Source organism: Nipponia nippon, unplaced genomic scaffold, assembly GCF_047370975.1.
Source record: "Nipponia nippon isolate SJK-2023a ecotype South Korea unplaced genomic scaffold, ASM4737097v1 scaffold_11, whole genome shotgun sequence".
Taxonomy (NCBI): domain Eukaryota; kingdom Metazoa; phylum Chordata; class Aves; order Pelecaniformes; family Threskiornithidae; genus Nipponia; species Nipponia nippon.
The window spans coordinates 28,336,320-28,454,389 of NW_028262302.1; the positions used below are offsets into that span (position 1 = coordinate 28,336,320).

General features: G+C 45.9%; 1 protein-coding gene across 3 annotated transcripts; it reads left to right on the forward strand.

Annotated features, from left to right (window-relative positions):
- Positions 1 to 27,428: 27,428 nt before the first annotated feature.
- DDHD1 (DDHD domain containing 1) lies at positions 27,429 to 96,535 on the forward strand. 3 transcript variants are annotated; one of them, XM_087746847.1, is made up of 13 exons: positions 27,429 to 28,256; positions 43,107 to 43,280; positions 51,220 to 51,321; positions 57,949 to 58,077; positions 59,894 to 60,041; positions 70,963 to 71,069; positions 71,214 to 71,320; positions 82,057 to 82,319; positions 85,092 to 85,167; positions 90,218 to 90,367; positions 91,665 to 91,917; positions 93,208 to 93,390; positions 95,488 to 96,535. In XM_087746847.1, the coding sequence occupies exons 1-13, from the start codon at positions 27,527 to 27,529 to the stop codon at positions 95,667 to 95,669; spliced, it is 2,604 nt and encodes an 867-aa protein (XP_087602973.1). In that variant the 5' UTR covers positions 27,429 to 27,526; the 3' UTR covers positions 95,670 to 96,535. The 3 variants fall into 3 exon arrangements, with proteins under 3 accessions (XP_087602973.1, XP_087602975.1, XP_087602974.1); XM_087746849.1 differs by lacking the exon at positions 90,218 to 90,367; XM_087746848.1 differs by lacking the exon at positions 51,220 to 51,321.
- The last annotated feature ends 21,535 nt before the right edge of the window (positions 96,536 to 118,070 follow it).

Consider the following 118,070-nt stretch of genomic DNA (forward strand, 5'->3'; position numbering starts at 1 on the left):
TCCAGGTGCTCAGGGAACAGAGATACTCCTCACCACCTGCGGATCATCTTACCCACCCACCAAAAACCAGAGTCAGCTGGGTGCCCCTGCCCATCGGTACATGCCAAGGCTTTTGCCAGCCAAGGTTTGAGCTGGGGTGTGAGATGCCTCCCTGAACCATGCTGATCTACCCCCAAACAGGCCTTCCCTCTGTCCACCCTCCCAGTGCAGGGAACATGTTGCATCACCTTCCCTCTGCTTGTTTCTGATGGATCATGGTGACCTTCTCAACATATTTCCTGGAGTATTAAAAGGTATTATCTGAATGGGCCTCTTGCAAAAAAAACAGCATAAACCAAAGCAATTTGGGTAAGGATGGCCTTTTGGTTTGGTTTATCCTGCACCAAACTCCATAGATGGCAACTCTGAAAGTTTCCCAGACCTTGGAACTGTCTCTCTGATTTATCGGTTGTTTCACGACACATGCATTTCTCCTATATAATCCTAGTGTTTTGCTTATAAGCCGTATTATAACTGGGAATCAATCTTCTTTATTTGAATGTTTAGGACAGGTTCACGCATCATTTTACCATTAATTAGAATAGCCTTGCAGATCTTTCAGGTTTCAAGCCTGGCTTTGGTGGTTTGGTTCTTTGCTGCTGCTAGTGTCACGTGAAAAAAATCACAGACTTCAGGTCTTTCTGTTGCGGCTTGAGGAAGAACACAGGTTGTTTCATCACGGGTTGTGAGACATGTGTTAGCCGGCTCATTAATTCACAACAGTTCTTGTTTTCTCTGCCTTTTTCATGCTGATCTGATACATTTGTGAAGTCCGGGGTTGTACTGCAAGTGATTAATGCTGCAGTAAAGTCTAATAAACTGAGATTCCAACAAAAAGTGTGAAAAATGTAATCTCTAATGTTCTGAAAGCTCACACATGACAAAACCCATAAATCACCCCAGAAGTAGTCATTATGGTGAGTTACTAACTAGATTATACAGCTGCATTTGTCATAATTTCCCATTACGTAGAGAATAAACCTATCAGCCTGATTTATGGCAGAGGGCTTCACAATATGGGAACCGGGACCTGTGCTGTTCCATGGCAAACGAAGAGAAATGTTGTGTCTGCTCAAGTGCAGGATGGAAAAGGCGGGAGGGGAGATCTTCCCTTTTGCTCACCGGCATTTGAAGGCACTGATTCAGGGACAGTGAGTGTAGAGAGAGGAGTCAGGCTTATGCCCATGGAATGGCAAGGGAGAGTTTCCACCAACCTGTCCCAACACCAGCAGCAGCAGCAGAACATGGTCTCCACAAGTAGAGAGAAGGGAGAAGCTGGGAGGTCTTTTGGGGGGACCAAAGTTGGTCATGGGGAAAGCGGGTGCTTTAGTTATGTCTGGGCACACGTTATCTCCAGACACCAAACATCCGTTCTTTGAGCGTAGACCTAGGCAGAACCTTTCCACTTTTATGGAGGAGAGAACAAGAAGGACTGGCTTGGGGCAAAACCAGTCAGGTTCAGCCTGTAGAAGAGAATTTGGCCAACTCAAAGAAATGGCCTCATGAACAAGGGTAGGCTTTGCATTTCTCCGGAGGATTTTTTTCAGACCACTGCATCCATCCTCCTACAGCGACCTCCATATCACCACAACATGCTGGATTGTATGAGAACGTCTGCAGCAATTCGAGATAATTCCCAGCCCCTCAGAGGCAAACAGTGAGCTGAAGTGGCTGATTTACTAGCAAGCACAGCTGATGAAGGCGACATCAATGAGGACACTTGGCAAGCCTGGCTCCATGCAACCAGAGCCTGCCTGTCTGTGGTGGTACAGCCTGTAATTAGCTAACACTCATCTGCTATATGCAGAAAGGATAAATATTGACAAACTTTGCAAGGGTATCCATTTATTCGGCAGCTGCTGAAAGCACCAGGTGGTTTGGTAGCCTGGTGCATCTGTCTGTCACCGCAAGATGCCACCCACCCCTACGACAGCTCACAGCCAAGAGCAAGGAAGAGGTTGCCCATGTCCTCTTCTTCTAATTAAATATCACAGGGGCCGGTAACACAGACACAAGGCTCAGAGCAGCAGCGTGAACTCCTTCTTGCCTCAGTTTGCTGCTAGAGATCAGACACTGGAAGCTGCTAACACTTACACAGAAGGGACTGGAGCACCGAATTTTGCTGCCGGGTTCTTGCAGGACTTTGGGCAGGTTTCCTTGGCCTTCTGTGTCGCAGCTCCTCACCTGTAAAATGAGTGGAGGAAAGACTGCTATTTCTGACTGATCCAAATGAACCCACAGTCACCACGTTTAGCTGCTGAGATCCTCTCTCTGGAGCACCTCAGAGCAATGGGGAACCTTTTTTTTTTTCCAGACGGAGCAGCTAGAGGCATTGAATCCAAAAGCTCCCCACAATCCTTCTCCCAAAGGCCAGGGAGCCAGAGAGGGGAAGAAACCTGAACAAGCACTTTTGCCTTTCTAGTTGTGGAGAATCAAAAGCAGCTTGTGGGTTGTGGGAGGAAGGAGCTGACAGGCCAGAGTAAGCCAGGAGCTCAGCGGCCATGGGCCAGATGCCCAGAGCTCCTACACTCCCCTGAGAGTCTCCCACCATGGTCTTGACTGTTTAAACACCCCAGAAAGGGCCCAAACATGCAAGAAAAGCGGCTGTGTTTGTCCCCCAGGGGGGTTCTGCTTGTTGCCATTGTGCAACAGGCAAATGCAATGAAAAACAAAGGTGATGGGGATCCCTAGGAGCTGTAACTCAATAGACTCCACAGTCCCAACTCTCTCATAGGCCAGGTTGCCAGATATCAGGAGAAGCAAAACAACATGGCTTTTTGGTTATTTATGGAGAACTCTTGCCTCTATGTTACCTTCTGAGGGCAGAAGGAGCACGAAAGGGCTCGAAAAACAATTAGAGAAAGGGAGATGGAGGTGAGACCATGCTGCCACCCCTCTGAAAACTAGGAAAAGGTCTTTCAGGAATGATCCCCAAAGCAAATACACATTGTTTGTGCTTGCTGTAGTGACAGCAAGCGCTAGCAACAGGTAAGTGTAACCTGAGCAAAGAGCCTTATCTCTGTGACACCTGGAAGGCGACTCGCTCGACGCTATCGCTGAGCAATACTTTGATCTACCAGGTGGGAGCAAAATGAAGGGATCCCACATGTTTCTCAGGAGACTTCTCCAAGCTCCAAGCTCTCCTGGCCTGCCTGAGCCCACCTGCGACATCCAACTTTGTCTCAGATTCCCACCCCAGCAAAGCACCTGCGGAGCTGAAATCTACCTTGAAAAACAACAGAAAAAAATCAAACAGGAGAAGAAATTTTCTTTTGTGGCAGCCAGCAGAGCTTGTTTTGGCCAGACAGCAGAGCCCTCTTCAGTCCAGCGGCGGGTAGTGAAGAAATGGTTGAACCAATGTGACCTTGCAGGCACTGGCAATCTCCCATTTGGGCCAAGCTGGGGTTTATCTGGTGCTTGGGTATAGCGGGCAGCAGTGCCTTCAGGACACAACCAAATGCACCCAGTCATCAAAGCTCTCACCATAGACAGAAGACAAGGATCTGTCAAAATCAGAAGGTGGGAAACACATCATATAATTACAGATTACAATTCTAGGAGGAAGCATTATTTCATGGAGAAATCTTGGGGTGGAGGAGGAAAAAAAAGGGGAGAAAGGGAAGAAACCCACATTCTGAAGCTAATAAATAAAAAAAAGTGATTTAACAAAACATGTCATCATGTGACAAGGTAGTTTTTCTTGCAAGCAGGTGCACCACGGTTTTAGAAATATTAAATCTTAAGAGGTTTGCATTGCACAATAGATGGCAGCCAGAAAGCATGTTGATGTTTTTTGGCAGTGTTTCAGATGTCATGGTATTTTTTTTTCTTTAAAGCTTCCATCAGCAGGAGGGAAAGCCGTGCCAAGGAAAAGGAATCAAATCTGGATGCAGCAAGACTCGCATTCAGACGGAGGCTCCCTGCCAGATGCTACAGGGCCAAATCGGAAACAACCACATTGAGTTCATTACGACAACTGCATAATCAAAAGCCTGCATAAAGGCAAAAAAAAAAAATTAATCTATTTAATACTTAGCTAAATTCTCAACTGTTGAAATAGATTTGAAGAAAAATTCATCATAATCCCCTCTTCCTGTTGAGAAATTCCTCCTTGTTCTCCGAGATGTCCATGAGGTGGCAGGAGTGCACTCTCCTCCGATGGCCGAAGGGACCACGACACCGGTGCCATTTCTGCACCGGCAACTTCGCTCCAGCTATGGGTACTGCTGAGAAAACACTGATTTATCTTTCTATCTATTGCTGCTGGAAAGGGCACATCTTCAGAGAAGAAATCGACTGATACCAGTTTACCAGAGAGGCTGGGAATGGCTCTGTTTGCTCCTCTCGCTTTCAGCCCCTCTAAACTGCTTTGGGTGACACAACCCCACTTACTGCAGACCCTGGGTCTACACGCTTATCCCGTGCTGTGCACAGGAATTTGTGAATGGGCACTGGGAAACTGAAAGAGTGCAATGAGAAAAGGACCCGAATATCCGCCAGAAAGAAATCTGGAGGCTGTGATTTAGAAACATAGCCCTGGCATTTATGGCTAGGGATGACTGTAGAAACAAACCCTCGGGGATGTCCCAGTTTTCAGCTCTGGTTATGGTCCTGAGGCCTCTACACAACTGGGGCATAGCTGCAGGCCCACCTCTGGTTAGGCAGGACGCATAGGAACCCAGCTTCTGCACACCAGGCCAAAGGATGGGCTGGCAGCTCTGCAAGCGCTTCCCTTAGCCGGTCTGCAGAAGGGACATCCCAACAAAAGACTGCTGATAGTGGCTGAAAAGCACCACGCTGCTCCAACAGCTTCGACAGAGCACATTGCATGAAGGAGTTGCTCTTTGCATGCTCAAGGGTCTTAAAACCAGGAGGTCCTCCAGTCTTTCACCCATTGGTTTGCCAAATCCATGCTCAATGCATAAAGTCACATACAGTTCTTGCAGTTTTGCATGGGGGGAAAGGGCTCATGTGCATGCACTGTTTCTGTGAAGGAGACAACCGCTTCTGCACCAGGTTCATGCTTGCTCAGGGACCCTCAGCTCAGGTCCTATCAGGATGTGAAGGCAAAAAGAACTCCATCAGCCTCATGCTGGGTCCTCTCCAGCATCAGGTGTAATCGGGACATTACAGCCAACGGCTCTTCCCACTGTCCTGCTCACTGCATCTGCACTGTGGGAGCAGAGCTGGGCCAGTTTTGCTGCGCTCAGAGCTCCCTCTGCATCTGTGAGTTCACACCTATGTGCGCTGCTGCGATCGAACACGTGCATGAGTCACCATGTGTCTGCCTTGTACTGAGCAGCAGGACATGGGGGCTTAGGGGACATTGTGGGGGACCCAAAAGCCTCAGAAGATCTGTATGTTTTAGCGGAGCAAAACTCCTTCGCCAGCGTCCCATCTCACAGCAAGCAGTAGAGCTGCGCTCCCAGGGACATCACTGCGGCCTGCAAACAGCTGTGCTGCGGGGAGATACTGCCCTCTACAATGGCCAAGAGATGATGGTGGTCAACTTTTCTCAATGTCTCCATTAATCTTCACATAACCCAAACCTCCATTATCTCCTGTCCATTGAATCCGTTGCTTCTGTATCTTCCTTAAGCACCTCCTGGCTTTCAAGCTTTGCGGTTCACCATCCCTAATGCGATCTACAAGATGGCTTTCCTCTTCTCTTAATCCCCTCTTCTGCATGGTACATCATTGGTATTTTAGCTCCTGGTTGCAGAACCAGTTTCATATCGACACGTACAGACCCAATGCATCAGATGGCACAGGTGAATCGTCTCGAGAAGCTGATGTTTGCCTGCGTCCACGGACAGCTTGCTGGTGATAGATAATGCTCAGAAAGCAAGTGGACAGGAGCAGTGTGAATCCATCAGCACATGAGCTCTACTACCTGGCTCCTGAGAGAACGCAGAGCCCCAGGGACAGCAAGGGGACGTCATCAGGATACAACAGCTTTGAAGGTGAGGGAAGAGTGGGGCAGGAATTTTCCCTTTCTCATGAGGACCATATCATTCACAAGGTTAGCGCCCCATTTGCAAACAACGTGCAAACCCACAAGACTTGGCCCTCAAGAGAGCTCTAATCATGAACTCTCAACCTGACTTGAATCACTGCTGCTCTCTTCAGTGTTTAAATAAATTATTAGAAAACCGCTGCCAAATGTATAAATCCCATCCTAATGCCCCCCAGTGTCAGAAGGAAGGTGCTTGGTAACGTTACTGGTCTTTGGATCAGGCCTCAGAAGAGCAGCTGCAAGATATTAACCAGCAGGCTCAGAAATTCATCTTTGCTTTAACTCGGTCTAAACCTTTGTAAATAACTCATGATAGGTCAGGGAAAAAAGAAGCTAACAGCTCATATCTGGCTGTGTTCCCCTGTCCTATAAAATAAGCTTACGCTCTCAAGAAAGAGGAAAGCTCACTAAACAAATTCACCCAGAGCGGTGGTAGTTTCCATTCCACAAACCAAACCATTCAAGAAGCACAGAAATCCCTGTGACGATTCTTCACCTTTTTCTGCGGCCGATAACAATTTCCTCCTTGTTCTGTTCAGCGTTCCCACTGCGACTGTTTCCTACCGTCTCCCGATTGCCAAGAAATCCCTCCCACTCCTGCAAGAAGCATGACAGCTCCTAGGAACTATCTGCTCATGGCATGTCAACGCAAGACGGTACGGGGAGGAGGAACAGGTACGTTTTCTTCTGGCAGGAGATATGGGCAACGTGGCCGTCTTGGGGGGGTACCAGGCTTTAGGGGGTCAGATCTGTACTAGCTTGAGGTGTGGGTGAATCATTCCACCTTCCTCTAGCTCCAGTTGTGTCAACCAGCACCTCAGAGTGCCACAATAATACAAATCATAAACTGAATACCTTTTTATTTTGCTTTTTTAAGGTGGTTCTGAAGCGGCAGGTGCCGTTACCTGGCTCAGCTGAGAAATTGTTCGGTGCTGCAGCAGTCTGCGTCATGGTTATCACCATCCCAACTGGGAAAACAACGGCTCGACGGGGAAATACAGAGCTGCAATGGAGTGAAGATAGCTGCACATCATGTGGAGATCTTCCACAGGCAGAAATATGGAAATATTAGCATATTTTCCATTATGCAAAGGACAGGATTCCCGTGCGGCATTGGCATATGCTGAGCAGCTGCGAAAGGCGGGGATTGAGCGTACCATGCTGTCACTGCTGGGGAAAGCAGCCAAATGCATTGACACTTTTCACGTGTGCTGGCTCCAGACCAAGTGGCTTTACAGCAGGACTTCCAAATTACTACCTTGACCACTGCACGTGCTTCTTCTATGGCCTTAAAATCCATCTATGTAAATGCTCATTCCTTTGTTCTACCAGGGCAATTAATTTTTGCCCTAAAACTCTGCTTTTCAGTTCTCTGGCCTCCCTGAGGATCTTAACAAGGCTGAGAAATCTCAGGCCTCACACAGCCTGCGTCGAGAGGTGTTTAACTCTGCGTGTGAATCATCCCCCCACCCTCGGCGAGGGCGCACTCATGAGAGCAGCTCCGCACGACGGACCTTTGCAGAGCCAGAGCCCAACAGAATCGTATTGCAGAGACGGAGGGCATCCGAGGGCTTGCTTACACTGCTGCTGAAACGTGGTCTCTTCTGGAATGAAACACAATCACCGATTAACAACACACACAATCGGCCATTTCAAGCGGTGAGTGAAAGAGTACAACTCCAGGAGAAATTGCAGACAGAAGTGGTTGTGGCACAAGGCAGGCAGAGCATCTGGCTGCAGATCTCTGTTGAATTAGGTGTTGGAGCAGACTAGATCATAACAGCAGTGTTAAACCAGATGCACCGCTGTTTTCCTATCAACAGGGATTACATTGGCTAAACCATTTATTTGATACTGACTAATCGAGGAAGGCTCAGAGGAGCTGGGAAATGGAAGGGGTAATCAGATATTCCGGAGCTCGCCCGCTCTGAGCGCACATGCAAAATGTTCAAAGCCAAAGCGGCGCAGGTGCATATTCCCAAATGCAGGCTCTTGTCTTGTGCGATTTAAAACTGGGGTGGAAAATGACTCAGTTTTCCATGGGAGCTACTGTGTCTGCAAAACACTTCCCAGACTCCAGCTGCCATCTCGTGGTCAAATGAGACATCCTCCTATTTCTTTTTTCCTTCTGATCTACCACCACTCATGGCTCCAGCAATACTTTTCCAGGATTGGCAATGTCAAAAATTTCTGGGAAATGTTTTCCCAGGAAAGCCCTGGTTAGAAGCATCATATTCCCAAATTACAGTGCGTTTGACCTTTTCACCACGCATTAGAGAGGATACTTTATTTTCCACCAAGTCACATTTGAAAAAGGTAGACACTAAGGGTGTTTAATATTGCTTGTCATCCTTGAAAGCTCCAGGGAATTTCAAGCAGTGGTCAGCAATACACTCAGGTTTGAACTTTGCTGCTGTCTTCCCCTGACTCCTGGTTAATACCCTCTGGCCCAGCCACCCCAAGCAGGGCGGCTTCAGAAGGCTGCAGGGTCTGCAAAGCCAGCGGGCCAAGCTACAGCACGCTGCAGCCCCTCCAAGCTGGAGACACTGCTTGTTGGCTCCTTCCTCTGAGCATTTGCTTCAGCCCTGCTCCATGCAGCAGAGCTCAGAGCCATCTGCAGCCCCAGGAAAACCAGCGAAGCTTTGAACAAAATCAGCGGTCCATCTGCACAGAGCAGCTTGCAGTACAGAGAGTCCCAGGGTAACGTCCTGGCTCCGGCGAAGCTGATAGGAGTTTGGCTGTTTTTTTTCAGCAGGACCAAGCTTTTGTCCCTGTTCTCTTTTCCAGCATCTTTCAATGTGATTCAGAGTGTCAGTGGGACTTACAGATGCTCATGGGGTTACTCTGTGCATAAAGATACATTCCCAAAGCTGCTCTGGTCTAGCTACTAGCTGATGTGTATAACCACCACGTCGTACCCTGCTCCCTTGCCCTGCTGCATGTCATCGTGGCCAGCAACCACCTGACCAAAATCTCCTCGTGCTTAATGACGTCTGTACTGTCACCATTGTAAAGCCCTGGGTTCCTCAGACACTGTGTACATCAAATAAGTCCATGATACCTGTGCATTGACATGGGATGTGTTTGGTACAATCTAAAAAATAGCTGATGGCCCACCAAGACACTTCCTTCAGCTGGTACTTTCTGGAGGCAACTGCAAAGGGAACACAAGTCCTATGCATGGTCCATCACTCCTACAAAAGTTCATGTACCCTGCTTCCCACCATCATCTCTTGGCTCTCTCTGGTCTGTCAGCTGTAGATCTGTACCAGTCCAGTGGCAAAGCTGGTGTCTGATGCCAGGTACCTGAGTAGTCCTACAGGTAGCAGGTTGCTCTAAATCATGTCGTCTCTGGGGCAGCAGTGAGAATAGAGCATGCCAAGTTGATCCAGAGTTACCAGACATGCTGGGTTTTCTACAGAGAAATTAAACTTGAGCAGTAGATCCTACCCCAGCACTGACAAAACCTGAAGTCTGGCAAGAAGCTTGGGTACTACCAGATTAAACTGTCAAAATATTTATTTTTGAACTTAAATTCTACACATTAGCTCTATTAACCTTCTTCAGTGCAGAGCAAAGGAAGCCTGCTTGCAATACTACTTTATGGATGTCTAAAGAAGGGCTTGCCTTAGCTGACTACACTGATATAGGTGCGGCATGCTAGTAACTCAACAAACAATCCAAGATGGGGTCTTTGTGTCTCGTCTTAGAGAGGTAAGGCCAATGAGGAAGAGCTTGTCCACGGGTACACTCTGTATTGACGTGGCTCACCGCATCTCTAGCTGTCAGGTAATGTCCAGCAAGCATTTGCCATTTTCAACCATTGCTTCGTTACGTACAACTAAATGGTGGTGCATGGCCAGTCATGTAACACTTGCCCAAGTGCCACTTAATTCCTGGGACAAGACTCATCTCTGATGCCAAGGGCTAAGGGCTGGCATCAAATTTAAGTTCTAGACCTGCATCGCCTGGCAGTCAATCCAGGCCTACAAAAAATCCGCAAAAGAGCACTTTTATTTTGAGTGTCTCAAAAGCAAAGCAAGGATCATGTCCCAGTAGGACCCTTGGACCAGCCATTACTACAAAATGTTCATGGCTGTGTTGTGTAAGGTCCTTATATATCAGAAGAGGCCATTTTCCTTTTATACACTTTTCTCATTTGGAGTAGATTTTGGATCAAACCTTCGCATCATGTGATAACAACAAAATCCAAAAGTTTTCCCCTGAAATACTGGTATCTGCAAACAGCACTGTTAATAGGACCTACAGGCTGGAATAGGGCAGTAAATGTGTATGGAGAGAAGAGGCCACTTGAACTGACTTCTCATGCCCCAGAGATTTAGACTCTGTTACTTGTCTTCAGTATTAGGTCAAATTTGACTGTCCAGCTCATGGGGGCTGGAGTAGGTGAGATAAGGGAAAAATTCAAGTAACGCAGGGCCCGCTGTGTGCATCCACGCTGATTCCATGAGGAACCACCCAAAAATATCTGCTTTCTGCTGCAGGAGCAGGGTCCCCCCAACGGAGCACCCGGAGCGGACAATCCTGGGCTGAGCGCTATGCGAGCACGGCTGCCCACGCCAGGACCCGGGTGGGCGCTGGAGGAAGAATAGCCAGGGATCTGTGCCAAAGCTCATAAACACCTCTGTGCCAGAGGTTTAGTCACATCCCCAGCAAACCAGGTGCAGCAAACATTTTGGGGTGAGCCCTGGTTATTGCTTCTCACAGGCTCAATCAGCCAGCTTGCTGTTTGTGGAGGGCTGATGCAAGGTTCCTGTAAATCTCCTTTGCATCTCACACTGGCCAACCAGTTCTTTCTTAGTTCAGCCTGCTTCCAGATCAGATGAAAGCATATTTCACGTACTTTGCTCAACTCGGAGATAAGAATCACCAGTAAGAAAGGATGCCAGCTGCCAGGTAAGCTAGGTTTGCAGGGATCATGAAAAGAACCCTCATGACAACACCAGTGAACTTAGCTTCAGGACAACACCTAAAGCTTCAAAACACAAAACGTCAGCAGAAAGGTTTGGCAGGGCAATTCTGCCCTTTGGTTCTTTTGTTCTGCTGTTGGTCTTGGCCATGAGATCTCATCCTCACCTGATGATTCCTAGCCATTGCCACAACTCCAGCAATATCGGAGCTACCCTTCTGCAGAGCTGAGGTGCTGTGAAGACCTTCTCTTAAGACGCGGGTGCACATCTCATCAGCACATGTTTGGCTTTGTGCATCTGGGCTGTGGAGCTTAAGAAGTTGGCACTCACAGGTGGAAGAGGGAAACTCTGCCTTTTTTCCGTGCTCTGTCTGGATTTGGTGTGAAGGTTTAATCAAGTTCAGGCCTCTTGTGGTGCTTACAAAACCAATGCCAAGTCTAGGCACAGGCTGGCTAAGTAGATGCTGAGCGCCTCTGCAAGTTTCCCAGCAGAGTTGTGCAATGGATCTGATGTTTTTCAGCAACAATGGTGGGGAACCTCTTCCTTTCTCAGGGCAAAATAGGCTTTACTAACACATTAGCCAAGATTTTATTGTAAAACGGTGGAAGAATGAGCCATGTGATCGGGGCTGTATGAATGAAATTCCAGCCTGTAAATGCTCGGGCTGCAGACTCCCCACCCTGCTTTACAAGCTTTCCTACACCACGATCCTGCTCTCGGCTCGTGCTGGCAAACAGCAAAACTGGGGCCACAGTCAGTTTACTAAACTAGGCTCCGGTATGCAAACCCTGTCCTTTCCAAAGGGTTTTTGTAGCAGGCTTGGTCTTGCCAGGTGCCACACACTCCCGGTTCCCACGGATTTCAGAGGAAGCACTTGGCAGTTTGCAGGACTTGGCTCATACCCTATGAAGGAATGTCTCAGCATCTGTGGCACTTGGATTAGCAGGCTTCGTGCTGCCAAGCAGAGCCGAAGCGGCTCCTCACATCTTTGATTAGATCAGCCTCAATCTGATTAACATTACCTAATAAGAAAATTTCAATCTACGGTCCTTCAAGAAATTCCATATAATACAATTTTTGCACTGAAAGTAAGCTATATGCTGTGTGCAGAGCAAGGACTCGGGTGCGGTTCCAATTCCTCAGGACTACTATGTATTTCTCATTATTATACGCTGCAGAGGATGTCTTTAGGACATTAATTATCTTAGGAAGAAAACACCTCACAAGAAGAATGGTTCTAATTGTTTATATATTTCTTTTCTTTCATTTAAACAGTCAGATTCCTACAGAGACAAAACGTACATCTGAAAAGCACAGATTTCATGTGTGCGGCTCAGATAAATACCGCTTTTTTGTAATTGCACCTATTACTAAAATTTCTACATGGATTTCTAAAGGCACTCACTGTATTATTTCCTGGTGGTGTTTCACAGAAGCTACATGACATGAAAAAATCAACATTTTACCAACAGTGATGAAGGGCTGTGTTTCCACGAGCAGTTCTCTCCACCGGTGGGCAAATCTGGAAATGAAAATGTGGAGACGGGATGGGAAAAAAGCAGTGTCCCATCATCACAGCGTAAGTTTGAAAAGACTGGTTTTAATGATGCTTGTAAGGAGCCACAGGGGACGGGAAGTTTAAATCTCTGATCCCTCCATCGTGTCCTTTTGGACAACGTTGGATGCACGGTCGCTGCAGATGGGTTCCAAATGCTTGGGATGGTCTCACTGCAGAAAAACTAGCAAACTCCAGGAGAAAAAAAAGACTCCTAAGCCAGTTATTTAAACACTTGGCAGCTTTTTATCGATCAGTATATACCTAACACAGAAATGCAGCCAGCTTAGCTGTACTTACACATGTCTGAATTTGTCTTTTGCAGAGCACGGCCACAGTTGTGCCTTCCCTGAGCTGGTTGCAAGGTCTGCGCATTCATCTACTCTCTCCCCAGCATTAATGTTCTCCTCCTGCCAAAAGGGGAGAAGGATGGGCCAGAAGTGGGGCTGCAGGAGACAGAAGCCCTTTCCCTCAGCCCTTTCTTGCAGTGCTGTTTCCATCATGGACATTTTCCCCCACTCCTTCTTTAAGAGGAGCCCTAAAGACAGATGCGAGAGAGGGAACAGCTGTTATTTGTGCAAAGTTCGCGCTGCCAGCAGGCTTGGAGAGCAGCTAGATACCTTCTGATCTGGATTCACATCCAGACTCCGCAAAAGCCCCATGTGCCCTCCCACAAACCATTCAATCATGCAAAGCCTCACTTTACTCTCCGCCAACACCATGTTAAAATACTTCCTTTTTCTTGATTTTTTCAGTTTCTCCTTAAAGCTTGCGTGTTTGGGGGCACAAACATGGTTGCACCTCTCTCTTTGGCACCACACCCAGCACAATGGTGCTCTGTTTTGGTTAAGGCCTTTAAATCATTCATAACCATATTTATTAAGAGCTATTAAAGCCCCCTGGACAAGCTGGATATGTTCCAACTTGACCAGGCATTTCTGGATGTCATTTCTAGCTATGCCAGGCATTTCTAGCTGTGTCATTAAAAGGGGGGAAAGCATGATCCAAAATAAATGAGCATGATCATATGCAAATCAAATTGTGATACAAAAGCCATTTCAGATCCTAAAGAACAATTAACCAAGCAGTGCTTCACCTGCCTGGCTGAAATCAACCCAGAAGGAAGCTTGAATTCCCAAAATTTGCTGCCTAGAGTCATCTTCCTACATACATTGAGGTGGTCTCTGATGGGTTGCTGTGGGGTTAAGGAAGGAATAGTCTGTACGGAGGTACTTTTCATGATCTATGCTGATCCATGGAATAACGAGGTTTGTTTTCATGGTGGGTGTATTTATCATAGAATCACAGAATCGTTAAGGTTGGAAAAGACCCTTAAGATCATCAAGTCCAACTCTTAACCCAGCACTGCCAAGCCCACCACTAAACCATGGCCCTAAGCACCACATCTCCCCGGCTTTTAAATACCTCCAGGGATGGTGCCTCAATCCCTGCCCTGGGCAGCCTGGGCCAGGGCCTGACAGCCCTTTCGGTGAAGAAATTTTTCCTAATATCCAACCTAAACCTGCCCTGGTGCAGCTTGAGGCCGTTCCCTCTCATCCTATCGCTTGTTACCGGGGAGAAGAGACCGACCCCCCCAGCTCCAGCCTCCTGTCAGGCAGTTGCAGAGAGCGATGAGGGCTCCCCTCAGCCTCCTCTTCTCCAGGCTGAGCCCCCCCAGCTCCCCCAGCCGCTCCTCCCCAGCCTTGGGCTCCAGCCCCTGCCCCAGCCTCGCTGCCCTGCTCTGGCCACGCTCCAGCCCCTCCATGGCCGCCTTGGGCTGAGGGGCCCAGCGCTGAGCACAGCATTCGAGGGGCGGCCTCCCCAGTGCCCAGCACAGGGGCACCATCACCTCCCTGCTCCTGCTGGCCACACTATTCCTGATACAAGCCAGGATGCCATTGGCCCTCTTGGCCACCTGAGCACACTGCTGGCTCATGTTCAGCCGGCTGTTGACCAACACCCCCAGGGCCTTTTCCGCTGGGCAGCTCCCAGACACTCCTCCCCGAGGCTGTAGCATTCCATGGGGTTGTTGTGACCCAAGTGCAGGACCTGGCAAATTTGCTCTTTGCATTGCCCCATCCCGCCGTCCCCTGGCACTGAGGACCACCTTGGTGCCTGCCAGCTCCCAGGGGAGCCCTCTCTCCTCCTGGGCTCCCTTGTCTCATCTCACAGGAGCGGAGGTGGTGAGAGGGCTGGGTGCTTAGTGTGGGGCAACCCTTACTCCACCAGTTTCATGCCTCCAGGGTGCTGGATGGGGGATGGCTGCAAAGGGCCCACTCTGACTTTTGCAGCATGACTGGAGGAAAACCCACAGCAAGGTAGGGTGAAGGAGGGAGGAAAGACCCCATGTCATCTTCAGGGTGGAGAGAGCAGCTGCCAGAGGTGCCTCAGGTGCCAACAGTTGAGTAAAATAAATAAACCAAGAGGGGCTGGTCCTGAAGCACATAGAAGCTCCTGGAAAGGCTCCTGCTGCCTTGACTGAATCAAACCCTTAGAGAAGCTCACTAATGAATTCACATCAAGTCAAAGAATCCTTCCCCTTGAGCACTATCGACTGATTTGTAACAGGGACCAGCATCCGGAGGTGAAAAAAAGGAGCTTCTCCTGGCTGCTCTGAGCAAAGCGATTTCAAGCTGAGCTGATGGAGTGAACCCACGAAGGGGGCAAGCTTCTTGTCAGAGGAGGAAGGCACCACCAAAAACACAAGCAGCAACCTACACCAGCAGGAGCTGAGCTGTATGGGGAGAGTGTTTTGTTCATGCTGAGCACAGACACAGAGCGGGTTATTGTTCACCGGCACGTCCATGAGCCGAAGCATCCACAAGCCACATAAAGAGAAAAAGCTGGATGGAAGAGAAAGGGAGATAAGAGAAAGTCACAAGGCAGAGGGTTGTTTTGTCTAAGCATAACATTGCTGTTAATTTAGATGGAATAAATGAGCTTGAGCAGACCACAAAAATAAAGAAAAACTACTTGGCAAAGGCTTTGTGCACCAGTGATTGCCATGAAGTGACTGATAAAGGAGGAGGGATAGCATGTTTGCAGTACCTGGTTTTGCTTGTGTAGCTGTACCCAAAACTGTGGCCATGAGCCCACTGCTCAGAGGTGTTTGCAATCCTTGGCCTAAAAGCACATGGTGAGGTGCTCAGACTCCTGTCAAAGCATGGATGTTTAATGATCAGAGCCACAAGGGAAAAAAAGATCTAATATTTTGATCCAGGTGAAGTGATCATGTGAGACTTAACCAAATCCTACCAAAATCAGATTGTCAGAGTTAGCCTGTGTTGTAGGCATTGAGTCTGCCATGTAATCCCTAGGGGAGGCTATGTCCTTGCTTCTGCTCTTGGTCCCACAAAGGGACAGAGGCTCCGCAAAAAAAAAGCCCTGATCCCTGGCTTTCCCCAGGCAGTACAAGCAATAGGCTCTTGCTTTCTTTTTACAAAAAGATATGACGAATGCAAGGTAAAGTAGAGAGAAAAGATGAATAAAAATAGAAATCACTGCTTGATTTCAACTGCCATTTGTGATTTGGCTGCTGGGGAAACAGACACTTCCCCATCTTAGCAGCAGCCCTGAAACCTGACACATTTTTGCTGGCTTTGGCCTCTTTCCTTGGATATTGCTTTTCCAACATCAGAAACAGTTACAACAGTTACAACAGTTGCAAAATGTGGATTCTTGGCTGGCTCTGCTAGGCCTTCGGAAAGGAAAGAAGGAAAGCATATGCAATTGATGGAGAATTAAAAAAAACCTCACAAGAATAGTAGCAAGAGGGGAGGCTGTGTCTCGTTTTGAGCAATGTTCAGGGCACAGTAAAAGGCAGTGGAGAGAACAGACACTCTTCTGGGCTGCTCTTACTGGGATCTGTTTCAGATACGAGGCAATGAAAGGTCCCATACGAGCATTTTGATACTTGCTAAGGGCCCAGAACTTCATGGAGATGGAAGCCACAATGATAAAGCCTGCTCATTGCCACCCAAATACCTCCCCCCAGAAAAGTTCTTCTCTCCATTTCCTTAAGGACCTGAACAGAAAATGATGGACAAATAGACCACCTGCCCGGAGAGGTATAATTGCAGCCAATCCACTTTGGCTGATCGTGCTTTACCTTCCCAAGTCATGATCTGCAATGCTGGCCACCCGCTCAGGCCAGGAGGGGTGAGAATGCAGAACGTGGTTCTGATTTTACTCCCCTCCCATCAGGAACTGCTGACTTAAAATCACCGTAAAAAGAGAACGAGGCATGGGACATTACTGTCTGAATACGGATGTTCACATCATTAAACCTGCCATTACTCGTGCTGCTCAGCAAGCCAACTGCAGTGCTGACGCCAGCTTTGGATATGTGACTCTATTACCAGAATCTCCCTTATGAAGTACAAATCCCATGTCATATCCAAGTGATAAAGTCCCATAGGGAAAACAAACCCTCAGATAAGGGCATGAAATCAGATGCAGTGAGAGTGACACAAAACATTTGCTCATCCCTCACCCACCTAAAATGCCGTACCTGTGCTGAGCCAATTCGAGAGGGCAGGCACTTGTTTCCCAGTGCAAGTACCTGTTAGGGGAACAGGATCATTAAAGACACTGCTGTTCTGCAGATCCACCCATTACAGCTTGCTTTACAAACACGGTGTGCATGACGGTAAGCTTCTAACTCACATAGTTCACCTGGGGTGAGAGGACTACAGTGACCCAGGACTTAAACAGCCATTGAGCCTTTTCCTAGGAAGGCTTTAGAAAGCAAGAACACTCTGGAAAGGGCTATGATTCAACCTGCTGAAGAAGGGAAAATATTCTGAAAGGTTTCAATTACTGCATTTATGCCAGCCCAGGGACAGATCCACAGGTCAGAAGCAGGAGGAATCCAGTCCCCCATGCAGCCACACAGTGTCCCCATCCATGCTGCCCGGGCAGGAGGTGCTGGAAATGCTCTTATATGTCATTATCCATTATATAAATGGGAAATTTTGGGATGGTAGGTTGACGTAAAAGAATGCAAATTGTTGGGAAGCAAAAGGTATATTTCACAGTCAGATGGTTGTCTACCTCTGCAAAGAAATGGGGAAGAAATTTCTTCATGTGGCCTTTTAAATAATCCGAGTCCTTGGAAGATTGCCACCACAGTCAGATTTTCTACCACAGTCACATTTTCTACCACAGGAAGATTTTCCACATCAGATGCTTGTTCTTTCTTTTTTTTTTTTGATCCCCATGTGCCATAAAAGTACAGACTGTCTCATTTCAGCCCATAAGACAGCAGCAATCTTGGATAACGTGAAGGCTAAATAAGTTTTAACTGGAAAGATCGCACTCTCTGAGGCCTCTCTCCTGACTTTCCTTTCCAGGCCCTTTACTACTTGCTATAACAGTACTTCCACCATAAATAGAAAGGAGATCTCCTGCCTGCACCACTGGCTGTAGGAACAGTTGGCCTTCAGTCCCTCTCAGGCTTGCAAAACTACAGTTCAATCCATCTGCCAGACGTGACATAAAAGAGGAGACCTTTTAACAGTACATTAGAGGAGAAGTGAATAAATCTGGCAATGGAGGCAGAACAAAGCAGCTGGAATATTCAGCAAAGAGCAAAACCGGAGTGTCCTGAGGCCCATAGGAATTGGAGGCTTTTGATGAAAGCGCTCCCACATAATGAATAAAATCTGATATATTTATAGCTGGAATCTGGTCCTAGCTGTCGCCTGACGGACAGACAGCTTCAGCCAGATGACAGCACAGTGTCCTTGACTGCACGCTACCATAGCAGCTTTCCACAGCCCTCCTGCACATTTTCACACATGCTACAGCCACAGGCAGCAAAGATCCCATTCTGCCTCCTAACACACAAGTCATAAGGACATTCCCTCAGGGCAATATGACGGCGTTAGATGGTCCAAGGTCACTCACCTACTATCAGATGTCATCTTACCAAGAGGTAACATTTGCATCTCTGCAGATATGCGCAGACTTAAAGGTCTTCTCAATCAGACCCTATTTCAGTAAGATATTTAAGACAGTACCTGACTTTGCATGAGTGTTTCCATTACTGCTCTCATGCTTGAAGTTCAGTATGTCCCTTAGTACTTCCATCAAGGATGCAATGACGAGCACTGCTACGCTGCTTTCCCAGAACAGCATGTACTGCGAGGACTAGGTAATATATTTTGTCTCTCTTGTGATTCATCATGAGTAACAGTTATCTCAAGTTTGAGCCAGAAATACATCCAGTGGATTGTGATCAATTGACAACAACAAACGCTTGGGAGGGGAAAGGATGAACCACAGAGAGGGGGTGAATGTCTAAGCCTGCTGAAATCAATGGCAATACTCACATCGGTCTCAGTAAAGCCAGGATTTCACACACGATCACACTGACAGTGACCTCAAAGTCACTTTTAGTGCCAAGTGGTGCCAAGGCCCTGCAACTCCAGCAATGCTTTCGGGTGCTATGAGACGAAACATTTGTGCATAACCCTCCAGACCTTGTGACTCTGGCACAGAGGGCTTTAAAATGTCTTCTTTCCCCATCTGACCCCACTCCTAAGATCCTTAGCTGTGAACTCTAGCACAGCCCCATGCCGCTACAAAACCCTGCTTACCCTGGCCCTGTGTACACCACCCCTCTCCCCAGTGAATGAGGGAATATTTTTGGTTTGTTCCTTTATAATCCCTATGTGCAGGAGTTTTTGACAACTTGTAACCACCTCTTGTTCTTGGCTTTTCAGCCGCTCGCCAGGCAGGGAGTTTTTGTGCAGGATAAAGGGTTTTTTTCTTTTTCTTTTGGCACTTCCAGCTCGTGCTGTGTATCGTGTCCTTTCAGACAGCCAACCGCAAGGTGTGGGGGAGAGACAGTGGCCTCCTACTCTTTACTTCAGTGTCTACAGAAAGGAACAAGATTTCCATTTTCCCAAAGGTCCCTGGTGGTTTCCTCTTCGAAGGTCTTTGTGCTTCATCTCTTGGCTTAGGGGTTGGCACAGTATGAATACAGAGCCCTTGTTTTCAACCTTGATCTGGGCAAGTCCACAATCAACACTTACCAGAACGTTGTAGGATCTACAAAACTTGTTTGCCTCCCATGTGCCCACACTCGTAGTATCTCATCAGGAAGAAAAAAAAAACACAAAACAACCATGGGAAGAAATATGTTTACTCTCAGATTATATTTTAATGGCTTTGGCTAAATGAAAGACCTGGAGAAAGTGGAACTTCAGGCACCTTCTGAATCCTGTTACAACTTGGGGGAAAAAAACACCACAAGAATTACCTTTCCTACATTATTTTCATCCATGTGCTCACCAGCTCTAGCAAGGAAAAAAAGAAATCAATGATAGCAACCCCTCTAATACTGGGAACTGCCCCTATCCCAGAGCCAAGGGACATGTGACAAAACTCTCTTGGAAGAGTATTCTGGAAGGAAGGGAAAGATCCTAGAAATGAGATGGCATCATTTACGGGACAGCGTGTACACAGAGCGGCTGTTGGCATCCTTGGAGGTGGGCTACATCAATGCCCTGTGAGGAGAAGTGCCTTTACATCTTTCACATCTTCACCCCCTTCTTTACCAGGGGGACAAGTGCAGGGCCAGGATTTTTTTTAGAGAAAGAGCAAGCAATAATTCATGTCCAACATCTCTATGACAATATTAGTTTGCATAGACTCGCCATCAGAAACTCTTCCCTTAGTCCTATCAATCCCACTTTGCCGTGTTGAACCACTTACCCCGTTCTCATTCACTCTTGCAAGAAGTGCAAAATCTGTACCCCTGGAGATACAGAAAGAGATAAGGAGGGGCCAGGAGGAGATGTGGTGGCTGAGCCCACACCAGCAGCACCGCTCCAGTTCAGCCTTTTCTTTGCAAGCGCTGCCAGCAATCTGCCTGTGCATGTCTGTCTGTGAGTCTCACCGACACATAGGTGAACACGAGGACTTCACCAGATCAAAGTCTGAAAGGGCAAATATTTCTGCCGGGGATCATTTCTTTGCTTTCTTCTTTTGTTTGCCCTGGAAGAATGGGAAAAGAAAAGAAAAAGGGGAGGGAGGGGGGGGAAGCCTGTACAATTTAACAATGCTGCATTGAGAGAGACAGTATCTGATATTACAGAAGTGACCCTCTCCTTGCCCCCTAATCCTTGTCTTTTAGAGCAAGGGGCATATTCTGCTGCTGCTTGCAGCAGGGGTAAAGAAACGTGGAGCTTTGGCTTTGGAAGAACATTTCAGATCTAATGAAAGGCACTTTTGACCTTGGCATAGAAACTGTACTAATATTGCTGGTGTTCAAGGAAAAGAAAAACATAACCAAACAGATGAGCCTCCCCTGTCTGACAGCAGGGTAAAACACTTGCAAGGGGGATTTTTAACCCAGTTGACCAACGTTCCTTCTGAAAGAGCCAGAGAGTTAATGTTCCCTGTGCAGAAAATATCATGTTGTAAGCAAAGATTTTTTGGAACCCTGCTTAATTTGATGAACAATATTTTAGTGTGGAGTCCAATTACTAATACTCTCAGTGTATCCAAATATATTTGGATAGCTGTGAAACTGAAAAAGCAGAAGTGTTTGATAAATATTTTCTGCCTGCATTTGGGACAAAGTTGAATGCCATTTCCACATTATATAATGATGATGAAAGGCTTCCTATCCAAGCAACTTAAAAAAGAACATCAAACAGCACAACTAACATTTTAAAAGCGGCGGGTCTAGAGAACGTGCGTGTCGGCATTTTAAGAGCTGGTTCTTCAGACAACTGTTCTCACATAAGGTGGGAATGTGAGAGTTTAGAAATGGTCCAGGAGACCATTTCTAAGAAGAAAAACGGTGTTGTGTCAATATTTGAGAAGTGTGACTGAGGTAAGCCCACGTAATTTCAGGCTGGCTGGTCCAACATTGCTCCTGACCTAGGTATAATGAGGTGGTTTGTACCAATTAATAAGGAGGTGGAGAACGGGGATGTAATGAAAGAGCAATCAGCAGTTTTCGTGGGAAATGGTCCCTGTCAAAGAACAAACTTCATCTCATTCTTTAATAAAATCACGGGTACGGTTGATAGCAGTAACTGTGTTGACTCAGTGTTGCACAGCATCCAGATCTGAGGAAAAAAAAAAATATACAAAATCAATATGAGTGCATAATAAATGGTTTAAAAATAGCTAATGGAAAGATTTTAAAATGGCTTTGTTATAAAGGATTCATCAATGAATAAAGACTGTTTCTAATGGACTCTTGCAAGCACTTGCACTTGCACTATTCATTGTATTTTGTTTAGTATCTGCAAGAAAATACAAGATGATTGCATCATTTGTGAACTGTGAGAGTTTCAAAACTGACTACGCTATTGAAAATTGCACTAATGGGAGTAGCTTCTCTTGCAGACAAAGACTGCTGGGGTGAGGATAATGAGGAGAACGTGGTAAAATGAGCTTAGTTAAAGGAAGTCTTAGGACAGGCAAGTGCAAATCCTACACTTAGGAACAAATATCCAGCATGGTGCAGGGTCATATGGACACAATCTCTAAATGCAGAAGTGCCTTTTAGTTATATTATGATCTTGCCATACCCTGGAAAGCAGCGGAGCGCACTGTGGCAACCTGTGCTTCAGGGACAGTTGTAGCGAGCTAACTCCAGGGCAATGCCGCGGCCACTGGAGCTAACAGCAACCTTGGGCAACTGAAGAGGATAAATAGGAGGCAGGGCTGGGTTTCGTTTTTGGTGAAGTTGCTGCAGAAATTCAGAGTCCGTTTCTTGTGCGCACATTTTTGTTTTAAGTAATGTTCACAACTGGAGGATATTCAGAGATGATTTGCAGTGCATTATACGTTCAGTTACACACATACTCCCTACCTTCATGGTACCTCTTTTTCTCTTGGACAAAGGGAGGTCCTTGGGAGCTCCTCCTGGTACCTCCTTACCTCTTTTCCAGGAAATTCCCAACTGTATTAACTCTGCAGAAAGGAAACATGTATACCTATATGGCTGTGGAAGTCTTCTGTGAAGGTCTCGTGATAGAAGGATCACAGCATCCACTGCTCTTAGTCTGCAGGAAAATTTGCGGTGCTATATAAATGACATCTCAAAATAAAGGTAGCTTTGCTTTAGAACTTCCATATAGACATTTGTATTCTTCCACATTTATTACACTGTAACGAAACTTTCCTTCTCTGATGGGAAACGAAGTTTATGCATTTGGTCTTATGTTTCATTTCATGTAACTCCACGGTGATGGAACTTGAGTCCTGTGTCATGCCAGAAACTTTCAAGCTACTCCACACCTGTGAGCTCAGAGCTGCTAACAGTAGAAAGGGGAAAATACTCCTTTTTTGAGCTCAAATGAGAGAGGTCTGGGCTCTCAACTTCATTCATAGCAGTCCACCTCAGCAAAGACCTTCCTCACAAAATCAGTGTGAAAGCCACTGGAGAAGAGGAGGCTGAGGGGAGCCCTCATCGCTCTCTGCAGCTGCCTGAAAGGAGGCTGGAGCAAGGTGGGGGTCGGTCTCTTCTCCCCAGTAACAAACGATGGGACGAGAGGGAACGGCCTCAAGCTGCGCCAGGGCAGGTTTAGGTTGGGTATTAGGAAAAATTTCTTCACGGAAAGGGCTGTCAGGCCCTGGCCCAGGCTGCCCAGGGCAGGGGCTGAGTCTCCATCCCTGGAGGTATTTAAAAGCTGGGGAGATGTGGTGCTTAGGGCCATGGTTTAGTGGTGGGCTGGGCAGTGCTGGGTTAACGGTTGGACTCGATGATCTTAAGGGTCTTTTCCAACCTTAACGATTCCATGACTCTATGACTCTTTTGGGAGGGGCTCCAGGGTCTGGAGTTCCTTTCTCTTTGCCTTTAATAAACCAATTTTCAGGCCATGTGTCTCCGTAGGTCTCCAAGATGGCTGTAATGAAGAACAGTCACATTGTAACTCTCCGTGATGTGGTCCAGCTTGATGATGATTAACCACTAGTGCTCAGTCTTTCTGCCTATTGTCTACAGAGAGGCTGTGCACAAGAATGTAGCGTCCGCATATGGAGAGCAGACATATACTCCCAGAAACGCACATCAAGAAATAAATCAAATCATCTGAAAGAATATATAAAAAAGGTAAAGAACATTTAATGTGCCCCTTGTTCATTTGGACAATCTTTCCTTGATCTCAGACAAGGAGCAAAAGGAGGGAGAATTTGAGTAGGGTGATGTGAAGAAGGGTGAAACACTTGTTGAATGAGAAAAGATGGTGAAATCCCCCTGGCGTTGATGGAAATGAGGATAAAAAGCGAGAATAATACAATCTATGTCTTCAAAACAATCTACAAGGTAAGTAACATTCCCTTTTTCTTCCCCACTGTGGAGAAGAATCTGGGACAGGCTTCACGGAGTGCTTACCTTGTGGACTTCATTCGAAATGCAAAGGGCAAGTTAAACAAAGAGATCCCGTCCGTGTTGCTAGAGCACCGTGGTCAAACGCCCTCGCGCAGCCTCCTCCCCTGGCTTCTTGCTTGTGCCTTGTTTCTCTCCTCTCTTTTTCCTCTCTTTCTCCACTTGAAAAGGTAAAACGAGCATGCACAAAGCTCCTGTGGTGGGGGCTCCTGAACGCTAACAAAGTTCTTGGAGCTTTTACGATTGAAAAATGTTGCCGATGCATTGGAGGACCGGTGTGCAGTCTTTCGGCATGATTTTAATGACTCAGGGAAACAACACACCAGCAGTGAACATTTTTAAAAGCTTCACCTATCCTTCCAGCCTGAACTTAATCTGGCCTCTCTCTGTGTTTTAACACACTCCATTAGCAGGATTCCCCGGCTGAAAGCGGATGTAGGAGGTAGGGCACAAACCTATTTTTGGACATACAACGTCATGCAATACATAGAAGTCCCCTTGTTGCAGGAGACTGTAGGATGGAGACAAGCAGAATGTGTAGGAGATGGGGGAAACAGGGAACACATGCATCATACCCTGTTTTTTTTTTTCCCCCAACTGATGTACAGGGCTGTGAGAGGGGTTGTACTGTAAATCAAGGAGAATGACACACAGACATTTAGGAGTGGGTGCACACAAATGTATATGATGCTCAACCAACTACTTTCCTTCCTGCATTCTGACTGTACACACACACACACGCACACTAGCTGCCCCTTTTAGGTGGGGTAAAACCCAGCCATCCACCACAGGCAGTTGGGTGTTTTGGGTACTTCACATCCAGAGGTGACATCCAGTCGTCCCCCCTTCCCCTGTTCTTACCTTAGGAAAAAGTGTGCGAGTGTGCGTGCATGTGTATGAAGGTTGGGTTGGGGGTACAACCCGCGCACAGCCACATCCCCCAGTCAGGCTGCAGGGTGTATGTGGCTAGAAGCTGCAGACCAGCACCCTGACCCACCGGCTGTGATGTGTGTGTAAGGCAGCAGGGACGTTGTATGCACAGAGGTGACAACGGCGCAGGTATCAGCTCCCTCGCCCTTCGAGGTGTAAGTGAGATAGGAGTATCACTCACATACCCTCTCACCATCTCCTTCCTCCTGGGCATGTTGCGAAAAGTGAGGGTGTCTCATAAACAGGTGACCCCACCCCAGCAAGCCGGGGTGTGTTTCTGGGAGTCTCTCACTTTCCCACACACACAATAACCCTCAACCCACGAGAAAGGACTGCAGGGGGGGACTGGCAACACAGAGGTGATCCATCACTGCTCCTTACTTGGCGGTAGGGTGTGTGTTGGACGGGGAGTTGTCTCGCACAGGTGTAAAACCGAGGCACCCTCCCTCATCCTTCTTCCTGCTACAGGCTGCCAGGTGTTTTATCACATAGATACGCATCTCAACACCCCCTCCTGTTGATTACGAGGTGTGTGTTGGGGATGGAGGCGGGTGTTTCTCACTCACAAACAAGCACAGGTAAACCCCAGCTCCTCCAGTTTTGGGGGGCATAGCTAATGTTTGGAGGAGTGGGGTCTCCCTCGCACAAGGCTGACCTCAGGTTTCTGACCCCCCGTTAGTTGTCAGAGTGTGTGTTTGGGGTATGCCTGTCTCACACACCGCCCTACACAACCGAGAAATGCCTGGCTGAAGGGAAAAGGGGTGTCACACCAACGAGCAGAGGTCAAACCTGACCACCCCTCCCTGCCAGGCTGTCAGGGTGTTTAGCTGGGGGAGAACATCTCACACACAGTGTCACCCTGTGCACGATTGTCAACCTTTAGCTTGTAGGGCTTCCTTGGTGTAGGGGGTAGGGTGTCACGCATACAGGAGGGGTCCCTGTTGTACTCTTGTAGTTGCAGGGTGTGACATCCCCAGTGCACATGGAGATGAACAGGTTAACCCCCATTGGGTGTTGGGGATGTGATGAAGGGTCCACTTTCCCCCCACATGAACCCCAGTACTTCCTGGCATGCTGCAGGGTGTTGGCTGGCGTTGTCTCTCTTGCATACGTGTGTACCCCCCTTGCCCTGTTGTCAGGTGTGCGTTGGGCCTGACACCCACACCCACAGGCCAAACCTCAGTGACCCCCGACAGACTGCAGGGAGCAACACACATGCACACACAGACCAACACCAAGACTCCCATCAGGCAGGAGGATGGGTGCCGTGGGTGCCAAGTACCCCCCACAAGGCAGCAGGATGAGTGCTGGGGGTGTCTCATGCACAGACACCATTCCCCTGCGGGGCGGCAGGACGTGTGTTGTCTCACACACACGCATAGACGAGAGTGCAAGATGCGCTTTAAGAGCGTCTGTCACCCACATGGGGCCGTAGTTTGTGTCTTGGGGATGCTGGCCATGCTCACAGAGGGTTGTTTTAGGAGTGCTTGCCATAAGCACACCAAGCTGTGGTTGTGTGGGCCCCAGGATGTGTGTCAGGGTGTCTCACCCACCTGTGAGGCTGCAGGTTGTACTTTAGGGTGCCTGTCTGCGTGTCAGGGTGCTTCACCCACACGGAGGGCTGCAGGCTGTGTTGGCGGGTGTCACTCATGGCCACGGGGAAGCAGGCTGGGTTCGAGGGGTCTCACATACACAGCTTGTAGTTCAAGGTGCCTGTCACACACAGAGCCAGGGCTGTGTTTGGGGGTGCCTCACATGGAGACACGGAGCCGGGGTCGTGCTTGAGAGCATCTCACACACGCAGACGGGGCTGTTGGCTGTGTTTGAGGGTGTCTCACATGCAGAGCTGGGGCTGCAGGCTGTGTCTGAGGGTGCCTCACACACGCAGTTGGGGCTGCAGGCGGTGTCTGAGGGTGCCACACACAGAGAGCTGGGGCTGTAGGCTGCATTTGAGGGTGTCTCACACAAGACAGGGCTGTAGGCTGTGTCTGAGGGGATCTCACGCACACAGAGCTGGGGCTGCCAGCTGTGTTTGAGGGTGTCTCACACGCAGGTGGGGCTGCAGGCTGTGTTTCACGGTGTCTCACACACAGAGCTGGGTCTCTCACATGTATGGAGCTGGGGCTGCAGGCTGTGTCTGAGGGTGCCTCACACATGGACAGGGCTGCAGGCTGTGCCTGAGGGTGCCTCACACACACCAACGGTGCTGCAGGCCGTGTCTGAGGGCACCTCACACACAGAGCTGGGGCTACAGGCTGTGCTTGAGGGTGTCACACACGGACAGGGCTGCAGGCCGTGTCTGAGGGTGCCTCACAGACACGGACAGGGCTGCAGGCCGTGTCTGAGGGTGCCTCACACACACGGACAGGGCTGCAGGCCGTGTCTGAGGGTGCCTCACACACACGGACAGGGCTGCAGGCGCTGTCTGAGGGGTCTCTCACACGCACACCGCCGCCCGGTCCCCCCGCCGTGCCCGGACGCCCCTCACGTCCGCCCCCCTGCCGCGTGCCACCGCCCCGCCCCGCCCCGCCCCCGGCCGCGGCGCGGCGCGGCGCACGTGACGATGCGGCACCGCCCCCGCCCGGACGGAGCCGGCGGCGGCTGCGGCAGCCGCGGGCCGGGCGGGAGCGGGGCGGCGCGGGGGCGGGCGAGGTGAGGTGAGGCGGCTCCGCCGGGCTGGGCCGGGCCGGGCGCGCTGCGGCATGGATTACCCCGAGCCCGCCTCGCCGCAGGGCGCCTGGGACCTGGCGGGGGAAGCCAGCGGCTACGGGGGCGGCTGCTACGAGGGGCCGGCCCGCGGCGAGGAGGAGGAAGAAGCGGCGGCAGAGCAGGCGGCGGCGAGCCGCGGCGTGCAGCGTCCCCTCGCCCGCCCGCCCCGCCGCCCCCAGCAGCGCTCCGCGCCGCTGCTCCGCGCCGCGCTCTCCACCTCCTCCTCCGAGGGGGAAGCGGAGGCGGCGGCAGCCGCTCCGCCGCGGGAGCCCAGCCTGAGCGACGAGGCCGGCGGCGGCGGCGATTTCGACTCGGCCGAGTCCGGCGCCTCGCTGCGCTACTCCACGGGGACGGGCGGCGAGGGCAGCGAGGGCGAGGGAGCGGGGCTGGCGAGCAGCGAGAGCGGCGGCAGCGGCTTCTCCCTGGCGGCGACCGCGCTGCCGGAGAGGAGGCGGCCGGGCGGCGGCCGGCCCCGCTATGAGGTGGTGCGGGAGCTGGGCGCCGAGGAGGTGCGCTGGTTCTACCGGGAGGACCGGAAGACCTGGAAACCCTTCATCGGTTACGACTCGCTACGGATCGAGTTGGCCTACCGCGCCCTCGGACCCGGCGGCCCGACCGAGCCCCGGGAGGGCGAGGCGGCGGCGGTGGAGCCGGTGTGCGTGCGGAGCGGGCTCTACGAGGTGGACGTGGCCAGCGCGGAGAGCTACCCCGTCTACTGGAACCGTGAGTGCCGCCCTCCCTCCCCCGGGGACCTCCCCTTCCCCTCCCCCGGGGACCGGGGCATCCCGGGATCCCGGCACCGAGCCCCTGCGGGTGGCCGGGCTGCCCCCGCCTCCCGCTCTCCCCAGGGAGGGAGGCCGGGCATCCCCTGTGTGCACAGAGACCCTGCACCGGGTTCCCGCCCCCGTGGGCCCTTCGTGCCCCTCCAGCGCACCCCCGTAGCTAAATGGGGGTCTGAGCGCTCCGCATGGCACCAGCCCGGCCAAGGGGACTGGGCCCCGCTTGCTGCCCCTCGCGCTTGGGGATAAGGGATACAGGACACAATGCTCTGCAGGGAGGGGGGACCCTGGGTGCCCATCTCTAACACACACCTGAGCGAGGAGGGACTGGCAATTCCCCTTCCGAATCTCGGATGCGGGGTGGGGAACGCGGCACTGGGCATCCCACCCTCCCAGGCATCTGTGCACTTGAGAGAGGGGACACTGGACCCCCCCGGAGGATGAGGGGCTCTGGGTAACCCTCGCCCACCATACAGGGTCATGGTCAAGGGTGTACTGGGCACCTCTTCACCCACTTCCAGTTGCACAGGGAACTGGGCGTCTTTCCCTCTCGCCCCCCTGTGCACCTGCACCTGGAGGAAAGGGGGATCTGGGCATTCACACTCTGGCGTACGGAGACACGGGAAAGGGAGGTCTGGGCATCTTCTCATTTCTCAGTACATGCAGAAGAAAGTGGGAGGGAAGGTGTCTGAGAGCCTTCTTGCTTATGCTTCCCATTTCCTAGACAAAGGGTGAGGGAGGGTGGAGGTTTGCCTTCAGCTCTCCCCCCTTCCCTCAATATGCACACCCTTCCTTCGGAAAGAGCAGGGTAGAGACAGCAATTGCTTGTCCACTGCCTCCCTGCCACACGCACGCTTCTGATCCCTCTTCTTCAGTGAGGAATCATGGAAGAGAGGGCTGATAGCTGGCTTCCCCTCTGCTACCCTTGTCCTCTCCGCTAGGAAAATGATGATATTGTGCTTCATCTTCCCTTCCTCATCGCCTGTCCACTGGGAGGGGGCATGAAATGGGACTTCTCCTTTCTATTGAAGGGGCTGCAACAGGCACCTCAGATACGCACACAGTCCTTACTTTTTACCCTTCCAATAGAGGGGAGTTTGCTTCACTCCCTCAACTTCAAAATGAGGTGGTGACGCACTCCGTCTCCCACCCTTCCCTTTGCATTCGTTTGTGCTTTGCTGGAGGAGAGGGGACCTTGGGGAACAGAGATGAAAGAAGAGCAGGCACCTCAGCTCTTCTGCCTCTTCCTTTGGAGGGAATGTCTCCCAGCGTCTCGCTGGACAAGTGGGTGTCTGCTCTCCTGGAGCAGACAAGCCGCGCCACTGCTCACCCTCTGTCCCTGAGGACTTGCTTTCCAATTGCATTCCTTCAAGGACAAGGGAAATGTTACGGAGTAGAGTGAGAGATGCAGAGCAGCCAAGCGATAGGCACTGTCCTGGCATGGACCTGGGAGAGGGGCAGAGCTTGTCTCCTCTGCATATTTTTGAGACTCTGGTGGGGATCACAGAGGAACAGCAGAACTGTTTCAGATATGAAAACCAGGGCTTTTGGTCGTTTCCCCTCTTCTTTATCAGCATCTTTATGGGAAGGAGATCCATAAATGACAATACCAAGTGGTACAATTCACTTGTGGTGTGACAATTTGTCTTTCAAATCATTGCCCCAGCAGGCAGACACTGAGCTCGAGGAGCGAGCCGAGGTCTCGGTCCACATGTGTTTGGAGTTAGAGGAGCCTGGGCCCAGCTCCTTGAGCAGAAAGTGGAGGTGGTTCTCCCTGTCACCACCCTGACACCGCTGCTGTTGGTACTTGATGCATCTGCCACGTGGTTACTGGAAAGAGATGAGGTGGGTCACCCAAGGGGTGAGGAAACTGCTGCCACCCCTCTTGTAACTATGCCGTAGGGAGAGAGGGGAACGAGTGAGCAGAGCTGTCAGGTGAGGCAGGATTGCTCCCGGTAATGGGAGCACGAGGCTGTGCTCATCAGCAGCTTAAAGGTTTAATTTCTTGACTCTGTGCCTTGTCCATTTTGGAAGCTGATTCAGTCTCATTAAGCCTGAGGAACAGATGTTTCAAAGGACAACATACGCTGTGCAGAGGCGATTTCTGATGCTTGGAAGGAGAGATTCGCAGAGGTTAGCACCAGAAGCGGTGCTAGGCAGGGGAGAAATAAACTCGTGGTCCTGAGAAGACTAACGACGGGCATGTTTTTTAGTCCTCAGAAAGCTGATTAAGGAGAGTGCTCAAGTCTTTTTCTTATTAGCAAGTCCACTCCTTCACAAGACTAAGATAAACTTTTGCCGTTTCAAGGGTCTGTCAGTGTCTTCTGGTCTAACTTCTCCTTCCTTGCATGGTTCCTTGCCTCTGTTCCCAGTGTACATGAGCGCTCTTGCCTTTCTCCCATTCTTTCCTCCCAACTGCTGCATCCAGACCTAAGAAAACAGCAAGGCCAGACCCTAAGGACTCAGTCTCATCTGTGCTTTTGAAGGCCTCGGTGTAGCTGTTATTCCCAGGTTATTCCCATTTGGTAGTGTGCGTGGAATTTTGGATCCAAAGAGTAGCTACTGCGTTGGTTCACCGTAGTGTGGGAGGGAGCCGGTGGTGGCAAACCAGATCTCACACTGGTGAAGCCCATGAGTAAGGGAGGAGAATCTCGCTCTCTAATCCCACGAGCATGAAGTATAATGAGTACAACTGACTTAAAAGATGCTGAGATGCACGTTAAAGAGTACAGAAACTGCTGTCTGGTTTTGCTGATTCACGTTTTCAGTTCAGAGCAAAGGTCAAAAGCTTTTATCTTTGTTCTTGCCCGTTTTGTTGTTCTGTTTCACGGATGTGCCGTACTTCAGGGAAGGCTGCTATCTCACAGCTACAATGCTGAACGTGCCGACAGTTCTTCAGCTATTGTGCCATCTTAATGACAGGGAAATGTTGATTATAGCTTGGCATGTGCTGAAATATTTTTTTCCCCTCCACGTCTTCAGAAATTTTAAGCTCATCATGGGATTCGTTTGTAGCATCAGGAATATCGGACTGAGTTACAATTTGAGCAGATTAATTACTGAGAATTTTATCCTTACCTTGTGACCTCTGGGATTTATTTAATTAGTATTGTAGAACTAGCAAAGACAGCGCAAGAGGACTAAAATTATTAGAATAGGCTTCCAGATAAGTGAATAACTTGGAGCTAGGCTGCTTCTTGTCTTCCGCGGACATAACAACGAGTGATATTTTGTACAAGGGTCTTCTGTTTGAATCTTCTTAAATTATCCAGCCCTTTTCTGCTCTCCCTGTTGAAGAGGGCTGCTTTACACCCATTTTTCCTACAGAGTTACTCAGTCTAGTTTTCTAGTCCTGGGCGAGTCTGTTAAATCTGCAGCCTGTGGACTTCTGGGTGTCTCTCTCCTGTTCCTTGGCTTGTGAGTTTGCCCCATGCAACTGTTGCCCTGTCTGGTATTTGCTTTTCCCTTGCTTTTTGATGGTTACGTTGTCAAGTTGCCTGTATTTAGTTCTTGCAGTGTTTTCTTATAAATCAGTCCACTTTCACTCTCCAGGTAGTCGTCTTCATCCCAGCATGTTCTTCAGTTTGAATTCTGACTGTGTGTTGGGGACACTCGTCACCTCGGCTGACATCTGTCTGGCAACGCTAGTTTTTAAAATTGGAGTAGGACTTCTGTAAAATCTGGTGGTATGTGGAGAGAAGCAACAACAAAAATATGTATTTCTACAGCCATTTGGGGAGTCTGTGGAGCATTGTCTTTTAGGGAAGGATAAAATACTCCACTCCCACACACAGGTTTGGTAAGGGTTTGGTTTTTTTAACATGTATGTTTTTGTACCTAATAGTTGCATAAGTCTATTAAGTAAAATGCCTCTTGTATTTACAAAAAAAAATTGTTCGCTAGGACCATCTCTGAGTGAAGATGTAAGAGTAACTTTTGCTGTACTGATACGTTACTGACCTTAGCCTGGAAATACCTGTGAATACAGAGTGGACCACTGGGTCTTAATTTTAAAATTTGTATGCTCAGGCTGGAATTGGGCAGTTTTTAAAAACTTTGAGTTGCCTTTAACCTTGGACTGAAAGAAATATCCAAGAGCCTATATTTTCTTTTGTAAGCTCTCTATGAGCTGCTTTGTAAACTGGAAGAAGAGGCAGCAATTAGCACCTTGTGAAAAGCCTCTGCAGGTTGAGCTTTTGCAAAATGAGACGTGAATGCCAGGGCAGTCTTATCTGCGCTCTGAACCTACAGTCAGTCAAGATTACTGAGAACTCTTGGAGTACGGTAGTTGGCGCTTGGCACCAGATGATTACAAAAGGCTATTTTCTTGGTGGATTTTTTTTTTATCATGTGCTTGTTTTGATGTAGGAGGTAGATGTTAGCAGTAAGACACGAAGCCTTTTGACTTCAACCACTGGTGGTTCTTTGGGCTGCATGTCAAGACTAAAAATCAACATTTCAGAGCTGTAAGGTGCTTCTCTGCTATCTGCTTTGTGCAGGAGTGCTGGGGGCTTGTGCCTTCCCTAGACCTGGCAGCATAAATTTCCATGTTGACTCTTTACAGACTGGCAACCCTAAACCCATCTTGAGGCCCCGCTAGACCTCTTGCCTGGCTGCTTTAATCAATGTCTGGTATTTCTTCTGAGGCTGCGTGTTTAGTTTATGGGTTTTGTTTTGTGTTCTGAAACAGAAATAGTATTAAAACAGATTCATGAGGCAAGATGAAAATTAAGGGTTTGGAATCAAGAGTTTATCAGTATGTTTGTGGCTTGCATTTGTTTCAGTCTGTTCTTAGCAGCAGAACACATTTTTAGTTGCTTTACAGCATGCTTAGAACATTGCTTTTGGTGTGTTGGACAGTCTTTGAACTTGGCTGATAAATTTTCCTTTAGGTAAAGGACCTTTTGATCGAAGGCTGAATTCCTGAATGCTATTTTCTTGCTTTTCTCTCCAGGTATGTTATTCTTTTGCAAATAAAATACTGATAGCTTACATGGCAAGGTAAAGCGTTATTTTTGCTACTCAAAGTCTTTCCTGGGTTTTACTTTTTTGCTTCTGTTCTTACCATACCCTCCTTCCAAAAGTATCTTGTAGCTTAGTTGTGGCCAGCTTCTTGCTGACCAGAAGGCCTAACACACACAGATGAAACAATTTTTAGATTTGCAGCGCTCTGTGTATTAAATCACAAATTACTCTTGTTTGTATGTATGTTCTGTTCATGTTTATGGTCTCTGGTACCTTTCCTTCTTTCCGTAGAGAGAATTTGTAGATGCTTTTACTAGAACATGTGGGAGATGCCTGCACTTTGCTTGGATGTGTCTTTGAGGGCAAGTTTCTTCCATGCCCTCAGCTTTTACGTTTGGGATGTACAAGCATTATTTAAGTAAAGTGAATCTGTATCTCACTCCTGTAAATGATACCAGAATCACAGAATCGCTCTCCGGCGGATGGTGTCAGCTACAGCAGGGTAGCTAAGGATGGGCTCAGCTTAGACAGCGAGTCCTCCGATGTAGTCCGGCACTTTTCCTGCTGGATGTGGTCACCAAGGAAGAAGGCAGAGGTGCAGGGAGTACTTGGGATACAAGTTGTGGGTGACAGGCAGAAGGGTGTGTTCTGTTGTAGAAAATGTTTGTGGGATGAGAAGAATCAGGAGTTCTGTTCTGACTTAATTCAGGCTTGAATACTGATTCGACTGTGGTGATATCAAAGAAATAGGATGGGATTTAATGTGGAATGACAGGGCTGGATTAAAGATAGATGACAGGTGAATTTCTGCATGTATGTGTGTGAGAGGGAGATGCTGTCTAGGGAAAAACCGATACTGAAGGCAAAGAGAGACCTTGGGCAGAGCTCCTTTTTGCCCTGAGAGGGGCACGAGAAGAATCTGGAAGAGCTGACACTGTGTAAGTTGTAAGCAGAAGGACTAGATGGGGAAAAAATTTGCAAAAGAGCGAGAAATTACAATAAGAGGCACGAGCGGTTCTGTCAGTGTTATCTGTAAGGTTGAAAAACGTGAGGCTGAAGATGTGGTTTCGAGTGCTGGCCAAAGGAGAGGTCACTAGTGTGGTATGATCTGTTTGAATGGGTTGCAAGTAGCTGAAGCTACACTGGGGTACGGAACTGGAGAGGAGAAGCTCCAGAGATTGTAAGTGTTGTAAATAGAGTGGTTAGTGAGCGCTGGGATGAAGGGAGTACGAGGTGCAAGTGGGGTCCTGGGCAGTGATATTTAAGATGAAAGAAACTAAAATCATGCTGGTTTTCAAGGCAGGGGGAAACTATAGGGTAAAAAAAATTGAAGGAAAAAGTGAAATCTGGGGATGAAATTGTAGGGAAATCTGGAGTTGGGGTGGAGTAGACAGAAAACGTAAATGAAGTTAGGAGGAGAGTGCAGAAAAAAAAAATCCCTGCAGAGGAGAAGAGAGGAGTGAGAGCAATGGTTAATGTGCCCTTGAATATCTTCATCTTGTTCATTAGTGGTAGGTCAGAGGTATGCACAGGAAAAATCTTATTCTTTTTTTTTTTTTTTTTTTTTAAAAAAGATATTCCTTTGTAGGAACCTACTTGTTCAAACTATGTACATGATCAGTGCTGCTCGGTGCTGGTGAGAGCTCGCTAACAAAGACGGATGGAGGAGCGCCTGCCGGGAGAGCACACGCACTTAGAGCTGAGGGTGCGATTGTGCAAAAGTCCCGTGGCTTCCAGTGGGACCCGAGCACATGCTTACATTTTAGGAGGTACTCGCGTGTTTGGCATGTGGCACAGTCATTCTTTTGTGGGCTGATTTAGCTTTCAACTAACGCTATTTCAAAAAAGGCAAGCTTCTCTGGGTGAGAAAAGAGCTGATAAGGGGCTAGCTCCTACAGCTTACCTGCTCCAGCAGCAAATGCTGGTGGTGGAAGTGCTTCACTTCAGAGTACTGGTATTGAAATTTGGTAAACTAATTGATAAGGATTCAATAAAAATAAAGCTGTAAACTTAAAACTGCGGCCCTGTTTCATGTTTCAACAGTCCAAGTTTTTTTGATGAGTGTTTCCTGCTCATCCTTGACATGGCTAGTAGGGTGGGCTTTAGGATTTTGATTTGGACTATAGGGGTCAGGTCTGTGTAAAGAGTAATTGTAGAGATGTTAATTAAACTACTACCTTAAACCAGAAAAATCCTTCTTGAAATACATGATACACACTATATTTTGGGGCGATACACAGCAACTGAGATGAGACATGACTTTGAGGGCATTCATCTCTTTTTGAGGGGTTCCTTCTGTGTTTGACGTTTGCACCAGCCCCAAAGATTAGCCTTTCGTTATTGTTTTGGATTGCTCAGTTCATAGTGTAAACTGATTAAAAATGGTTCAGGGAAAAAGTTACAAGCTGTTGCTTGAATACTTCAGGCGGTCTTGGTACAACAGAGGCAGTTTCACATCTGCAGTCGAGCAAACAGCGTGTTCCACTCTTGCTGCATCTAGCATTGAAGCAGACGCGGAGGCTCGCACGTGTAGCTGCTCTGTCGATCAGAGTCTGGGAAGAAAATCCCGTCTATGCCAATCAGATGGCTCTTAATGTGCTTAGTCTCTGTGAAACTCAAAAGTAACCTCCACCTGTAGTTTTGAAATTGCTTCAGTAAAGCAATTTAGAATTACTTGATGGACCGGCAAAATAATATCCTTTACTGTGTGGTGAATTAAATCCCTTTTAATCTCAGACACCGAATAAAAAATAAAAGTCTGGCTCTGTAAATTCATGTAGCTCTGTGAAGTTTTCTGAGGCCAGGATTTCACCCTTGAACTCCTCTTCAGGTTACCTTGTTACTTTTGAGAGAGCAGACCAGATTGCCTGTGTTTGGGGTTGAACAAAGGAAAGTCACCCGGGCTGTGATTAAACGAGTGGATCCATTTATTCGAATGTCAGTGACCTGCTCTATTCTGAAGTAATATGTTGGGGAATAGCTAGAAAGCAGTAGAACACTAAGCTATTAAAAAAAAAAGTCTGTTATGTTTCCTAGCAAACATGAAATAATGAAATTTTATTATTTATTATAGCATCTGTTTGTTCACCCGGCATGCACGATCATGTCACTGACAGCAAATGTCAGAGTCTTCAATCTCACGATTGGTCTCTATAACCATCTATTCTCATCATAAAGCTTCCTGAGCTTTTCTTTTTTTTCCTTCCACGAGACTCTACAAACCCAGCGGTGTGGGAACTAAATAAGAGGAACAGATCTTGTCCCACAAACTGTGCTCTGTGCGTTTGCATTGGCAAAAATAGAACCTGCGAATCGTTCTTGCTGTAGAGGCAGCAGTGGCCGTGGCTGCCGGCTGGGTAGGATGCACGCTGATGCAGAGGTCGAGCAATACCTGTCCTTACGCTTAACTGTTTGCGCTAGCAAAAAGTCTTACGGGCTGTGCAGTAGTTAATATACCCAAAATATAATTTTAGGTATACAGATAGGATGCAAGAGGAATGGATAGAAATTTTAAGAAGTCTCTGACAGAATCCTTGGTGTTATTCTGGAATACATTTATTTCAGTGGCTCATGTCAACATTCAGGTTCTTGTGTGTATTACAATTGCTAGGAGTGCTGTGCTCCAAGGTATATGACCTGCAGCGCTTCTAGCAGGCCTTTGTGGAGAAAGAAAAAAAGAAAAAAAGAAAAAGAAAGGGGGGGGGGGGGGAAAAGACTGTTCTGCCCAGGTTTCTTTTTTCCCTTGGTAAATGTGTGGGCACTTCTCTTTGTTATTTAAATACCTTTCAGCTTGAGATGTCACATATGGTAGCCTCACAGTTACCTTCAGCTTGTGCAGATGTTACCCTCATGCACTGCAAATTGTTTGCAACTGTAGTAATAAGGAAGTAAAACTTAAGGAACAGAAGTTACTACACTGAAAAACAGGAATCTGGAATTACTACACTGAAAAGCATCTTGAGCTGACTGCTCTTAATGAGCTTGTTTCTTGTCCAGTCCCTTGGCTTTGGGCTTGGAGAGCTGGGAAATTGGGATTGCCAATTCAGCAAAACGCAGGCTTTAATTTAAACTTCTGAGCCTTTGAATATTATATTAACCTTTTAGATCTCATTTGTGGGTAAATTGTTACGGCTGTCTTGAGACTGATGAGTGACTAGTGCCCGAAGTGCCTTCGCTTTGTCATCAAGCCATCTGAGCAGGACCTCAGCTTTGAAGCAATAAAAGAGAAGCTTACCCAGTCTTGCTCTCTTATAATTTTATTCTGTCTATCTTTCAGGTTGCATGCTAGCTTGTGCTGGTATTTCTGAAACGGACCTCCTTTTGGCTTCTTGTTTAAGCTCTGTTTATTAACTTCTAGTTATTATCTCTGTAGCATCTTCGCAACAGTTTCCTGGTTCTGAATCAAGTAAGGTGAGAGGCTTACGTGAGCCATGGTTTGAGCTATACAATATTTAAATTTAGGTACACACCGTTTCAAACAAGGTGGTGGCAGGAAACAAATTATAGTGTTCATGTCGTAGTACAAAAAGAAAAATGGAGGCAAATTCTGCTGCGTTATTACTTTTCATACCGTATTCTGACAGATTATGTAGCTTTTTCAGGCAATTTATGTTCACTGAGGTTTCTTGAGACCTCAATGGATGTGACCACATGGTTTAAAGATCTCCACAAAAAAAGCAGTAGCTGGGGTATGCATATATAAATTACTGCATATGTGTACTACATGTTGCATAAGATTTTTTTTAACATAATTTTTGTTCTTCAGAGGATTTAGGTGATTATCATAATGCAAATCTCTCATGTTCTTGTTCCTTCACATCAGCACTTGTATTCTTTTATTCTCTGAATTTTCAGGAAGAGAAGACCTTTTTATGTAAAAATAAATAAATCCTTTGTTGCAGTCTAGATCTCTTAAACTATTTTCCTCTAAAAGTGGTAAAATATGTATGACTAATTAAAATAAAGTGCCTTTCATCAGCTCGTAATTTCTGCCATTCACTTATTTAGAAATACTTGTATAAATAAGCCATGCAAGTGTATAACCGGCCAAATATATTGGTGTCTTTCAGTTTGAAGCACTGCCAACTGCAGATTATGTGGCGTAAGACTTAAGGCAGTGAAGAAATCAAGGCAAATCCTTTCCTAGGGATCAAGATTGTCAGGACAAAGATAAATAACACTTCATATTATAGATTTGGAATTCTGTATTGGCAAAAAAAAAAGTTAAGTTACAACATGAGGTAAATATCCTTGTATTTAATTTTCCCATAAAACAAAAATAACTGGAAGAATGAATACCCAAGACATGAATGAGTTTATTGAAGGTGGATAGGAGTGAGTGAAATTGGGTGCTAAAAGGGCAATTTTGGTTCATCGCTTTTTAATGGTGATTACTGTAATAGCTTGCATCAAGTTCTCTGGATGAATCGCAGAGAAATCTTTAAATAACTGCACCTGCCCAAGATTAAACAGAGGAATTATGTTTGTCAAGGCACGTCTTTACTCTTTCCCACAGGTTAGACTGAAAAATCTCCTCTTGTGTTGCAGTTGCCTTGTTTCCCCCCCCAATCCAGAGTATTCGGGGTAATTACCGTTAATATACCTCTCTGTCTTCATAACTGAAATGCCATTAGCTGTTGGAATTGGTGACTTTTAGCATCAATAGGTTGTCATCATCGTCGTGACTGGAGTTACACTTTGACCCGGACTGAAATCCAGCATTGCACACTTAAAATATGATGCCATCGTTGTTCAGTTTTGAAAACACAGATGTTAACGGGCAGTTGTTCTTTCCCACTTTACCAAGCCTCCTCTCTAATGAGAAGTAAGATGAAATGGTTTTATTGTCGGCTGTGATCACAAATTTCGTTGGTTTGGTTCTTGGAAGACTGTGTTCAGTTTTCTCAAAACCAAACTGTGCCTCTGATGGAAGGAAAATGTCGTTTACTCGCTTCTTCTCCCAGGCAATTTGCTCTTGAGGTGTCCCAGTAGCGCAGTGATCAAACCTGCCATCCAGCTGGAGATGTTGGACTCTTGCACCGTTTATTTATACAACGGTTGGACTTGATGATCTTAAAGATCTTTTCTAACTGAATGATTCTATGATGTGAAATAAGGGAAGCTTGTAGTTTAGGGTGCTGTGGGTGCATGCATAGTGTGCAATGGTTTAAAGGAGGGGAGGGGGGGAAAAAAAAAAGGCAACTCCTGGGTCCCTCTAAAATCCCACTGAACTTTGGAAAACAGAATTGCCTCACTCAGGTTTTAAAGCCCTGGTCTGAAAACAAAGCTCCGTAATAATCTGTCTTTGGATCTGAGTGTGATTTATATTTCCATATAAATACCCTCTCCAGACCCAGATATATTAGTTTATTCCCAAACTAAACTATCCTGTAAAGATTTTATAATAAAATTTTTCTTATTTCAAACATGCCAATTATTCCTGGCAGAGCCTTTCTGGAAAAGGTACTGCCCATCTTACGTTTGAGAGCCGCCGTTGAGTGCTGCAGCCTACTCTTGTTAAGAACCACTATGGGAAAGTTTCTCTCGGGGAAAAAGAGCCTGAAAATGTTTATTTTAATGCTTTATGTTTAGAATTTTAGAAATCTGTAGGTGGAAATTCCCATGTGAAAAACTCAAAGCCCTTCAGAACTGAAGAAGAGGTGTCTTGTATTGATTTGGTTTGGAGTACAGAATAGTATTCATATGATTATTATTTAAAAAAAAATATCTTTTTATGGATTCAATGAATGGAGCCTCATCAGAATGCTTAGTCAAGAATTAAGGAATTGCTTACAGATTTTCCCAGTAAGGATTAACATCTGACGTAGTGGTGTCATTGCTGCAGCAACAATGGGATCCTTTATCTACGCTCACATATTATGTGCATTTCTTTTTTTTTTTTTTTCCGTACAGAGAGTGCTTTGTTTGTAAGGGCAGCCTAACTGGATCTGTGTGTATTAGCTCTACGGAAAAATGCGGATATCTGACAGGTGTAAAATGTAGGGGAATACAGCAAAGGTGAAGCCAAGTGCGTGACGAGAAGCTGCTGTTTATGGTGACAACTGACATTGCTGTGGTCAACTTTCATTTCATGAAAACTAAATACTCGTGTTTCACACTTCATTGATGGGATGTAGGCTCCAAAATTAGTTTAAATTTTCATAGACAATTGAATTTTCTATGTCATTCGTAGTGACTATTAACTTCGGCAGTTTAAAGCCACTCAGACCTCTTGTTCTTCTGATATGTTGGGATTTTCATTAAATAACCATGCCCTTCAAACACCCCAATCTCTTTAGTCATCTGATGGATCATCAGCATCCAAAATGTTAGAAATTCAGCGCGTGACAATTGGCTCCTCTCTGGAATAGCTATTTCAGCTGTGCAAACAGAAGTTGAATGGCAGAACCGGGTCCTGTGCTATTTCTGTCTGCCTCTTGGTCAGGCCAGCGAGCCCAGAGTCACCTCTGTTCGATATAGGCAGAGCTGAGGGTGCAGGGGAATCGGAGAGTTTGAATGAGGCTTTGGGACTTGGGAAGGATCAACCAACACGCTCGATGCCTGCCAAAGAAAACCGGGATCTGTGGGAAGCTGGGATGGGAGAGGCTGGCGGCGCTCGGAGCCATTGGTTTGGGAAATTCACTTTCCGCGTTGTGCCGCGTGTGCGCAGAGGGTCTGTTTCCTGGGGTTGCCTGCAGGTTTCCCAGTCACTGGAACGCTTGGGTAACTGGGAGAGCACGTGTGCTGGCGCCAAGTGAGGGAAGTTCAGTGGTAATCTGGGCTCCTTGCTCCACGTCTTCTGCCTCCAGCGTCCGCTTCCCTCCCTGCCTTGAGCTTTCCTGCTGCTTACTTTTCCTTGCTGAGCGCTGCCGGACCAACTTAAGGATGCCATCGCCCGCACGTGTGGTGTGATGTGATGTGATGTGCCCTCCTTCTGTTACCAAGGTGGGGTGTTAAGAGATTATCGTCATTTCTAGTACTGTAGAAACAGTGCTTTCCTCTAAATCTCTTGTGGGAAAGGTTTCAAAACTGGCTTTGGCAACAGTTTGAGTGTTACTTGCCCTGTGGGGAGATTATTTTAAGGAGATTTTCCTTCTACTTGCACAGCTTGTAGGTGCAGTGGTCTGAGGGATGAAGAATTTGGAGTAGTTTAGAGGTTCTAAGTAAATTATGGAGGTGCTTGCAATTCTCTGTTACGTTCTCATCTGCAAGCAGTTAGTATGAAAAATACTTCTGGTGTACGCTAGTGTCCATGGGCACAACAAGCGCTAGCGGCGTGTCTGGAACGGGGGGCAGTGCAGAGACTTCGGAGCTGCCCTCGAGCTCAGGGGGACATGCCCGGCCCCGGTGCGGCGCTCTGCGCCGCCGATGCTTGCGTGGCCTGAGCCAACGGCCATGCTAACGCAGCGGCGCGACCGGGCTAAAAACCGCTGCCCTTGGCTGGGTCGCCTCGCCCAGCTGCGTTTGTGTTGGGCTGGTGATACATCAGATAGATCCCTTCCTTTGGTCTGAAATCTCCATGCTCTCTATTGCTTCTTGTTTGTTTTTTTACCTAATTTTCCTTTTCTGTTTCTTTGCATCTGTTGTTTCTTTTCCAAGCTGTCCTTACCAGCTTTGTTTCCCACCTTCCAGGTAGGAAAAGATCTTTGCGTAGTAAAGCCTATTTTTTCCCCCATCTCCTTTTTCTGACTGTCTCCTTTTGTGCTTGAGTTCTGAGCTGCTAAACTTGTGCATTAATGTGCACGCACACAAGATGTTTGCATTTGGCCGAGTCTCTCCATGCCTAAGCAGTATGGAGCAGCGCGCATTAGCGTGCGCTGGAGGTCAGTGGTCTGATTGCTCTGGGGTCTCAGCAGGGCTGTATCTGTGCTGGTCCCATGGGGCTGCAGGGTCTTACAGGCTTGCGGAGCCCAGGCCCACCCCGTATTTCTCCTTCTTGATTTTTCCAGATACAGGAGGAGAAATTCTGAGCTCAGCTGCAATGGGTATTATTGTCTCAGCTGGCTTGCAGAGATGGGTATAAGAGGAGAATTCTTGCTCCTTACAGCCCCAGTAGTTAGTTTGGGCATCATGCACAGTTTGGTGAATAATAAGCACCAGGATATATTTTTCATAGAGATTTCTTTTTTGTCATGTGGACAGCAATTGCTGGGCACCCAGCTTCCTCATTTGGACTACTGAAACTAGAATGACAGCAACCGAAAACAGCCCGCAGTGAAAGACCGATTTTAATTAAAAAAAACCCCTTTCCTCTTTAAAAAAATCACCCTTTATGCTAATTGATGTGTAATTTGGGTTATTGTAAGTGCAGTTCCCAAAGGAAACAAGGCTCTGTGCAGTCAGGGTAAGCATGAGAGGTTTTGTCTCTCCTCCTCATTCTGCAGCCTCTTAACAGCTTTGAAACCACTGGTTGTTATCATTTACAGAGGAGCAGGAGTCTCACAAAGTTCCTAATTTTTGGAAAATTCAGGGCAACTGGGTAGAGAGGAGTATATCCCATTAAGGTTGGCCTGTTTGAACTTAACCCTTAATAAATCTTGCAGAATCTGCATCTTTCTGCCCATCTCTCTCGCATCCTCACACACGCTCTGAAAACTTGGCTTCGTTCACTCAGCTGTTTGCAGGTTAACACTGCTTTCACCACTCCTTTCAGCCCCATGGGAAAAGGTGGTGGTGCTTCTCGAGGCATTTGTGGTTACCTTGCTAGGGGTCCCAGCAGCGGGAGTGTAACTTTTTCATCAAAACATCAAAGAGAATTCCCTTTCCCTCTTATCTGCTGTCAGTTTGTGATTTGTTGCATAAGAAATAAAAAAAATCGTTTGATTTTCAGAAACAGAGAAGATCCCTGTGATGCGTGGACAGTGGTTCATTGATGGTACGTGGCAACCTCTGGAAGAGGAGGAAAGTAACCTGATAGAACAGGAGCATCTCAACCGCTTCAAAGGCCAGCAGCTGCAAGAGAGCTTTGATATGGAAGTATCAAAACCTGTTGACGGGAAGGAGGGTAAGATTGTTTAGATCACTGTTTTTGTAGTATGTTCTCTGGACAGTTGGGATCTGGTTTTTCTTAAGTTTAAGAACGTGATCTGTGATGGTTTTCCATCTTACGTAGTGGGGAACATTACTATAGGCATCAGTTTGCTCTCCCATTTTTCAGTGCATCTCGATGTTGTAGGATTTCCTGCTGCATCACATTTGATGAACGCTGTACAAATTATATTCATGGATAAACTTCTTGTTCCCGTTTTGCTTCGTGTTTCGTATGTTTTAAGTGTGTTTGAAATCTCACTTCAAACCGAAATCTCTTAATGGGACAAGAAGAGTCAGTGTCTGAATGCAGACTGGTTATTAGTTCTCTGGCCAGCATTCCTAATGCCACCTAAAGAGAGTATCAGTTTTACAGGTCACGTTTCATTTTCCATTCTAGTTCAGTCTGTGACTTTATTGGAGTAGTTTTTATCTATAGTAAATCTTGGGCATTCATTCTGTTACGGAAGTCCGTATATTTTAATGACCAGGCTGAGGACATTGAGTTAGTGTTCCTGGGGATCTCAGTCGAATGCAGGTAACGTTTTTAAGAATAACCTTCTGAAATTAGTGATCCATTATTTAATGTACACAGTTGAATTGTTTGCTCAGGCTAAGTATAGCACAGCGAAAGTTCAGTCGTTTTGGCTTTCACACTTCACTTTTTGTTGGTTGTCACTTGATGAACAATCTACAAACCAAGAGCTGCAAGTACAGAGGCCTCACAATATATTCTAGGAGGGTCTTGGTTGTGGTATTCTTTATAATGCAACTTTATTTTTAAACTGTTTAAGCTACAACTTTGCACAAAACAGCTACAGAATGTAGGAGTGGCTGTGTTATGGCCATGAGCGTGGAGGAGTTCTTATGTGTGAACTACACGACCACACAAGTAAAAGCTTGTTAATAAACTGGAAGCAAGGCAGTATTCAGGGTACTTCTGTAATTACTATAAGGAAAACCAGAATATCGTTTGTTGACTTAGGGAGATTTTTCAGCAGTACAGAGAGCAGTTAAATTTGTAACTCCCCTCAAGGCTAGCAAGGACTTTGTGAATATATATTTTTTTTCTATTTATACCACTTTAAAAGATCTTTTCCTCTGGCCCAGCCTGCAGTACAGTCTTCTGCTTTAACAGCTCTGTCAGGCAGGCGCATAAAATGGTGTGAGCCCCGAGCCGCAGCACTGTACCAGTACAGCCACCCCTTTGAAAGGCACTTTCACCTGTATTTCTGTGTGCTTGTACGGATTTATTGTTCCCGTGTACTGGTACAAAGCTCAGCTTTGTTAGTACAGCTGCACCCCCCCCCCCCATGAGTGCAATGCTGTTTGTGGTAGGGTAGAATCATAGAATCGTTTAGGTTGGAAAAGACCTTTAAGATCATCGAGTCCAACTGTTAAACAAGTAGGATGCTTTTACTTGGAGAGCACGTCTTTGGTAGCTTAACTGTTGATGGAAGGAAGGAAGGATGGCTTCAGTTGTACTTGGATTCTCCTTATCGAGTAAGGAAGGGAGTTCAGGTTTTTTTCAGAAAAAGTCTGGTCTGTGGAGCAGAAATTTTCAGATTTAAGGTAGGAGAGATTGGGGAGAGTGGTGAGAAAGATACAATGCCTGATATTTACAAAAACGTAAAAGATCAGAAAAAAGAAAATCGAAATGCAGCTACCAGTGCCTTTTACAAAACTAAAGTTAAAAAAAAATAGCTGTGTATGCAGTCACTTCAAAATGGAATACATGTAAATTCACCAATAACTTTCAATGGATTTTTTTTTTTTTAGTAATAGGAGAGTTGCAGGAAAACTATAGCTAACAGTAAGTGTGACAAGTGGTTCATTATAATATGCCTCTCAATACATCTCTGATCAGCTGGCATCCATGATTGCCATCTGCACGTGGCACTGGGAGAAGCTTTACAACTTGGATTATCGCTGATGAAGTAATCGTAATTAGTTGGAGAAGTGCTGAATTCGGTTTATAAATTTCTTAAATGCTACAATTTGTTGCTACAATCTGTTGTAATTGCATCCTGTATGAAACATATTTTGGTCCCCTTGAGGTTTACAGGTAGCTGTTACTTAAGACGTGAAAGTTAGAATGGATCTGGAAACATCATTGAGAGGCGAAGTAACTATTCGCAATGCTATGGTAAAGCATTGTAAATGATGAAAAACCAGCAATCCCATCTAATTCCTCAGCAGAATTCAGACAATCTGCTGTAACAGTCTCTTAGTACTTAGACGTAATTACTTTTTTTATATGAACGTGCCAGTTTGCATCATAAATAGCTTGTCAACAAGCATCTTATTGAGATGCAGTAGACAAACCTGTTGGCTCTTGATTTGACCCCAGCCATGCTCTCAGCGGTGGCAGTAGGCTGGAAAGTTATAAGCAGGTTCCACTTTGCTGCTCCTCTTTTGGATAATTTTCTCCTATTCAGCCTGCTAACTTGGGGCAACGTATGATATCAATATCCTGGGACTTAGTATCCAAGGCTCAGCTGACAATTTATTTGCAGTTTAATCATCTTTATTTTATTGTCCTCTGAAACCTTTTCGTGAAGAAAACAGAATTGCAAGCACGTTTACTAGGTGTTTCGCACCCTCAGCTTTTGAGCAGCCTGCCCAGTGCGTTGCTGGCAATGGAATCGCCCTCTTTAAGCGCAGGGCAAGCGGTGCTGCTGCCCGTCCGCGCGTGCGGTCACCCTGACGGATGGGTTCGTCTTCGCAAAAACTGACAGCGAGCACCGCGTACGTTACCTGTGAAGGGTAGCTGCTCCACATGCAGTGCCCCTCTTTAGTTTTGGGATACACGTTAGGAGAGTACACTTACATCTAGAAAAACCATTTCCCACTCCAGTGATTTGATTTATTAATTCTGCTCCTGGACTGTCGCATGTTAACAAGGAAATAACTAAGGTTTATCCAAGGCTTTTGGTGATGGTAGGCAGGTGATGAATACACGCCCCTTTATTAAAATGTTAATCCAAGCAAACCTTCCTCCAAAAGTGCAAAATGTTTCAGAATAGGGATCTCCAGCCTGTGGCCTATAAGTAACGTAACACCCATGTTACCTTCCAGTGTTGTCTGGGACCGCAGCAAGCTGTAAATGCTGAAGGTAACACAACAGCATGTGATGGCGTTTAGGTAAACGATTTCTCAAGTTCTCTTTTCCATGGGGCAGCCTGGAGACCACTGCTTCGGCAGGAGATCCCTCTGCTGAGCAAACTGGGGTGGTATTTTGATTTTCATCCTCACAATGTATTTCATTTCATGCCTTGCAAAATGAACTGCGTTTATAGTGCCTGATGTGGCTGACTCCTCTTGGTGTCTGATCCTCTTCAGTGGTCTGCTGGCCTGCTGGTCTCAGCAGTGGCATGACTTTCTCAGGTAAATTATTTGTTATGGCAGAACACAGACATGGGGCACTTTTTTTCTTAGGACTGTCCACGCAGGTTAATGTGACCTTTAGATTTGCCATATCCAGTTGACCTGGATTTGTCTCTGAGAGGAGACTGTAGGAGTTCACAGATATGATTCCCAGACCTCTCCCGCTTGTAGGAGCGAGACAAATTTCTGAGATTTCTGGAGCGATACTTGGTTCTGGGTGTCTTGGCATCTGTAACACTTGTAAAAGGCCAGCTGCCCTGGCTGGTGATCTCTGAAGTGCAGCATCCATAGGAGGTGTTGGCACGTGCCAGCCGGCTCTCCCAGGCTACCACAGACGAGGCAGAAGGTATGCATGCCAGGGAGGGATGCTGAGGGCGTGAGCCTCTCTCTTCATCGGCTCCGCCGGGAGCTCTGCCTCCTGATGTGCCTAAAACCAGGCCAGACAAATGCTGCTGGAGTCCTGGTGCATGCAAATCCTGCAAGGGCATCGCCTGTCTCCTCCGTAGCATGACCGCACTCTGTTTCACATCTCATCACCTCAGAGTCTGCTTTGATCCTGGCCAAATTCCACACACATTTTTCAGTTTAAATAGTTCACTTTATTGTTGATAGATACAGAAAAGGACATTGCTATTCTGTCTTTTAAGACAGAGTAACCGATATGGCTACAGGAGGAAACCACACTTTGGCTGCATTTCAATTGCTTTGTTGTAAAACTGAATGTCTGCGGCCTGGATTTCAGTTAATGCAAATCACAAATTTACTCAAATGCAAGTCTGCATATCGGCAGGTTCAGAAAGGCATCTTCTGGCTTGTCATTACGAAATTTGACATAATTTTGTTGGAGCAAAATGAGAGTCATCACATTGTCATTTTGTAGTTGTATTGAGGAGTAGAGCTTGACGTTTGCCACTCAAGTCTTTGCTAAAAACGATCGAGTCTGACACCTGAAACCCCTAAATGAGATGCTGCACTGCTGTAACAGTATACGTGGGCTTCCAGGACTGATTTGTTGTTCTGCCACTCTGTTGATAGGTAGACAGTGTTGGGGTTTTTGGGGGCCCTCAAATTCATTTGTTCATACTTGGCTTTTTTCATCCAGGTAAATTAGGCTTTTTTGTATATTGGCTTTGCTTGTCCTTCTTATGGAAGATTCATTCTTCAAACTTAACATATGTAAATTAATATCAACACAAGATGTAAGGTGGCGTTTTGATCTAAATTCTTAGGTTCAAAATTTTAAATGATACAAACCTCAGCCCTTAAAATGTGGAAACATCTGGGTTGTTTATTGGATCACACTGAGAATGCTTTATAACTCTGCCTTTGTGCAGAAATCCTGACCTTCCTTGTACTGCATATACCCAGTGGTTACACCTAAATACATTACTACTGTAAAATAATCCTATAAGTATTTCTGAGAAAGACCTAGGCTGTAACACTTGTTCTTTGAAGCAATATTGCAGCTGAAACCATTTCGAAAGGAATACAAAAAGGGTATCATAATATCTTTTTAGCAGTCAATAAGCTTAAAACGTACAGAATAACATAAGATTTAGAAACTGCTTTTTGTGCATACTTAGGCAGACTGAGTTCAGGACCTATCTAAAGTAGTCCATCAAAGGAGCAATGTTCTCAAGTGATTTCAGTAATATGAAGGCCATTGTAAGATAAAACAAGACCATGAACTCCGATCATAGCAGGTTCTTAAGGGTTCTCAGACTAGATATTTTGCTAACAGTATTTAACCATAATAAAGGCAGTGATGTTCAGACCAAGAACTTCTTGATGGAGGGTCAATGTCGCTACTTCAGTGTTGATTTTTCTCTCTTGCTCTGGGGCCGAAGCCCAGGTATCCCTTGCTGCGAGTTCCTCGAGCCCAGAGGAGCTGTTGGCGGGCAGGTGCCCACCGCCTCAGGTACAGGGAGGCGGACAAGGATGGACGAGCATCTTCTGTCATGCAGTCCAACTTTCAGCTGGAGGTTCAATCTGTGGTCAGATTGAAATCCTGGACCAGCCTATTCAATCTGTTCAATCACAGCTGCCTGGCACGTGGTAAAACTGCCGTATCTTGCCTTCTCTATGGCGGTGAGGGTGCCAAACAGCAGAGCAGGAGCGGCAAGTGCTCAGCGTGCTCCTGGGGAGGAGGCGGCGGGTGATACTTCACCGCTCTAGGCAAGCACGAGGGCTAATTCTGATTCTTCTATCTGAGACCACTGAGCAGTGGTTCAAAGGGTACATCATAAACTGGTCCCTGGTATAAGTAATATCCTCTAGCAGCTTTAAGGTTTGCTCTCTCTGCTTTAGGAACACTTGGTTAGCCGTTACTATCATAAATGCAGTTGAGTACCTATCATCTGTTGCTCCATCATCTTTTTTTAGGTACATTCATATAATTAGGAGGAAGTGAAGCTGAAAACTTAATATATTGTGATAGTAAGATAGGAATAGACATAGTTCATTGTATTTACAGAGAGATGCTCAAAATTCAGCTGGAAATCACCTGAGCAACCTGATCCAAATTTGAAATTGGATCCAACTTAAAAGTTGATCCTGCTCTGTGTGAGGGATTGGAGCAGGCGACCCCCAGCAGTCCCTTCAACAGAAATTATTCTGTGGTCAAGTCTATGGTTCTATGATAGATGATGAAAAAAGGTAGAAAAAATCCGGTGAGTCAGAATCAGAAGGAATTTTTGAAATGCATTGACTGTGAAACTGCATAAGTTTATTGGGTTTTCTTACGGATTTTCAGCGTGTGGTTAGATGCCACAAACACGTTAAAAGTTGCGTTTCAAATAGTTGATTTGTTTTGCCTTAGATTTCAAATAAAATTTCCTCTGTTCATAACAAATTTATATTAACAATGATTTTTTTTGTTGCAGCTGGCTAAATTAACCTTTAGGTGGGAAAGTCATATTCATAGAGAGTCGTGCAGACCAGAAGGGATCTCTGGAGATGATCTAGTCCAACCTCCCTGCTAAAAGCTGCCCAGTCAACGAGAGCAGCTTGCTCAGGATATTTCCAGTGGGGTTTTGAATATCTCCAACAACGGACACTTCACAACCTCTCTGGGCAATCCATACCAGTGTTTTATCACCCTCACCATAAAAAAGATATTTTTTTCTTATACTTTCCTTGAATTTCCTGTGTATATTCTTCTTGAGTTGCCACAGCCAGTAAACTATTCTGTAGACTAAATTAGTCCATCAAGTTCCAAGTGCAATAGCTATGAGCCTATTTTTCCTCTCCTCTAGAATACTGACGTGCAACAGTGATATACTTCACTTGCATCTGTATTAAGGCATCTGCTGAGAGAGCTGTTAGCTGGGGGTGCGAAGAGGTGTGATCCTGGACCAGCCCAACTGTGGCAGTCGAAGCCCTTGGCTCAGGCGTGGAATATCGCTCCCTTGTACTGGCATAAGTTACTGGATCGCAGAGTATGAACTATTCCTGGTGGTCATAAGGGAAGATGGCATTCAGTTGCATTTCTCCCCGCTCTCCAGCAGGCTAACTGATTTCGAGTAATAGCAGCTTAATGACTTTGTGGATTCAGAAGCCAGGCTGGAGCCTCTTGATTTCTCACTGGATTTAAACACACTCTCTTGACTATATGTCAGGTTTTTGAGGCTAAAACATTTTGAAATTAAGACTATTTGCATGAGTGAGGGCCCACAGAGCAGTAACACAGAAGACGTAGATTTGTAGGACTTCACTTTCAGCCTTGCTCAGGAACCCCCGAAGGGTAAAAGGTATCCGTGATAACCAAGTTAACGGCGAAGACAAGTCTCCGGTTGTGTAAGTGCCAAGAGCAGCTTCTTCCTGCTCACGTAACTTTACCTGCTCCTTAGCAGGTAAGCTTTCACTTACCTTAAAGTATTTCTTCCATAATCACACAGCACCAGTCTCAAAGTCCCTGAAAAAGAATCTTTTGGACTGCTGTGCAGTATTTCGGTATTCTCACGAGGAGTGAAATAACACAGTTGAAAGTCTCATAGAGGCAAAGCGTGCACGCTGTTGCATTTCACCATGGAAAGCAGCTTCTTGAGGACTTACAGAACAGGGTAACAGTAGGATATTTTGTCTAATCTAACTTTTAATGATCCTCTTACACTCTTTGGGGAAAACAATAGAGCTGTGCTTAAAATGGAGTTGGTTTTGGTTTTTTTTTTCCAAATGTTTAGTGTATACTTACGAAGGGTTACTGTGTTCTGCCCTATACAAATAGAGCATTTATGCTTTTGTACGTGTAAATGCAAAAGCACTCGCTTAGTCTGATTACACTCTGTTCCAGCTGTCTGTTACTAATGCCTTTAGCTTTGTCGTGATGTCGGAACTGTTTATGAAGAGCAAAGAAATTGAATTTGGCTAATGTGACCTGACACTTTTGCTACAAAACCAGTTTTTTAAGTGTATATGCTTTTTCAAAAAATGTGCCAACTTTTTTTTTTTTCTAAAAATGGTAATACTAATGAAAAACATGACACCCCTTTTAAAAATTTTACTTTGAAGCTCAGTGTTTTTACTTTTAGTTCTCTACTACCTCCCTCCCTTCTCCCTCCCTTCTTTGTTCAAATGGAGAGGAAATAAGGAGAATTCAGATGCCGCATGTCTTAAGCGAAAGCGTTCCCAAGGTACAGTAATTGTAGATTTCTTTTTTTGTAGTACTCCTGGCTTAGGAAGCTTTAAATTCTAGTTTGCTTATATCAGTTAAATGTGTTAGAGTTACATGCTTCAATTTCTTGAGCTGTATTCATGCCATTTCCTTCAAAAGGGAAGGAAAAAGCATCATAGATCTTAGAAGAAAAGTAGAAGTGTTGTGAATCTTAGAGAAAAGTAGATGCTAAGAGTATCATGCAGTAATCCTTATTATAATTATTTGTGACTGTGATTAAAAACTGTAAACATTTGTTTCTTACACTCTTTATATGTGGTTTGGCTTTTTCAATAAAGTAAAAGCAAATTTTTTAGAATCACAGCAGGCCTGGTATAAGATAAATTATGTCAAAGAAGGAATTTTTTTTCTGCCACTTTTTTTTTTGATAATGCATACATCTTTAACATTATTTTCACTGCAGCTTTTGTATGAGTACTGGAATGAAATGAGACTTTTGACATACAATATAAAAAGGGGAAGCTGTATAGAACACGTGATAAAGGCTGCTGTGTTGCAGAAAACAACTTTGAACTTTGCAGCAGCTGATATTGTGCAAATTTGTTTCAGAAAGTGGGAGTAGATCTTGCAGGAGCCATTAATGATTGCAGAAGGCTCAAAAGTACTTGTCACTGGTCTTTCTCTGCCAGCGTGAAAGTCAGTAGTGATTAAACTTTTACTGACTTCAGTGACTGTGGAACTAGACTTCTGAAAACTGCACCCTCGATTTAAAATGTAAATGCACATGGTAGGTTTAGGGTGATTCTTGTCATTCCATATATTCTTTTAGCTCCTGGGGATATTGTAAAGTATGAGAATTTATTTTGACGTGCATAAATGTTTGCCTTTTGACTTCCTTTAATTGTATTTTTCTCTAATTGGGTCCAAATGAAAATGCCTGAAATCAAAACGTTTAATAGTAAACTTTTTCCTGCCTCTTCTCCCACATGGAACTCAAGTCTGGTAAAGTTCAATAAGTGTAGCTACTGTCTGGAGCAGTAAGAAAGGACTTCTGCCTTTTATTTTGTGATTGTAATTTCGAAATTATTTTGTATATTTTTTTTTTCTGCAAATCATGTTCAGTTGTGGTAACGAATGTGCTTGAATTGAAAAATTGAAAGTAGGTGCTTATATAACAAATGGTGACGTTGATGAATTGAGAGGGGGTAAAGTGCAATACAAAAATGACAGCAATGTGAAACAGCCCAATTTAATTAAGAGCAATAGCCTTTTTAATGGCTTTGCATTTGTTTTTTAAACAAATAAAGGTTTTAAAATCTGCAGCTGTACCTCAGGTTTACATACCAGAACTTCAGAGTTGTTTAAGAAAGAACGATAGCAGCCAAATTATGCTCTCAGCTGTGTGTATGATGTGGCAGGGGTTTGTGCAGAAACGGCTGCTTGCTGATTTATTTTGAAATCCCTGAAAAAAAGAAGGCAGAAAAGGTTTTCAGACAGGATGTATCCCTGCTCTGGTCTTTAGCCCTTTTCCCATGAGGGGACTGACAGTGCCTTTGTGGAGGAGATGAGATAATATCAGCTCTTAGCACTTCAGAGATGCTTTCCTCTAGATTGATTTTTGACTTGAGCATAGTCAAACTCTGGGAGAGCAGAATCACCCCATGCTTTGGTCTTGGCAGGTGGATGAAAGGATCAAGTAAAAAACAGGTGCTTATCTTAAAAGGTATTTAATTTGAAAGTGTTGGCCGGGTGAAATGCCATGTTCAAGTGCCTGTGTGTTTGCACTTAGGCCTGGAGGTGTTTCAGCTCCTCAAGCACTTGAGCTGGGAGGGTGTTTGCACTAGCAGTGCACGTGCAGTGTGCACGTCCCCAGCTTCTCCGTAGGTTTTGTGCTATGAGCATAAAAAATAGTGCAGGCTTTCCGCTCCTCAGTTATTCTCCAGTTATTTTGACTCAAGATGAGTTTCTGCAGTCTAGTTGAGATGAGGTTCTTCAAGGCTTTAGGAATATGTATTCTGTATTTTATATTTACCTTTTCATTTTTCATATTTAAACTTTTTGGAGGGATTTTCCCCTCTGTGTTCATCTATCTTGGTGAAACGGGAGGTTTGTGTGATAGTAACCATTGATTTCTTCAGGTGAAAGAAGTCCTTGATCCCTCCCGCTTCCCCTGTGCTTCTCTCCTTGTTTTTGCATGGCTTGCTTGCTGCTGTCTAGCGTCAGGCTGTCTTCCATCTGCAGTGGGGTTGTGCCTTCCGCGTACTCGTACTCTAGGTGTCTGTTGTCATTGCTATTCCTGAAACTTGTTTCATTTCTAGTTTCTGGCTACAAAGGAAACCAGAACTTGGTCTCATTTCTATGGGCTGGGCCGTTAATCCCAAACTAGAAAACTAAGCAATGTGCAGAATACCTAGGGTTTTCTGCAAGTGGGGAAGATGCACCTACGGAGACGCCTACTAAGCAAGCTGTGCATGTGGTCAGTGTCAGAGAAGTAGTTCATGTGGAAACAAAGCTGCAAGAAGTCTGATCCACAGGGAGATTCCTGTCCCGTGGTTTTACGGGAGACCCTTCATCTTCTGTGCCTGCCGTTCAGAGGTGCCATAGCCGCAGTCAGATCTCAGTGAAGCTCAGCAATGTCCTAGTCTGGTGCCCTGGAGAGAATCTGCAAACGTAGAAAGCGTGCTCCTGAAGGACCCAGAAGGCAGAGGAATGAACGCAAAGAGCATTCCCCTATGCTGTACCCACTGCCTAATCTGAATTCTGCAACTTTGCTCCCTCAGCCACGCTATGTCATGCCTTGGTGCCTTCCTGACACCCTGTGACATCTCGGTATGAACAGCTCCTGAGCTGTCAATTTGACCACCTCTGCAGCATGCAAGAGGTTTATAGGACAGTCACCGTTTGTTCTGAAAAGAGAATGTAAATCGTGTTATCTCATCACCTTCAGGAAAACATAACTTTCTCTTCCTTGTGTTCAGTTTCAAACCAGCGATGGCAGCCCTTGTTATCCCATACCTGGACAGCACGGTTTGCATTTTTTTATTTTTTTTTTTTTTAGGATGCTTATTTTCAGACTGCTATCACATCCTCTCCAAAGACACTTTTTTTTTGTTCCCTGCCTCACTATTAACATGCCCTGGGACTGTCAGCAGCAGAAGCTCCTTTTGGTTGGGCTCTTGAGAGTCTTGAGAATCTCTTCACAGTCCTCAGTGCAGTGTTGGCCCTCATGAAGAGGTACCTTACTGCAGGTATTTTTATTTTTTTTTACCTAAAGAGTATCTCCTGTGCGTAATGACAGAGGGAACGACTGTCTGTGCCTAGGTGTGCATGCCCACATGGCTTGTGGATCATTTATCCCTGTGACTGATCTCTGCTAGGCAGCTCTTCTCTCAGTTGGGTTTCTGCCGTGCAAATCTGCAAGGGTGTACAGTTTTTCTCTCCCCAGATATTGTCATCGCTGGGGCAGATGCTTAGATAGACAGCGCACAACCATAGTCATCCGTTGGGGTGTCACTCCTAGTCTGAAGGGGTATTCTTGCACACCAAGAGGGCCTGGGGCTCAGGGTGATAGATTATCCCTTTTTAGGGGATTTTTGTTCCACTGGTGGATGTCACATTCAGGGTCTGAGGATGAACAGACATCCCAATGTTTATATAAATTAAAAAAGGGGAGACAAAATCTCCCCCCACCTCAGTAAGAGGATGGGTTGGTTTGTGGAACGGGTGCATTGATCCTCAGACAGACTTTTTAAACAGTGCATCCCATGGGATTCCAAAACAGAGTGCCAAGGTGGAGCACCCAGCTTAGTTTGTTTTGACCCAGGTGACTCTTGTTAACTTCTAAAGGAATGTGTCTGCTCCTGGTTGGTAAGATAGACACCCTGGGAGTGTTATCCAGACTTCTGCAAGATACCGCACTGGAGTGCAGGCTGCCTTTGAAATGTCCTGCAGCCACTGGTTTTCAGTGATTGGTCTCTCTGCTGCTGGTTTGGACTTTGCTCTGGAGTGTGTGCATGGACAGGCACTCAAAAGCAAAGCAGTGAATGAGTTGGTAAAGAAAATTTACTAGAAGACTCAAAATAAAATGTAAATATATCAATTAAAATTGCAAAATTCATCATCTTACTGGCAAATTGGTAGATTCTCTGAAAAGCATTGTCCACATGCATGTTCTGGATCCTGCCACTTCCCTAAAAACTGCTGATATTTTGTGGTTGAAGGAAAACTAAGAAGCAAGAACAAACACACACTTTTTGTTGTTTGGTTTTGTTTTTTTTTTTAATTTTTATTCTGGGTGCTGGGTAGAAAGGAAGGGTGTATAGTCCAAGTGCTGTAAAAAATATATCTGAGCTTGAATGCAATGTGTATGTTAACAACACATCTCAGAGAGGTAAGTTACGCTGTTGCCGAGAGACAAGGAAGTACGGTCCTAGTGAAGGTTACCGGTGGTTTCACGTGGTGCTTATGTTAACAGTAGACCAAATTTTTCAAATTCCCTTTTGAAGGCCTTACTAAATATGTAGAGAAATAGTGCTGGGTATTTCATTTGCAGTTCCTCTTGTAGTTTTTTTTTGGTGTGTCCTTCAACATACCTGTTTTTGAAGAACACCATAAGAGTTAGGAATTTGTTCTTCCCAAGTGAGAATAATTCATGCAGCATGGGGAAAACCTACTTCTTTCTGTATATTTTTTTCCAATGGAGAGGCTGGACTTGATTCCAGAAAGAGTTTGAGGATCTTTCCTCCCCAAACTCTGTTCTTCCAGTGGTAATAAGTGACTCAGCCATGGACCTCTCTGTCTCTTCCTCTGTATGCTTTGGACCTTGAGCACGACGCTCTCCAAAAAGAGATCTTCCAGCCCTCCTCTGTCAGCTTTCCCAGGAACACAATCTGAGAGAGATTTTACAGAATGCAGGTGGAGCAGCTCTTAAAGACCTGCTAGACAATGCATAAAAAGTCTGCATTGGTCTTGGATTTGAGGATGGGGGAGATTGCAGAGACATCTGCAAGGAGGTCCCTTGCCTTTGCCACTAGAGTATGTGCCTGTCTCGGGACATCACAGTCTGCGTTGCATTGTCTCCAAGTCTGAAAGAAGAAGTTTTGCTGGGAATTTCCTCTCCTTCACCAGTTCTAAGTTGAGATTTCTGGACATCTGCGTCTGCAGGGATGTTTATGAAAGATCAGTTTGCATGTTCATCGAGTTCTCACTAGATTGCTTCTTGCTCTGGCCAGTCGTTAGCCTAAGCTGACCTGTCTGCTCTTCAAAGCCAGGCTTAATTCCTTTCCTGTTCTTGCTCTGTCAGTGTAAAACAGCGATATAGTTCTAGTTATTTTTTGTGAATCAGTTGTTTACTATAACAGAAAGGGTAATCCTTTTCTAATCCCCTTCTTTCTTCCAGACTTCATTTAGTTTTTCATCAGACCATGTTAGGTCTATCTGCCTTGGCAAAGAAACAAAAAATACTATAGGAGAAAGGTCAGGACATCTTGCTTAATGTGACTGGTTTGTGCTGTAGCAGAGTTAAAATATGACATCGTGATGGCTCAGGCTTTCTCAGAATGTTTTTTTAGAAGAGTATAAAAAATTCATTTGAGTGGCTTCAAGTAGGGGACAGGTTAGAGCTCCACTTGTTATGGAAAAAAAAAACAAACCCAAAACAATCCCTCTGGGCGTTTTCCATGACTTTGGACTTTTTAGCAAGGCCAATGACAGTTAAATAACACTTCTTTTTGTCACAGGGTTATTGCTGTTGTCAGCTCTCCAAATGTTGTATATCCCACATTAGGTTGGACCTAAGCAGCAGATTTCCAAACTTAGGTGAAATCTGAATTACCAGTAACACAGCTGTGGTACCGCTTCGCTCGAGCAAGCTCTAAGCCTTAGATGAGAGGTTCTGACTTGCATTACAACATGCCTGCTGCGCTCAGTCCCGACAGTCAGGCAGTGTGTCATGAGGTTGGTCCCAGAGCTCAATCGGTTCCAAATCTGGAGAACACAATAACTGCACAAAAAAAAAAAAAAAAAAAAAAAAAAAAAAAAAAAACACTAGAGCTCTTAGTGGCTTTTGAAAGAGCTAGATTCTGTTCTGTGCCAGAAATTACTCATTCAGAGGCTTTCTCATTCAACTGCATTTCCAGCTCTTAGATATTTCTGAAAGGATAAAATGCGATGGAGCCTTGAGAGCCTCTGTGTTACTGCAGTGTGCAGTCAAAACCAAGGATCTGACTGCACTGACGCAGGAGAGAGAAGACAGGAGTGAAATTGCTCTTTTTCTAGTGATGAGAGTGCATGGGGCAGCCACCTGGTCATCACACCACCCGGCAGTATTTCAGGATGCATTGCCCTGCCCACCCTGTTTTTTGGTTTCAGCTAAGGGAATATTTTGGAAACCTACCATCCCAAAATGAGGGTGGGAGGAGAATAACGTGAAATGTCCTCAGAGGTGGTCTCCAAACTGCTGCTTGTCCTGGTCAGATTAATCCTAAATGTAAAAAAAACTTTTCTTCAAGGTAAGAAGTACGGATTTAGGTATAATGGAGCTCTAGTTTTTAACCTATGTGTAAATTACTCTTCTCTCTTTGTGTTTGAAGAGGCTTTTTTTTTCCTCTTACCCATCTAAATTAAATGTTGTTCCTTTTTGCTGCAGCTATTCATAGTCTAAAGTTGAGTCGCAACCATGTGGACTGGCACAGTGTGGATGAAGTGTATCTTTACAGTGATGCAACAACATCTAAAATTGCAAGAACTGTTACACAAAAGTTGGGGTTTTCCAAAGGTAATATTTCTCAGAGTTTGTAAAGAATATTGTAAATACCAGTATTTTAAGTTTGTTACTTTTAACGCTAGAAGGAGATTTCAAGTTTGAAGTTTTAATGTGTGACTAGCCCACTTTGGCCATTGCAGTTTTTACAGAAGAGTGTATCAGGGTCCTTAGGTTGTTGTACGTAATTGTAACTAGATGTGAATAGGCTATGACTTATTTTTGTTACATATTTTATTACTATTTTGGATGCAGCAATTAGCATTACATAATAAGTATATGGAAATATTACAGTGGCAGAGTCTAGCAGCTACGATGTAAGAATTACAGTTCCCTTTGCAACCTTAACTTCACCGCTGTGTACTTGCATACTGTGATGGATTCCGTACATACACGACCGTACCTTCTCCTCTTGCCAGCTCTTGCTTTTTTTCAGTTCATTAAACAGATATATGAACTGAGAGGAGGGGTGAAGCACTTAGGCAGAAATTGTTTCCAGTAGGAATCCAGGCTCATTTAAACTCAAAACTACCACTTATAAAGCCAGCAAGGCTGAGATGGTTGGAAGAGAGGATGGTCTCTCTCAAGCAAAAGGCAGATTTCTGCCAACCTAGAAAATTGGAACTTGTCCTCTCTGTGGTGGTGCTCCTATGCACTGCCGGACAACTACAAGAACAAGATCATACACACCTGTTTTGTTCCTTGGTTTCTGAAGAGGCAAAATCAGGTAACAGGTTTGGCTTTAATCTCCATGTTCTATAATTAATGCCCTCTTACCCGACAGGGCTGTTGGGTGGGTACTTAATTAACATTTGCCAAGAATTAATATAATTCAATGCTTCAGTTCCAGAAGAAATGAAGTATTCTGTATCCAGAACATTATTTGGATAGTGTGTAATAAATAATAAGTAAGATCTGTCCTAAACAATTTGGGGGGAGAAATATCAAATAGAAGCCTGCTTAGTAAACAAAACCTGTCCTGTGTAAAAACTTCCCTTAGCATTTTTGTAGTGTTTTCCTCCTCCTTAAAAACAAAACCAAATTGTTTGTTTCAATTTTTGTGGTGGGGAATGATGCTGCCTTCCTCTGCCTGGCCATCCGCAGGGGTTGCTGGGTTCGTGGGCAGCCAGCGCCGGTGCAGGGCTGTGGTCCTCACTGTGGGTCTGTCAGTAGAGGGGGAACGGAGACACGCTGTGCCGGTGGGCTTCTCACGCCATCAGCAGGGAACTGAGACAACACCCGGGTTTGCCCTGGGTAATTGGTTTTTGGTTTGGCCACTGAGCTGGAGAATGAGTGGGGAAATTTGAGGTTGGATCAGCTTGAAATAAAACATAAGTTTTCCCCGTCAAAATGAAAATTGTAAAGCTTTTCAACCAGCTCTCTTAACTGGGTCAGAGAAAGAATGACAGCGCTTCTCAGTTTTGCGGCCAGATCGCTTCCATGATCCTTCCATGCTGTGGAAGGAAGGTGGAGATGTAAGGAAGTTGAATGATTGAGACGCACAGAAGAAGGGTATTGTGTTGTAAAAGTGGATGGACAGTTATACAACTGTTTTTTAAAAAGGTGTTTTTCAAAACATCTCTGAAATAAGTTGTCTTTACAGTGGAAATGGCCTAGTAATACACTGATGCAATTAATATCACCTAGTTGCTCAAATCTCTCAGGAGTTTAAAATTGCAGATATTTAAAAATACATGCTATTCCTTTATGTGTAATCTTATTTTCAAAATACTTTAATGTATTGGTCTGAGACAAGTCAAGCTTCTGTCAACATATAAGACCGTTGCACTTCGTAGAATGTAACTGATCTAGGATAATGTTTTTTCTACAGCTTCAAGTAGTGGGACAAGGCTACATAGAGGCTATGTAGAAGAAGCTACGTTAGAAGACAAGCCACCACAAACTAGTCACATTGTGTTTGTTGTGCATGGTATTGGGCAGAAAATGGACCAAGGAAGGATCATCAAAAATACAGCTATGTGAGTGCTTCGTAATATTTGCAGTACCAACTCTAGCCTGAATATAAGGCTGACGTTATAAATGACGGCAGACCCTTTGGTTTAAGCTGTATCTTTTCCCGTTTCCTTCTCCTCCTCTTCCTCTCAGTCATTAGTCTTTATATCGCAGGTACACTACTTTATATGTTAATTCAGATGTATGGACTCAGTGAGAGCAGCTGCAAGCCAGAAGAGCAAGAAAAGCAAAGATATATTCTGTTTTCATGACCAACACTTGCGACTTTTAGGGGACTGGCCTGTGAGTTTCTGGCAGCTGTGGTCAGTGACTTTGCTGAGCGGGGAGAGGTTTTGCTTTGGTCGAAATCAAGGGGAATCTCTGTTGTTCCTGCTGGTTGCCAGAATAGTGGAAGAGTGAAGCACCTCGAGTACTGTGTTCAGTTTTGGGCCCCTCACTACAAGAAGGACATGGAGGTGCTGGAGCGTGGCCAGAGCAGGGCAACGAAGTTGGTGAAGGGTCTAGAGCACAAGTCTTATGAGGAGCAGCTGAGGGAACTGGGGTTGTTTAGTCTGGAGAAGAGGAGGCTGAGGGGAGACATTATTGCTCTCTACAACTACCTGACAGGAGGCTGGAGCTGGGGGGGGGTCGGTCTCTTCTCCCCAGTAACAAGCGATGGGACGAGAGGGAACGGCCTCAAGCTGTGCCAGGGGAGGTTTAGGTTGGGTATTAGGAAAAACTTCTTCACCCAAAGGGCTGTCAGGCCCTGGCACAGGCTGCCCTGGGAAGTGGTTGAGTCTCCATCCCTGGAGGTATTTAAAAGCCGGGGAGATGTGGTGCTTAGGGCCATGGTTTAGTGGTGGGCTGGGCAGTGATAGGTTGACGGTTGGACTCGATGATCTTAAGGGTCTTTTCCAACCCTAACAATTCTATGATTCTAAGTGCATACTGGTAAGAGAAGGGAAATGGGGAGTTAGCAGGAATGTTGGCATTCCTAACAGGACAGAGTTCTTTCATACAGTTGGAGGCTATTGCTGTGAGTCTGCTCATCGAGCTCTGTGCATAGGTGCCTGCTAAAAAGTAAAACATGATTGAAAGCTTGCTGGATCTTTTCATTGCATGTCTTTTGTGAAGACTGGTTTGCAAACGGCTTTTGGTTTGACACCTGAGCTAACTCAGAAGGCCAGTTAGGGTGCTGGTGAATGGGAAGAGAAACTCCTGAGCTGTTGAGAATGCTGTACCTGAAAAGATTTTTTGAATATTAAAAGAAATTGTGAAGTTGTGATGACAGCTTTGCAGGGGACAAGGTGGTGTTACGGAGTGCTTAATTAGCTGAAAGAAGAGGCTAAAAAAGCGTTAATTGCAGATCTGTATTGCGCAGATGGTTTAGTATGCGCGTCCCAAATCGTTCCATGTTCCATCAGAGTTGATAGAAATAGCGACATACCCAGTGACTCCAGTGAAAGTGTGCGTAGAGCTGGGATTGCTGGTTTCGTGGTAAGAGCTTTGCGAACCTCCCTTTAAATCCAGAATGGCACTGTAGGTCGGTGCTTATGTGCCATCACCGTGGTGTGTACCATCGTGTCAGCAGGCTCTTGCGTTCGTTCAGCTGCTTGTTCCACTCCAGTGTCCTCTGGTGTGGTAGAGTAGACCTCTTGATTGCACTGCTGTGTCATTTGCCATCTCAAAGCAACAACTTGCTACTCCCTGCTCCCCTTGTTCTGGCACTTCACTGCTCTGCTATTCGTGTTGTTTAAGAGCAAGCAATCAAAACCAAAGAGAAAAGGATCCACAGCCATTGATAAAAAGCTGAAATTCGTCACCAAAATAAGTGTAAAAACTTAAATTTTTGTAGGAGGCAATTACACTGGAAATGCAAATACCCTAAATATAAGTTGCTGGTTTAACAGCAACGAGAAATAAAGCTTCCACCTTGGAATCATTGAGGTTTTCTGCTTTTTCTTTCTCCCTACCCCATATCGCATTGAATATACATACAGAGGTTGTATGGGTGGATTCACTTCAGCTCAGGACACAGTGCATAGGTGTTCATTCCATAAGAAGTCCTGCTTTAATTGACAGCCCATTATGTGAAATCTTTTCTCTAAAAGAGAAACAAGACTTTTTGTGCTGCAGTAAATCTCACTCATATCCTCAAGAAATATCAGGCAGTATTGCATAGCCTTTTAAAATGCTAATTAGTGGCATAAATTGTGTGTTCTGTACAAAATCTACAAATGAAAGCATCATTTTAGATTGAAGTCTCTTTTTTTCTTTTTTTTTAATAGCTTAAAACTTACCAGTGAGGAAGATCCCATATGTTCGAGGAAGAGATTTTAGAAGAAATGTCTGCCAGGCCAGCACAATGGCAGCTCTCACAAGCCGTACTAGCACTTTCTGTTAGCGCTTTCATCCATGATGTGTGTGTGTATTTTTAATTTTTTTTTTTATGTTCTTTTATTAGGGACACAGGAAGTCAAATGTTGCCTTTTGAAAAAGGAGAAAGCAGATAAGGAGAAATACTTTTTGACCCTTAGCACTTTAAAGTAGAAGCTAAGGAGAAAAGACCTCAGTGGTTTGGTTTTTTTTCCCTTTTAAATGCATGTTCTTCAGTAGGAAACCTGTAGTTGCAGCCATCTGTAACTTAAGGCATAGGTCTGCCCATCAGTGCCACCACTCCTTTCTTCCCTCATCAATAGCTGGGTACCACCAGCAGATGTAGAAGGCACTGTCAGTCCTCAGAGCTCACCATGTCGTGGGCTGCATGCAGCTTTGAGGGACTTGGATGTCACCTGTGGTATACCGTGCTGGTGTGGGAACCCTGGGGTAGGTGGTGTGTGCGTCCCTTAGAAAGGGAAAGTTGCTTTTGGTTTAGGTCCCAGGACATCTGGCAGGACACGTTTCTCTGCAGAGAGCCACCAGCCCTCTCCGTGGACTCTGGGGAGAGAACAGAGACGAGGCAGGTTGGACAAGGCAATCTCCATGACACTTTCCATTTTTGTGGTACGGTGCTTGGAGGGACTCTGGGATCTCCAAAAGGGAATACTTGTTCAGGTGCCTTCCCTTTCTACCATCCACAAAAAAACTGCTTTGTGCATTTTCTCTTTGCCACGTACAGTTACTGTTGCTTCTTTGGGGGTTCAATCTACCCTGGGATAAAATTTTTGTATTTATTTCAACCTGTGTGAGAGCAACACTTCAGTTCATAGTACAAAACCAGAGCCTCACTTGAACGAGTGGTCCTAGAAGAAAGAAAAACAAAGAAAAGTGCAAAAATACAGCTTATAACACAGACATGGAATACTTTGTCTGTAACCCAGGCTGGTGAGACCCTACCAGAGCTCATTCGATAGGCTCAGTCCTCAGGTTACCACCTCGAGAAGAAATTGGTGCAGCTCACATGATGCATCTGCATCGTTAGGCAGATCCTGTTGGTTACAGAGGTGAAAACAGAGCTCTGCTTCCAGGGTAATTTAAAATTATATGCACTAATTTCATTAAGGAATGGAGTTCAATCTAATCATTAGCTTGGTTAGATGCTATCGTCGCAGGGTGTCCTGCAAGTAGGTAAATGGAAAAGGTGCATTTTATTGATGCTCGAATGAACAGGTCTTGAGTAGATGTGACACGATTTTCTTTCTTCACAGTGTAGTTAAACACGTTTATTAGCTAAATGGAGCACGGCAGCTGGTACAACAAGCTGCTCCTGTCAGTGCTGATATTAACTGCAGAAGTCGTCTGGGAAGAGACAGTACCTCCTCCAGGCTGGAACAGTGATTCAGCTGGCCTGACGTGAACAGAATGATGTGCTGTGAGCTGCTTCGGTAGCATAGGGATGATTGCTGAAGGAAGAAGATATTATATTCTGTACTCCTGTGAAATATAAATTAAGACATTATGGCATAATTGGAGGGGGTTTTATTTGCCATCAGATGCAGTATTCTGTCATTACTAGGTTTCTGATAAGGTACAACGTTAACTTTTAAAAAAATCATTTTGGGATAGCCTCTTAATTGTACTGTATACACTTTCATACTGTTAATTGGAATATTTTTTTTCACTGAACCCTAGTCTCTGATTTTGCTGAACTTGTGCTTCTAGATTATGGCAGGGGGTGGGATGGCGTTTCTTACATGTGTTAGAGTTTAGGAACGTTACTATCCATGTCTCCAACCTCATTTAAAAAAAATCCTGTTGTTTTACCTAACTTAGGTAAAGGTCAGACCTTTAGGCTGGCGCTCTAAATTTCCTCAGCTCCTGTGCGTGAAAATTGAATGAAGCAAATGTTTTGTGTATTTCCATAATAGCTGTAATGTTGTGACGCTTCTTGGCTGCTTTTACCCTAAAGCTGGTGTCTGGCTGCCTCTGCCTGAATCTCCTGTTTTGGTTTGAAAATTACATTTGCCTGTGCTGCTGCTCATAGCACAAAAATTGCTGTCTGCACAAGCAACGTCATCTTGGCGTTCCATAATCACCAATTACATTTTTATTGCAAGTCCCATTAGAAAGCATTTTAATTGTGGATTATCATTATAATAATTACTTCAGAATAGCTATTTTGGTAAATTTCCAGTGGTATGCAAGCCCTTACAGAGTGCAGAGCCCTTACAGAGCCTCTCCGGGGCCTTTCAGTGCATCAAATGTGCGCTGCTGGAATCTTAAATCAAGATTTCCTGTAAAATTTTTCCTATAATTTTTAGCTTTTCAGATATTTGGTAGTTTTGCTTATTTTCCATTTAAATGCTTGTATTGCATTAAATACATATCACATGCTTGTTTTCCAGTCTTTGGTGCTGGTAATAATTCTGAAATTAAGTATTGTAAGTAAATTGTCTTACAGGTTTCAACTTGAGCTTGTCTTGCAAGCTAAATGAGAAGTTCAGCCCAAGAGGTAAAAGGTGATAGTTAGGGCATTAAATACTTTCATAAGAGCTTGTTTTGTGTACATCTATTAATTATCTAACAGATGACTGCATATTGGACAGAAGCTGTAACAGCCTGTGTAAGACTTGGATGTATCTCTAGATCTGTTCTCGTTCCTGTCCTCCCTCCAGCCCTCATTTCTGCCTGGTGCTGCCCTTTCCCTGCCCACATGAGCACGACTGTCTGTACGGTCCCATTGTAAACTGGATCACTGCAGTTGGTCCAAAAAACTGGAACCCCATCTGGAAGATCGGAGTGTCATGGAATCATAGAATATCAGGTTGGAAGGAACCTCAAGGATCATCTGGTCCAACCTTTCTAGGCAAGAGCACAGTCTAGACGAGATGGCCGAGCACCATGTCCAGCTGAGTGTTAAAAGTGTTCAGTGTAGTGGAGTGAACCACTTCCCTGGGGAGATTATTCCAATGGTTGACTGTTCTCATTCTGAAAAATTTACCTCTCATGTCCCATCGGAATCTCCCTGGGAGTAACTTGTACCCATTACCCCTTGTCCTCACCATGGGACTCCTTGTAAAAAGGGAGTCTCCATCTGCTTTGTAACTACCCTTTAAGTACTGGTACATGGGGACGAGATCACCTCTAAGCCTCCTTTTCTCAAGGAAAAGTGAGGAGTGAGAGGTGAGGAGGCAGTGGATGACAATGGGGACAGAAAATGCCTCATCTGCTTTATGCCAAAGCCAGCATCTCGCTAAGGGGCAACCTTGCCACCGTTTGGAAGGCAGTGCTGGGGAGGGAGGCACTCACACTTGAAGCCCCCGGCTCGCCATAGGCTTGTCTGGGCGATCCCATAATCAAATAACCAAGCATCTTGAGTTCCTTTGATCCTGCAGAGTCCCATTCTTCTTGACAAGGGTGAAGTGTGAGTCACGATCGTGCTTACTTTGGTTGCATCCTAGAATTTCCACCTTTCTCTGGAAGTAAAATGAGTCTGCAGATGGCCTAGAGCAGCGGTCTTAATGTGCTCTGGTCTGAGAGCAGATGAATCCCTGCAGAACAGTGGCAGAAGAGGACTTGTGTCTTGCAGTTGCTCTTTGAAAGCGGCCTAGAGTAAGACTTGAGTTTGCATTTCTGCGGTGCAGCTAAGCTTTTGAAAACAGCCTCCCTTTCATTTCCCCTGGCTTGAGCAGATCTCAATTTTTATTACTCATGCCTGCTACTCTCACTTCGACTTACCAAATTTAGCTTACGCCAGCCCTGAGTTTCCTCAATAACTCGTGGTATTATTTCCTCAAGGAGGCTGCCCTCCATTTGGGGGAACTGCAGAGTGGTGAAAGCAGTTGGGGAATGCTTCAGAGCATAATTGACCAGTTGTGTGACCAAAAACCAGGAGTAGATCCACACGGTTTTGCAGGCAGTAGCGAGAGTTTAGGTTTTTTTGTGGGGACATCTCATTGCCCTATCTCTTAAATCAAGAGTTCAGAGTAAGAAGTTGGCTGGTGTAATGCTTTTTAAATTAAAAGACCATTCCCTTTTTCTTGGCTGTGGATCATCTGACTGAAGAGAGTCGGCAAAGATGACTTGGGAATAAAATGAGTAACATCTTTAAGCCTTCAGGCATTTTGCTCTGTTACCAGCTATCAAGGTCATTTTATAAAATTTGTGAACTAGCTGAAGCTAACTTGTTTGTAGCTCTCCAGTTTTTAGTGTAGTATTTGTGAATGCTCCACAAGAGTCAAATTAGTAGCATAACACAACAATAATCGTAGTTATGTTAATATATCCCTGGAATAAAGTTGCTTAAGCAAGGATGTATATCTGTGAAAATATGGTTTTATTATTTATTATTTCAATCGGAGAAAGGCAGCAAAGCACGTTTTATTTATGGTGAGTCTGAAAGTATTTTCAGGCCGTTACTTCATGCATGAAAATAACTATGTCAAAATGCTTTCTAAGGTATGCGTTGCATCTGCACCTGAGTGATTTTTTTGCTTAGAAAAATAATAAATTTTAGTTGTTACCATGTGTTTTGATGTATAGATTTAAGTAGTTGTTGCTCTGGGGTCAATATTTCAACATCCATTTGTATTGGAAAGGAGAAGAATTCTCTGCCTGTTTAAATGAGGATTTATTACTTCAGTTGGTGTTAATTTAGCAAGTGAGTAGAGGGACTTGCCATCTAATAAAATAGCTCAAAATATTTATTTTTAAAAAGCCAGAAGAAGGGAAATAAAGACTTTATAGCAGAACAGATAAGCACGTGTAGAGCAGGTATATATTCTGGGGTTTTGCATGTGAGCGTGGCCACGTTGCTTGGCAATTACACTGCAATTTTTATTAGAATTTATAATATAAAATCGTTGATCAGGATCGGTGGGAGATGTTGTATAGTTGCCATTTACTGTAAATGAGATGTGTTGCGCTGGGAATTGTTCTGCTGGTGTGTTTTAATGCCTCCATGAGTCTTGTGATCAGCAGATTGGTGTGACATTGCTGCTGTAAAATAAGGAGAGGGAGAGACTAATTGCACCTCTGACAGTATTTGGCTAGTAACGCCGAATTGGATTGCCTCAAGAAAGTTTAGTGGAAGGCAAAAAAAATTAAATGTTTTCCTAATTACATAGTTTGTAATCTGCAAAACTCCGGTCAGTAGTTTGTAATGTTAATCAGCTTCATAAGGTTAGCGTGCAACGCAGTGCATCGTAGCGGAGGAGCACCCTTGAAACGCTGAGAAATGCAGTTGCTGCTTACTTGATTTGACAGCGGTGAGGTGGCAGTGAACAAAAATTTGTTGAAACAGACCTTTTGTGCCCTTCTATCAGAACGTATTTTGCCAGGCCTAAGGGAGATGCACGCAGAGTTGGGTTTTGGTTTTCTAATGGACCCGAGTGCTTTTTTTTGTCCATAATCCGTTCTAGCAGAAGTTTGGGATTATTCTGCCAGAGGCTGGACCGTATCTAGACAACCTCAGCTGACGTGGGGGGGAACCCTCCAGATCCGAATAAAATTAGGTTTTGCATTTCACAAAATCTTGGATGAGGACACAAAAGCTGTGCCAGCTTTAGGAAGGGAGACTTGAAGCTTTTCCCAAAAGCTTTGGCAGAATTACTAGGCTGCACTGGTTTTTTTCCCAACTCATATATCTAGTTTTAGAAAGGAGACTTTTAGTTAAAAAAAAAAAAAATCCTCTGTGTTAGTTGGCCTGAATAGCTTTAGTAAGACCTGGACCTTTTTCAACAGGAGGAAACCCAGTAGCTGCCATTTGAAGATGGGGACGTCAATAGCTCTAATAGCTATTTCTTCATAATGTTTGCAGCTGCTACTGATGTGTAAATATTTTGGATGTTTTTTCCTGCATTATCAGCACCAGGCTATTTACCGGTTCCTTCACTTTAAGTAATTGCTGCTGTGTAGAATTCTGTGCTTCATTCATACAACGTTTCTATGCTTTTACTGCTTTTAATTTAGATTTAGCTGCTTAGCAGCTTTAGACTGCTGCTTGGCAGGTTTCCTGCTAAACTTACTGTTTCTGAATTCATCTTAGCTGGGCACCATCCTCCTTCACGCAGAGCAAGTTAAGCTGATTTGGCAATACCACAGAATTAGTAGCATTTCCAAAGAATATTCATTTAGATTTTAGGTTTCTACAGTTCCTTGTGCCAGCAATCATCTGATTTTTGCTCAGACAGATGTGTTTCTCTTTTGTTCTGGTTGCTCAGGGACTCCAGGAATGTTAATGTATTTACTGAATTTTTATCTCCTTGATAATCTAGAAATTGCGTGCGGCTGAAGTTGGGCTCTCAAACAAGTGTCCGTAGAGGTGGGTGGGGTGGGGTGGCGGTGGGGAGGGTTGTTTTGTGCTTTGCAAGGCTAGGTCAGTTCAGGCCTTAAATCGACCCCGATTTAAGCAGATCCTCTTGCTGATTTTTTTTTTTTTTCCCCTCATCATGGGAAGGACATTCTGCTTTACTTAAACCTTTGCCATCTCGTTGGACTAGAGACTAGGAGATTAGGAGTGCAATCAAACCAGGCTTTAAAAATAGAGATGCTGATTACTTGCATTTCTTGGCTGTTTGGTCAGGCCATCGGTGACTGCTTTGGAAGAAAGCGTGTAAAGGATGCTCCCCTTTCGTCCTTTCCTTTCCTTCCTCAGAAAGTAGGTGTCATTTATGGAAAAGTGTTTTGACTGCCTGCTTCAAAAATTTGGTACGTCATTGATCTGCTTTTTTTAGTAGCATAATGTGCTTTTCCTTTTCCTGAGGAAGACATGCTAAAGAAGAATTAATTATCTTTGTGGAAAGTATTTTTGCAAGGCATTGGCTTTCATACCCCTTCCTCAGTGAAGTGTGTTTCTCTCTTGCTGTGCAGCTGATCAGGCTGAAGTAAAAATGTAGAAGGTCTTTTGCCCAAAGCCACCGTGACATCCCTCTGCAGCCCTCAGGAGCTGAAGGTGATGGCTGCAATCCATCTCTGTCTTCCACCGGGCACGTCTACCTTCAGCCGAAATCCCGCTAGCGAGCTGCGGCCTAATGATGCGACAACTACACTGGGAGATTAAGAACAAGTTCTGCAAATACTTTTTCCTTTTTATCTGTATTGTCACCTCTGGTGGCAACCTCGTGGAGGAGGTTTGGGCAGCTCCTGACTTCGTCTTGCAGCTACCTGCTGTGTGCGGCTGCCTTGGTTTTAAAAGGGGGCTGAAACTCAAGACAGGAGTTTGGCAGAGCTGTCCATAAGGGATCGCCATGTCGGTGCAGACAGTGTTTTGCTCATCAAATGGAGCAGCTTAAGCGATTACTGTCTCAGGTGTTGGTGATTTAAGCTAAATTGTCTCATTTCTATTGAATGAGAGATGAGGAACATTAATATAGTCAAGGAAAGTGTCTCAGCTAGGGGGTTAAACTTACTAAACCACGTTTGGACTGGTAGAAGTACAGATGGGAGATTAATGTCATCACACCTGTGGTTGTAGCACTCATCAAAAGGGGTTTGCTCTGAAAATAGGAAAAAAAAAAATGTTGAAACTCTGGGCTTTGCCTCAGAAATAAAAAACCATCTGATGCTTGGAACTGGGAACCAGCTGCTGGAAACCCAGCACTGCTGCCCCTTGGTCGGATTTAGTTTGTCGTGCTCATCTTCAAAAACACTAATGCCATTGGGAGCCAAGACTCATGTAAAGGAAAGAAAGGAAAACAGACTGTTTTCTCAGTTTGGTTGCTGAATGTTTTTGATAGAATGCATGGATATTTTACTATCTTGTATAATTTCATGCTGGTTTTCATTTTTTACTGTTGGGTCTTTCACACGACACAAGTAAAGTAAAATTTTTAAAAGAATATAACATACCGTTATTCCCCTTTACCCCTAAACAACAGAGAGGGTCAGATATACTTTGAGGTTTAGGTGTTTTAAGTTTCTCGCATCCGTTGGGAGAGATGCATCAATGTTCATGTTCAGATACGCTTTGAAAATGAAAAGTCTTTTAAAAGGGCAGTTAGCCTGTCCATCTGCTACTCCAAGTTGAAATGCTAATAAATGGTCCTGTTTCTCCCTCTGAGAGCTCTCAAGGCTTCCAATTTGAGATGCGAAATTAAAATAAAATTCTGACTTTTCAAGCAATATTTTTAATAGCTTTCTTTGTGTTTAAAAGCACTGAATTGTCTTCCTTACATACTGGTCTAAATGATTGATTTCAGTGGATTCAGGATTTCAAGGCAGTGGTAAAATTCTTAATTTTCAGATCGCATTCTACCCCAAGCCCACCAGAGGTATTGATATCTTTCAATTCAATTTAGGTGGTTTATGTTAAGGCCATAGTATAATACACTTAGTTTTTTAAACTTTTTTTTGAGCATGTAATGCGCAGAATTTTTCATTGTATGAGAATTTAAGTACTTTATAACAAAAGCATGAGGTGCAGTAATTACCTGTGTTCGTTAGCATGCGTTGCATACTCGAAAAGTAGTAATGCAAGAAATGTGTTGTTGCTGGATGCATTGGCTTTATTTGATAAGAGCACCACTAGTAGTCTTTACTGGAACATCTTCTTTTTTTTCTTTTTTATAGGATGCGAGATACTGCAAGAAAAATAGAAGAAAAGTATTTTTCCAATCTTGCAACGCACGTTGAATTTCTTCCAGTTGAATGGAGATCAAAACTTACCCTCGATGGAGGTAGATTACTTGGTTCTTTTGCTGTTCCAGTAGCTGCAGTCTGCAAAATTGTCCCCATAAGCTTCATGCCGTGTTCTCTGCACGTGCCTGGTTTGGATTTTATCATTCTCCTGCATGTAACTGAAGTCTTTTTGGTTTTTTCAGACACTGTGGACTCCATTACTCCAGATAAAGTACGAGGTTTAAGGGACATGCTGAACAGCAGCGCGATGGATATCATGTATTATACAAGTCCTCTTTACAGAGATGAAGTAAGTGTGTGTTTATGTTAGTTTTACTAGAGCAGGGTGTAGAGGCTGAAACAAACTGGCCTTAGGAATGTAAGCAACGTCTCCTTCTGAGAGGCCCTGCATAAAGAATACTAACACCTTGCAGGTATGTAATGGTCATCCATTAGTAACAGTAATCAAAACACAGTTTTAAGAGTGAGAGTAGAGAAACAGCAAAAAGTACAATCAGTGTTGTTTGTTTAGAGCAGAAATGGCAGTCTAAAATGGGTCTGTATCAGCAGCTTAGAAATGGGTAGGGTTTTTACAGTGTTTTCATGCATCTGCATATTCAGAGCAATGGGAGTCCGTAGAGCCGAGATTCTTCTTACCTCTTGCAAAAGCTGTGGACATTTGCGTTTCGTTTGTGTCAGATGGGATGGCAGCATGTGTATGCACGCCCAGGCCAGTTTTTATGCGTTTGTATACGCTTTCCTTGCAGCAAAAGCAAGACAGCCCTCAGTTACCTGTTTGTTAGGGGACTGTTCATATAGTGGAAGCTCCCATCTTTCCTTGCCATATCTGTGTAGGCACATGTGTGCTTTAGTCCGTGTAGCTGTAGAGTGACCCCGTTAATCAGAGGGGAAAAGCCTTGGGTAAGTGATAGTCTGTAAAATACATACAGCACATCACCCCGGTAGCATTGTTCCTGTGGCACACTTGCTGGAAGACCCTGGGGATCAGTTTTAGGATCAGTTTCTGTAGGAATTCTAGGGTTTTTTTCTGTATTTACTACGTTATGGATGGAGCAATGGGAATTTTTTTGCAGCCTTGGTGCTCTGTGCATGGTTAGGCTGGGGCAGGGGAGAGCGACTTTCAAAGTTTACCGGTGGATTTGATGCTACCTTTCATCAAAATTAGATATGTATAAGTCCTTTAGACTGGCAATATAATTTTAAACCCTGAACTACCTAATAATACTTCTTTTCCTGATGGCAGCAACAATGGTGAGATCACTATGAGCTTTTTAAGCTTCCAGCACTAGCAATTGGTGTACCCAAAGCTGCACCTCTTATTGCTCAGTGATCCAAAGTTCATTTTTCAGGACTCCGGGGTTCTCCACTGTGTATCACGTTTCTCTGTCTGTTGTGCAACAGAGGCCAGCATGAACTTTTGTGGCAAGCGATGAAAACTTCTCTGGCAGCTCTAAAATAGATTTTTAAACTGCATTAGAGGCTTGGCATCCGTGGGCATCTTATGGGAAATGGATTAGCGAGTAAAGTTCAGGTATGCTGGCCAGCAATGCATGAAAAATTCAATTCATTGCTCAGTAGAACTGAAGTTTTGCAGGGTATATCACCATCCCTCAAGTACAAGAATTGACAAATAAAATGTGTGCTGTGGCTGTGCTTAGATCTGATTACAAAAGACTAAGTTGTTTTCATCACTGAAGCAAGTGAATTTTCTTGAAATGTTTGCAACAAGTTGATCATCACCTTACCATGTTCAGACTGCATGGATAAATCTTACTGTTTTCTCAAAGTTGTACAATTGGAATTGCACATATTTGTCCAAAAAAGAAAGTGCTATTACAAATGAAATGTTAAAGCCTTGAAGAACAGGTTTCTGAAATGCGTCTTTGGTGTTGCAGCCAAAACGTTTGGGATGCAGGTTTTCTGGGTGTTCATGCAGCTCCAGAGTTGGTGTTCTGCCAGGGGGTTGTCAGGGACGTGACTTCTTGTTTGATTCTGCCCATATGGTTAGGAGTTGTGTAAAGCTCGCAGTCGTTAGTTTTTGCATATTTTTTCACCTTTTATTTTGCCTTTACCTAACAGAAAGGAGACTTGGTTTGGTTTGGGGTTGGGTTGGTTTTTTTTTGTTACTCTGCCTTATGCCATTTTATTTTCTGTGACCTAACTTTGCAGAGTATAAGCACAGTAGTATCAAGTTGAGCATTCTTCTGGAAAAACAGTTGGGTTTTTTCCCCATCTTCAGCGTGGAGCCGTTTTGTGGCGCTTTGCTCCGAGTGCTCGTTCCAGCTCAGAAATGAGCCTTGTCTTCAAGTATTCACGCAGTCACACGTTGCTCAGAATCAGTAATTCTGCTCGCCACTTCATAACGCTGACCCGGTTCTTTGCATACTGTGGGCACTCCTAACACTTTCCATCCAGAAATCCTCAAGGTATCTCAAAAGGAGCTAATTAAACTTTGTTGTGCCCCTGTGAAATAAATTGAGCAGTGAAGTGAGTTGAGCCTAGACAAGAGTAAAGCAAACCTTTCTTGCCTAGAAAGGTTGGACCAGATGGTCCTTGAGGTCCCTTCCAACCTGGTATTCTATGATTCTACGATTAAAGCTGCTATTCGCCTGACAACACTCAACAATACTTTCATATGAATTTTCTTTCTACTTCCAAGGATTTTCCCCACATCTAGAAGTAACGCAACTGCTTCTTTAAAGGTTTTGACCTCTCTTTAAACAAGTCATTAAGGGATTTGCAAGAGGGTAGCTGCTATCTTCTTTCAGGGAGAAGCAGCCTTGTCATATCAGCTTTCTCAGGAGACAGTAGAGAGCTGTCGCAGATGCAGCTGGATTGCTCTGCGAAGCGTTACGGCAGCGTGGTGGATAACCCCCTCTCTGATTTCAAGTATTGTTTCTTCTGCAGCGTGGTAGGAGGATATCCCAAAGGTGCCTCTGACTTCTCACATGTAACGTGGTACCAGGCAGGTATTAATAATTCAGTACAGCCCTAGGAACATCTCAGACAGTCTGGGCTCGGAGTTCAGCCTGGAGGGTGTCTGCAGCCACCGGGTTCAGCTGTGGTGGGTGTGTATGGCTGCAAACAAGTTGTGCTGTGCAGGTCCTCATCTCTACAGTGGTCCATGATGAGTAAAACAGAATCCCTCTTTAAACATTACACAGATAATAAAGAAAAGCACTAAACTGATATTTTGATGCACACCTGCCTATTTCTAAATAAACAATCATTTCACAATTAATTCTGACTTTGCTAGTGCCATCTACGGTAACATAACCTTGGGTTTTAGTGTCTTCAGTGGGTGACTTCATTTCACATCCGTGTCACTGTAGCTTCATATTTCTTTAATAATAAATGGCCGCAACAGATTAAAAAGACTAATTGATGCATAGTAAATTTAGTGTTGTCACCTTCATTAGATTGTTAAGCGCTTATTTTACTGATCTTCACTGTACTTACTTGCAGGCTAATTGTAATTCTGTAAATTATTGATATATGTCTTGGCAGAAAATGCCTTTAGTACAGGATAAATATTATTTACATCTGTCACCCCAAGATCTCTAAAGATTTAGTGCAATAGCCTCAGAAGATTAGGAGGAGATATTTATGGATTGCTTCCTCCGCAGCTGAAGAGCAGGGAAACACGGTGGGTATCGAGCATTTCTCACCCACTGAGGTCAGGAAACGAAGAAGCCAGGGTCTGGGACGTGATGGCTTGAAACGGCTTGATGGTTTGCTATTATACACATATTAAAAAGGGGAATTAATGACTATGCTCTTGAAATCTGGGACAAGTATTAACTTTCGCTAGAGCTTTCATCCCTCTTTGATATGAGGTTTTGCAATGGCAATGTCCTTCTCTTATGCGCTTCTTTCAGCAATAAAAGGCAACCGGTTTATGTGTGTTTGAAAACGAGTGTGATGTGAAGCAGGAAATATTTAACTGAGGCTATTTCAACACTGGTTTTGCTTATTCTGTTGAACCTAAGAGTAAAGGAGCTGCCTGGCAGCACTTTCATGGCTTGCTTAATTCATTTGATTGTTCTTGAACGTATTCTCAACTTTATAAAGTGATATGTTACTGGATCTGCCTGAACCTAAACTTAGTCTTGAACACAGTGACTTGCTTAGAAGTGGGTTAGACTCAGCTTTTCAACAGAAAGAGGGGTACTGAGAGAGAGACTCGGGTCTGGGCAGTCCCGCAGATCCTTTTTCTGTAACATCACTAAGACACGCAGCTATTCCTGTCTGTTCCCACAGCTAAGGCTCGTTCTGGCCTCTCATCTGTTGTTGTGACAATCTTCTGGCCTCCATCAGTGATGCCGTCAGGGAGCACGACAGCTGTTGTATTCTGGAGGGTCAGCAGTCTCCCCATCTCTGCGCTGTGTGCTGGCACGTTCTCCTGGTTCACGTGAAGCAAACACTCCTTGTCTTTGCTTTCGTGGCCCTTTACAATCCATCCTTGAGCTGCAGATCTTCCGTTGGCCTTTAAGGACCTTCTTCTACCTCCAGTTGGCTCGCACACCTTCTTATTGCCTCCTTGCTGAATTTCAAACAAGTTTGCACTTTCTCCTGAAGTTCTCTTGAGCTGCTTGCAAAACTCACTGTTCCTCAGATCTCCTTAAAATTCCTTTCCCACGAAGCCTGCTAAAACAGTCAGGCTATTCAAGCTGGAGGGGGTGCAGAGGTCAGGTTTCCTGCACTCCCTTTTCATATGTAGCTGTCTGTTGTTTTTTTTTTTTTTCTCTTGGGCTTCAAGCTGTTCATGTGAGAAGACTGTCCAGTGGGTGAGGGTCCTGTGGAGACGACAGAGAGAAAAGACCTCAGAAAGCTACAGCAAGAGGGTGGTCAGAGCTGAGAGCAGTCTCGGAAGAGGACAGTCACCAGAGCCCAAGAGGAGAGCAAGTATTTTTGTTGGCTTTGACAGAGCAAAGAGGTTGGGACTGGGGTGCTATAGCCAAGTTTTGGCAGCAAGCAGGTCATTGAGGATTTGAGCAAGAGCAGCGCGAGCTCTGCGTTATTTCTGTGCTCAGGGTGCCAGGAGGGTTGTGTGCTCCTTGTTTTCTTGAAAAAACTCATTTCCCGGAGGCAAAAATGTCATTTTCTACCCTGGTACTTTTGGCGTGCACTGAAAAGTCCCTTTGACCCCACCGATCTGCCCGCTAGAACGGGCAGGGGGTGAAGTTCTTCCTTCTGCCCAGGTCTCCTTGGTGTAGGTCCAGGAGGTGTTTGTCCACCACCCACACAGCCGACTGCCTTCTGCTTTGCAAGAAACAGCCATGCTTATTTACACTGGTGCCTTGCAAGGCTGCTTTTGCATCCGAGGTGGAATGAACAGCTGTTTTGGATGCTGGTGCCAGGGATTTCGAGGTTTGGTTTTTTCCAGCTCAGCGGAGGATGCTGTTAATGTTCTGCGCAAAAGGGCTTCAGCTGAGACAGCCAGCAGCTCTGGATGTTTCACTGCTTACACAGTTACTTGCTCCCCATCGTGATCCAGCAGTTCAGGCTTACCCAGTGCCCAGGAGGTGATTAGAGACACGATCCTTCTGCCCTTATTATCAGCCTTGCCACAGCTCCTTCTGCCTGAGATGACAGTGGTGTCTCTCATCTGACTCAGACTCCCATCTTGTCTCTATAAAACACATGCCCTTGCCACCAGAGTTTCTGAATGGGTGGAATGGGCTGTTATTTTTTGACTTCTTGGAAGCCATATGCCAAGCAGGCATGTAACTGGAAAGCAGAGGGGATTTCTGGCCTGATCAGGTCCGGCAACCCGTTCCTGGGTCGACGGTCTGGTTTTTGGCTTCCCCTCCAATTGCCCGGCTGTCACGCTGGCTCTCCATGAATGTGCAGAAAGAGCATTCCTTACTCTGCCTTAATTTGGTTTGTGAAGGGCATGGAGCATTTAACCTCAGTTTGTCAGAATATAAGCTGATGACTTCTGAGCAACTTAATCCTACGGGCTTGAGTTTCCTTGCAAGGAAGATTTATTGGCAAAACTTCAGCTGATAAAGGGAGCTTCAGGCAACTAGTAATCAATCTCCTTTTCATGAAGCAAAAATGAAACATGTTCCCAGAAGAGCTTCACAGGGGAACAGCACCGTACCACATCTGCTGAGTTGCCCGGTGGTGTTTTTTGTCCGTTCACCCTTTTTTGCTGAGATCTTTGACTGCTGGAAATCAAGTCTCCCCCTCGCCCTTTGGGACCAGACTAGAACACGTAGGAAAGGCATCCATTTCTTGGATGCTGCTCTGTCAAACTGTATCAAAGGCTGTCTTGAGCGTCTGTGCTTCTGCTGGCATGGAGCAGGTCTGAAAATTTAATAGTACATCAGGGCTCTCTCCCCAGCCTGAGAATTGTGGGGTGCTTCATGTGCCTGATTATGACTTGCCATAAAATCAGGCTCGGAAATTTGATTGCATTAAAGGCTTCAGGCACTGCGAAGTCCTGCTTTATTTGTGTTTCATTTTCTGTGGGTATCTGTGACTATTTGCAGTGGTACATCTACAAGGCTTGCAGCATTTTAATCCTGCACTAAACTTTTGCACTGAACCAACTGGTCTGCAAAAGGTGCTTAGGAAATTTTTCCCTAAAAATCAGAACAGGGAGGAAGGACTTTTCTGGGGAGGAAAATAGGAATACTGGAAAACTTTCTGTACCTTTCTTTGAAATATTGCAATGTCCTCAGGCTGATGCTAAAGTAATGCTGTGGTAGAAAGGTCAGCTGGGAGGAAGGGATTTGATATGGCTATTTTTTGAAGAAGTAGGAAATGTTCCCTTTGTTATGGTGGTTTGATCTGTTCGGTAACAGACACAGAAGCGTGCCGCATTTCACTGGTCCTGGAAGAGCCGCGGGTAACGGAGCGGAGCAGAGCAGCCAGCAGATTAGCAGTCACAGCAGCAAGCAGCGTTTGCGGGAGCAGCTGCACAGGAAAAAAAAAATCAACTCAATCGACTGCTGCCACATCTATTCTTTTGTGAGATATTTGAGCTTGTTTAGTCTGTGGGAGAAGCCTTAGGAGATGGTAATATGGGTTGGGCAGAAACTCAAGGAAGCTCTAGCCTTTTTGTGGGGAAAGCCCTAGTGAAAGCCCTTCTGGGGGGGCTGCCAAAGAACAGCGCTGCTGTGGGGGTGGAGAAACAGCTCGTTGTGAATGTTCAGTCCCACTGGTCCCCAAAATGAGGTGGGAACTGGGAGGGAGGAGGCAAAGAGGGGAGGTGGAAAGAGAGAGAGGGGTCTGGTCATGTTGCATTCCGCTATTAAACTTTTTTTTTTCCTGGATGATTCCCGCTTTCCTGTTTTCAGGCAGAAACAGCAGGTGCTTCCTAAGCACATAATAGATCCCATGGACCGGCAGGCGGTGAGGCTTGGGGTTGGCAGAAGCATGAGGGAAACCCGTGGGGAAAGGGCTCCCTTAATCCGGAATTCATGGGTTGTAGGTGCAGCGAGAGCGAGAGACTGCCAGCGAGCTCTGGGTGAGGCACCCTGTGCTTACCACCCAACGGGGAGGTATAGCCATGGAGCAGCCACTCGGGTGTTGCGGTTTTGGGAGGCTGAGGGCGAGTTCTTATTTTGTTGTTTTTTTTTTTTCTTTTTTTTAATTAAACAGACTCCCATAGACCCTTTAGAGAGAGCAGAAAGACAAGCTGTGGATTAAAAAAAAAAAAAAAAAAAAACCAGTTCTTAAAAAGTTGGTTTTAATTACAGTGATGCTGTTTAGGAGAGAAAATTTGATAGGTAGTTATATTTTTCATGTTTCATTTTAATGAAAAAAGTCACCAATTTTAACAAATATAAGCCAATTGGTGTTTCTAGGAGGTATTTTTATATGGAGTGTTAGGTTATATATCAAGCTGTGACTACAAAAGAGGTTCGAAAGCACTTCATGTTACACTTGCTGGGCTAAAGCCCTTTTCAAACCAAGGTTTTCTTTTATGAATTAGAATATTGTATGCTTTTTAAGACTAAGAAAGTAAATCAGGACTGAATATTATCTTAACTTCATATACTGCTTAACCAAATAATTTTTTAGCTGGGGCTTAAAATGAATATGCTGTTTCTTTTCCTTTCTTTTTTTTTTTCTTACTATAGGCCAAAAGATTCCATTTCTAAGCTTAGTACCGATGCAGAACTGTGGGCAAGATGCAAACATCCCTAAGCGCTCACTGCAGGTGGAGGGCTTCTGTTTTTGTCGTAGCAGCAAACCAGACCATTCGTAGTGCCTGAAAATCTGGAGGCTTTACTACAGCAGATCTTCTACTCTACAACTAAGTTAGGGAACCAGTGATTTGGAGTTCAGAAACAATCTCGCTCAGATGATTTAGTTGAATTAAATGCTTGGACTCTGGTCTGCAGAATTCCAACTATGCAGCTATTTGGAAATCGATGCACAGTTTCTTAGTTGCTGTCCATGTTTTTTCCTAACTTCTCAGTAACAGCAGGTTTTTAAGGAGCAGGCCAGTTAAAAACAGGGTTGGACTCAGTGTCCGACCAGGACTTTCCAAGAATATTCTGGTTTATGCCCTCAGATTGCAAGAGAACGAGACCTTTGTAATGAAATGCCATGATGCCAGAAGATTACTTACTCGCTCTGGGCCTATGGGCTTTGGGGAAGGCTGCCTTAATGTCATTCTTCCTGGAGGATATCTGCTTTTCCAGGGAAATAGGCTGTACAGGAGAGGAGGGTACTGGGCACTGGCCTGTTGAGCAAATTGGGCAGGACATTGGGAGCAATAACTTTTATGCGACAAGAAACCAAGGGAAGCAGTTGAGTTGTTGTGTGCCTTACTTCTCCCATCAGAGAAAAAATTTGAGGACACTGAGATATATTAATACAGCTTATTTGGGATTTTTTAAAACAAGATGGCATTACTCATCTCCCTGCTGTACTGGCAGGGCTGCTGGAAGCTGTGGTGAGGCCAGCACTAGTTTGCTCGGCATTTTTTACACTGCCAGCTCTGAAACCTGAAGCCAGCGCTCCATCCAGAGTGTCTGCTGTACGGCTGGGGGTGCCAGGCTCCCTGCTGAGGTCCCCGATGGCAGGATGATGTGGTTTGGCTCCCTTGGAGGGTGCCACGGCAGCCAGCCACGCGAACCGCTGGATATCAGCGTTCCCTCATTTCACCGAGCTCCTGGCAGGAATCCCAAAACACTTTGATTTCAGCAGATCTCTGCTATTTTGTGCTGGGTTTTAATCAAAACCATTTTAAACGGAGAAAATGCCAGCCAGCCAAAGCTAGTCCTGATTTCTGTTTTCAGCTCCAACTCTTGCTAAAACCTCTGCCTGTTTGTTCATGTGTGAAAATAGTGCCCAAAGTCTGGATAGAGCCAAACACAAGAATAGGCAGCGTCACACTCAAAAAGACTTGAAAATGGGAATGATGATACTTATTTCTGCAAGCTGTTGCAAGGCTTTGTTAATCATTTCACAGTGCTTTAGGCATAGGGTTTGACGTGTGGATTCTCGCTCAGTAAAATGTGTATCAAACACTGACAGTCCTGGTGCCATTCATATTTATATTCAGTAATGATTCAGGCTCTTGAAAAATCATGTTCAAATTACATGTTCTATAGCTTTAATTTCCTGTTGCTAACAAGGGAATGATTTGCAATTTCTTGTTTGTCCTCCTCTACGCCGCAGCCTGGAAGCATCGCTCCATTACCCTGCTGAGTTTCACAAGCAAAGCTGCCTTTTTTTGTATCGTCTGGTTCCTAGATCTCATGGCTTTCAACGTTTCTCTCTAAAAAATACTTTCTGTGAATCTGAACATTTTTGTGCATGTGTACCCTAGTGTAGGATTTGAAGCAGATAAGCCTCTCAGAGACTCAATTAGCATAGGACCAATATATATTTACCGCAGTAGTACTATAGGATTAGCCTATGATGTTTGAGAACCAGCTTGCATTCCTGGTTTTGCCCCCAAAACCCTCCTAGAAACCTGTAACCAGAAAACTGTTTTTTGTAGCATTGTTTATATCAAATGTTCAAGTTCTGGCTCTGCCTGTCTCATTTTCTTGCCTAGAAAGGTTGGACCAGGTGATCCTTGAGGTCCCTTCCAACCTGGTATTCTCTGACTTGTGCTTTTTCTCCTCCCATATCTTCCTTTTGCCTGAGATGAGGCTTTTTATTCTGTAGCAGCATCATTTCGTTCTGATTCCTTTGGAAGAAGTTACAATAGGCGCAGTATGGTAGGAAGGGAGGTAGGACAGAAAGCTGCATCTCCTTATAGCCAAGCAGCGGGCAGAATAACGAAAGACTTGATGAGTTCAAGTATGCTTTATGAAGATCCAAAAGCAATTTGAGGATGTTTTCCCAGAACCCATTTAAGCTGTCACTGTAATATCTGAGCGTATCCATTTTAGTGGATTTATCTCCCCAGTCCCCTGCAATGAGGTAGGAATGCTGTTGCTCACTTTGAGAAATGGAGAAGAGAGAGTATGACTTGTCTAGGGTTATGCGCCAAGCTTGTGGCAGAGATGTGAGTTGATTCCAGATTGTGTGTCGCTCGGGCTCCTGCCAGCTTCCTTAGGTTAAAAAATGAGCTGAATCTCGGACAGAGACAAACATTCAGAGCTGTGAAAAGGTAGAGAAACAAGCAATAAGGGAGATACAGCTGTGTTAATAGTCGCTGTTGTGCTGATGGACCGCTAGTGAAAACCAAGTACCTTGCTATTGCTCACCTCAGAGGATGCTGTTAAGTACTTTAAGCATACCTGTCATTTGTGTTAAGGGTTTATTTCAATTTAATGCCCTGGGCTGTGGAGTGTAGCAGTTCTAGGGCGTCCGGTGTGGTGGTTGCTGCTGGGTCTGGAGGGGAGAGATGAACCACTGGAGTCAGCGACCGTCAACCAAGCTGTTGCTGCTGACCATAAGATTTTGCTCATCTTCCCAGCCGAAGCGAACAGATTATCGTGCTCATCCTAGATGCATGCTCGAGAAGCTGGTCAGTGTAGTACATGAACATGCATGAACATGAACAGGAGTGATAAGATGTTGATATTAAACTTTCTTTCCTTGAAACAGCTGGTGAAAGGGCTGCAGCAGGAGCTGAACCGGCTATACACACTCTTCTGTTCCCGGAATCCAGAGTTTGAGGAGAAAGGAGGGAAAGTCTCGATTGTGTCCCACTCGCTGGGCTGCGTCATCACCTACGACATCATGACTGGCTGGAACCCGGTTAGGCTTTATGAACAATTGCTGCAGAATGAGGAGGAGGAGCTTGAAGACCGTTGGATGAGCTATGAGGAGCAACGGTTACTTGAAGAACTTTACATAACAAAACAACGGTAATGCATCCGCTTCTCATTATTAAAGGAGAAAACCACATCCCTAGATGACACCCTGTGAGTGTTTCCAGAACCCACCATGGCTGTTACCTTTCGTGGCTGATGTTCTTCTGCTGGTGCTGAATGGCAGTGGTAAATGCTAAACGCAGGACTGAGCAGGCACAGGGAGCTGGCACTGCTAACAGGAGCTCTGAATCCACCTCCTACGGGCTGTACCAGAACCAAGCAACCAGCTACTGCTCCCTGATCACTGGGAGTAGATCATAGCCAGCAGGAAGGGAGAAGGTCAGGCCATTAGCTCTCCAGGTATTTGAGGAGAAACACAACAAAGTAGCTTGCAGGTGGGCAGTGAGCTGTAATACTGAGCAGAACCTGAGCAGTGAAATTCCTATGTTTCTAGAGGTAAATGAGAAGTTTTCTCCTAGGCTTAGCTTGGAAATTGAGCTCCACCAGCTGGATACAGATGTTGTAATTGCTGTGATTGGGTCTATGGGGTTACTACCCTGCCGCGGATCATTTACCAGCTTCTTCCTGCTGCCATCTAGAAATGTTCATGCCGTTGGGACTGCGAAGCAGCACTGCCCACTGTGACAAACAGGGTCTCGGTTTCAGCACCTTGCAAGCATTGGTAGGGATTCCCAGTGTTAGGGGATGTCGCAGATCATCGTGATGTCTCCACAGTGTTCAGGTGACTTCCCTGTTCTAACCTGGATATTGAGGTGCTATGAGACACCTGTAGATAGAGAACCTAATAATAGTAGCTTAAGATTCAATCATTCCAGTGGGAGGTGAGGATAAATCATGATCACAGTTCTTTTGGGCCCCTTCTTGAAACCTATCTTAGTATTGGCGGTACTTTGGAAGCGTTAATATAGCATCAGATCTCCTGCAGTGCTTGAAATCAGTATGTGTGTGTCGTGGTTTAATCCCAGTTGGCAACCAAGCCCCACCCAGCTGCTCACTCACCCTTGCTGCCCCGGTGGGATGGGGGAGAGAATCTGAAGAGCAAAAGTAAGAAAATTCATGGGTTGAGATAAGACCAGTTTAATAATTGAAATCAAATAAAATAATAATAATAATAATTTTTAAAAATTGTAATGAAAAGGAAAACAGGGAGAGAGAGGGGAACAAAACCCAGGAAAAACAAGTGATGCAACTGCTCACCACCTGCCGACCAATGCCCAGCCCGTCCCCGAGCAGCGATCGCTGCCCTCCAGCCAGCTCCTCCCAGTTTATATAGTGGGCATGACATCATGCGGTATGGAATAGCCCTTTGGCCAGTTTGGGTCAGCTCTCCTGGTCATTCTCCCTCACAGCTTCTTGTGCACCTCCTCGCTGGCAGAATATGCGAAGCTGAAAAGTCCTTGACTTAGTATAAACGCTGCTTAGCAAAACTAAAAACTAAAGCTAAAACATCAGCGTGTTATCAACATTATTCTCATGCTAAATCCAAACCACAGCACTATAGCAGCTACTAGGAAGAAAATTAACTCTATCCCAGCCGAAACCAGGACAGTGTGTAATCAGGAATTGGTACAGGACATCTCTATCAGCTGCAAAACTGGATAAAGTGTGGCCTTCCTGAGAGAAGGGACGTAAGAAACCTTATGAAGTTGTCCAGCGGTAGGATGACCCTTCAGGCATATCACTAGCATATGATCAGGGAAAAATTACCATTTTCACACTCATGCTCCAGCTCCTTAGGCATCCTCTGAAGTGCTTCAGGTTACAAACACAGTAATCCGAGTATCATTTGACACTGGCACTTCTGTATAGCTGGAGTGGCTCTCCAGTTCGTGAGCCATCTTAGTGCAATTCAGTCAATTTTCAATAGAAAATATACTACTGACATCCTATAACTTCTGGATTTCTGGTGTTTTGAGGATGGCAAACACACAGTGGATTTCTGGAAATGCTTATGCCTGAGTAGGCTGTGTCATAGCACGTATAAATATTCTACATTGTAGAATAACATACATACAGTATGTGAGGTGGTATATTGGAACCCTTCGACCACAGTTCACAAGATTCAAGACTTCTGCATGCCTTCTTTTTTAAGACTGAATCATGCTTATTAAATCATGCAAACTTTTTTGAAAGTGCTGCTCTTTGGGAAGTTTCAGCTCCAGGCTTGCTTCTTTTTAACCAGGATGGCAGAGGTTAAGCTTAACGTATTTGTTTCCGTAATGCTTTTGTGGAACTTGAGGAGATGGTGTTTTCCTGCTCTGAAGAGGGCATAGTGCTGGGGCTGGACAGTCTTACCAGTCCATGTGAGGTACTTCCTATTGTAGCTGCTTTTTAAATTCAAGCTAACTAGAAGAACAGGTGAACAACTTTTTTTAATGATAGTTGAAAGGGTGGGACGCTCTCCTCTAGATATTCCACCACAATACAGAGCTCCATAATGCATGGGCCATGGAGTTTCCCATGGCTTTGTTTTTAAACAAAAAACAACAAAACAGGTGACTTAGTTGCTAAAACACCAAGGAAACCAGAGGTGAGTCACCTACTCCTGAGGAAGGAGGGCGGGCAGATGCTTGGGGCGGTGAACAAGGAAACTGTCATGTCTTGATTGATTCCTTCTGTGGTCAGAGAAGCAGGATTTTGCAAACGTTGATTCTTAATCACTTGGACTGCCTCCAAGAACTACTGACGCCATCACTCTCTCTTCCCAGCAGACAAAACTGTTGGACCCCACAGGAATGCCTGTTTGGATCAGAGAGGTTAAGGCTACATTTTTTATTGGATCTCAGAAAGATCTCTATTTTCTAGGTTGAGAGAGATAGAAGAGAGGTTACATGGGTTAAAGGCATCCACCATATCAAAACCACCTGTCTTAAAATTTAAGGTATGTATGTTCCAGAGGTTTTTCCTGAATGTTCTACTTGCTGTAAAAATACATCTGCAATATGAGTTACTCTACTCACTTTTTTTTTCCCATGTCCCTAGAAATGATGTTGGTAGAATGATTTTAATGTATTGGTTGAAGTGTCTGTACGTGTGTGGAAACATGTTACTATTTATTACAAATATATATGTTTATCTGTAAATACGTAAGCCTGTATATAGATTGTTAATATATTACACACACACGTGCAACTACGTGGGAAGGTAAAAGCCGTGTGGCAAATTGCATTAATCACATTTCTTGCACAATTTCACTTCTGCTTTGTTGACTAATCCATTTTCCTTGCGGACTACTTCTAACATGTCACATCTCTGGGCAAATCTGATTGAATTTCCTCCAGCGGTGGATTTTCCTTCCAAATTACACTGGTTTGACAGTTAGCACAGGTTACTTTTAGTCTCATGAAATAGATTGCTTGCTAATCAGCTGTATAAATTGCTACAATTTCATATCATTGGGAAAAGGCATTTTCTAGCGTCTTGGTGGGATGTGCAGCACTTTCTAGTTGCTTGACCATATCCTGAAATATTAAACCATAAACATGTGACATGATAGATGAGAAGAAAATAGATTATTGTTTCTTAACTTGCCATTTTTCTTTCCTTCTGAATTCAGAAGGACTCCTAGAAGCCAAGATCAATCTTGAGCCATAAAAAAGAGGAAACTAACCATAATTCAATTTGTCATAGCCGCCTTCTTTTCATCACCGCTTAAAAGCGTGTATCGTGCTATTATCTCTACCATCAAGGAAGATGGAGTCAGGCTGATACTCCTCCAGCTCTGTGAAAGATTATTCTTCACTCAGTTGTGTTTAAAGTGAAGATTTTTTGAACAGATGCTTTTTAGAGGGAGCAGGAAAGGAGGGGAAAAGAAAGGGGGAAGAAAAGAGGACTGTATCGATCCAAATTACTGCTAGGTGATTTTCCATTGCAGTACATCCTTTTTCTTACTCTTACTGAAAGGAAGATGTTTGTTTCTGTGAAGCTTTACACTAGTGACTCCCACTGCTTGAGTACCGTGCCTGAGACAGGGCTCCAGGGGAGGAGAGAGGCTTTCCACGAACGTGATGGCAAAGTGCTTCTGCCAAGGGAGGATCTCAGCAGGATACCATTGAAAGATGGTTGCTCATCAGCAAGCCAGTCCAGCTTACTGAGGGTGACTAGCTTGTTGAAAGAGAACTAACTGCTTTGTAGGTACCAACTACCAGCACCTTGGCAGACCAGAGCTCTGGTTTATTCATGGGTTGCTATTAACTACAAGTGCTTGATCCACAAGTTACTTTGGTCTGTGCGACACAGGAGTCTTTGGTCACTGATCTCCCTGAGCTGTATTATACGACGAAATGGGCACGTACAGGTGTAATGAAAAAGGCTAGCCACTGTCAATGTGTTGTCTCTTCTATGGACTGAAACAAATCAAGCTTCCCAGGATGAGAGAAAGTCACTAGTCGTGCATTAAGCAGAGTTAAGCTTGCTTGATGTTGAGCAAGCACAAAGGTAGCTTTTGGCAAGACAAGTGTAAGAATAAATAGAGCCGCTAACTTGGCTGGTATTTAATAGTAGAAGAAATGATCTGTGTTTTAAAGTTGACCCATTGGGGAGAAAAAAAAAAAAAAATCTTGAAGATATGGAGTGTCCTATACTGTAAATAACGTATTGGACAAGCTATCAGAATGAGAACTTGAGGATGAGGTATCTTTATGGCGCGCTCTCCTCTACTTCTCCTCAGATGGCACAATTGAATAAACTGCTAAATCATTAGGACCTGTGTGGGTTAAAAGCAAAGCCAACACCCCGTTGTAAATGTAAAGCTTACACTCGCAGCCTTCTCCCCGCCAGCTACGTAAGAGGGATCGGAGTTAAAGGCTAAAGGAGCTGAAGAACACAAAAACATGGGGAATGGTGCAAGATCTACCTCTTTATGACTCTGTGGTGCATGAAAATAACCGTGTTGTAGCATGATTTTCAGTCACAGTAGGGAAGAGGAGGGCAGTTCGGTTGCTCCCTAGTACTGAGATGGAAATTCATTTAAATCCAGACTTGTCAATGTGCTGGCCTAAAGTGCTTCAGGATTCCTCAGCACCTCTCGTTCACCCAGGGTTACAGAAACTCTTCTGGAAGAAGCTCCAGCCTGTACCTTACCTTGTGGTTTCTATGTAGCATCATCTGACAGTGATGTCAATGTTGGTAACAACCATCACAAATTATTTATAAGATACTAGTGATTTACCACATGTACGAGAATTATGAGAGCTTAATGGGACGCTCAGCCTTATCTGAGAGGAGGAAGCCTTTAAACTGAATGCAGAAACGTGCTGTAGTAGCTCAACACACAACCGCCCAGTTAAATTTCCCATGTAATACTGGTATAAGTCTCTGTTCCCTTTGTCTGCTAAGGCTGCAGAACGTTCCTGGGTGCAGAAACAGGTAGAGGCTGCTGCAGAGGTCTGTATTTCCCCACTCTGGGGAGATGTTTGGGATCCTCCAGGCTGAAAGACAGTCCAGAAACATAAATTGTAATTGCCTTTAGTGTCTTCTGTTTCAACATCACCACTAAACACATTCATTTGTCTCCCACACTTCCCTATGCACGGAAGAACTGCGCTGCATCACTTCTGTTGGCTCATTCAGCTTTTTTATTTTTTTAAATTCTGAAAATACTGCAGTCTTAAGTTGAATGGGTGACTATTTGGCTCAGCTTCTGCTTAAAATACAAATAAATTCATTAAGTCTTCTGTTTATGAATCATACTCAGGAGAAAAGCGCTCTCCTGGAAGGTCATGTTCTTAAACATTTCTTCTCTGTTGTTAAACAGCGTATATGTGAAGTGCCCCACTCCTGCTTCTAGGAGAAACACCAAAATTAATAAATGTTTTCTAGAAAGATTTTAGTCCTTTCTTCCCAGTAGGTTTCATGGCATGGCAGTCTTCTCTTCAGCCACTTTGCAACAGCACTGAGAGTCTGCAATTTAACCGACTTTAATTTTGGAACCGACTTTAATTTTGGAAGACTTCCTTTTGAATTTTAGTGTTCACTGCTTTGGTATCGGCCTAGTGCCACCCGTTAAGGTACCCACCAACTGGTACTTTGTCTTTGTAAGCATTTCCAGAGCTGGAAGACCACGTTGAAAGTCTTGTGCTTGTAAGAAAATACATAGCAAAGAACAGTGCCCTCCAAGAAGAAAGCTTCTGTCTGCAGACACTGTTCATCCTGTGTTTATCAAGAGAAGCAATGGAACAAAAGCCATGCACCACGTAACCACTGAAACTGTTTACCTTTTGAGATTTTTGCCTGGTCTGTAGTGGCCTAAGGTGAATTCATGAAAACAGCTTTTAAGCATCTGCCGGCAAGTGTAAGCTAGCAGTCACTTTCTGATTTCTTTCTAAAGCAGAAAGGCTGTAATTGTGTACTCCAGGCACCCGATACAGGAATATCAGGTGGACAGGGTTAAAGGTTACTTATTCAGTTTAAAGGATTGCACTGTGAATATCTGTTTCTCTTGTATTTGAAGATGAGAAAGCTTTTTGTCCAAACTGCAAAAATGTAAGGGGCTCTGTAAATCTTGACTATAAGAAAGGAGAGCAGCTTTGCACTAGACTAGAGTAACAATATAGATGACAGAGCCGTGCTTTGCAGCATATGACATTGAATAGCTTTGCTGAAGACCTAGATTCTTTTCTTTCATTGAATTGGGACTTGTGCATTCTTTTGGAAGGAAGAGGTGGGGTGTCAGCGCCAAGTCAGAAGAGGAGGAATGTTTTGTGCAGTGCTGGAATCTGATAGATGAAACGGGCCATTATTTCTACACCCTCGCTCCATGCGCTGACATATAGCGAAGGCACATGGCAACCCAAGCATCCTCCACGTGCACTTAGTAAGAATTCAGCAATTTCTCTTGCTGGTGAAGTAGCAGCGCACTAGGAGTTGCTGAGTTGTGGTGCCCTGCAAACTAGGCACCACTATTGGGAAAGTTGCAGTGAAGGTCTGATCATGGTAAAATTAATTCTTCTTATCAGGAAATATTCTAAAGGTTAAAAAGTAATTTTGACTTATGAAAATATTTTTGACTACAGAGTTTTACATTTGAGGTTTCTAGGAGACGATGTCTGAGGATTGGTAATGGGATACGAAGCCATTCACCTCTAGGTCACTGTTGAATCCCGGCCCAGGTTGGTAGTGACCAAAAGTCGTTACCACTGATGCATGTTCAGTGACCTTTGCCAGATGGGCTAGCAGTTGCAGTTCAGGTTTACTCAATAGCCTCTCAGTGTTAGAGGCAGTCCTTTTAGAGCAAAGTCACGGTAGCTTTGGATGGTGTGAGAGTAGCCTGCAGAGTCTCTCAGTGTGCTGTACCTGTCCCAGGTAGGTCGTGGTTCCTAACGTGCGACGTGGTGGCACTTCTGACAAGCAATGTTCTGTTCACTTAACACTAGGTGCTGTTAAGAGGTTGTACGTAACACCAGCCTGTATGTGTGTGTGACTACTGCAAGTATTCTGTAAGTTGTCTTTAATACTCAGTGTAGCTTGCGTTTCTGCTTCATCAAAGGGTGTGTGTGTAGCAAAGCAACTCCTGGAGTACTTGGTTAGGGTAAGATTAAGGAGCTGTGGTAAGCTTTGGGAAGTTTCATGAGAAATCAGACTTCAGTCTTGTGAAACTCATCACATTTCCTTAGCGTCTTCCATAGTCTTCTCGCGCCAGCCTTTCCAGTGTTGGTAGACCTCTTTCAGTTCAAATATCCGACTTGTTTTTCAGTTTTCCAACTATGTAGCACTACAACATGTAACTCTCTTCTCACAGCAAAGGGAAATGGGAAACTTAACGTTCATGTTATAGTATGTGTGTTATAGTAGTCTTCCCCGTTTTGAGTTACTAATACTATACAAGTCCCTCAGCTGAATCTGAGAAATCAGTTGAAAGAGAGAAATCAAATCCAGCCGTGTTAGAAAGCATTATTTCCATCCTGATTAATGTGGATGAAATCTCTCCTTAGGTTGAGAATTTCTTCTGTATGGGATCTCCATTAGCAGTGTTTTTGGCGTTGCGTGGCATCCGTCCAGGAAACAGCGGTAGTCAAGATCATATTCTACCCAGAACAATTTGTAACCGCTTACTAAATATTTTTCATCCAACAGATCCAGTGGTGAGTTCTAATTGCAGTTGCAAGCTTTTACCTTGACTATTTTTAAGCATCAGCTGTGTGATAACGTGTGATCTTCAAAGCGTGTGAATCAATGCAAGTGTGTTCCAGCACAGGGCTGGTTGTTGATGATTGTTGGACGATGTCTTGGGTTTTGTAACTGTAGAATAACAGTTTCTACAAATAATTGCCTTAAATACCATATACTTTGCTTCTCTTTTCATACTAATAAGCATAAGGTTTGAGATTGCTCTGCTTTTTATTTTTTTGCAAAGACATAAGATACGATCCTGCTCAGTCAAGTTCCAACTTGTGTTTAACTTGCTGGCTTCCATCAGACATCAGCTGTCCAAAGATACTACTGCTGTTACAAAAGGCTTCACAAGCAGTTTACCAGATCCTGTAGAAAAACAAAGACACTGTTTTTTTTCCCCGAGGGGTCCGAGTAGCAGATTGTTAGAGTGGGGTAGTACTTGGGAGGGCAGTTTTGGTACAGCTTTGCCCTGTCCTTACACTCTTCCATAGGCAGCCAGTGTTCGTTGTATGCTGGACCTTTGATCTGCATCACCTTGGCAACTTCTTTAATGCCAGCTGGATTTGGGATTTCGTGCTTACTGTATACCTGTATTTTGTGTTTAAACTCTACCTGAATCTGCGCGTATTCAGACTTCAATCCAAACGTGCTGGTTCCGCTCATCTCAAGATCTTGTTCAGCTCCAGCTACTTCAAACCTGGGATTTTCCTGGAACATCAAGGACGATTGGCCAGGCTGCAGTCTGTGGTCCCGCTCTGCAAATAGTAACTTTACTTGGTTTTAAGATAAAGAAGTGCAGAATGCTTTTATACATCTAAGTAAATAAAGAAAAGAATCAATAGAAAATTATTTTTTTTTTTTTTAATAAGTACATCAATTCATGGTTTGCACAGGGATCAATGAAGAGTCATCAAACAAAATGTTTACGTAGCCAGTTACTCCCTCTGTTGTGTTGTGCAGAATCAGTTTAATTGTATATAAAGTTTGCTCTGTCGATGCATAACATCTGTTAACAGTAGCTTGTGTGTTCGTAACAACGTGTAGTAGAAGCGTGGCAGAGAAATGTGCAAATGTGAGCGCGCAAGCAGCTAGGCAGCTAATGTACCTTCCAGGAAAACAAGTGAACCAGAACATAATGCCACCATTCAGTCACTTTCTCGTTACAGATATTTTGGATTTGAGGTTGGAGAGGACACTGTACGGGAAGGGAATGTGATTTTTTCAGTCTTGACACTCAGGATTTTCTTTTCTGAATTACTCTTGCAGGCCTATAGGTTAGAACCTTTAATTCTGAAACACTACAGCAACATTTCGCCTGTCCAGATCCACTGGTACAACACTGCAAACCCTCTACCTTATGAGCATATGAAGCCAAGTTTTCTCAACCCAACAAAAGAACCTACCTCAGTTACTGATAGCGAAAGTGTTTCAACTGTACCCAGCCCAACTACTTCACCAGTCATGGTTCGACGCCACTACGGGGAGTCTATAACAAACATAGGCAAAGCAAGTATATTAGGTAATTGTTCTTTATGTCTTTTTTTTTTTTTATATATATCTATTTATAGGACCTTCCTGTAGAGCTTTGCTGTTTGAGGTGCAACCATAAGCAAGCTATTCCTGGCTGTTTCAGTTTGTTTTGTATAGGTGTATGGCTTGTTTTAATCCCAGCTGACACTTACTTTGAAGAAAAGACAGTTTACGTACACTGGAGTCAAGGATGTGGGTCAGGGAGTTTATGCTATTGCTGCCTTATTGTTGTCTGCCTTATTGAAGTAACATCCTGGTGATTTAATAGTTTCCGCTCTACTTCATGGGGGGAAAAAAAAAAAAAAAGAAATTAAAGCTTGTGTTGTGACTACATTTTCTGATATTGGCAAATAGGAGAAAAATCACTCTATGTAAGCTATTACGGTTCCATTTAACTCATGATTTTACAGTAGAAAATTCAGGCTGTTTTAATATGAAGTCTGTCCCCTTCTGGCTTTCTGATTCAAAATAAACCCTGGTTTAACTGAGCTTAAATTCACTTTCACTGGAGCTTATATTTGAGCAGGCGCTTGCAGTTTTTGTTGACTCAAGGCTTTTCTTTAGCTCTCTGTGGGATTTGGAAGAAGGCTAACGTGACCTAGCGCCAGGAATCTTCCCAATCAAATACGTAAAGGATATAAAACCAGTTTAGTCCTTAAGTGGAAAGAGGCAGTATTTCAAAGCGGGGTTGCTTTTTGCCGTGTTACTATAGTAACTTTAAGGTCATGTCCATAAGGTGGCAGCAAAGTCGGGAGAAAACGTCCCAGATCTGTTCCTAACTTTTACACCGCTCTTCCTGAGCAACCAAAATCGTCCTTTGAAAGGATGACATAGCAGTCTAAATGTCTGTAAGGCTTATGCCAACGTGAGGACCCTTAATGGGAGGAGTGTCTTAAATGTCCTGATGGGATTTTTATGTGCAGAAGGTACTAACGTTCTTGTAAAGCATTTTTGTCTTAATCTTAGACTTTTCATGGAAGAGGAGTTATCCTTAAAAGTACCAGATTTCTTGCTGCAGAAGTGTTCTCATGTATTTCTGTTCCCCTAACTACAGTTTCCAAATTATAGACTTTGCTTGTACGCTAGATTAGTCTCACGACAAACAGTGTACGCTGAAGTCAGATAAGCTGTTCCCACCCTAGAAAAGCATGAATAGTGTTTTCCTTCGTCTGTCACTCAACTCTAATTGATGGGTGCTACAGTGAATTTAATTTGCGGGTTGATTTAGCTGCCCTTGTGCTTGGTTTGTTGTTTTTTTTCCCCTCCATGCTGAATGCAGGAGCTGCAAGTATTGGGAAGGGCCTCGGCGGGATGCTTTTTTCGAGATTTGGTCGATCTAGTACAACCACCCCCCAGACACTCGAGACGGGAAAAGAGGGAGCCGAGGGGGACGACAAGAAGGCCACAACCGTTGGGACGCCGCCTTTCCCTCACAGCAGCTCGGGCTTTCTCGAACCCGCAGGTCAGTGGGGAGTCCACCTTCCAAACCCCGTGGAAACACGACGTTTAGCGGGCTGCATCTGTATGTTGTGGGAGGCTGGAAATACCGTAACAACATATGCCGCTATTTGATTTTGTTGGTTTGCTCTGAAGTGATACATATTGAATCCATTCCTGCTTTTTGAATCTCTTAAGGCTGTCCAAGGACTGACTCTTTGTTCTCCCTTTTATCCTTTTTTCTTTTAAAGGAGGTTTATCGGTATATGTTTGTACAGACGTGTACACCACTTACACATATATATGCCTGTATGAGTTTTGGCTAACGAGATCTGCATATCAGTAGTTCCTAGACTCCCACTACGAAAAGCAATATAATTGCTGAATTTATCATAAAATGGACTTATTTAAATTTCCCCGTACATTTGCAATTCTGAAGCAATCTGGATTTAAAGGCACGTATGACTGGAGACAGAAGCTGCCCTTGTCCTGGTCTGAACCGCCCAGAACAGAAAGTGCAATTTTAGCAGCTGTTTTTTTGGAAAAGTTATAGGTTCTTCCTTTACAGGAATTCATACTTGATTTTATTTCTAAACTTCTCATTGGCACTGTTGCAAGGCGGGGGTTTTTGCAATCTAAGGAGTCACAAGTATGTTGTATCTTGTGATAGCATTCACATGATACATTGCCGTCCGTTCATCGCTGCTAGTTTTAACAGATAACCTGTCTGCGTCAGTATTTGAGGACAGAGACTTTGTTTTAAACAAAGAAAATAGAGTGGCATGACAGCGAATATTGTGGAGCTGCCGATGAGGTCCTTTCAGGGGGAGGGCTGGCACATCGAGGGCCTTCTGCACGGTTCCTGCATCCCTCTCTGCCGAAAACCCGTCCCTGCTCCATAGAAGGAGAACGTAGAGCGGAGGCCAGCGAGGCTGCAAGCCGAATGATGCAATCTGCCGCCTAAGTATTTGCTTCTGAGAAGGCGGCCGCACGGCTTGTGGTGGGGTTTGGCTGCCTCCCAAGCTCCTGTAACGGCCTCTCGTCAGGGGGAGACGGAGTCGTTCGGGGCGTCCTTCCTGCAGGGCGGCTGGTTTTCTGAATATATACGTCTTAGTGGAAATGACTGCGGTTGTCTCCTGGTATTCGAAGGCTCTGACTCCCTCTCCTTGCCGCCTTTGCAAAGCGGTGCAAGGCTCCTGTGAAAAGACGGAGGCATGTCCTTCCCCGAGTGCTGCTGTGCCATGACTGCCGAGGCAGCGCTTGTGCGATGCTCCCTTTATGCGCTCTTTGAGCCAAGAATTAAAATTCCTTGAAACTGGCTTTGATAAATGGCTGCATTTTTTACTCAATATGGGGTTTTGGCTTTTGTAGCTAAGCAGGCTTTTAGTTTTGTCCTTTTTATTCTGTTGCTCCTTGTAGAGATTTTCTAACCGCTAAAGTGCCTTAACAATAAGTTAGCCATTGGCCCAGTTAAACATGCAGTGAAAATTGCTTTGAATGTGGTATTAATCAAAGCAGCCATTGAAATGAAAGGATAACTGCTGAAATATATTTGGAATAATCTGGAAATGAAAAGGGCTAGTGCGGTGTAGGGACGGCTGGTTTTCAGAAAGGGCTTATAATGTTGGGTGTAGTCTCCTTGTATAGCCACTAAAGATGCGAGGAGTCCATTTATTTCGGAAAGTTCTGAGCATCCACCTTCTGAAAGTCAATGTTTCCTAATGGGGCCTCAACATTTGCTGGATACTTCTGTGTAGTTATCATAGGGAGCATAAATAAATGTGTTTATATAGTTACTATAAGGAAAAAAAGCTGCTTAAAAAACCACCAGCTTTTAACAAGCTTTAGGTTTAGGTTTTAGGTTTTTTTCCCCTGAACTAAGCGCCACTCTTAGGTCAGGTTTGTGCTAAGTGTATGTGCCTAAAAATGTACGTACACATTATTAAAAATCACAGTTAACTTAGGTGAGTGTGCTGTTAAATGTAAACACAGAGATATTATGTGCGTTTTCTATACAGCAAGTAGAATCGGAACCCAAAGCTGATGGACAAACATGCCGGTGTTTTTTTCTCCTGCTGACGTACAATTCTAACAGTGTTTTTCTTTCTTGTTCAATTTCTAGTGGAACTGGAGCACAGGATCGATTTTGAGCTCAGGGAAGGTCTCGTGGAGAGCAGATACTGGTCCGCAGTCACATCACACACTGCCTATTGGTCATCGCTGGATATTGCTCTTTTCCTTTTAACCTTCATGTACAAACACGACCAAGAAGATACCGAGAAATCCAGTTTAGACACTATTTGAATTTTTGACTGGGGATAGGGCGGGACGGGAAAGGAAATTTTAAAACAAATGGCACAAAACTGATCTTTTACTGTTGAACTGCAGTATATATGGCATGGAGGTTTCAGGTTTAAGTGCATGTTTGGATTTTTTCCTATTTCTAAAGAGCAAAAATGATTTGTATTTAAAAGCACTTTACGGTTTTAAACATTTTGCAGTGCTTAATTAGACCTGAAATGATTCCAAATTCTTGTTAACTTTGACTGTATAAAAAGCCAATACAACGTGTAGCATCCCGTAAGCACGGTCGTGCAGTGGCAGTGTGCTTGGGTGACATACTTGTTAATGACCATAATTGCTGTTTAGTTCATCGAAGTATAAAAGATTAGTTGATTAAAAACAAAAAAAAACTAAATTAATTTCCATTAACAAAAATATATGTTAGATACAAACCTAAAACTGCCATGTTCTGATGTTTTATGTATCAGTAAATAACAAACGGTGGTGTCATTTTTCTAGGACTTTATTCAGCTCCACATGCTATTATCCACAGTACCATTGAGAGACCATTCTGACTGCTGGCTTCTGAGGGCGTATTATGCGTGACACATTTAGAAACTAATGCTGAAAAAAGCATGAAGCAAATATTTGAAATACTGTAATTATAATTTATTATTCTCTCTAATTGTTTCATTTTATTCCAGTGTATAAAACATTACTTTTTTACTGGTTTCTTTTGACATAATTTAAGAACCACATTTATTTTCTACAGTGTTAAGACTTTTTTCTCAGAAATACATATCTTTGTACTACTATTCAAATGAATATATGGACACTGTGGCACACTTTAAGTATTTTTTCATTAAAAATAAATATTTGTGGTTTCACACAAATGACATCAGTCACATTCTTCTCAAAGGTAAGTAACCGCCTATGTTTTTTCGGTCCCAAGTGTTTCTCAGGCACAGGAAGGTTTTGACCTCATGTTAGGCTTGGTTTGCAGAGGATCCAGCTGTCTTTCGCTTACCATTATTACATGTACGTATGTGTGTGCACGTTTGTATAAAAATGTATGTGTATGTATATTTACGTGCAAGGAACCTATCAAGAGGAAAGAGAGCAGCATAAAATAAACTTGGTGAGGCCTAAGAATACCAGAGCTTAGATTAGATTTGTATCTGAAACTAATTCAGGAGAAGTCAAGAGAGAAGTGTTGTGATGAAAGGGAGAAATCTCCAAATGAAACACTAAAAGGTCATTGCTGAGATTTTAAAACTCCGGAGTAGAAGTGTCAGATATATGGCCTCTGGGCTGCCTCTGGCTGAGGTATTTGTGATCCGTATGGCATATGTAGAAGCTGCAGAATCTAAACTTTTGTTTAAAAAAAAAAACAAACCCTCAGGCTGTGGTGTTGGCGAATAGCGGTGTTCTCAGTGTAAAGAGATGTGACAACCATCAGCCCACGCCAGCAGACAGCCTTGGCCAGGGGCTCGGAGATGTGGAAACCACCCAGGTGCCCTTTCCTGAACTTCTGGGGGCAGAAAGAATATTATCCTCGCAAATAGTATTATTTGGGCTGTTGCTTATTTCCCCAGTCCATGGTGCCAACGGGGAAGGAATTGGGAGCTAGGCTTGCGTGTGGGGGTTAGGGATTTTGGGGTAATTACGAAGGGAAAAAAACAACGCAAAGAAAAAGGAAGGAGAGGAGTGGAGGGGAATGGGAAGGGAAGACGATGACAGAAACAGCACTACTATAAATGCAATAAACAATAAGAAAGATGTTCGGACAATGCAAAAGACCATGCTTCAGTGTGGATCTCTGAAAAAGTCCATCTAGCCTCGGCGAACTGTAACGCTCCTGCCCGACATGTTTACCTTGGTTGATGAACAATCGTAAAAAGTTAAAATCAGCCCTCTAAGAGAAGGAAGCTCGACACCTCTGCTCCAGAAAACAGGCTCTTGTTTACATTACTGGCTTTCCAGATAAGTTGTTTAATCAGCTCTTCCTAATTAGGAGAACTCAAACATAAAAGGAGAATCTCCTTTTATATTTAGAACATGCAAAACATTTCCAAATGTGCATGGTTTGTGTTTCAGCACTTTGAGTTGGGTCATGCCGCCGCCGCGGTATCCCCTTACGCTACTGGATCTACACTAGATCTCTTTTTAAACGCTGGAAACAAAAGGGGGTTAATTCCTGTAATTCTTGTGGTCTGCATAAACTGCTGTTGTCCAGAACGCGTTTCAGATTTATGGACTAGCTGTTCCCCTCACATCGGGACATGCCGGTACTTGCTGGTTGCTCTCCATATAAGGGAGGAGATCCTACTTTTATGTACGTACCCCTTGGTAAATCAGGGAGAAGATAGCGCTGAGAAGTAAACCATATTGCTGGTAGGAGAAGGGATAATAAGGACCAATGCCTGTTCATCGCTTTCTGTTTTTCCCGAGTTAATGGACGTATGTGTGTATGATTCTGTTCTAATTTGTAACTTCATGGAGCATCTAATCTCCAAGCTTAATTACAAAGATAAAACATACCCCGAAAGAATAAATGGGGAGTTATTCTAAAGTGTATGCAAAGTTGTTAAGCATGCTGTGGGCAGACTTTCAGCTTTTTAATCCTCAAAAAAGATCTCTTGCCCTCCTGCAAAGATGAAATACTATTTGATCATTGAATTTTGAAGCTGTTAGAAAAAGGCTTGCCCCGTTGCTATTCTGCAGCGTAACAAAGATTCAAGTAGGGTCATGTCTTTGCATGCTGGAGTCTAAATTTCACGCTTAAAACTTTCTGGTCAGATGGTCCGTGGCATAATATAGAGCTGGAATGTCCTCGCTTCCAATTACTGACTTGTTTTCTTCTGCAAGAATGATGTTTAGCTTTACAAGCTGTGTTGACTGGTGGTTTTTCTTGAGAAACCAAGATAAGGGAAATGTACTGCGCTGTTGTCGGTCTTCTGACTGATACTGAGCTGTTTTCTGAAACTTGTCCTTGAGTACTTTGTCCAAATTTGGCGCTTACAGTTTTTTTGCCTCGAGGTCATTTTTGCAGATAATCAGCTGTAATTTTTTTTTTCCCTCTTTTTACTGAATTCCATCCCTTTGCTCCTAATTATTCTGTCATGGTTTTACCACAGCCTCCCTTCCCCTGAATGCGCTCTCTCTCTCTGCTTTTATTGCCTGTGTTTCTGGAGTTAGAGGCCCTTGGTTTATTTTACCATGATAGTCTAGCTGGCCAACTTCAATTATTTTATCTCCTTTCCTAATTAGGATCATTAGGCTGAACTGAAACATGTTTCACGTTCTCATATATGTATTTATGGTTGCCACCTCTTCCTCCTTCATGGTTTTCTGTTGACCTGGTGCTCGTTCCCCATGCCGCTTGTCAGTCCAGCTGACTCTGCCCGGAGCTAAATTGGTGGGGATTGATTTTTTTTTTTTTCAAGTTGAGTTCATGAATCACTATGTCAACTGTTTGAGTTAGATAGTTAATGTATATTTGTGTGCCCTCTGCCCAGCAAGTTTATTTGGAATCCGTTGTTTCCCATTTTCCCGTTACTAGCTTGGAGATTAGGTTTCTGCCTCCGCACATCATTTTTCTACTGAAGTTGGACGGCGGGTGCTTGACCCATGGTGTGTTACAGGTCATCTGCCCTGTCTCTGCTATACGTCTTCAGTGAACGTCAGGGGTTCGGTAAGCTTTTACACGCCGAGACGCAGTAATAGACCGCCACACGTACCGAGTCATTTTCAGTTTTCCAAGCATTATCATACTGCTTGCTCTCCAGCTGCAATTGTAGCGACCACTTTTCATTGCTTCCCCAGAGGCCGTGCCTGCTGTCTTTGCTGATCTTGCGAAAAGCTTTAAAATCTATTTTTTTAAAACGTCACCTGTGCGACAACCCCATTTTCTGGTTGATCGGATGGACTTCAGCCTGATGTTTTTCTTGCATTCCATGTTTGATCTGCATTTAATAATCATTTTCCACAAAATTAAACTTTCTCTTGGTTTAGCTTTTCCCTCCCTCTTCTGTAGGTATTTTTTAGCACAGCTTCTCTCCTACCCGTTGCACTCAAGCCTCTTCTGAAGCCTTTGGCTTCCATTTCTGCTTTGATTTCCATCCACTGGAACTGAAGCTTGCTTCAGGACTCTGCTTGTTTGAGCATGGCCTGTGCATCCTCAAGACTTAAAGCGGAGACTTTGAAACCCAAGAGGATTACCGTCGTGATCCCAGAAACCTCTCCTGAAAGCTCAGCATCAGCAAAGCCCAGCTGGAAGCGTTTAGCTTTCAGGGTGGGTTTGCCTGTTCTCTCTCACTGCGTTTGTCTTCTCCGGTCGCTGCCATCAGTCAGCTTAACCCTGGGACCGAGCATTTGCTGTCACTGGCAATGAATTTTGGCATGGTAGCGAGCAGTGGATCTGGGCTGGCCTCTCCCAAGACTGGTTCCTTGCTCTTTGGGTTTCTCCTGCATCCCTTGAGGCCCGTTTGACCCAGACTTCGCTATGGATGTCACAATGTTTTGTGTTTCTCTGCATGCCATTGCAGAAGCACTTAAAACTGCATGCACAGCTCCTGATGCTGACACTGTGTTGACATGGTCTCCTCTTCCAAGGAATAAGAGAAGTCCTAATACATGGAGAGAAATGCCTGACTATGAAAGTATCAGATTGCCCCGGAGGTCAGTGCTCTCTGGTCCCATTAGCAAGCAAATTCCAACATTTCCCCTCAAAATGCCCTGGCTCCCCAGCTGCAGCTCTTGACTAGCAGGCCTTGGCCAATCCTTTCCCTTCAAGAGTGAAAAGTCCCCTGCAAACATGAGATGGCCCAGAAGCAATCTCCTGTGGTTTTGAAATCCTCGCTGGTTTATCCAAAGAGAGGGTTTTCATTTGACAATTCTGTGGGCATCTGCCACAGATTAACTTCTCTCTTTGTTTCTCAAATAAAATACCATTTCTTGCAGCTACTCTGCCCATTCCCTGGTGCCTCATTGATCGTAAGCATGGACGTGGGAGAGGTGGAGTGCAAGCTTCTCCGCAGGCTGCAGCCCTGCCCAGACCTCGGGCTCCAAGGACCCCATGTCCAGTTTGTTGTTCTTGCTGGTTTTATGGCTCTTTCAGTATCTCCTTGAGAGTCAGTGTCTCCTCTCAGAGTGGTCCCATACCGTGTACTCAAAAAGCAGCTATTTAAAAGGTCTTACCATTTCAAGATCCTTGACTTCCATTTTAAAACATGATTTTCAAGCATGTTTCTGCCAAAGCATCTCAATTTGGGGGGTTTTACTTCTTTCTTCAGTTTATAAGAAGGCTCCTTTAGCCTGGCTTTTGAACACGTAATAGCTGTTTCAAGTAGAAATTAATCTTATCCAGTGCCTTAGGCATCCGGATTTTTTTCTCTCTGATACGACATCGTTGGTGATGTCAGACCACCTCAAGCTACCAACGTGGTCCCGCTGATGCTGCTTTTCTCACAGCCAGATCCCAACCCCGCTGAAACAAAGGTCTTCCCTTGACTTCGGCGAGTTTAGGATCATATTCTGCATGCCTTCAGTGCTCGTTGCTCTTCCTACCTTTTCTTCGGTGAATGTGTATAATATGGATTATGGGGGGGAATACAAGCCCTTGGCGTTTCGGTTGCCAGTTGGCCAGCACTGAACCCTTGAATCTCTCGAGCAGAGAAATCGCACTGTGGTTGAATTCTGGTTTTCTGTGGTGTTCGTATCCTTCTGCCTGCGAAGCCCAGACTGGTTGGAAACCGAAGCCACAGGAAGGGGGAAAGGAGGGCGGCTCTGCTGATTTGGAATTCGCGATCTCTTTGCGTCCACTGCTGTCTCTCACACCTACCCAAAACTAGAAACGAGTTTGTGCTACCACCGGAAAGAGGCTGACAGACCACATCGTCTCTGCTGTGTTTTCACAGCTTGTGTTTTCAGAAGTGAGTCACTAACACGCACTGGGGGTTTTGGACTCCAAATATTCAGGTTTTGCAGGGTAATGACCCAGCAGGCTGGGGACGAAGACCATTTCGATTAACCCTCAACAGCGGAAAAGGCAATTGTGAGTGATCGGGGTGGGCAAAGGCTGAGCTGGTGCAAATGGCCGTGCTCTCAGGGTGGTGGATCTTGTGAAACCTGGGTGCTGGGCTGGCCGGTGCCGCCGAGCCCAGCCTGCGCAGGGAGCGGGGCTCCCCCCTCGCCGCCGTTTGCCGCGGGGCCGCCGCAAGCCCTGCGCTTTGTCGCAGGGACTGGCTCCCGGGGTAGGGGTTTCCCCTTGTGAATTGGCATGGAAAGGCAAAATGGCAAAAAGCTCTGCAAGAAGAGCCCTCTGAAACGTGCACAAATGTTTTATCTTTCCACCTTTTCATCCTGCTCCCGTTCTGTTGTACCGAAGGGCCGCATGAGGAGCATGCGGTTTTCAGTCTAAAAATGCCGATGTCCTGCTCCGGTAACTTCCCAGAATGTTTAATACTGCAGGATTTGTCAGAAATAATTTTCATATTCATAATTACTTTTAAGTAACCAACACTTAAGTTTAAAAATAACGTACTTTCAGCATTGCTAGGTGCGCTTTCAGTAAGGAAATGGTTAGACTGATTTACAAAGAAGGACAGACCGCTTCCCAAACAAACCCCATTTGAGTCCCCGCTGGTGTCTCACGGGGCGGGTTCCAGGCATGCCACCACTGCCTTTCACTGGTATTTCCACACCTAGTTTTAACACTACTGGACTGTGAAGGGTCCTTCGGTTAATCTGTGTGCTTTGGAGAAGGTGAGAGAGTGTTGGAAAAGGAATCTTTAAACAGCTTACATGTGGCGCTGGTGTTTTGTCTTCTGCGCTTTGCGGGAAGGGCTTATGCTTCAGAAACAACAGTTCTGCGTTTACAAAGCACGCTGTTGGGATGGGACAGCGATGTCTCCTGGCACGCCCCTCAGGTTTTCTCCTTTATGCTTACCAGACTGCCCCTTGCATGCAATTGAGTGTGGAGGTTTTTAATTTTCATATAAACTGGAGTATTAAAAATCAGCAGGGGGAAGGGAGGGAGGTGAGGTCACTTTGTGGTGGTTGCAGAAAAGGGAAGAGGGTAGAAATGTTCCTTCTAACGATGCGTGCTGTGCTGTCACAGAAGAAACCTGCCATCTCCTTCGCGTTGGAGAGACCACATCTGCATTTGGGGGACGGAGGGGGAAGAAAAACCAGGCAGGAGAAGCGCTGATTAAATCAAGGCAAAGCTTGGCAGCGTTGTGGAACAGCCTGATGCGTATCAGCCAGCACGTGTTAAACACATGTTGTAGCTTGATGCTCCCGTCAGGAGACGCGGGCGCAAGGGGGATGGCAGCGAGCGGGACGGGAGCTGCGGCCCTTGCCTCCCCCGAGGGGCTCAGCCCTGTCCTGCCCCCAGTGTCCTCATATTCCTCAGGGTTGAGTGATCCCTTCCTACCCATGGCGAGCACACCTGAACTAAGGGGCTGCTGCTCGCCCAAAATATCGCTATAGCTTCTCCTGGTGGTATTTAATTGCTCCGGTGACCATGCTCAGCCCGGGGACAGTCCTGCAAGGCAGCCCGTGCCCTGTCCGCTTAGGTGGGGTCTCCAGAACTGGAGCAGGGAGCCCAGGGCGTACACGTGTGTCTGCAGGGGAACTGAAACCCCTTTCTGAGCCTGTCCCGATGCTGGGGCTTGTCTGGTTCATGGTCTCCAGCCCATTTTCAGCGCTTTCAGAAGCAGCTGGGTTGCAGTTCTAGGGCCACAAGAGCCTTGGCTTCCCTACCCAGAGCCACCTAAACTCGGACGCTGATGGATGGCTCAGGTCAGGAGGGGCCGCTGTGTCTTGTCTGACCTCCCGCAAGCGATAGCTCCCCACCCAGCACCGCTGGGCTGCTTTCTAGGGATTATTCACTTTCTTGCCCAAGTCACTGGGCTGACCGAGTGTTACAGCTTTGACATCTGCAACCACAAAGTCTTGGGAAAAAAAACTGTTGAGGACTGGCTGCTTCCAACTGCCTCTCTGCAGCGAATTTTGATTCTGGATAGCCTTAGCCAGTGACAGTGCCTGGAAACCTCTGCAGACCGTGCTGGTCCTGCATTCTGCAATGCGTCCTTTTATTCTAGCTACCCAACGAAAATCAGAGTTGAACAGATTTTGCAGTAAATGTTTGGCCAATTTCTAGTTATATTTCATAATCGTGATGGCATTTTTGGCCTCCTTGGATTTATGATTTATGGTGACGTGTTCACAGCCTTCTGGGGGAAGGGGGAGCTCTGGATGCAAGCTGTTTCTGTGTAAGCGTTAAGGTCCTCCCGAGTTTATTCTGTGCTCAGGAGAAACCGTGTGTGTACGCGAGCATGGACGAATATATTCTGTGCATGATATATGTCTGCAGAGTGCACTTGTTTCTCCACAGTCTAAGCTGTGTTTAAATCAGGGCTTTAAAATGGGCCTAAAAGCTTCTGCAAAATAATTTTACCCTCTCCAAACAATTTAGTTAATTAACCAGCTAAATCAGTTCTTGCTGACTCTCCCTGAAGATACCCCTCCTGAACGAGATTTTTTCTTTAGATTTGGATGAAATGCAACGGTTGAGTCATGAGTTTTCTTTCTGGCTCCGTTGCCGGAGCGGAGAATGTCGTTCACAATATTGGCTGCTGCCATATGCTTTTTTCATCAAGTAAAAAGGGTGCAACTTTCTTTTTGCTTCCCCCTCCACTGACTCACTCCCCAAATATGTTTCTGGCTAGGATGCCTTGTGACTTCTTCCTGACATAAGGTTTTCTAGTTTGCAGTTAGCTTTGCGAATCGGCTCTGCGAGCTCTAAAACATTGCAGCTCCTGGGAGGAGAGGACGGGGGTCCTGGAGAGCAGTGGGAGCAGCAAGATGCTTGGGGTTCTCGGGTGCTTTGGGTCTTTGGTAGCTCTCCTGTCCCAGAAATGGTTTTCCAGAAGCTGGGCGATCCTGTTCCGATGCCCGCCGGTGCCATTCGCGTCCTGCATGCGGATTCTTGGGCCTGGGCAGCCTGGGAAATGCCCGAGGGGGTCTCAAAAAGATCTCCCTTCTGGATCAGGTGAACTTGGCACCTGATCTGTTTGCAACGCGATGCTTTCAGAATTAGTCTCTAAGTTAAGGAAGGGAGCTGCTGGCTGCAAAATAGCTTAAAAGGACAGACAGACAGACAGGCAGGCAGACATGTCCCTTCCTGACTTCTTTTAAGGCATTGCATTCAGGCCTCCTTTTGCTGACCTTCACTGCTGGTGCCAAATTTCCTCGGAGAGGGCAAGTCAGGAGTGCAGGGCTTTCGTCAGAGCCACCCCAGTGCTCCCAGCATCCTGGCCTTAGCAGCGGGTAGCTTCCAGCGCTTGGTCAACAGGAGGAAACAGCTCCCCCAAAAAAGCAGGCCATCAATCATTCAAATGGTGCTTCCCGAACCTGACCTTGTAGAAAACAGGCTTGCACCTGCGAGCATGGGACTGGGTTCCTGAAAACCAGCGTCCATCGCACCCTACTACTGCCAGCTCGCTGCGGTAGGGCTGTGGGCGTACAGCCCATCCTCACCTCCCAAAGTCCGAACATCCCGGGAGATGCCAGAGAGGCCGGGAAGAACAGCTCGCCTCTTTTCCAGCTAAAGGAACTGAGATGCCGAGAGTTAAGTGACTGGCCCAAAGCCAGAGCGCTTGGAAACGAGCCCATGTATTCCTTGTTTCAGCTGGGACATGACGGTGTAGCATGCCTTGCCCTGCTGGAAACGTCACCCATGATCTCTGGAGCAGCTATTCTGCAAAGAAGCATCTCCTTTTTGGTATTTTTCCCCAAACTGCTCTGCCTCGCAGGACAATCCCCATCTGTTTGATCTTGTGGGATGCAGGAGAGCAGAAACGCGCGAGCCTTTGCGCTCTCCCTTGTAGCACTTCTTATTTCTTACAGCTTTGCCTGGAAAGTTAACTCCAGGCTGACCCACGCTGGGAGTTTTCCCAGCAGCCGCTCCACTGGCGTGATGCTACAGAGAAAGTTATTCCAGTTGAGTGACCCTCCAGCAGCACGTCCCTGGGTGTTGGGTTGATGGCAGAAGACACGCAAGGGCACCGTGAGTCGGCACCGCAGGGTGGCCCTGCCTGATCCTGGCACCTCTCCCAGGGAAAAGAACCTGGGAGTCAGATCCTCCTTGTCCCTCCTCAAAGCCCGAGAGCTGCTGTGCCACTTGGCATGTCACACTGAGATGATTCATGGTGACACAAAGCTGTTCGGGTGCAGAAGATGGCAATCGTGGTGTCACGTGCCAAAGCCACCCGAGATGCCAGCCCTGCTCCCAGCTCTCCTAAGAAGGGGCTTGCTCCGTTGGACACCAGGTACCATCTTCATGCTGGGGTCCCTTCCAGGAAGGACACATCATTTATAACCAGCCTCTGCAGGCTGGGCATCCACATGGCCTTGGTAACCTCTCCTTTGAGATCCAGGAGTGACTCCTGCAAGATGGTGCCTAATTTCCATGCGATTTGATGGAACTTTGACTTTTTTGCTGTGGGCTTTTTTTTTTCCTTATTCTTTCCAGTGCCGCTATCACTGTTTTTTCCTGGCCTGGCGCTGTCATCGTCCGGTGTCATCACTCAGGAGATGAAGGGGGAGGCAGAGGTGTTTCCTTGCAAGGAACAGATGTTGGAATAACCCATTTTTGCTCAGCTGGCAGCATCTCCCGTGCCCAAAACACACTGCAGAGATGTAAGCAAAGCCTGGCCACACCACCACGTCCCTGCAGGGAGGGACAGGGGACTTGATGGTTGGAAAAAAATACTCCGGCAGCACAATCTCCTGGACTCTGCCTTTAAAAAAAAGAAAACTCCCAAAGGAACTGATGGAGCCCAACATTCGTGTTATTTAAACTGAGCAAAATAAAGAGCTGGAGGCTGCAAGCTCAGTATAAACGGCACTGGCTTCTCAGGACATTAGTTAAAGCCCCCTGGGGAGGAAAAGCACATCAGACGGCCAAAATAGGTCTCTCCTCCTCTCCATTGCCATGTTTCCGTGTAGTTGGGAAAATGAGTGAGGTCTTGGGAATATCTTTTTGCCAGCTGTGCATTCAAACACGCAGCTGAGATACTTTCCTGTATCACTTCCCCTCCCTCTGGTCCCCTGCCAAGGAGAAGCGTCCGGGACTTGCTCCTCCCGCTCTGCACGACCGCCAGCGTGGGGGACAGTGCTGGATGCAGGGTGCCACCGACCTCCGAGGGTCTGGCCAGGGCCAGGCAGATGTGTCAGGATTTGGGCTGTCGGCTGGAGATGGGGTTTCCCAAAAGCAGCCGGTGCTCGGTGCAGAGAGCTTTGGGGAGCCAAACGAGGTAATAAATGCTTTCCATAGAGGGGCTCATGGCAAACCCCAGGTCTGCAGGCTCTGGCCCTGTTCATCACTTCGCAGGCCAAGATGGGAGGGCGGAGGGAGCCTGGGTTGGGATCCCAAACCTGCCCAGTGCCCCTGTCCATCTCCTAAAAGGTGGCACTAAACCTCTCTGCCGCTCATCGGTTCGGTTCACGCTCCCGGGGGCTCTCCGCTGTGTTTGTGCCGCCCGTGGAGCAGCGGTCCCAGCTGAAACTGTGACATCCATCGCAGGGAATAACCATCACCCCATCTTGATAGGACAAGGGGGAATGGTTTTAAACTAAACGAAGGGAAATTCAGGCTAGATTTAAGGAAGACATTGTTTATGCTGAGGGTGGTGAAGCACTGGCCCAGGTTGCCCAGAGAGGTGGGAGATGCCCCATCCCTGGAACCATTCAAGGCCAGGCTGGACGGGGCTCTGAGCAACCTGCTCTGGCTGAAGATGTCCCTGCCCATGGCAGGGGGTGGGACTGGATGGCCTTCAGAGGTCCCTTCCCACCCAAACCATTCCATGATTCGATGATCTCCGCACCATGGAGATCTCCTCTCACCCAACACTTCTCCCCCTGCACCCATCTCCTTCCCAAGAGCTTCCCGACGGCCTGTTAAGCCACTTCAGAGCATTGACCTGATTTTCTCCTCTTCCCTGTGCATCCCCAGGCTGTTTCCTATCACGCTGCCATGGGGCTTGGCTTCTCCTCCCACCCTCCCACGGCTGTGCACAGCAGCGGCTCGCGGTACATTCCTTCGCATCGTAATCTCCGGCTTGCTATCTAAGGAGCTGAAGGATATTTCCAACCCAACACTGCCAGAAAATACTGGCACCCACCTCCAGCTGCCTTCCTCTTGTACACACATCCAGCTCCTCGAGCACTCTGATACTCTGCCATGTTTAAACAACCGTCGCTTACAGTCAGCTCTCAAGGCAGTGGGTTATTTTCTGGCTGTTTTTTTTTTTAATTCTTTCCCAAGTCCCAGCTGATTTCTGCAGTTTCTTGCCCTGGTGACTGGGCTTGACTCTTCGCACCGAGTGCCCGCGCTGTGCCTGCTGTTAAAAGAGGGGAGATTCAGACCAGATTTAAGGAAGGAGTTGTTTACGCTGAGGATGGTGAAGCACTGGCCCAGGTCGCCCAGAGAGGTGGGAGATGCCCCATCCCTGGAACCATTCAAGGCCAGGCTGGACGGGGCTCTGAGCAACCTGGCCTGGCTGAAGATGCCCCTGCCCATGGCAGGGGGTGGGACTGGATGGGCTTTAGAGGTCCCTTCCCACCCAAACCATTCCATGATTCGATGATTCTATGATTCCATGATCATCCTGCCGCACTCAGGAGCAGCCCCAGACCAGCTTCCCACGGCACTAGCTGGCAGCAGGGGTGAAGGGTCCTGGCCCCCCCAGTACTTGCTACCTCTCTGCTCCCACCTGGGCTGTGTTGCTGGTATTTTGGGTGGCCCAGGGGATGGTCTGGCACTGATGTTGTCATGGTTTAACCCAGCAGGAAGCTAAACACCACCCAGCCGCTCGCTCACTCCCCCCCAGTGGGATGGGGGAGAGAATCGGAAAAAAGGTAAAACTCATGGGTTGAGATAAAGACAATTTAATAGGACAGAAAAGGAAAGGAAGACAATAATAATGATAAAAGAATATACAAAACAAGTGATGCACAATGCACTTGCTCACCACCCGCTGACCAATGCCCAGCCAGTTCCTGAGCAGCGCCCGCACCCCCTTGGCCAACTCCTCCCCGTTTTTTTGTTCAGCATGATGCCACACGGTATAGCATAGCCCTTTGGCCATTTGGGGTCAGCTGTCCTGGCTGTGCCCCCTCCCAGCTCCTTGTCCACCTCCAGCCTCCTCACTGGCAGGGCAGTATGAGAAGCTGAAAAGGCCTTGACTTAGTGTAAGCACTGCTCAGCAACAGCTAAACCATCAGTGTGTTATCAACATTATTCTCACGCTAAATCCAAACCACAGCACTATAGCAGCTACTAGGAAGAAGATTAACTCTATCCCAGCCGAAACCAGGACAGATGTGCTCTCCATCCTGAGGTCTTCACCACATGCGGCTGCAAGGACATGAGTGGACGGCCATCCTTCTGGCGTGTGGTGGGTTGGGGCATCCTCAGGGCTGGATTCAGCATGCAGTGGAGCACAGAGATTTACCTACAAGTGGGGACTGGACCAAGCCTGTGCACGACACTAATTTCAAGCCCGTCTTTGGAGAGAATGAAGCTGTTGCTCTGTAGATCAGGCAGCAGCTCCAGCATCCTCCTGTTTAAGCAATGAGCCGCCGAAAGCTTTCTCTGCTCAGAGAAGGTGGGAGAGCCCCACTGGCACAGAGCAGGCACATAGACCATCCGGGATGCATGTTTTCTGGCTCAGCTTTAAAAACCTCTGACGATGGTGATTCCCCTCCCTCTGCAGTCCTTCCCTCCCTTACACCTAAACAGTCTCCCTGAGGAGCTAACCTGAACCTTTCTCCAGGTGATTTGCCCATTGCTTTTTGCCTATCCATTGTGGAAGTGGGGAACAGAGCATTTGCACCCTCTTCCATCCCTCCCTCTGAAGATAAACCCTCTTTTATCTACCTGAAGACATTATCGGCTGTCTGTCTTTCTCTAGGGTAAACAGCCTGAATTCTTAGAGCCTTTCCTCATCGGTCACCATCCCATCTCACCACAAACCACTGATGAACTGGGAGCAGGGGTCCCCAGAGGGGACCTCATCGAGCCCATCTGTCCCCAGTTTGCCGGGGACACAGGGCTGCACCAGAAGCTGTAGGTACACAAGAGCACCCTTGGCTGCAGACCACCGTGTGTCCTCTAGGAGCCCACAAGTCACTGCAATTTCATGCTACAGTGGGGTTTCGGGGATTCCCAGCATCTCCCCATGTTGCCTATTCCTGGCTGGCCGAAAGCCCCCTTCTTCCCATGGGGGCTCCCCATCGCTTCAGACTGCTCGGCTCGGAGGCGAAGTTCATCCCACCCAGCTGATTCAATAACATCTCCCTTATTAAACCACGCCGCTCTGCTCTGTCTCTGTTTTTCCAGCACTAACTGCATTACCATCCTGCTTGCATCCAACCTTTCTGGTGAAGACTAAAGCCAAAAAAGCACAAAACCATCCAGCTGTCTGGGCATCATCCGTCTCCAGCTTCCCCTGGTGCAACAGGCTCCCGAACGTGCTTCGCTGGTGCAGCTACACGGGGCACCTCCGCTGTTCCGAGAGGCAAGTAAAAGGTACCAACTTCCCTCCCACTTTAATAGATGCATTTGTTTTCTGCTTGATGTTCCCCAAATGCCTTTATTCAGCTCAGAAAACTTCAGCGCAGCACTGAGAGCCGAAGCGATCCGCAGCGGAGAGATGCAGACGTGGCTGGGAAATCTGAGCCCAGCATCTGCCGGTGCACTAATCCTCCTGTTTCTCTGCAGCCTCCCGGAGTTATTTTCCCTGCAAAAGGGGTTATTTTTGACCCAAACCTGCACACAGGGTCTGGTGTGCTTTTCCACCATACCAAACCACACCAGCCATCCCGGGCGGCACAATCCTGGCTCCAGCAGGGAGCTGCATCCTCAGTGGCTGTAAGTCGCTGCCGTGCGTCCGGCCTCAGCATCTCCATCTGTAAAATGGGGAGAAAATTGCCGCAATTTCCTTGGCTGCAGCTGTTCATACCTGGATGTGACCAGAGAAGCTGGGTGACCTGTGCCCAGGTCACAACACCCCAAACTCAGCGAAAGGAGCCAGGATATGCTTGTGTTTGGTTAAGAACAAGACAGAAGAGCAGTCTGGGGGGCTGTGGGGAGCCCCACGGATGCCCAAGTGAAGTGGTTGCAGGGTACGATGCTGGGTCGTTCCCCCTGCACCCACAACCTGGGGTCTGGGGCAAATTTGGGTGATTGACACAGGGTGAAAGTGCCCTGCATGAGGGCTCCATCAGGGCTGCGTGGCCAAATGCCCCCCTGAGGCACACGTGCCCCCAGTGCCCGCGTCACATCGGTTCCTTTGCTCAGGTGCCTGTTATCAGCCCGCCTTTCACAGAGCTCTGACGTGCGGTTTGATAAAAACCCTTGTTCGGAGCTTTTTGTTCTCTAGCAGCGCATAAGCAAAGGCGGCCAAACCCTAGCAGCTCCGTCCTTGATGCCCTCCTCCTCCTCCTCCTCCAGCCTTCGCAGCTTCCTGCAGCAGGGGTGGGATTTATCAGGAGGGTGTGATTTATAGGACGGGTGTGATTTATAGGACGAGTGTGATTTATGGGGCTGCTGCTATTCTTGTTTGGCCTTTGGGGCTTTGCAGCCTTGGGGAACTCCCCACTCCCTGCACTGGCTTGGCTTGCTCCGAGTGCCTTATTCCCGAGGCTTTGGATGCTTTTGGGATCGGGTGATGGGAATGAAGTGGCAACTTTTCCAGTGGGCTGTTGCTGCCGGCTTCTCCTTCCTTCTGGCTGGGCTTGGGGGCATTGGGCATCTTCTCCCTGGGGAGCTTGGGGCTGCGTGGCTCCTTCTCAGGATACCACACGAAGGGGAGGCATGGGGTTTGGGGGCTAATTGGTCCATGAGGGTGTCCCAGCTTCCCACTGGTGTTTGCTCTCTATACTGGGGGGGTGTCTGGGTTTCCCCATTCACCCCCCAAGCTGCTGCTGTCACATCCCTGGTCATGGGAGATGAAGAATAAACCCATTTCCAGAGCATCTTTCTCGGGCTGCGGGATGGGGACCAGGACACGGGCATCAAGCGGGTTGGGGGTGCAGCCAGTGGGGAGCATCCCAGTACTGGCCAGAGGACAGCATCCCAGTACTGGCCAGAGGGGATGGGTGGCCCAGGCTGGGGTTTCTGGGGTTTCCACGCTGGGAAAATCATCCCAGTCCCTCCCTATCCTCATGTCCCTTGAGCACCACTGGAGACCCAGTGCCCAGGGCTGGATTTGCTACTCTGTTTCACGATTTGGTGATTTTTGCAATGCTGTGGGGTCAAACAGTGCCCTGGGGAGCTCATCTTACACTGAGCAAAATTTTTCACAGGATGGGGGGATTCAAGCAATGCTTGCAAAGAAAAACTGGTGTGGTGAAACCCCAGGCCTGGGCAGGGCACGGATCTGCTCTCACTGGGCTTTGTCTTTGAGCCCCACATGTCTTGAACTGATTCTGACCCCACTCCAGAGTGCATCCATATGGGTGGGAATGGTCCGGCGTGTCTCAAGGGATGCCCTACGCCTCCGCAGCCCTCGGGCCCCCTAATGAAGCTTGACGGACGAGCTTCGCCTCGCTGCTCCCTGCATTGATAGAGGGAAAACCCGCGGGCTGGGAGCCAGTTTCCCCAGACCGTTGGGGAGGGGAGAGCTGGGACTGGAGAGATAACGGGAAGCGTCAGTGCCAGGGCTCGGGGTGGGGTGGGGGTTTGATGCTGTAGCACTCGGTGATGCCGTAGCACCCGGTGATGCCAGCTGCAGGGCTGCCGCTTTGCAAATACACAGGACGGGGCTACGCAGGGTGCTGGGGGCAGTTTTTCTCCCCTCCTTCATGACCTGGGGAGATCTACAGGGTGCTGGGTGCCAGCAGAGGGTTCTTTCCTGCAGCTCTGCTTCCCATCAAGCAGCTGCCCCGAAAGGGCCTGCATAGCAGCTATGAATAATTGATGGTGTGATTTGGGGATTTTTTTTTTTTTTCCCCACTGCTTCCCAGTAAGTCCCTTCCAAATAGACGCTTTCTATTATCTGGCTGGCTCTGCAGATGATGGTTTCGGAGCCATCAGATGAATTATTTGTGATTTTGGGGTTTTCTTTTTGCTGACTAGCAGCGGATAAATGATACCGGGTGTTTCTTCTAACACCCCAGAGTCACCAGCTCCAGGGATGGTGATTGAGCATTGCGTGACATTTGGGTTTTCTTTGAGTCACAGCTCCATGGGAGAAATTCAGCCTTGCAGCCTGTACTTTGGATTTGTAAAGGCAAATGAATAGGATGGAGAAAAGCCAGAACAGGAGTGGCAAAGGCTCAAAAAATCTGATGGACAATAGAAAGTGATTTATTATGTTGTATATTACAGGAGAAGAGGCGGGGTGTGAGATATTTGAACCTTTGGGCTGGAGTTTCCCCCTTTCTCTCAGGAAAGTACAAATCAGTAGTGCGATAAAGTACCCTTCAAAGTCACTTTTAGCCAAAAAACTCTAGAGACTGATCGCGTTCTGGGGTTTCCTCATCAAAACACAGCATTTTCCCACCCTGGGCTTCTAGAAAATGAGTTACACCGTCGGTAACAGCTTGCTGACAGCACCATGCAAAGCATCCGCAGCATGCACAGGAGAGCACCCTCCGAGAGCTGGTGCAAGCGGACAGGGAAAGCCACATTTGGGAGAGGTTTTGCCAAAAGGATTTGCAAACTTTGGCGGTGGGCTGGATGGAGGCAATGCTCCAGCATCACTGGGGGTCCTGGGGCTGGTTGAAAGGCCGACGGGGATGGCAGCAACTGAGCGGGACAGGTTCCTGCATCCCTGTGCAGCATTTCTGCCCCATCCTTTACTAAAACACGGGCTATGAAGAGCAGCGTGATTTGCTGCTGCAAGTCACGAGGTGACATTAAGAGTCCAAGGTGAGGATGAGGAGTGGTACCAAAGCCATGAGCCAGGCACAGCCGATGCAGAGGAAGATCAGCAATGGGAGCGGGGTCCTGGGCATGGCTGTTGTGAGACACTCAAGCAGCGGACAGGGAGCTGGAAGGATATTGTCAGCCCTGGGATGAATCAACTTTTAGGAGAATTTACCTGGGATTTAACCACATTCTCCATCACATGGATTCAAGCGTTCTGCTGACAACTCTCTCCAGCTAAAACAGATGTCAAGAGGGTGCTCCAGGACCCACCGGCTCCTTCAGACACAAAGTTCAAGGACCCTTCTGACCCTGGGGACAGCTAGAGAAGGATTTGGGGCACATTGCCTCCTTTCTGGGCCAAGGCAAGAGTCACACTCTTTGGAGGTCACTCCTAGCAGCTGGAAACATCAGAAGGACACGACTGCATGATAGGAAAAGGATAAAAGATAAATGACGGTACAGGGATTAATGTCAACAGGAAACTAATGCCTGACACATGCCGAGTCAGGCAAGCCAGGGGTTATTTGTTATGAAGAGCTGATTGCAGAGGAAGAGGCTGGGAAAGAAACCTCCCAGCCTGAGGCTTCAAAAACTTAATTGACCCCAATTCCTGGGAAGAAGGTGAAGAGGGGACAGAGAAGAGCCTGCAGCGGGGTTTGTCCTGCGGCACGAGCCTAGCAGGCTCCAGCGCGTCGCGGCTGATGTTAGGCACAGGCAGAATGGAAATGAGATGGGATTTTGTAGCTGTAGGGCAACGAAACCTTGGCTTGACTTATCAAGGGAGGTGGTAGCTCGCTCTGGCTCTCTGTCTCTTACCTGAGCGTAGCTATCTCTTGCAAGCTAGGATTTATTCCAGCCGCAGGGATGTTTTTTGTAACCTTTGGGCATGAAGGACCAAGCTGGATGGTTGTGACAGTCTCAAACCTTGGTCCCTGGCTTCATCCCATGTGTCCTTGGCCATCAGGAGGAGAGATCTGGCCACATGGCCCTCCTAAGGTCGATGGCTCTCGTTTGAGGTAAGGATACCCATCTTGGCATCAGTACTCCTTGCCCAGAGCACCCAGCTGCATTTCCACATCAGGTTGCCTGAACTTTCCTTGGAGTAACTAGGAAAAATGTCCCATCCTGAAGACACGAGGACTTGAGTCTAGAGACCTATTCCTGGCCCTCAAACTCTGTGAAGACACGCAGTGTTGCCTTGTGTGTTCAGCCCTGGGCCCCACGTACCCCTCCAGCTCCGATACCCGCTGTCATCTCCATTCTCCCCCACGGCCGGTGGCAAAACCCAAAAACACCACAGCAGCTACAAACCCGCCCAGAAAAGGGTGCTGAGGCTCCGTTACGTACAGGCCCAAAGATGAGACAAACTCCTGGGGAATCCTTCTGACCTCATTCATCAGAAGCAAACATTACATCCAGCTGAGACGATGAGCCTGGAGGAAGGCTACGCACGAGCAAAGCAGCAGGACTGCATCGCTGGAGTTGTGTCCTAAGGGAAATAAGCAAATATTATTTTCCTGCTGGGCAGTGAGGTATGGAGATGCTGAATAACCTTTGCAAGATCACAAGAGGGAATTACTACAATCTAGAAAGACTAGACCTCCACACCTCAAGCGCTTCTTCAAGACCTTAATCCCAAATATTATCCATCCTTTCATTACAAGGATGCTGGATAAGTCTATGCATATACCAGGTGATTGCACATTTGTGCAATACATATCTGTGACAGCTTCGTTACTCTGCATATACATTCAGAAAAAAGGAAAAGCCAAGTCACGTGGACATTTCCAAAATGACAAAATCAGGGAAGAACGAATGTGGCCGGGAATAAACAAGGAAGCGGAGATACCCAGCACGTTTCCTTTGCCAGGAGCGTGACCTTCTCTCTGCTGGGAAATGGTCATTTGTGAAAAGTGAACCTCGGCTACATCCAAAAGACGCTTCGAGGTGGAAGGGGATGAAGAGACACGTGGAAAAAACCACTCAGGTGGTTTGAACCTCTCTCATCTGCTGTTACGCGGTACCAGAGATGTGGGAGCAGGCAATAAGTGGTTTGTGCTGCTGTTCGGTCGCTGCCCAAGTTTATTTCTAGTAGTGCATTTTTGCAAAGGGACCCAAGTAATGCTCCAAGTCCCCCGTAGCTTAAGGGATGTCTGTGAAGAGCTCAGAGTAAAACTCGGGGAGAAGTAAAGAGCTTGCAAACCCCACGTGAAGAGGAGCGGTACCGGTGGCAGCGGGTTGTAAAGGAGCACACAGGCAGGGAGGTGTCAGAGACACAAAAAGTGCCGGGGGGGAAAACAGGCGTCTGCATTTCTCCTTTTTGGGGTTTGCTTTTTAAACTTTGCCCTTGTCAAAGAAGAAGCTGCAGATGGGGAATATCGAGACGCGGGTGAACCAGAGGGGTGACGGGGGCTGAGCAGGGGCTGCCCGCCTCCAGGTCAGAGCACATCGCGCTCGGCCGCGCTGGAGCATTTGAGGAAACGGAGCTTTTGTTTACACGGAGCTTTGGGGAATTTCTCTGCCTCTGTATATGGAAACGGGCCGGGCGCTCAGTCCTGCTGCTTTTCGTGCTCCAGTCACCCAGCCGAGGCACCCAAATGCACAGGGCAGATTTCCATGGCTGGTGACCCTGGAAAGAGCCAGTCTGACCGGCTTGCCCGCAGCCCCAGAGCAGCCAGGCAGGAAAGCCAGCTGGTTTCAACAACTGCACATAACAGTTTAAAAACACCCTCAAAAACAAGATCACGAATAAAAAAAAGGGCAAAATGACAGGGAAGCTCAGCTTCGTCGCTGATTTCCCAAAGATGCCCATTGAGTCATTTCATCGGAAAAGCCCCCCGGGTTTCCGCGGAGCAGAGGCAGAAGGAGCGGCGGGCCGGGAGCTGTGCTGCCCACGGATCTGGCAGGTATCATCCCTGTCCCGATGGAAGCAGCCCTGCGTTTCGGCACCTTATTTGGCTATTGCTGCTTGTACGGAGCGAGGACTTCTTGCAAACAGTGGGAAGAGCCACGAGGATGCTTGGCTGCCTCTGACGCAAGAGCCTCGCCGGTACATTTTTGACCTTGCTTTGCGTCTCGACTGAGCATTGGAGATCCCGCTGCCCGCCTCTCCGCACACCCACCGCCGAGCAGCGGCACGGGGAGGAAAGGCGAGTCCTGGGGACGGCAGTGCCCGGCCCCGGCTGGGACGGAGAGGGCAGAGAGAGCGGCTTTCCCCGTCCTCAGGGAAAGAGAAACTCTGCAAATAGTTTTAAGAGCACAAGGAACCAGCAGCCTCTACCCCACGGCACGCAGTCAGCTGCACTAAAAGGTTACTGGCTTCGGTGGAGCCGTATTGAATTGCATCAGCTGGGAACCTCGTCCAAACCATTCGGGTTGAGAGTAACCCTTTCTATTTATCGCCCTATTGTTTTACACTGGAAGAACACGGAGATACAATCTGTGAAAGCTTTATTGTTACAGACCAGCTTTCCCCTGCCCTCCCAAGCCGTCACCCTGTCCATTAGGCTCCAGCTTCCAAGTTTGGGGATTACATTGACAGGGATGAAGGCCCTGGCAGGATTTGGTGGGGGAGGTCATCTGCTGCCCATCCTCCCATCCTTCGCGGCAGCGTTTCCCAATTTCCCTCCGGCAGCATCAGCCACGTTAGCCCAAATCCTCCGCGCTGTTTATGTGTAAAACCTGGCTTACTCTGCCCAGAGCAACTTTGGGAAAGCTTTTATTAATGCATATGGGAAAACAGAGGAACAGCCCTTTATAAATATCTCCATTATAACAGCAAAGGTGAAAAGGTGGCACGACTTTATCATCCCCATTAAGAGGTCTTTGTTGCCTTCACGCCGGCAAAGCTCCCGCTGCCGTTCGCAGCGTGGGAACGGTGCTCGTGGAGAAAGCCCTGGGCTGGCACCGCCATCCCGGAGGCGGCCGGGCAGGGCACGGCTTTGTCAGGATGCGGCTTCCCATTGCCCGGCGCGGTGCGGGACGCGTCCTGCCCGCTGCCACCGACCACCGCGCCGGCCCTCAGCAACGCAGCTCCTTCCGCATGACGGTTTTTCAGGAAGCCCGGTTGCCTTGGCGGGATGTATGTATCATTGGGTGGGGAGCTACAGGAAGCGGCTAATATTTATTTTTTTTCTCCATTTGTGCCAGTTCAGACTCTTCTTTAAAGACAGTTCCCATTTCCCAGATTCACAGATGATAAGGATGGAGGGAACTGGCACATCGCCCAGCCTCAGTGCGGGCACGGCGCGGGCCACGGACTGCGATGCTAAGGTAAGGGGTTTGCCTAACGGGAAATGCTTTCCTCGTGGATCAGGGGCTTTTAAACGGCCAGCGTTAAAAAAGAAATAAGCCCTCGAGGCAGCAGGGTGGGCGAGGCTGGCACGGAAAGGCGCTCAGAGCACCCACGCGTGGTGGGGACACGGAGTTTCCAGCGGCCCCGGAGGACGCTGGTGGGTGCCCCCCCCTCCCCCCCGCAGGGG

Coding starts and splice junctions, on each gene's coding strand:
- DDHD1 (XM_087746847.1), top strand. CDS start 27,527: ATGGATTACCCCGAGCCCGCCTCGCCGCAGGGCGCCTGGGACCTGGCG. Junction 28,257..43,106: donor CTACCCCGTCTACTGGAACC/GTGAGTGCCGCC, acceptor TTTGATTTTCAG/AAACAGAGAAGATCCCTGTG. Junction 91,918..93,207: donor AGGCAAAGCAAGTATATTAG/GTAATTGTTCTT, acceptor TGCTGAATGCAG/GAGCTGCAAGTATTGGGAAG.